The sequence below is a fragment of the Fistularia commersonii genome, chromosome 19 (genome assembly GCF_037954325.1).
Source record: "Fistularia commersonii isolate RoL2024-O1a breed Wild chromosome 19, RoL_Fcom_v1.0, whole genome shotgun sequence".
NCBI lineage: Eukaryota > Metazoa > Chordata > Actinopteri > Syngnathiformes > Fistulariidae > Fistularia > Fistularia commersonii.
The window spans coordinates 12,753,540-12,880,000 of NC_141302.1; the positions used below are offsets into that span (position 1 = coordinate 12,753,540).

At 49.1% G+C, this 126,461-nt stretch overlaps 7 protein-coding genes and 1 non-coding gene across 22 annotated transcripts; 7 read left to right on the forward strand and 1 right to left on the reverse strand.

Annotated features, from left to right (window-relative positions):
* Window positions 1-226: 226 nt before the first annotated feature.
* zcchc4 (zinc finger, CCHC domain containing 4) lies at window positions 227-8,661 on the reverse strand. Its single transcript, XM_086165520.1, has 13 exons — window positions 8,501-8,661; window positions 7,998-8,116; window positions 7,813-7,895; window positions 7,454-7,726; window positions 6,694-6,774; window positions 2,563-2,635; window positions 2,255-2,411; window positions 2,007-2,110; window positions 1,649-1,770; window positions 1,285-1,360; window positions 691-742; window positions 484-619; window positions 227-370 (listed from the first exon to the last, which is right to left on the reverse strand). The coding sequence occupies exons 1-13, from the start codon at window positions 8,589-8,591 to the stop codon at window positions 277-279; spliced, it is 1,461 nt and encodes a 486-aa protein (XP_086021646.1). The 5' UTR covers window positions 8,592-8,661; the 3' UTR covers window positions 227-276.
* LOC147223781 (E3 ubiquitin-protein ligase TRIM62) lies at window positions 2,668-7,128 on the forward strand. Its single transcript, XM_086165521.1, has 7 exons — window positions 2,668-2,906; window positions 3,375-3,565; window positions 4,398-4,493; window positions 4,752-4,988; window positions 5,071-5,090; window positions 5,161-5,291; window positions 5,593-7,128. Exons 2-7 carry the CDS (start codon window positions 3,377-3,379, stop codon window positions 6,174-6,176), a joined length of 1,257 nt encoding a protein of 418 aa, XP_086021647.1. The 5' UTR covers window positions 2,668-2,906; window positions 3,375-3,376; the 3' UTR covers window positions 6,177-7,128.
* A 4,138-nt stretch (window positions 8,662-12,799) lies between the features above and the next one.
* ablim2 (actin binding LIM protein family, member 2) lies at window positions 12,800-43,912 on the forward strand. 10 transcript variants are annotated; one of them, XR_015107526.1, is made up of 21 exons: window positions 12,810-13,000; window positions 21,008-21,163; window positions 26,354-26,537; window positions 29,272-29,384; window positions 29,787-29,913; window positions 30,194-30,287; window positions 31,913-32,000; window positions 32,251-32,309; window positions 33,035-33,076; window positions 33,797-33,874; window positions 33,955-34,098; window positions 34,467-34,584; window positions 34,936-35,289; window positions 38,292-38,399; window positions 39,264-39,317; window positions 40,900-40,937; window positions 41,074-41,182; window positions 41,272-41,330; window positions 42,121-42,184; window positions 42,283-42,450; window positions 42,779-42,920. XR_015107526.1 is itself a non-coding variant. In XM_086165192.1 (21 exons), the coding sequence occupies exons 1-21, from the start codon at window positions 16,538-16,540 to the stop codon at window positions 42,890-42,892; spliced, it is 2,166 nt and encodes a 721-aa protein (XP_086021318.1). In that variant the 5' UTR covers window positions 16,362-16,537; the 3' UTR covers window positions 42,893-43,912. The 10 variants fall into 10 exon arrangements, 1 of the variants encoding a protein (XP_086021318.1); XR_015107528.1 differs by lacking the exon at window positions 12,810-13,000 and adding an exon at window positions 16,362-16,553 and having other exon boundaries at window positions 35,023-35,289; XR_015107531.1 differs by lacking the exons at window positions 12,810-13,000; window positions 34,936-35,289 and adding exons at window positions 16,362-16,553; window positions 35,888-35,959.
* Window positions 43,913-46,708: 2,796 nt separating this feature from the next.
* Window positions 46,709-87,598, forward strand: afap1 (actin filament associated protein 1). 5 transcript variants are annotated; one of them, XM_086166144.1, is made up of 18 exons: window positions 46,709-47,311; window positions 64,409-64,537; window positions 65,215-65,300; window positions 71,921-72,029; window positions 72,117-72,328; window positions 72,416-72,595; window positions 74,002-74,088; window positions 74,480-74,552; window positions 75,378-75,530; window positions 75,609-75,820; window positions 76,911-77,056; window positions 77,969-78,083; window positions 79,025-79,261; window positions 81,208-81,337; window positions 82,526-82,690; window positions 85,107-85,306; window positions 85,381-85,548; window positions 85,645-87,598. In XM_086166144.1, exons 2-18 carry the CDS (start codon window positions 64,411-64,413, stop codon window positions 85,669-85,671), a joined length of 2,427 nt encoding a protein of 808 aa, XP_086022270.1. In that variant the 5' UTR covers window positions 46,709-47,311; window positions 64,409-64,410; the 3' UTR covers window positions 85,672-87,598. The 5 variants fall into 5 exon arrangements, with proteins under 5 accessions (XP_086022270.1, XP_086022271.1, XP_086022267.1 ...); XM_086166145.1 differs by having other exon boundaries at window positions 65,218-65,300; XM_086166141.1 differs by lacking the exon at window positions 46,709-47,311 and adding an exon at window positions 55,733-55,944.
* Window positions 87,599-89,802: 2,204 nt separating this feature from the next.
* senp3b (SUMO specific peptidase 3b) lies at window positions 89,803-100,083 on the forward strand. Of its 2 annotated transcripts, none has more exons than XM_086165589.1 (12): window positions 89,803-89,941; window positions 91,322-91,447; window positions 92,691-93,392; window positions 93,648-93,764; window positions 93,861-93,972; window positions 94,900-95,047; window positions 95,463-95,510; window positions 95,605-95,682; window positions 96,676-96,813; window positions 98,467-98,550; window positions 98,644-98,694; window positions 98,786-100,083. In XM_086165589.1, exons 2-12 carry the CDS (start codon window positions 91,360-91,362, stop codon window positions 98,894-98,896), a joined length of 1,677 nt encoding a protein of 558 aa, XP_086021715.1. In that variant the 5' UTR covers window positions 89,803-89,941; window positions 91,322-91,359; the 3' UTR covers window positions 98,897-100,083. The 2 variants fall into 2 exon arrangements, with proteins under 2 accessions (XP_086021715.1, XP_086021716.1); XM_086165590.1 differs by having other exon boundaries at window positions 93,651-93,764; window positions 98,786-99,016.
* A 1,783-nt stretch (window positions 100,084-101,866) lies between these two features.
* eif4a1a (eukaryotic translation initiation factor 4A1A) lies at window positions 101,867-106,564 on the forward strand. The gene is made up of 11 exons (XM_086165592.1): window positions 101,867-101,957; window positions 103,172-103,214; window positions 103,456-103,588; window positions 103,955-104,094; window positions 104,421-104,589; window positions 104,849-104,958; window positions 105,040-105,183; window positions 105,267-105,404; window positions 105,475-105,564; window positions 105,783-105,862; window positions 105,944-106,564. Exons 1-11 carry the CDS (start codon window positions 101,935-101,937, stop codon window positions 106,086-106,088), a joined length of 1,215 nt encoding a protein of 404 aa, XP_086021718.1. The 5' UTR covers window positions 101,867-101,934; the 3' UTR covers window positions 106,089-106,564.
* Window positions 104,627-104,765, forward strand: LOC147223786 (small nucleolar RNA SNORD10). Its single transcript, XR_015107658.1, has one exon. It is a non-coding gene; the product is annotated as a small nucleolar RNA SNORD10 (small nucleolar RNA).
* An 11,659-nt stretch (window positions 106,565-118,223) lies between the features above and the next one.
* sox19b (SRY-box transcription factor 19b) lies at window positions 118,224-124,276 on the forward strand. Its single transcript, XM_086166296.1, has 2 exons — window positions 118,224-119,202; window positions 123,105-124,276. The coding sequence occupies exons 1-2, from the start codon at window positions 118,532-118,534 to the stop codon at window positions 123,373-123,375; spliced, it is 942 nt and encodes a 313-aa protein (XP_086022422.1). The 5' UTR covers window positions 118,224-118,531; the 3' UTR covers window positions 123,376-124,276.
* Window positions 124,277-126,461: the final 2,185 nt, after the last annotated feature.

The window sequence follows — 126,461 nt, forward strand, 5'->3', positions numbered from 1 at the left end:
TAGTACCACAAGCATACCGAGTACCCCAATACATCCCAGTAATAGAAGCGTACCAGTACTCCAAGTCTAGTCCAGCTCTCCAAGTCATCGCAATAATGTCAGTCATACAAGTAATACAAGCATACCAACTTTTCCAAGTCATCCTAGTAATAGAAGTTAGGTCATATCAATAATCCAAGTCATCCAAGCATACTAAGTACCCCAATACATACCAGTGACACAAGAATACTCCTAATCTTTATTGAACTATTAGAACTTCAGACTGGGGGGCAGTTCCTACGCGATAATCGGGGCGCCGGCCTTCTTCTTCTTATTCTTCTTCTTTACTTTAGCCTTGACTTGGGGGTAGTGGGAAGGGCCTGGAGGACGTCTGCAAACACACAAGTGAGTCAGCCAGGTTTTATCCATTCATGTCCTGCTCATGGGACGGAGGGGCGGGACCTCAACCGGGATAGGTCACCTGTCAATCATCCAACCACACACCTGGTTCTGGTGAGGGGGCAGGCCCGGCGTTTGTGCTGCAGGCTGCCACAGCTGAAGCAGCCCTGCAGGTTGGGGTCCAGGTTGCAGGGGTGGTCTGGCAGGCTGCAGCGACCGCATGACTTACAGTGACGCCACGCTGGGAGGAGGGACATGGCGTTAAGAGTGGGTGGCCTTTAGAGGCACCAGGGACAGTGTCTCCATACTTACAGGGTTTCACACACTTCTGACAGGTGGAGCAGTGCTTCCACTCACGCCCGTCCTGCAACACACACACACACACACACACACAGGGGTAGGGTTAAAGCCCAACGCCGTCTGACACACACACTAATGTCCTGCCCCCTAGAGGCGGAGCCTGGGATGAACCTACATTCACTCCGCCTGCTTCGACTTCCTGCTTCTGCGACATGTTTTCTAACATCGTTGTGTTTGGAAATCTCCTTGGATACACCAAAACAAACTGACCAATGAAAAACCTTCTGGAAGAAGTCCCACTAAGGATTCAGAGGATAGGTATATATAGTGTATATATTTCATCACATCATCTGTGAATGTGCACACTCCTCCACAGAGTCTCCAGAATCAGCACCACATTGTGCGCTTTTGGGCGGAGCAACAACAGCAACACCAGGAATGAATTTAAATAAATTCTAGGAAAGTACTTGGCACTATGGGATACATAAATTGTTTTTCATCCTGGGTTCTCCAGTTCACATCTACATGGGAAAGCCAGTTGTCTGATAGTTGTAATCTTTCTACTCGCTGTCCTTATCCCTGCCCACCGCCCGACGAGTCCAGTACCTTGGAGGGGCAGGTGTTGCATTTGGAGCAGTGTTTGTTGAGGGCGGAGACGTAGCGCTTGCAGATGGGACAGAATCTGGAAGGGGAGAACCAACATGTTCAGGGTTGCCAGCGGTGACAGAAACCGCCATGCAGTACTTCAAATACTATCACTATTGTCAAAGAGTACTACAGTTTCCAAAGAGCACAAGTCTCTAAAGTGTACCAGAGTCTCCGAAGAGTACCAGAGTCCTACTGTTCTGAAATGAAGTACCACTCACTGATGGAGAGGCATTCAAGGGGCAGCAAGGGAGTCCTTCTTACTGCTAGCTATTGTGGCGTGTTTAAGGATTAACAGACTTTCCCTGAAGGTGGGCCAGCGTACCTGTAACCCTCATCCTCTGGCAGGACAAAGTCTTTGGCAGGGATGTTGGTGAAGAGCCTGACGGGTGACTGCTTCCTGCCCATCCTCCCGTGTTTGTACAGGGGATGGTTGTCGTAGTCCACCTGGGGGGGGGTTGGGGAGCCAGAGGTCACATGACAGGCCAGGGTGTACCCTGGGTAACCATGACGCCCGGGTTGCCAGATAACCCACTGTCCAACTGCCAATCAACTGACTGACTGACAGGTGGAGGGCGGCTCATGACGGATTCTGTCTGTGTTTGGCGGCTGATTGACAGCAACACACTGCACCTGTGTGTGTGTGTGTGTGTGTGTCTGATTGCAGGTTTGATTGACAGTACCTGATAGTCCAGCATGACTAGGGAGGGGAGGCACGCCAGGATACGAGGTTCGAAGAAGTATGGAAAGATCCAGATCAGGGGCATCTCAGCGACGACGCCATCACCTGCGGCAAACACACACACACACACACACACAAAAGACTGAAACCCATCTCAATGTGAGGAAGGAATATATACTATTAACGTGGATAGCATTAGCACGATGATTCCCAGGAGCGACCCCTGGGCAGAGCCAGGTCAGAACTGACCGGCGTCCTGCTGCTGCTCTTCCTGCCACATCTGGGAGATGATTGACAGGCTGTGGGCCAGCGGCGTCACCAGGCCGCCAAATGGCGGGTCGGCCACCAGCACCACCCGCTCCTTCTCCACCTGTCTGAGGAAGGACCGCAGCACCGACAGGGATGCCTGCACCCGCACACACACACACACACACACTGATGCAGTGAGAAGACCATCACGGCACTTCTGGGCTTTATCTCCAGGTGGACAATGAATGAGAAGTTGGTGTCTACATTTCTGATGGGTTAGACAATTATACGTGTGTGCGCATGCTCACCTCCCCTTGAAAGCAATGGTGATTGAACATGTTGTAGTGACAGAACTCGTCTGGGCCGTAGAATTGAGCGTACCTGGAGACCACACACACACACACACACACACACACACACACACACACCTTGTCTTAGCACCACATATCCTAGCAATCCCCAGGCAGGTTGCAAGCGAGCACCTCAGGTCGAGGCTTGCGAAGGCCACACCCCTCGCCACACCTAGCACACATTCTTCAGGGACGGCGGCGTGGGGACCTCTTATAGGAGTCCTCCAGAGGAGGACGTGCATGGCAAGGAGATCCACCGGGTTTTTTTTTCCACAGCGAGGAGATCCACCAGGTGTTCTCAGGTGGGGGCTCAGGCAGTGTGATAACGCAGTAATAACATTGTAATAGAGTAGTAACAGTATGTGAATAGGCCGTTCTGAGATCATAGCGGTGGTACTACGCGTATTTAGATGTAATAACGCAGTATTAACGTTGTACTAGAATCCTATATGGAGTAGCATTGTTGCACTGAATTGTGAAAATCGTCATGACTGCCAGGATGAGAAGGTATACTGTGGAGGTGAAGTATCAATACTGCAAAAACGAGTGTAAGGATAAAATTGGAGTAAACAAGGGGGTGAGTACATTCAATACTACGGTAGTATTGCTTTAGTACTGCAAAACTGACAGTAATGTCATGGGATTGCAGATGTAGTACTTGTCAGATTGCAGGGTGGGGAGCTAAATATGTACTTCTTGTGTGATAAGGTTGTAATAACTGGATTATAACCAGTACAACAGAAATACTTCATCGTCACTTCCCTCCACAGAAATGGAGGAAGTGGCGCCCCCTGCAGGTAAGGCTACTTCAGCACCTCCGCCCCCTGCAGGCCCCCCCGCAGTGCTACAGGACGGGCTTAGCTTCGTGCCACTCGACTCAAACCAGGACCGGGTGGTGGAGCCGTTTCCACGGTCACCACGCCTCCGGAGGAGGCAGGTCCAGGCGGAGCCGCCCTCCCAGGTAACCACAGTGCAGGTGTGATTGACAGCAGAGAGGAGTCACATGACAAACTCCACCAGGAAGTATCTGCGCACAAAACTACTGCCAGCTTTGTAGCGGCTGATTCTTAACTGGCTCGGGTAACCAGCTAGCCTTACAGACTGGAAGAGGGTCCTTGCAGCAAGCTAGAGAGAATCGGGGGACGCTGAGGAAATTGCCTTTGGGTTTGAGGCAGACATGAAGGCAACACATGAAGAACAGATCTAAGACTGCAACAAAGATAGCAAACCCAATTAGCGGGATTTTTGTGGGAAGAAAATGAGTCCAATAAGCAGCAAGTTAGCAAAAAGGCCAGAACTAATTAGCAGGAGGTTAGAAAATAACAACACAATTAGCAAGAAGTTAGCAAGAACAAAACAAATCAGTGGAAGGTTAACAAGAACAAGAAAAAAACAAATTAGGAGGAACTTAGCAAAACGATATAGCCAATTATTAGGAAGTTAGCAAAAAAATAAATGAAACCCTCAAAGCTAGCGAGAAGGCAACAAATCAGCTGGAAACAAGCAAGAAGATGACAAAACAAATTAGCATGAAGTTATCCACAAGATAACTTAAACCTAGTAGCAGTGAGTTAGCAAGAAGATAACTATACCAATTAGCTAATTAGCAGGAGGTTAGGAAGAAGGTAAACCAATTAGCAGAAAGTTGGCACATAGAAATCAAATAGCAGGAAGCTAGTAAACCCAGTGCTTTAAGTCTGCAGACCGGGACAGGTTTCTTCCATGCTTTCTGGAAGTGGACGAAACTGCTCACAGGGTCAAGCTGAAGTGGAGGCCATCTTGTTCGCCTGCAGGAGCAGTTGTCCCAGCGTCTGGAGGAGCTGCAGGCGGAGAGGTCCAGGACTGAGGCCCACATCCAGTCTCTGAAGAAACGCCGGGCCGATCTAGCCGTGAGTATGGACCCTCACCCAGCGTAGCCCTGACTATTTGCTAACTATTAGCTCGTGAGAGTAGAACAGATGGATGTGAGAAGCTAATTGGTCACACGATGCAGACAACAGGTTCCACCTTCCAGATCCGGTTTGACAGAAAAAGAACCTTTGAGTCCTCCTCTGCTAGCATCCATATTAGCTCCTTAGCTACATGCGTTGAGCTAGGACATTCTCCGCTGTGGCCCTGCTGACCCTCTGCTGACTCCCCCCCCTAAGAAACGGACAGAGGCCATGAAGCAGCAGGTTCGCGAGAGCTTCGAGTGCATGCACCTGGCCCTGAACCAGGACCAGCAGGCAGTCCTGGACTCCCTGGAACTGGACCTCCGAAACACCCGGGCCAAACTGGATCAGGTCCTGAAGGACTGGGGCCAGCACATGGACAAAGTCTGCCAGAGCATCAGCAGTACCCAGAGGGGGCTGAGGAGGACTCAAGACAACACCGATGAAGAGCAGGTGAGATCAAACCGCCGCTGGTTACTCTGCTAGCTAACAAGCTATCAGCTAGCTAGCGCTAACTCAGTTGGTCTCTCTCAAGGGCTCATCTGAGGACGTGAGGTGAGAATGGGAATCTTCTCAGCGCCGTCCCCGCCGCCTTTTCTGTCTTCATCACGTCTCCTCCCCCCAGTGCCAAGAAGGCCGACGCCTCCGAGGAGCAGATCGGCCTGAGAAGGGAAAGGTTTGAGAAGCTCCTGAGGTTGCTGTCCTCCGTCTCCACCGGCCTACGGGCCCAGTTGAAGAGGAAGACCCGACTGCTCGGTAAAAAGATGAAGATGGTGATGATGATGTTTGAGGGGGAATGAGGCAGCCTTTCAGGTTTAGGAGCTCTGGAAGTCTCCACGTGAAACATCGGAGTCTGGATCTGGTCAGGTGGCGGCTCCCCATCACCTGGTCATCATCCAACAGTTCCACATGAGCAAGCATAAATGATCTAAAAGTCAATCGGATGCCTGAAGATTTGTGTAACAACCATGATATTACTTTAAGCTAGCAATAAGCTCCTTTGGGCTAGCTAGTTGATGCAGGTGTCCTCAAGTGACATCTTTACTTGTCATTGCAGACTTGTCCGCCGTGGTGATGGACAGGCACACCTGTCACGGCCAGATAGCCGTGACCTCAGAGGGGCGAGGCTTGTTATTCTCCGGCTCCGCCAGCTCGGACCCGGAGCACCCCCTGCAGTTTGACAAGGTGTGCTGCGCCCTGGGCACGTCTCCCATCAGAGCCGGTCGAAGCTACTGGGAGGTGGACGTACGCTGTTGCGCCGCCTGGGCTGTGGGCGTGGCCTACGGCAGCATGGCCAGGAAGGGCCGCGACAAGGGCGCCAAACTGGGCCGCAATAGGAACTCCTGGTGCGTGGAGCTCCGAAGCGGGCAGCTTTCCACCTGGCACAACGACCGCAATGTGGCGTGTCATGGTGCCGTCTCTGCACCGGGAAAGGTTGGTGTGTGGGTCGACTACGACCGGGGTCAGCTGACGTTCTACGACGCAGACAGCATGTCAGTTCTGCAGAGGTTCTCCGCCGCAGTGACTGCCGTTTTCGACAGAGCCCACCACCAGTTCACCGAGCCGCTGTACCCTGCCGTTCGCTTCCTGCGACCCCCCGAGGACTGTGAGTGGCCCAACCACCTGCACCTCCGGCCCTGAACTCCAACCAAAGCTACAAAACTCACAGGGGGACAAAGGAGAAACAAGAGGCTGAAGTGCATCTCCAGCCCAGCAGGGTACAGCAGAAGATGACCCAGACTCCACAAACCTCCACATTACCTTCCCCAGTACTATCACATACTAAAAACAGGGTGCGTAGATACCTTGGAAAGTACCACAGAAGAGATTGACCTCATCATCTCATAGGAAATGACACAAAGGTTGAAGACATGCTGCGCACTTATGGACCAATCAGATATGATGGGCTCTACAGGCCCCGCCCCAAAACACCCCTTCAGAAGGCTGTGAACCAAAAGCGAAATCCAAATCCCGCTTCCTGTCAGGGTTCCTGCACCTGGGGCATCTCCATCATGCCTCCTGCTGTTTCCGTGGTGCCACAAAGTTTGGGTTCTACGATCTGAGAACGGCGAGTGCGGATACAACTACCGTTGAGTACAGGAAGGTTCCTCAGCCATGAGCAAAACCATGAGCTCAACGGAACCAAGAGGAAACCAACCTGAAATCGATGTCCATCAGGAGACTACTCATCGGCTGGTGCTCTGCCTCCAGGTTCCTCAGCTTGATCATCTCATGGAGCCTGCAGAGACATTAGCACCCACTCAATATTAGCCTGCATGGCGGCAGGACAGGACACCCTGCCCCCTTACCTTTGACCCCCAAACCTCCTGCTTTGGGTAGAGGCTCCAGAAGGGAACGCCTGGTTCCACTTTTTCCTGTACGTGCTGAATGCGTTTTGTTTGTTTTAATGTCGATAAGCCCCTCTCAGCGGCAATGTTGACTCTCCCAGTGCATTGTAGGACATGAAACATGAAACAGCCAACATCTCTGCAGCCAATGACTTTCTTTTACATACCTGTAAACCCCATGTACCCATTAGCATGCTTGTTAGAGATGTTACATTATTACCGGTACATGTCAATGAAATTTTAAGATGGGATTTTCTTTTAAATAAAGAAATTGAAAAACAACTTTCCCTTAATAATAATGATAATAATAGTGATTTATCTTTTATCAATCCCCGTGGGGAAATTTGTTCTCAGCAATGAACCTATCATGGATGAAACCATGGGCAGTAAGGTGCCATCCACCAGCGGTTAGGGGTTCAGTGTCTTGCTCAACAACACTTTGACACACTAGGAGGAGCCAGGAATCAAACCAGGAATAAAAGCCCATAACATTTTCCATTAAAATGTGCGTGCTTTAGGACGCCGTGTCTATGTGTGAAACGTGTGATGCTGGGTGGACGGCGTCCTCACCTGGGCGTCCCCACGCAGAGCACCTTGTTGTAGCCCAGACGCTCCAGTGCTGCCAGTAGGAATTGGCAGGTGCGTTCGGCGAACAGGTACTGGGCATTGCTCTTCTTGTTGTCCAGTGGTCGCAGTAGCCGGCTGGGCCGCCGCAGCTGGGCGGCGCCAACACAGGTGTGCACATGGGGGGCGTGGTCTCCCAGCTCCGCAGGCAGGACAAGAACCTGGCAGTCCTGGCAGAAGAGCCTCTGCTCCGGCAGGAGTAGGAGGAACTGCCGGAGCCTGCAGGGGGTGCAGACAGGAAGTAGTTGAGTGTACGTTATTGTGAAGAGGCTCCTCGCTCCTGACTGCATGTCATGACCTCTGACCTCTGGTGCAGCTGCTCAGGACTGAAGGCCGCCCTCTTCAAGACCTTCTCCGCCTCCCGGGCCGCTAGCCGGGCCTCCGACACCTAGGTAGGGTTGCAGGCCCGTTGTACTGGATGTTCTAGTGGAGCTTCCGTGTCATGCAAGTTCTACATGTAGAAGGTTCTAGCAGAGAGTGAGAAACCAACCTCCTCATCCTCCCACTGGAAGAAGCTGCAGTCCTTCCTGTCCCTGCAGGCAGAGCAGGCATAGAACCTTCTGCCGTTCCCTGCTCCTTTGCAGTTCTTCTGGAAGAGCAGGGTCGGGCCTGACACACACACACACACACACACACACACACACACACATATACACACACAGACACACACACGCAGCAGGAATCAACCAATTACCGTGAAGCCTGTCATATAGGACCCGGAAACAGACGCTTGCTAGCATCAGTGGGCGGGGCTTAAGTCCTCGACTACCGGAAGTGGTTGTTTGCAACGACGTTACCGTTCCAGGTGTTTAAACTTTCCCAAAGGGAACTCGTCCAATCGGGACTCAGACGGGAAAAGACCCCGCGAGAAACCGGGGGGTGTTCCGCGACCTTTTCCGGACCTTCCAGGCTCCTTTCCGGATCTTTCCAGAACCCATCTCCATGTAAACACCGGCACGTGCGCGTGTGGCTGACTTCCGGTTGCAGACTCACCGTGCGGACAACATGGCGCTGTCTTTCCGGTCCCGGTAAGGACCACCTCCACTCCCGGGCCGCTGTCCTCCGCCGCGGGGGTTTCGTCCATGACGGGCAGGTTGTAGGCGCTCAGAGAAGCCGATGGACTCGGCGGCTGCTTCCGCGGAGCCTGTCGCGTTGATATGACGTCACTTCCGTGCCGCGGACAAATACATTTTCAATTTTTTTTTACTTTATTGAACTTAAAGTTTAAACAGACAAAACATATAAACAAACAAGCAAACATGGATAAATTCCATCGAACATCAAGCGGAGACAAACACATAAATATATATGCAGCTACACAGAATCCAGTTATTCTCTCGATAAAGGCTTGTACATTTAACCTGAATATTTGTGAGAACAAGCAATAATACGATAAATGTAAAATAGATTTTTGATTTATTCCACAGAAATTACAAGAGTCATCAATATCAATCCTTAATCTTTCTAATGTTTTTTGCTAGATATATTTTGTGTGTTATTTTGAAAGATACTTCCTTGATCTTATTGTTTGGACAGAATTACTAATCGACTAATCATATTTCATTCCAATCTAAATCATTATAGAGAGAAGACCAAAAAACTTTAGCTGTAGGAGCAGTTACACCCACCAAAAGAATTATAATGTATTTATTGGGGCATTTCCTTCCTTTCGTCCTTTGTAACATCAACACTGACCCAAAAAACATACAGTTCGGACTTTATATATGACGCTCTGTTATAAGCCAATAAATAGTTGGAAGACATCCCGTGGGAAAGCATTAAAGATAATGTCATATTCTTTTTGTGTTATTGCAATACCACCGAAGCCAGAGGTGTTCTGTGGAGGAGATGGCTCATTATGATGCCTTACAGGTCATTTTTGCACGTAAACCATAACTTTTTTTTTTCTTCAATTTATTGAATTTAGAAAGCACGGAGAAACAATCAGGCAAAAGACAACACAATTCAAGCATACAGCAATGACAACTAATTACTTGAATTTTAGGTCGTTTTTTTTTTTTTTTTTTTGCAGGGGTGGCAAGTGCATTTTGTAAAATTAATCAAAGGGAATGTCACTCATGAGACAATATATTTTGGGGGTTTTAATTATTTTCACAACTTTTAGGGAAGTTTTTAGATAATTCAAAATAATTTTTAAAGAAAGTGACATTGGGGGGACATTTTTACATTCTTTTTTTACGTATGAAGATCTTGGCTACACACAAAATAGCATGACACTCTTTTGTTTTCAAAAAGAAAACCAAATGTTATGTCGTCTTCCAAGAGAGCAACTGGTGATGATGGAAACCTTTCTTTCATCCATTTTTGAGCTTCAATCCAGAAACAATGTACTTTAACGCATGAGAAAAATATATGGTCAGTAGTTTCAATATTATTTTCACAATATGTACAGTTATTATTTTCAGTCTTGAAGCATAGCCTCAGTCAGTCTTTGCACTGGTAGCTGTAAATTATCATTTAGATATATAATATATACAATATTATATGATATTTATATTTATAATATTTAAAGTTTCTTTTTCCTTAGGGGGTAACGGTCGACAGAGATACATTGCTCTTAATTCACTGACTGATTCCTTATCAAATGTATTTAAAATGTCATTTTTATTTTGATGTCCAGGGAACAAATTTTCTGTAAACCGCTTTATTGAATTTCCTGTCCGGAATTAGAGTTCCCTGGATTGATAGTGAGTGCAGTCATGGTTGTATCGTTTGGTGAGTCAGAATGTTTTTGGGAAGAAACGCAAACTCTCGGGCGGTGCGTTACATAACTCAGTGAATTTGTTCCTACAGAACTGTTCGTGGTTTAATAGGTTACCATCGCCACCCATTAAGTCAGTGACTGACCATATATTTTTCTCAAACCAGTCTCTATAAAATAAGGATCTATGTGGTGAGAGATTGTGTACATATATCTTTTTCCTGTACAATTATAATCTGTTTAGGGAACTCTGATAACTACACAGGACTCTTATTAATGTTAAAATACAATATGAGTAGGAACCTTAAGCCACCACCTTTACTCAAAGAGAAGATTTATGGACGTAGTGAGAGAAGATATGAAGTTAGTTGGTGTGAGAGAGGAGGATACAGAGAGTAGGGTTAGATGGGGAAAGTCGATTCGCTGTGGCGACCCCTGAACAGACAAGCCCACAGGAGAAGAGGAAGAAAAGGATTCACACTTCATATAGAGACATTGAGCCCCCCCCCCCCCCACACACACACACAAAATTCTCTGTAGATGAAGGGGATCTGAATGAGGGTTCTGCTGTAGATGATGCTGAAGTCCACCCTGTGAGATGTCTGTGAAGTTTACGTTCATTATATTTCATAATGAAATATCGTATTTGAAGTTAAGTCACAAATGTAATAATTTAAATTAAAATTAATATGAGTTTATCTTGTTTATTTTGTTGTCTTCGACATGTCACTTCCGGGTTTAAAGACTACAAGTCCCTCAACATCCGGTTCTGTTGCGCGCGAGGGCGCCCCGCGATGGACGGCGAGCGCAGCAGAGACAAGCTAACGGGATTTAACCGGAAGTACGAGATTTTAGCGTCAAGAAAATGTTTTTTAAGTTAAAATAATAAATAAGCACGGATTTCGACGGGTTTTACCAGACACGTCAACTTCCATTCTCAGTACCCCTCCAGCACATTTGAAAATTATTAGAAAAGACGTGTCTAAGAGTTATATATCTTACATTATTCACGTTTGAGTCTAAGTTATTCATCTAGCAATTATTAGCTTTATTTTCTGTGTTTAGTTATTTGATATCTTTTACCCAAGTAGATATTACGGTTTTATTGTTCACTTATGTGAAGAAACAATCTAAAAGAAATAAACCAAAAATCACGACTTAAAACTTTTAATGACTTCAGTTATTTCATTCACTTTTTATTTTGTATTTTTAGAAACCTTTTTTTCCTCCCAATTGTTTATTATTATAAAAAAGTAATACTTTAATACATCTCAGAAGGGTGTGATTTCAATGAAGGACTTAAAATGCTCTTTATTTAAACCATCATACAATACAATCCAGATATCTTTCAAATTACAGATACCTCTGACACAAATAAAAATAACAAAAAAGTGAAAATGGGTGTGAAATTTACAAAAATACAAAAACATTTTAGAAATAAAATACAGTTATTTGTATATTGATGTATATTGATGTTGTTGCTGTGATTTTTTTTGTGTTGTTGTTAATAATAATAATAATAATAATAATAATAGTAATATTGATGGTGCTGGTAATTGCATGCTGACCTAGTATTAGTATGAGTAGTCCATGTAGCAATAGTAGATTAGATTAGATTCAACTTTATTGTCATTACACATGTTAGGATACAGCATAACAAAATGCAGTTAGCATCTAATCAGAAGTGGAAAAAACAGAAGTGCATATGGATAGATTCTATACATAGAATATGCATTTGAAACTATACTATAGAATTCTGGACTGTAGAATGTTCAGTATTTCCAGAATAAATGCATGTTTTCTAGTGCAAGTACAGGTGGCTAAGATATGAGCAGAATATATACAGCTAATGTAAGTATGGTGGATAATAGTCATGTGCAGATTATGTACAAATAGGTAGTGATTAGTATGATTTACAGATGGCAATGTACAGATGGAACATAAATATACAGATGTCTTATACAGTACCTCTACAAAGGGGATAATATTGAGATGCTATATGAACAGTTATACAGAATATACACAATATTACAGAATGTACAAGTATAAATCATGTAACCAGACAGGCAGCTTCCAGTTATGAGAAATGCAGATTGCTACAGAGTTGAGTGGGGTGGTGCGATCAGGTGCTGGGGAGAATAAGAGGGTGGTGAAGATCACCTACGGAGTGACTTCAGAGAAGCGGGTGACAGCTGTGGGGAAGAAGCTATTCCTGAACCTGCTGGTTTTGGTCTGCAGGCCCCTGAAACGCCCCTTGGAGAGGAGCAGTTGGAAGAATCTATTCGGTATTAATAGTAGTTGTAGCAATAGTATTCGTAGTATTTTCACCAGTAGTGAGTTTTCTGACATTCCGAATATATCTTAAAAAAATTCGTACCTCCATCGGAAGTGATGTCAGAATGACGTATCGCCGTGAAGTCGCTCGTCTGTGTCATTTCTGTCACGACTCTCTCGACGAGGCTTTTATTTTGAAGCCCACCGCCGGAAGCTCTTCACCGCTTCCGCTACGGCGCTCGACGGACCCGCGCCTGCGCAGTGCGCCTGACGCCCCGCCCACCCCGCCCCCCCCCGCCCCCTCCCGTCTCCGCGGCCGAGCGGAGGCATCGCTGCGCCGCAGTGGATGCGGGACCGTGACCTCAGCACCGCGGCTCCCGCAGGAACCACCGGAACCGACCCGGTTCCACCGGCGAAGCGCGCACTCTGCGGCTCCGGGTGTCGTGAGCCGTTCCCGTACGCGTGACCCGACGGAGGAAGCATCATGAGCAGCACCGGTAAGATCCCGCAGCGGGGGCACGGGGGGAGAAGGGGGGGGGGCTCCGCCGTTACAGCGCAGGTGTCTCGGTATTTGCGGTCACGAGCGCGTGCACGCTGATGTCAGGTGTAACCGGTACTGGAGATGTGTGTGTGTGTGTGTGTGTGTGAGGGGGGGGGGGGGGGGGGCACTGACGCCTTTGTCCCCCGCAGGGAGTTGGGGTGGGGTGGAGGGGTTGTTTTTTTGCACGTTGAATCGCGCGCACGCGCACGCGCATCCTGTATCTGCGTTTAATGAGGTAGAAATCAAACACTTGAGATGCCGCTGATCAAACACCCGGAGGACAGGACGCACGACCGGCTCCAGCCCGGAGACCATGTTTACTGTGTTTATTTTACACAGTAATAACATGGAAATTATTGTTTTATTACACAGTAATAACACGGTAATGAGCGAGTGATAACCCGTTTATTACACGTTTGTCACCACGTTATTAACCAGCAGGAACAAAGTCCTGACTTGAAGAAACCAAAATGACCAGTGTGTGTGTGTGTGTGTGTGTGTGTGTGTGTGTGTGTGTGTGTGTGTGTGTGTGTGTGTGTGTGTGTGTGTGTTTGTTCTAGAATTATCTTACAACTTTGTGTTCATCCCTTCACGGCCTCTTCTGTTCCTGGAACATTCTGGTACTTCACTGCTTCCCTGCTATTTAGTTGGTCATCCTGGCAGTTAGTTATAATTAGTAATAGTTAGTGATAGATGGCGGTTAGCTGTTAGTCTCAAAGAGGTTCCTGCTTGTTTTCACTCCAATCTGGTTCTGGTTGTGATTTTGTGGAGACTAAAGAGACACACACACACACACACACACACACACACACACACACACACACACACACACACACAAACACACTCACTCGTGCGCGCCTGAAATGTGGCGTGGGCCCGTGACATTTCCCTGCTCCTTGTCACCACCGGGCCCTTTGAAGGTGGGCGTGTGCTATGACATCACACACACACACACACACACACACACACACACAGATTGAGCTATAAAGCAGAAGATGAAACACTTTTCGTCAAATCTTCACTCCATTTGTTTGTTTCACTTAAACTAAAGGGGAGGTGGGGCAAGAGGGGGCGGAGCATCAAGAGGTGGACTAGCAGAAGGTGGTGGAGTAGCAGGAGATCTGATGGTGTGACATTTAAATGCCGGTGAGAGGGAGCATTTTGATTGGCTGAGGTGAAGGCCACGCCCCCTTTTGGACAACAGCACACTGGACACCTTCCAAATCAGAGTAGGGCCGACTCACTTCCACAAGTACTGCATGTGTGGATGAGTACTCCAAGTAGTGCGTGTCTGGAAGAGTACTCCAAGTACTGCATTTGTGGGCGAGTACTCTGAGTACTTCCTGTGTGGATGAGTACTCCCAAGTACCGTCTGTGTGGATGAGTACTCTAAGCACTCCATATGTGGAGAAGTACTTCTTATGTTGGTGAGTACACCAAGTACTTTCTGTGTAAGTAATGAGTATTCCAAGTATGTCATCTGTCAGGGAGTACTCCAAGAATTCCTGTATTGACAGGTACTCCAAGTATATCCTGCGTTAGCAAGTAGTCCAAGTAGCTCCTTTTTGGATAAGTACACTGAGTAATCCCTGTGAGGATGAGTGCTCCAAATACTTTGTGTGTCAGCGAGTACTCCAAGTACCTCACATGTCAGCATGTACTCCAAGTATTTCACGTGTCAGTAAGCACTCAAACTACTTCTAGGAGGATGAGTCCTCCAAGTACTTCCTGTATGGGTGAGTACTCTGTGTACTTCTTGTGTCGAGAGTACTCTCACCAGGGGGCTCCACTGGAGATGGCTCAGATTTGAGAGCAATGACTCGGCACCCCATCCAGGTACCAGGTCTGGTCCTCAGCCCGGTTACCGCGGCGACCGGCAAGAGTCGCCGTTCGGGTGGAGGCTCCCTCTGCCGCCACCATGCATTATGGGATGTTGGACTTTGAACCTGCATGGGTTGGCGGTATGAGGAGCAAAGATCAATGGACCTTGATCAATTATTCACCCAGTCACTTTCTGTGTGTGTGTGTGTGTGTGTGTGAGAGAGAGAGAGGCAGCTCCTCTGCAAAGTGCAAGCTGTCAGAGAGACAAACAACGCCCCCCCCCCCCATCCATCAGCTGCTGTCGTCCTGGCAACAGAACCACCCTGATGCTGGGAGGTGGAGACGGCAGTGGTTGGGATTAGACCTACTGCGACACGGGGGGGGAGGAAGTGAACAGGAACCGAAAGGAAAGAAAACAGGGAAGGGAAGAAGGAAGGATTGGACAGGTGGAGAAGTGAGAAGAGAATGAGAGGAAAGAAGGAAAGGAAAGCAGGGGAGGTAAGGAAAGAAGAGGAAACGGAAGGAAAAGGAAAGGAAAGGAGGGGCGGAGAGAAGGAAAAGCCACAATGTAAGGAAAGGAATAAAGGGAAAGGAGTGAGGCAAGGACCCAGGGAAGGCCAGGATGTGATTGGCTCCTGGCGGGTCATGTGACCCAGATTGTCTCCTTGAGGAGGTCCACTGCTCAAAGCTGATTGGTCAGAAGTTGACCCTGAGAACACTCTTCCTCCCCATACACACACCTCCAGTTGTCACTTCCTGTATCGTTGTGTCTCGTCCTTATCAGGAGGAAACCAGGCTCACACACACACACACACACACACACACTTCCTGTCGGGGATCCAATATCACCCCTCTCCCCCCGTAGCATGATGGATGACAACATCGCTATTTGTTTTGCTAGCATAGCAACAGAAAACAGCCGGCTAGCAGGGGCAGGTTTGGACCAGCCAAGTTACTGTGGCAACCGTGTCCAAGATGGACTCCGTAATCGATTGGCTGATTAATCGATCAATCAATAAATCAATCAGGTCCTGTAAACAATTGAAAGGATACGCAATCAGTGATTTAGATCAATGAATCAATCAGTTCCTGTAATCAAAACCTGATCCGATCAGCGCCAGCTTTGACGAGGATCCCGACTCCCCGTTATCGATTACGTATCAGCTCCAGTTGTAACCAGGGGTTGAAGCCGATCAGCTTGCCCTGGACCGATCAATCACCTCTCCACTAGATCAGCCCCTCCCAGATTCCAACTCCCCTAAAGACGGGATATTATTGATTATGACCGATCGATAGATCTGATATTATTGATTACTGATTGCATGTGGGGGGTGATCAGTAGCCAATCAGGGCGCGGCGTTGCAGGTCCACTGCCCCAGACAGTGGTGGCGGGGGGGGGTCGCTTACCCCAGCTGCTATATATAACGGACAGATAGCTGGAATAACTGGAGAGAGAGAGGGAGGCGAGGGGAAGGGGAGGGGGCGAGCGAGGGGGGAGGAGTCACATGACCTCTGGCTCCTTCCTCAGATAGTGACGGGCAGAGCGCTCGCATGCTTGTTTTGCCGCCGCCGAACACCAACGCCAGAGTCTGATCGACCACCTGCCCGGTTTGAAACAGCGTCAAAAGGAGGGAGGGGGTCACCACTCCCGAGGAGGGGAGAGAGGAGCGCGATGCCCGAGGAGCAAGGTAACATCCCGACCAATCAGCTGCCAGCAAGGACGCGGGAGCGTGGCGTGCACCTGCCGAAGGGGAGGCGTGGGGGGCGGAAGCGGCCGGGGGTCTCATCCAGTGCTATTACATGGTTATTACACAGTAATTACCCTTCCAACTGTGGAAGGCGACAAGAGTGTGTGTGTGTGTGTGTGTGTGTGTGTGTGTGTGTGTGTGTGTGTGTGTGAAGTGCACTTCAACCTCCTGTTACGTAACCCCCCCCCCCCCCCAGGATTGCACGTTCTGTACGGTATTAATGGGGGGTGAGGGGAGGGTGACATGTTGTTGACGTCCCTGGCAACGGGACAGACAAACCTTGGCAACCAGGCAGACGTCCCTTGGCAATGGGACAGTTGGACTGTTGTGGTCCCCGGCGGCGACAAGGAGAGGAAATTCCTCCCATGTCCCAATACTGTGTACTCAGTACTGCATACTGAGTACTCAGTACTGCATACTGAATACACAGTCATTTCTTTAACTCTTCCGGCTCCTCCTCATCCTCAGGGAGGAACTCAGGTCCATCAAAATGGACTTTATTAGACTGAAGTAGTTGAACATCAGGAGGAAGAGGGAATATCTTCATCTTAATGCTGCCCAGGCACCATTATAAGTGTTAAATATTATGAAATAAAATGAAATATAATTAGCTATGAATATAAATGAGGTCACATTTGACACTTTTTATTATATATAAAGAAACACAATTCAAAATTACCAATCAGTCAATTAATCGATCAATAAAACCCCCTAATATGACCTCAAAATCAGTGAAATATCAGCTAAAATTAAACAAAAATCAAGAAATTACATAAGAAAAGTTTCTGCATAGATAAATAATTACGTAATGTCATATATACCGTAATCACATCATAATAACCAAGTAATTGGCAAAGGATGAGTAACAACCTAAGAAAACATAATTACATAGTAATAACATTATATAACATAATATATAATAACATTATACATTTAAGTAATTATATAAAACAAGATATTACATAAAACAGTGTATTAACATTGAATGAAATTGATGGTTTATTGTTATTGTATATCTAATATTAGTAATATCAATAATTACATAGTAATTAGTGATTACCTGTCTTTAAACACAGTCAGTTCATCAGGGCGGCTTCCTTCGACGGGGGACGGAGGCGCTGACTCATTAATGACATCTCCCATCAGCGTTACCCCGGAAACCGAATGTGAGCGACATCACACGGGGATGGTGCGAGAATTCGCGCCCCTTTGGTTTGGCAGCGCACGCCGACAACCATGACAGGGGGCCGACGGGCGCCGGTCACATGACCTCCTCCCCGCCAGCAGCCCGTGCGTGTTTATGTGTGACAGACGCAGTGGCGTTCAGTAATCCCTGCAAACACGCCATCTGTCCTGGAGAAACCTCAGCAGGCCTAATGTGTTTCTGGGGAACATTTGTGGCGTTCACTCGGCGACAGGAAGTGGATGTAGATGCCAGATAGGTGATGACTAAACATCAGGAAGGAGTCTAGTTGAGGCACGGCTGTCAATCAAATGTCACATGGATGGGAGGCGGGGCCAACTCCAGACAGGAAGTGGCCAAACCCACCCGAATGAGTGGAGGGTGACCTCGTGTCAGTGCCGAATCGTCTAAGCCCCGCCCACCACACCGTTTGACCCAGTCAGAAGCTCAGTTCTGACCTGTCAATCACAAGGCACCTCCTCCCAATTTCCTGCAGGATCTCTGCTGTGTTTTTGGATGGTCTTCCAAGTTCTCCTGGATATTTGTTGGGAAGTGAAGTTGAGTTTTGGTCGCTAACTTTAGCTAACCCTTGGATTAGCCTGGTAGCTAGCGCCCCAGCCCCTGTCAGACCTGACTTTGTAGTTTATTGGTCGTTTTTTTGTCTTTGTTTCTCCTGATTTTGTTAGTTTGAAGTTGCTTTTTGTTTAGCTAACCTTAGCTAACGTCTGATTTAGCCTGCAAGCTATACCTAGAGTTTTCGCTGATTTTTGCTGATGATTTCAGTTTTTCGGGTAGTTGACGTTGCTGTTTTGTGACACTAACTTTAACTAACTCCTGGATTAGCCCGGTAGCTCGTGACCCAGTGGCTGTCAGACCTGACCAGGTAGTTTATCAGTGGTTTGTATTCCTTGTAACATCTGATTTTGGCAGTTTGTTGGATAGTTGGTGTATTCTTTTTGTCAAGCTAACTTTAGCTAACTCCTTGATAAGCCTGATTGATAACACCCTAACCGCTGTTGGAATTGCCCTGGTAGTTTATTGGTAGCTTGTTGTCTGTCATACTTGAGATTTTTGCAGATTTTTGCAGATTTTCGCAGATTTTTGTTGATTTTTGCAGAGTTTTGCTGATTTTATTTTTTGGTGTAGTTGAAGTTGCTCTTTGTTCAAGCTAATTATGCTATTCCCTGGATGAGCCTGGTAGCTAACACCTGAGCCGAGGTCAGACCTGACCAGGTAGTTTATCAGTGGCTTGTTTTTTTTGGAACTTCTGATATTGGTTATTTGTTGGGTAGTTGACATTGCTTTTTGTTAAGCTAACTTTAGCTAATGGAGTAAGCTAAAGTTGGCTCCATTAGACATTAGCTACCAGGCTAATGCCTAGCAGCTGTTGGAAATGTCTTGGTAGTTAATTGGTAGCTTGTATTTGCGACCTGCAATTTGCGATAGTTTCTTTGATAGTTGAAGTAGCTTTTTGTTTAGCTAACCTTAGGGAACATTAGCCAGGTGGTTAACACACTCCAACCTCACCTGGTAGTCTATTCGTAGTTTGTGATGGTATGACGAATAATATAGGATTATAATCAAGTAACCTGACCCTTTCTAAAATTTTGGAAATTACTATCAGGACTTTTGACAAGTTAATGTTTTATCTTTAACAATAACAACTGATTTGAAATAATTTTGCATCTAGACTATAAATGCATATAAAAATTGAAATGTCATTGGTGATTAATTTTTGTTATCAATAGTATAATTATGATCTGAGATCACTTGCAGAAAAAAAAAACCATTACTGTAATTTTTATCTGTTTTAACTGAAATTAACAGCCAATAGAAATGTGGGGGAGCAAGGTCTCAGGTTGAGAGGGGGCGGAGCCTCATGCAGCCGAAGTTTATCTTCACAAAGGCTACCAATAAAAGTTGTAAGGGGGGGGGGCACAGGTCGTCCTAGCTCGGAGGGGGATCAGCACCAGGACTGACACCTGAAGAGGAAGTCAGTGTTCTGCTTAGCAGGTTAGCTCGGTTCTATTCAAATGTTAACATTAGCATTAGCATTGGGGAGAACGTGAGTCCAAGGTCACACCTCGCCCTGGTCTGCAGATGGTACGCTCCGGGAATGTATCCAGGCACCACAGGACCCCCAGGGGCTGGCGGGGGGGGGACTATTTTTAGGAGGTGCTTCACTGCGGCATCTCAGGAGGAGCCACGTGGTTCCCCCTCACGTTTGACCAGGGTTCTCACGTTCTAGTTGTCCTCACTGTGGAAACCCCATCGCCTAGGGACCAGAACGTAGATCGAACAGAAGCTCAACTCGCGGAGTAATTCATAAATGAAGGAATCGATTCCAACATTTTCTTTATTTGGTATCTAAGCAGATCAATTGTTTAACGACGCCTTAGGTAATAACTGCGTTACAACTTATTACTGTGTAATAGCTATGTAATAACTCTAATTACATGTAATTAAATTTTCAGGTTCAAAAAGTGTTCAGTTTCTTCAAATATGATTTCAAGTATGTATCATATGCATAAAAAGGATTGAAACATTATAAAGTAAAATAGAAGGAGATGATTTCCCAACGCATATAGCCCGATGAGTGGAAAACAGAAATGAAGGAAGTTCACTATCTAATGTCTCAGATAATTAATGCTGAGTAAAAGCCTGCTGTATTTGATTGTGTAATAACAGCTGAACACACACACTCACACACGCACCACGCACACATACACACACACACACACACACACACACACACACACACACTTGTTCACTTGTTGTAATAACAGTGTTATAGCTATGTAATAAGAATGGGTGTCTTAGTGCTGGAGGGGGAGTCCTTGCAGTTTCCCATGTGCTTCCCCCTTCAGACCCCCCCCCCCCCCCGCTCCCCAATAGACTAACTCACTTGATAAACTCTGCTCGCCAATTAATGTCGGTGAGGACGCCCAATGGAACCGGTCCGACCGGCCGCTGAACAACAACAAGCCTATTATCTGCTGCACAATGTCAATGGTGTGTGTGTGTGCGTGTGTGTCCGGTGTGGGGGTGAGCTCACAGCCGGAGAGAATGCGGTGAGACGTTCAGGGACATCAGATCATGAGGGGATTTTTAAAGAAGCATTTGTTTCTAAACCTTTTCATTTGTGACTGTGCACTTTCATGATCTGTGTGTGTGTGTGTGTGTGTGTGTGTGTGTCTGTGTGTGTTTGCAGTGTTCCAGCAGCAGGCCCTCCATAGCCCTGTCCAGCAGCCGGCGGCAGGGCGGGGGGGCGGGCCCATCCCTTGCCACACCTGCGGCGCCCCCTGCAGGGGGGAGGCACTCAGGGTGCAGAACAGACACTTCCATATCAAGTGCTTCGTCTGCAGAGGTGGGAAACATACACACCTGACACACACATACAAACACACCTGACACAGGCACACACACATACCTGAAACACACACAGAGACACACCTATGAAATGAACACGCATGCACACAGACACATGAAAACCTAATATATACACACAGCTGATACACAAATACCTGACACATACACACAGGACACACACACCTGATATATACACAGACACACAAACATATACAATGGACACACACTTACTCACTGGATACACACATAGACCTGACACAACCACACACACAATCACATATACACACACACACAGGTTTGACAGACACATGTCTAATACACACACACCTGACAGATACACAAACTGCCTGCTTCCTGTGCAATGAGCTAACAGTTAGCATATTTTGTGACAGAGGCTAACTGTAACTGCTAACATTTACAGGTTTAGCCTCCAATGCTAAAGGCTCGTTAAGAGGATATGAATGTTTTAATGCTCCCCAATACCCTCCCACACACACACACACACACACACACACACACACACACATGATCTGCCCCCGTGGCGTTGATGATGTCATAGTTGGACGCAGGATTAACTGTTTTTTTTAGCTTGTTCGCCTTTCGCTTTATTAGCTTCATACCTGCTAGTCTAGGCTACTTCCTGTCAGGGTCGCCTCAGTCCGTTCCTCCTTTTGTTCCCCTTGTCGTCATGGGTTCTGCTGAGAAGGTCGATGGATATGCTATTAGCATCAGTTAGCAGGCTGGATGTTAGCCAGCTGGATGTGAGCTCGCTAACATTAGCATGGCGACGTTCCCTGGCCTGAGGTCAGGACTGGTGGATATAAACGGTATCAGAGTGGACTCCCATGCCTTGGTTCTTCTTTTTCTCCTTCCTGGGTTCCTCAGATTCATTATAGGCTCAAAAGTGTCTGTCGGTGTAAATGAGAGGGTGAACGTTGTGTTGATTGACAGCAGACCTTTCCGGGTTAATCCCGCCCCCTGCCCTGGTGCTGGCTGTGATTGGCTTTGCCCCCTGATAGCGAATGGGTGACCTCTGACCCCCTGTTATCGCCTGAAACACCTCCTGACCTCAATAAGGTGTTACATAAAACGGCTCAGGTTCCAGAAGGCTGAAGAACATGACGTTCCATGTATAGTAGATCATTCAGATACGCGTCTTTGTCTTCTAAGCCTTGGACAACAGGACGCCTGCAGCAGAAGGTCCTGGACCAGCGGGGCCGTCCCATCACCTCATCCTGAAGGCATCCCAGGCCGACGGGGAAAACATGGCGCCACGCCCCCGGCCTGGAAATACACACACATTCACACACATACACACACACACACAGGCGCGCGCTCCACTGTCTCCTATAAAACATTGTGACTGGTCTGCCTGTCAGACTTGGCCCCGCCCCCTTTCTCAGAGGCCACTCCCCCACCGTGAAACAACCTCCATCTTTTCCTGCTGCTAGTTTTCACTAATTTCCCGTGGTTCTTATTTCGTCAAATTATTTAATTTCCTGTGAATCAGGTCACTTCCTGTCAATGACTTCACCTAATTTCGGTTGACTACCCTTTCACTCAATCAGATGAAGGTTAGCCTTTCTCTTATAAAAAGTACACTGATTAATAGGGGTGTAATAACAGTGTAATAACATATAAGAACGCATAGAACATTCTGTTCTGTAAAAACGTGTCAAGCCTGTGGCTTTGTGAGAGGAAACCTTGTTGGACGACACATGGAGAACCCAGGTTACCACTGGAGCGGAACCTGAAACCAGACAGGTTCCATTACAAGGACTCTGTGTGTTGAGTTCTCCAGCGCCTGGGTGGAGAACCGCATCTCCGGCACCTCCATCCCGTGGAACCTCTGAGATCCTGCTCCGTGTGTTGACTCAGAAAGCAGAGCTGCCAGAAGGTCTTGGCCCCGGGGCCAGGCTTTGTTTACCCGGAGCTCCTGGATCTTCTGGATTGCACTATCCCAGATCCTCCTGAGCCGGGTCACATGGCTGCCAGGGTCTTGTCCGGGCGTTGCTGCTGGATGTTCTCCTTCCTGGAAGCGGGTGGAACACAACACATTCGGGGAGTATGTGCGTGTGTGTTTGTGCTGATCTCACACACACACACACACACCCCAGAGATCAAACAGCTTCTACAAACATCTTCCTTGTCGTGGTTTGAGTCCAGAAATCTCCAGCAGGAACGTTCCCATGTTCTGAGTTCCTGCATGTTCCCCGATCACGGGAACGTGAGAGGTGGTTTGTTCCTCCAGATATGCTTCTCTGGTTGTTCTCTTGACCTCCTGGTCCAGGAGGCTGCCATGGCAACCACAGGTCATCACAGCGAGACAGGATGCAGGAGGATGAAGAGAACGTCTCTGGGTTCTCCACACCAGGTGGAACTTAGTTGTCACAATAGTCGCGACAGGCGCAAAAGTCCCAAACACGGGGAACTTGGGTCACCCAAGAAGCTGCCGGTTTCCTGCACGGCAGCCCGCCAAGGTCAATGGCGTAATCACACTTGCGCCGCCACGTTACATCACACCTCCATCACCACGGCAACGACCAAAAACACAGCTGTCAATGTTATCGCCTGGAATGGGGGTCTTTGTTTTCATGAGACGGAGGCTTTGGAGGAGACCGTTATCAGGAGGACACACACACACACACACACACGCAAACACATACACACACACACACACACACACACATGGTCAAAGCCCAGAGGGTCAGTGTCTCTGGCAAATGGTGAGGTTTTATATCGGAGACGCCCGACACAAACCATCCCCATGGCCCAACGCCCACTGAGAACATCAGGAACTCAGCAACCAAAGGGCAGGGTCAGCACACACACACACACACACACACACACACACACGCACACACACTCATTCCTGTGGATCTGCAGCCCTCTGTGAAGAACGTTATGTGAAATTCTTCTCCTTCCTGTGACCCGTCCATTTTCTCTCCCCTCACACAGCGAATTAGCAGCCGGTTAGCAGCCGGTAAGTGGTCAATTATCAGCTGGTTAGCGCCAGGTTAGCAGCTGGATAGCAGCTGCTTAGCAGGTGGTTATTACCAACCAGTTAAAAGCAGTTGGCAGCTTGTTAGCAGCTGGTTTGTAGCCAGTTAGCAGAAAATTACCAACCAGTTAAAAGAAGTTGCCAGCCGGTTAGTAACCACTTAACAGTAGTTAGCAGCCATTAAGCGGTTACTTTGCAGGTGGTTTGCAGCAAGGTAGCATCCAATTAGCAGCTTGTTGGAAGCCAGTTAGCAGCAAATTTACCACAAGTTAACAGCAGTTAGCAACCAGTTAGCAGAGCAGTCCCTTGGCAGCAGTTAGCATCAAGTTAGCAACCATTTTGTAGCTGGGAGGCATCTACTTAGCAGGTGGTTAACAGCCAGTTTGCATCCAATTAGAAGTCAAAAGCCAGAAGTTAAAAGTGATTAAAAGCCAGTTAGCGGGAAAATAGCAGCCATTTAACAGCAGATTGCAGCCAGTTAGGAACCATTTAACAGTAATTATCAGCCAATTAGCATCCAATCAGCAGCTAGTTAGAAGCCAGTAGACTCTGACCTTCTTGCATATTGCATTAGCGTTTTTTTGTTTTTTTTTTGCTTCTTCAGATCCCAAACAGGCTCTCCTCTGCTCTCCTCATGCTAGCTCCTGTCAGTCAACCCCCCCCCCCCGTACTTTTAGCATAGTATTCATAAAAGTATAGTAGTAGTAGTGTAGTACTAGTTGTGTAGTAGTAGTAGTATCCTGTAACATATATTTAAAAAAAGCATAAACAACCCAATAGGGTCATTTCAGGTCAGGGGATTTTAGACTTGAGTGACATTTCTATGTCCGCTAAAAACTACAAATATGTCTGCCTACAGACGATACCCTTGTTCCCAGGAGAGTCAGGAAGAGAAGCAATGGCTCTTGAAAATCAGGAGGGCTGACCTTTGACCCAAAGGGACTGACCACTCATTAGAACCCAGGCGGCATAACCAGGACCAGGATCACTGTAATAACCTGTTTTCATCATGGACAACAACAAGTGTGTCGTCTGTAAATTGACATATTTGTAGTTTTTAGCGGATGTAGAACTATCATTATAAGCTGCGGTCCTCGTATAGAACCCTGTGGAACACCACCAGACGGCTTCTTCTGGTTTCGTCTCTGTAGGACATTGTCTGGAGTCAAATCAGAACTGGCTCTAGATCATGTGAAAATGTGTGCGTGTGTGTGTGTGTGTGTGTGTGTGTGTGTGTGTGTGTGTGTGTGTGTGTGACATATTTAGATATTTAGACTAGTGTTACCTACGACGCCCTCTACATTCCTGCAACATGGTTGCGTTTCCTGTCAGCTAGCAGTGTGTGTGTGCGTGTGTGACCCCCCCCCCCAAAAAAAAAAAAAGTAGGGGCTTAGATGTTGCTGAAGGAGTGGAAACTGGAGCGCTGTTTCCCCCAAGGGTGTGGCTGGTGTGTGATGTCATGCCGTTGCCATGGTAACCGCCCGTAAATGTTTTGTTTTCACGTTTCACGAGAATGGTGGGGAGGCTCCTGTCGTGGACTGTTACGAGCCACGCCAATGGAAATGTTGCAGACTAGCGTGCAGGCACACACACACTTTATTGTGTCTGTGTGTTAAACAATGAGGTGCTCCTTCATCGCCTCCTCTTTTTATTGGACCTCTTAAATCTGTGTGTGTGTGTGTGCGTGTGATGTGTTTACAGTCACACTTCGTTTTCAAACAGCCCAGTGTTTTTCTTTTCACCCACAGCATCAGTGTCACCGAGCAGTAAAAAAATACACACCAAGTGCACACACTGTACTGCAAAGTACTTCAGAGTACTCCATGGTACTTGATGGTACTCTGTGTCTAAAATACATTGGGGACCTCAATCTAATCCAAGGCAGTTTCATGACCAGTCAGCTGCTTGTTAGCACCTGGGTGTTAGTACCTACTTATTAGCACCTGATTGCTAGCGCCTAGGTGTTAGCGCCTGCTAATTGCTTAGCACTACTCTTAGCAGCTATTATTATCCCCTTATGGAAAATTATCAGCTATAGCTTACCATGTTGTTAGCTTGTGGATGTAAGCATCTGGTTGCTAGTGCCTGGATGTGAGCACCCTCTATTAACTTAGCCCCACCCTTAGCAGCTATGACTAGCTGGGTTGTTAGCATGTTGAAGCCAACATTGTGCCCCCCTCCCCCCAGTGTGCGGCTGTGACCTGGCCCAGGGGGGATTCTTCGTCCGTCAGGGGGATTACATCTGCACCCTGGACTACCAACGCTTGTACGGAACCCGCTGCTTTAGCTGCCAGGACTTCATCGAGGGCGAGGTGGTGTCAGCGCTGGGGAAGACCTACCACCCCCGCTGCTTCGTCTGCGCGTCCTGCAGGTAAGGGGGCGGGGCTTCCTCCATCTCCAACACCTCCTTCCATGTTGGATCACAACACCCTGGACTCCAAGACTTCAAATTGTCTGTATATGTGAATGAAAGGGTGAATGGCTGGATGATTGACAGCTGAAAGGTGACCACATGGAGCGGTACCTGCCTCTCTGCTGGGATTGGCTCCAGCCACCCATTTGACCTCTGAGGCAGGATAAGATGCTATGACACATATATAACACATGGATATATATGGGGGGGGCTGTCACCTGTTCCCATTCGTGTGTGTGTGTGTGTGTGTGTGTGTGTGTGTGTGTGTGTGTGTGTGTGTGTGTGTGTGTGTGTGTGTGTGTGTGTGTGTGTGTGTGTGTGGTCATCCCTCCATGTGATATGAGAATGTTCCACTGCAGTGTCTGTGGTTTGTAATGTGATCAGACCCCCCCCCCCCCCCACACACACACACACACAGGACCATTGTGGGGGAACACACCACTACGTTCCTTTCGAACCTGGGGTTGGCTCTCTCCACCTCCAGGTTTGAAGGAGTCAAGAATGTGAATGTCCTTGGAAAAGACGTCTGGTGCTTCTCTAAGAGACAACCCAGTTCGTAGAACATGGAGAGAGAACATGCAGAGAACCCAGACAGGAGAACCTAGAGGGTCCACAACAGAAGCAGACGCCTGTCATGCTGATGCTAACAATGTGCTGGTGCTAACTGGATACTGATGTTAATTTTATGCTGATGCTATCAGCTTGCTGATGCTAACATCATGCTGATGCTTGCAGCGTTTTCAGGATAATGTTATGGCAACGCTAACAGTGTCTGATGCAAACATTGTGCTGATGTTAACGGCATTTTGATCCTAATATTGTGCTAATGCTAACGTTCTGATACTAACGGCATACTGATGCTCATATTCTGCTGATGCTATCAGTGTGACATTAGCTTGCTAACATTGTGATGATTACATCATCGAGATGTTAACATTATGTTGATGTTAGCAGCATGTTGCTGCGAAAGGTTTGCTGAGGCTAATTTTGTACTGATACTAAGGGCATGCTGATGCTAACATCATGTTGTTGTTTTTCTGAAGTTAACGTCATGCTGCCCGATGGGCCATCAAACATCCTCCATGTTCTCGCCTTGGTTCTAACCCCCCCCCCAGCTGAACACAGAAGCAGGAGACTAAATTTAAACTTGAAAGACGAAGACGAGCCTCGTCACCTTCAAACAGGGGCGTTAGCCGTCACCACGGCAACGGGACTCAGAACCAGACTATTTATACCTGAATGACCTCCTGGACAGAGGTTACGACAGGTCTAAGGCTATGGTGTCGCATTCCTGGCTCCTGAAAACGGTGTGGGGGTTGGAGTGCTCATTCAGCCTCCCCCCGACCCACCCCTGGCAGCTGCTGGAAGTCAGGAAACATTAAAGTGGCGGTGCAAACAAGACACTGCGACACCGTGTCCCCTTTCACACAGGAAGTCCAGGCATGGTGTGAAGAGCCAGACCGGTGCAGACTAATTCCTGGTCGCCATCGAGTTGGCGTCCGTTGTGCGAATGACGTTCTCCTCATCACGGGATGTTTTCGCTTCCTGTGGTCACATGGTCGCCCTCCACACAAACACTCACACTCCAAAATGTCGAAATCTCCGCACCCTCTGGGATGTGACATGCTGACCCCGACACCTCCTCCACCTCCACCCTTAGACTCCTGGACAGGTTCGCCATCAGCCAAAAGGATCTTGGAGGTTCCTTTTTGTCCCCCTGAAATAGTCCTGACTTGTAGAGGCCGAGGCTCCACTAGACCTCCGAAGGTGCACTATGGCCTCTGGTGCCAAAATGGTCCTGGATGTGGTGATGTAAGGGTTGGACTGGTTGATCCTGCATGTTCAGCACCTTGCTGAAGGAATCTGCTGCTGGTACATTTGCACAGGTTGAAGGTTCCTGTGAGAGGAATATGTATATGTCCAGTTCCCTAAAGCATCTCCCCTTCATCACATGTCCAGCATTATTAGTTTATTTTTTCAAATAGCCCTTGAGGACCTGAAAACCCATTGGTCCTCATTCTGGGTCTGATGTTCATGAGTAGGTTCTCTTAGCAGGAGACCATGTTGCTACAGAAGGGGAAACCAGCTATAGCAGTACAAGCTGGCGGAGACTCAGTAGCTCTCCTGTTGGGTGGAACCACACCGGCATCAGCAAGGTTCTGGATGGTAGGGGAACACCCTGCAGGATGTGCAGGTGTTGGATGTTGATCTCAGCGGGTCAAAGTTGCTATCAACATTCCCAACATTTGACCGTCGAACATGGCTGACAGGGAACGTTGTGATACGCCGAACTTGGAGTTCGGTTCGGACTTCCCAATTGGGCACCATGAGCTAGTTGACTTTTGCACAAAGGCATCTCGTCCTCAGCTTTGTCCCTTCTTTCCTTGCAATATGTGTTCTGCTACGCTGCACCAGGCTCAATTTGTTGGTGGGTTCTCTTCCATTGCCATGGCAACAAAGCGCGTACAAACAGCGCCTGGTCGCTGAATTAGCCGGAGGGGGAAGGTTCTCCGTGCACAGAGGCCTCATTTGTTCGGGTACCGCTGGTGATCTTTGGTGAACTTCGGCAGCACAGAGCTACTTCTGCTTGTTGGTTCTTCACGTGTTCTCCGATCTCCTCGGCATTCTCCCACGGAACCAGAACGGGGAAGCGCGCCTTGATATTCTCCTTCTCCGTTTCCTGTTTCCTCAGGCAGCCGTTCCCGGCCGGCGACCGGGTGACTTTCAATGGGAAGGAGTGCATCTGCCAGAAGTGCACCCAACCCCTCCCTGCCGACGGCCCCGCCCCCATCCAGGCTGTCCACAGTCAGTGTTCCGTCTTATTCTCAAGCCATTCCTCCGTATAACCTTCTGGTCCTGATTGTCGTTATCTTCAGCTCTGTCAAATTAGTTTGTTCTCGAGTGGCGTCACTTATGGTGTCGCTGGTTTCCATGGTAATGATGTTGTCAATGGGTACCTACCCCAGACAAAATATACAAACCTCCAAAACAGGTGTCTGCTGTGATGTTTAGCCTTCTTGGCCTAGCTTAGCTCAGCCAAGCTGCAAAGAACAGCATCATCTAATGAAATTATCAGTTGCGTCTGATTTCAGGTGAGGTCTAAACCCTAGTCAGGCCAAAGGTGGAGCTGGACTAGACAATGACAAAAGAGGCACCGGTTCCCCTTCTAGAACCTTCGAGAACCTGACTCCCTGTTTGTCGTTCCAGACTGCTGCGGCTGCGGGAAGGAGTTTAAGAATGAGCAGTCGCTGGTGGCGCTGGAGAAGCACTGGCACCTGGGCTGCTTCAAGTGCCAGGTCTGCAACAAGGTCCTCAACGCCGAGTACATCAGCAAGTGAGTCCTTCAAAGTAAAAGCACCAGCGCCGGCCAGGGCAATCTTTGCTAAGGAGCTAACGCTAACTCTTACTTTGTGGTGAAGATCCTCTTGGAGTCACTCAGATTTGATTGGTGGGTCATGTGATCGCAAGCATTGATGACCGGAAGTCCAGAAGGTAAAAGTGTGGCTTAGAGTGAGGGTAGGGGTTAGGGTACTGGTCAGGGTAGGGTAGAGATTAAGGTTCAGGGTTCGAGTCCGGCCCTGATTCTTGGGTCTCCCCGTGTCCCGCCCCTGCAGGGATGGGATCCCCTACTGCGAGATGGACTACCACGCCATGTTCGGCATCCAGTGCGAGAGCTGCAGGAAGTACATCACTGGGAAGGTCCTGGAGGTAGAGTCCACCCATATCTCCTTAAGTGGGGTGCACATGTACGCTCACTACGGACACCATGCATTAATTAGAGTTATCATAACATAGTAGCACATGCATTTTAACATAGTAGTCATTTACTCACGTTATAATATGTAATAAAGTTACATGGAACATACATGTTTTAATAACATATTAATTATATGCATTAATAACATGCCAATCAATTACATTCATTACAACATGGCAATCAATTTATACACATTAAAACATGTTAAATTATTATATGCATTAATAACATGGTAATAACGTGCATTGTTTAATGTAATTCAGTGCAATATAAAGAGGCAATTTATAATATGCATTAATAACATATTAAACACGTGCACTTTTACAGAGTAATTTCTTAATTATATGCATTATAATATTTTAATTACATTACTTGGCAGTTACACGCAATTAAAATATGGAAATGAATTACATGACCAAGCTCAGATCAGGATCAACTTCCCGATCAACTTCACCCCTGTCCTTCCATCACACACTCACCTTCAATAAATGCTGATCAGGTCACACACACTCTTGAGAGTGCGTGTCGGTGATGTCATCGATGTCACTTCCTTTTGGCATGTGTGTGTGTGTGCGCGTGTGTGCGCGTGTGTGTGTGTGTGTGTGTGTGTGTGTGTGTGTGCAGATGAGGGGGTGTCCCATGACTTTTTTCCCTTGAGGCCAGGAGCTCTTCTATTTCTGTCCAACCTCGTTTCCTGCTCTTCACACAAACATCTCCTTCATTCCAACCATCAGCAGCTCCTGTGACTCCTTGGCTCCTCCCCCTGTCCTTCCCCAGGGGGCGGGGCTTGACCCGGGCGGGTAAGCTGTCAATCATCCGATCGTTCACACCAGCCTTCAGTGAACATGGAGAGAACCCAGGCAGGAACACCAGAACCATATTGGTACCAAGTTGCTGTTGTAACTGCAGCGGCCAGTTGAGACCAACCAGGAGATGTTTCACATGATCTAGAGTCGGTTATGTTTGAGAACTCCAGGGGGGGGCTTGACGTGGCCTGATCCAGGACCATCTCTCTGTGAACCCCTGTGAAACCACATGATGCTGCAGAACCCCCTCCCACCGATGACAGGTTGTTCTTCATCTCCGTGTTCCTCCGTCCTCCTCGGACAGCGCAAGGGCACCACCCTGTGGCTAGATGATAGAACACACCCTTTGAGGTCCAGATCCATGACCACCTCTTGAGGCTCCACTCCCAGACCAGGAGACGCTCCCTCAGTTCATCTGTGTCGTCCAGAAGTGGAGCAGGGAGGTTCCTGCAGGTGTTCTCACAAGAACGTCACCGTCTCCAACCAAATACCATGCTTGGTTCTACCACAACCTCCATGTTCTCCTGCCAGGGTTCTCCAGGTTCACTGAAGGTGCTTTATTGTCCATTGGCGTGAATGTGAGGGTGAACGGTTGGATGATTGACAGCTGGCCCGTCCAGGTGAAGCCTCGTCCCTCAAACCAGTATCAACTGTGATTGGCTCCGCCTTCTTCACTCCTGCAGCAGACACGTAGATAATGAACATCTAGAAGTAACGAGCGTCACTATTTCTGGGTTCTAAGCTCCCCCTCCCTTTACCTCACCTTACAGGCCGGGGAGAAGCACTACCACCCAACGTGCGCCCGCTGCGTCCGCTGCGAGCAGATGTTTGCAGAGGGCGAGGAGATGTACCTCCAAGGTAAGGAGATCCGCCCTTACCTTCTACCCTCCGCCCAGTCCCAGGGACTAGTTTGTCTCCTCGAATCTCTGGATGATCCGGATCTAATCCAGGCTCAGGGGCGTGACGCCAGGCCTGAGGAACCGTGGGAGAACCCATAACCCGTGACTTTCTATTCCGGGACCAAAGCAGAGAACCCATCTGAGGATGAATAGCTCTTTGTCCATTGAGGTTCTGACCTGATCCGACCCGCTCTCTTTGCTCCCACCAGGTTCCTCCATCTGGCACCCCCCCTGCAGACAAGCCGCCAAGCAGGAGGAGAAGACCAAGGTGGGTACCTTCCTAAGACCAGGTCTGGACCAGTGGTCTTGAAACAAGGGGCCTCCTTTCTGGCCCCTGAGCAGATACCAAGCAGGTTCTGTCTTCTCATTGCTGGATTCTGTTGGGAACAAACAAGTAAAAGAACTTCTAGGTTCTGAGATATTGGAAGGAATATCCAAAACTACACCTGAAACCAATGAGCCAGAAGTTTTTTATCACCATCTTTGGGGGGTGGACAATGTCTGGTGGACACTTGGCTCTTCTTCAAACCCTGAACCTCTCCAGAGGAACCCTGTGGAGTCCCATCAGACACCAGCTCCATCCAGACAGGTTAGCTCCCATTAGCTTTCTCATCCACCCCCAATGTTGGAGCCGCCAGAAAGTCCTTCCAGGATCTGACTTTGTCCTCCTTTACGTTGAATCTCCTCACCGGTCGCCAGCTGGACGTAGCCATTAGTGACGCGGTCGAGTGTCTAGTGACACTGTTTCCCACGGTGGAGGTTCGTATCCTCATGCTAGCAGATATAGCATAGCATTAGCTATCAGGATGGACTGATAGCAGGACTCCCCCCGCCCCCCCCAGGTGATATGAAAGGTTAGCTTGTTTAGCCTCCTGAGACCGCAGCTGGTGATAGCGTGTTTTTTTCAGTTCCCCCGACATACACACACACACACACACACACACACACACACATAGTTTCCGTCCTCACTCTGGAACCCCTGTCCGTCCTCAGAAGCAGGTCCGGATACAGTTCAACGACTCCCCAGAGGAGCAGGTTGGTGACCCCACACCTCCGACCTTTGACCCCCACCACCACCGACAGCATGGGTTGCGTTTGCTATGGGTGGAGGGGCGCTCACACACACACACACACATAAACACACATACTGGCAGTGCTGTTGTTCCTGATGCTTTACCCCACTGGACTTTTTTGCATGATATTGGAAGGTACGCCCTACGGGGGTGGGGGGTGGACTATACCACTAATTCAATACTGCATGAGTACTCTGTAATCAGTACAACATCACATGAGTACTTTGTACTCTTGAAATACTCACAAGTAATATTCACTATTTATTATCATGTAATTACTAGTTATAACTGTTATTACACAAATGCAGTAATTTGTCAGTGAGAAAGCAGTAATTGTACCATCACAGTTACAAGTATTCCGTAGTAGCCGTCATACTCCTTCGCAGCAGTCAGTACTGCAGTATCATATAAGTCCAAGTACATGAGTACTATTTTGTTTGAGTTCCAACAGTAGTGTTGTATAATTCACTCTGTGGTGGGCATATTGTGTTCTGCATGTCATAGTAACAAAGATGGCTGACAGGGTAATTGTGGGTCATGTCTGGTTTCAATCAGAAGGAAAAAACGGGTTTTGGGTTTGGACCTGAGGTGCACGCGCCTGATAGGACAAGCAAAGCGGAGGTGTCTCTACACGGTGTCTTATATGTGTGTGTGTGTGTGTGTGTGTGTGTGTGTCTCCCAGGCGACCCGGACCTCGTCTGAGAGCATCACCTCGGTCCCGGCGTCCAGCGCCTCGGGCTCCCCCAGCAGAGTCATCTATGTAAGAGCGCACCACCTCCACTCACCACCCGCAACCTCGGACCCCCACCGGAGTTGAAGTTGTCCTCTCTGCCGTCTCAGGCCAAACTCGGGGAGGAGATGCTGGACTACAAGGACCTTGCTGCCCTTCCAAAGACCAAGGCCATCTACAACATCGATCGGCCTGACATGCTGTCCTACACCCCCTACGTCAGCTACGCCTCTGAGGAGAGGCCCTACGTGGAGGTGGGCTCCAGATTGCTGCGTTGTAACTACACTGTAATAACACTTTAATGTTGTTATACATGCTTAGTAGTCAGTATTTGAAGAACTCGGGCAACAGGAACTATCAATGCTGAGTTGCCAAGTACAACAACAACAAGACTACTCCAAGAATGTCCCCCGGGAGGGTGCAGCTGTACTCTTCCGGCGTATGGAATCACATCTTCAGGGTCCTTCTCCTGTAGAAGGAGAAGGTACAGAGCTTCAAACCCCCTGATGGACAGGATGGCTCATGTCCCATCCGTCCTCCGTCCTGAGGTTCCGGTCCAGGAGAGTGGTCTCCTGTTCCGATCACTGTTTCACGTGAGGTTCTCCATCTTGTTTGTGTGCAGGGCGACGGGGAGAAGTCGCCTCGTCAGCGGAGGCCCTCCAGCCCCAGCTCCAACAGCTCCCTGGGAGGTTACGGACGCTACACCCCGTCTCGGTCTCCTCCCAACACCAGCCGACCAGGTATCAGCCTTCTGATGGATGAGGTCCCGATCCGCAGCTTTGAAAGCATTTTAATGTGACCGGAACCCTGGTTGAAGGGTTTCACCAGTGGAACCATTGTTGGAGGGTTCCACCGGTGTAAGCCTGGTTGGAAGGTTCTGCTCATCAGTGACTCGCCGACCGGAAGTTGTATAATCCGGTGTACCTGTGTTGCTGTTTTGGTTTTTAAACCTCCTCGGCAGGCTCGCAGCCCAATTTGGGTTCCGCTAATCCCCGCGAGTTCTCCTGGGAGGGAACCCTGGGACATCACACCTTCTGTCACTTTCACTTGAGAATTTAAATCAAGGTTCGATTCCTGTGTTTGGACACTAGGTGGCCTCCGACAACTAACCAATCACAGTGAAGAGCGAGTCCTGGTTGCAGTCACTCAACATGCCTGTGATCTGATTGGTCATTCAGGGCCAGAGATCGACCTCGCCAGGCAGGGCCGTGACCCCGGTACTCTTCTTTTGCCCCCGACCATCAAGTACCCCTCTGGTCATGCTAGAGACTCCTCCCCCTCCCCTGTTTTCCATTCCGCCGGGGCCGAGGGAAATGACGGTGGGGTTGCCGGCGGTGGCAAGTGCTCGCCGGCACCAGCAGGTGGCAGCGGCGGCGTGTCTCTGCACCTGAACCCTACCACCTTGGCCATGCTGCAGCAGCACAACTTCATCCCATACTTCAGAGGTACTACCAGGACGGCGACGTCATCGGACACAGATGAGCCGGTGCCGGCAGACATTCGGCGACACGTTCGGGCTCAGGGTCACCTCTGGTACCCCGCCTGGTCTCGCCAGAGCTCCTTTAGTACCTCCAATCTGGAAACTCCTGAAGTGTCCAGCCGAAGCAGCTCACCGGCAGCCTCTGTGTCCGATGGAGGTCAAAGGTCCCATGGAGAAGGGGAGGCCGTGATGGCCCTAACTCCGCCTGGCATGGGATGTGTATTAGCGTATTAACGCTACGTATTAACACGCAGGGAACTCACTCTTTGTCCATGCGTTTCTGAGTTTCGTCGTAGATCTAGGAGTCGCCATGGCAACCAGAAGGTCTAAGAAGTCGTTAACCTACTCTAACCACTGACTGTCTGCTTCTCCTGTTTCTGTGTTTTGTTTGTTTGTTTGTTTGTTTGTTTGTTCGTTGAATAACAGCCATGAAACTGCTAATGCTAACATGATACCTCACCCGAACCAAACATCACAAACATGACCTCCACCCCTGACACCACCCTTAAAAAGGCGTGTCCCTCCTCAAGATTAACCCTCTCCCAACCCCTGGTCTCCCCCAGGGTTAAACCAGGACCCCCTACCTGACCCCAGTCCTAGGACCTCCTTGCACCTCAGTTTACCTCCTCCCAACGGTAAAAGCACCACCCGTTACCCTCCTTCACTGTGGAATGGTTGCCAGGGTCTGTGATGTGGTTGTGCGGTATCGTGGTGATGTCGGGTTTCATGGTGTGCATCAAGGCGCATTCGTTGGCCCCCTTGTTCGCCCATCCTGCCTTCCCTGGGGTGCTGTGTCTCTTGACACGGTCACTGTTCTGCATGTTTCAATGTGGTCGGTCAGCCTGATGTGTTGTGCTGAAGTTTTTCGGGTGTTCTCGTGTTTGTGTTCTCCCATTCAGAACCTGAACCCCAACTGTTTCCTTGCCCTTCACCTCTATACCCCTGAATGACCCCTATATCATCGTTCAGTGTCATGTGACCAAGTGACCCCCGTCGGCGTTGACGTCAGGGTGCAGTTTTATGGTGGAGGTGGGGGCTGAGGGTGTAGAGAGATGAGATACATCAGAATATCTGTCCTATGATGACACTTGAGGCGAAGCATACCGAGAAGGCGACCAAACCTCGGTGCACTTGGTGCAGTAACTGTTTCTGTGGTAGTAGGGAATAGATCTCGCACTAGTGGAGAGAATTTGGATTTGATTGGTTTAGGCACTATTTCAAGTTCCACGCCTCCTAATAGCCAACCAGGTTCTCCTAGTTCAGGTTAAGCTGCTTTTTGAAGCTCCTGGTCCTTTGACTCCCAGGTTCTTTGGACTCCCTTCCAGTGCCATGGAGTACACTTAGCACAGTGCAGATCGTCACTACAGAGGTGTGACTACTGGTTTGTCGTTAGCATTGCTTTAGCTCACACTTTTTGCATATGGTTCAAGGCATGATGTCGGCAAGTAGATGTGCAAGTTGCTGCTGACACCGCAACCAATAGGACCGCTGCTCCCAGGGATGCTGGGGGTGGAGCCAGTGGTTCTCCGCCTCCTAAACAAGAACCAGATGTCAGTTTGACTTCACTCGCTGTCAAGGTGCTAGCTCGTTAGGCTACACGTAGCATAGGAGGAGTCACATGGGTATAATCGCTCAGGAGGTATGATGGCTCCACCAGCAGCCAGGACTACCTATGGCCCCCCTGATGGAGGGCCCTCTTCTGCCCCCTCCTGGCAGACCTCTGTCACCTCTTCCCCTCCGGTCTGTGTCGTTGTTGCGTTTCTGACGGAGGCCGTGTGTCGAAGCGTGGCATCCGTGAGGAAGAGGCTGAGGACTCCTCCTCTTCCTCCTCCTCCTGGAATCCCCTGCGTGACCTCCTGCCTGAGCCCCAGATGTTCTCACAGAGGACCTTCTCTCCTGCACTAACGCACTCCCGCGTGTGTGTGTGTGTGTATATGTGTATGTTTACAGGCATGTGTATGTGCATGTGAGGGTGTGTGTGTGTGTGTGTGTGTGTGTGTGTGTGTGTGTGTGTGTGTGTGTTTGTGCGGGATGATCTCATCCTCTTGCATCCAGACCACTGCTGATAGTTTCTCATTGTCTGGGACGTGGGTGGGGGGGGGTGTTCGATCAGCCGACACCCACACACACACACTCATACACACACACACACACACACCAGCCCCCTTCTGTTTATTACTTTTGGCTAGCAGCGTGCCGGTGACTCCATGGCCTAGCCTTCGTCCATGGGCTGAACTGTCGTCATCCCTGTACACACACTTCACACACACACAAATTAAGAAAACGAGAACAGCACATCAAAGTGTCCCTGCAGTTAATTACTCCATAACTGGTTTATTCTGGTTGGGGGTTGAAACCCCCCGGACCACAAACCACCCATTCCCAGGTGACGCTGGGTGGGTAGCTGTCAATCACAGGGCAGCATACAAGACATCAAACTCCCTCATTCCAACCACGGGAAGAATGTAAAATCTGGGAAGGGAGAACATGGGGACAGAGAACACACTTACCTCCTAGATCCTAGAAACCTTCTTGCTGAAGGCTCTGAACACGGAACCCTGGATCCCCATCAGTAGCTGTGATAGAGTAAGGATGGCAGTTCTAAGAGGGTGGCTCATGTTCTGCTGGAATGCGACGAACCAGAGGGCATAGACGGGGAATCCTTAATGTGGTTACTGGAAGGGAACCCTAGCCTACCATGACCAGAACATCTGTAGATGCGGATACCTGTATACTTGTCCAACAGGTCCGTTGAGGTTCTAAGTCATCAAGGTTAACCCCCCCCCCCCCCCCAAAAAAAAAAAAGGTTGTAGGAGAGCATCTAGCCAGTGGATGTCGCCTGAGTTGGGCTGGTCATGGAGTCACCCTGTTTGTCAAACTGCTACCCCTTCCCCCACCCCACCCACCCGCTCTACCCGACTCCCGCCTCCCGCCTCCCCCCAAACCCTCTCCTCTTTGTCTTTGAAGGGAGCGAGAGTGGCAGAAGTACCCCCAGCTTGTCTACCTATTCCGACGGCAAGTCCCCCTCCTCCGCCTCCACCTACGTGGCTGCTCCTCGCCACTTCCACATACCAGGTAGGCACTAACCACTCTGCATGGCTAACCGAGCCGCCTAACCACCCCCAACCCACCCACCCCCCCCGGATCTCCAGGGCCCGGGTCCACAGAACCATGCTCCTGTTTTCCTGTTGGTATAGGAAGCTCTGAGGTCGGAATCTTTAGGGGAACCCTTCATTTATTCTGTGTTTCTCTCAAGAACCTCCACAGCCTACTGGTGAGTTCCATCTGCCATGGAGGCCGAACCCAAAGTAGGCTCTGAGGTTGTGAATCAAAAAATGATTTAGAAGTTAAAGGTTAACTCCTGTCAGGACCGAGTGAAGGATCTCAAACCGACGCTTCACTTACGGGTCCCTCAACTTGCTCATTTAACAAAGCGCTGTTCCCGCCAATGAGGTTGATTCCGTCGGACCCAGGATCAGTGTTTTTATGACTGTTCTAGGTCACGCCGTCCCGGGAGTACCACCCCTACAGGACGTCACCCTTTGCTCTGTTGTTGTTTGCAGGAGCTTGATCTGGGGAACATGTGTGATATCACTCCCAGTGTCACTGAGTTGTTCTGGATCAAATAACCCCCCCCCACCCTCTCCACCCTTCAACAGGATTGTTTTGAAACTGAGTGCATGAATAATGTTGGGGGGGGAATAAAACAGATGTTTTTGATGTTCCAGAATAAACATGACAAATATCCTGTGTTGAACTGAGCTCTACTGCGCCTCCTTTGCTCTCCTTCGAATACCCCTCTCCCCACCCCACCCCACTATAACTGCTAACTCATGCTTCTTTTCTCCATCCCCTCTCTCTACCCTCCCTCCTACCCCCTTCCCATGTTTGCTTCTTCCATTTTCTTGTTTTCTCTCTACGCCCGTTTCCCATCTCCAGAGACTATGGTCAAAGATAATATCTATAGAAAACCCCCCATCTACAGACAGCATGGTACAGTTCACCTCCTCCTTAACCCTTTCCTCCTCTGGTCTGGTCTCTGCACGACGCCGTTGCATGTTGTCTGTCAGCCAGTAGTCATTGGTTTACCAACCCAACCCCTTCAGCTCCACCTCCACCCCTGGCAGAACATGCATAGAGCTGCTCCAATCCCCAATTGTGGCATCCTCGCCCCAAACCGTTTGGCGGAGGAGAAAATACAAACTGGATCGAAGTGGCCCTATCTGAAGGCGGATCAGTTGCACCTTCAGGTAGTTTGGACGCTGAGATTCGGTTGAACGAGGGTTCGGATCCCTTCCTGATCTTGATCCCGACGTCGGGTGATGTTTACATGTTGGCAATAAACTCAAGTACAATGTGTCCTAATCACAGCCCCCTTTCAAAGTAAAAAGTCATACTGTAGGTGCAGAGAAGCAGCTAGCATGTTGCTTCTGCAAATGCTGGCCTTCAGTTCAGAAGTGTGTACAGCTAACAAAGGCAGCATTGCACAGAGTGCACCCCTCCTGGAAGGGTGATCCTGGGTGGAACCCTAAATACTGTATAACCTTATCAGTCACAGGAATATAACATACTGTAGCACCTAGTTGTCTTTTTACTGACTGGAAGTTCTCCAGTCGAGTTCACCTTAGTAGGAGCTCCACAGCTGTTTTTTTGGTCATTAACACACCAACCCGTCCTTTGCCGGGTGACTCGGCATTGTGCAGCGTCAAACCCTGCAGGGTCGGGGGTGCTGACTGCTCATTGGTCGACCGCTCTGATGCTTGTTGGCTCTCCTCCTCCCGCCCATCTGTGGTAGTTCCTTTTCCTGTGGTGACGCTGTGACCCAGACGTGCCTCTCCTTCCATGTTGTCTCAGTCGCTGTCTGTCCTAACCAATGGTTGTGTATCTACATGGTGTGTGAGTGAATGTGTGAGTGAGTGTGTGTGTTCACTGTGGTTGTAAGTCGCCTGTTGTGTACTTAGACACTGTGTAGCATCGCACTTCCTACCCACCTCTGTTACACAGGAACATGTTCACCTTTGTCACACCTAAATTAGCTGCACACGGCTGTTAGCATCTAGCCCCAGCCTAGTGCTGTCCGCATCCAGCACTAGCCCTTAGCTGCTAGCATCTAGTACAAGCCTATAGCTGTTGATATCTGTTACCACCCTACGGCAGTTGGGATCAGACATTTGCTAGCATCTGGCACAACTGTTAGCATACAGCACCAGCTTATGATCATTGATATCCAGAGTCAGCCTACGACCATTAACATCTACCATTAGCCTGTGGTGCACAATAGCTGTTGGCATCCAGGCTAATCTTAGTCAGACCTGGAGATAGAAACTGGCCATATTTGGGCATTCAAGGGTTAATTTTGGGGGAGGAGCTTAGAGCCGAATCCCCATGACATCAGTGCGGGTGGCATCTATCCGCCCCCCTTCCCTCCGTGGGCGCTGTGTGCAGCTGATGATGTCATGGCTGTGGTGATGGAAGAGAGTTAATGGTGCCTGTTTGGGATGGTGCGGGGCCTCGATACGGGGGGGGCTGTGTGCATGTTAGCACTGACATCATGTGACATCTGACTCTTCTCCAGCTTCTAGAACCTCCTGGCAGGATGGCGATGATGGCAAGGTGAGGGCATCGCCTGCCAGCCTTTACACTTGCTGACTCACCCATTCACTAACTCACACTTTTCCGCCATTGGTCATCCCATTTTCGCCCCCCTACCCTTCACCCCTTCACCCCGCATCCCCAACTCCCCCCATAGAGGAGCAGCTGGATGATCCTAAAGGGTGAGATTGATGGACAGATGGTCCCAGAAGACATGGACCCCCGCAAGTCCACCTGCAGCCTACCCACGGACACCTCCCAGCCCAGTGAGCGCCGCCCACCTTCACAACCCCTGCACCCCACCTCACCTTCCAACCTCCCCAGGTCAAAGGTTAACTGTCCCTTTTTTTGCCAGACTTCCCCTACAGCAAGTCAGCATCCCTGCCTGGGTACGGCAGGAACGGCATCTACAAGGTGGGCAACCTGTCAGATCCTGCCCTTCTCGACCTTTGACCTCAGGGTCACTGGGGTGGGGGAGGTAAAGGGAGGGCAGAATGCAGGAATCTAGTCAAGTCTGTGTATGTCATCAGTTCATTTGTTCGTTGCTAACGAACCAATGCAACACTAATTAGTGCTAGTCCCCTTCTTAGTCCCTGTTGTAGTCATAATCCTAGACCTAGTCCATCAAAGTCTTGAAGCTACTCATAACTAGTTCTGGTCCAAATCCTGATCCTTTATAGATCCAAGTCCTAATGCAAGCCCTAATCCTAGTGCTGGTCCAAGTCTTCATTCTTGTGTGCATCCTTGTCCTAGTCCTAATCCTGAACGTTATCCTTACCCAGCCACCGATTCTAGTCCTAATCCTGGTCCTTATCCTACTCCGTATTCTAGTCCTGATCCAGTTTCTGGTCTAAATCATAGTCCTGAGGCTTGTCCTGATCATAGTCCCAATCCTAGTCCTGATCCTAGTCCAGAACATGGCGAACCCACACAGAGAACTCAGGTCTTGCAACCAGGAAGTTGGGGTTTGATTGGAAGGTGATCCAATGTAGCTCAGCGGGGGAACATTCTGTGTTCTCCAGACCTGACAAAAGAGTGGACACGGCAGGAACCGCCTTAGGAACCTGTCCTCTCCACAGGGGTTTCCATGCTAAGAGCTTCCTGTGGAGAGGACGGGTTCCAAAGGCAGTGCTGCTGCTAGGTGCTAGCATGCTAAACATCAAAAGGACAAAACCTGGAATAGGTATTGGTGTGTGTGTTCCAGCAAGCGGCTGAGATGGCCGAGGATGACCTGGACCCGGACTCCCAGAGCTGGGGAGGCATGAGAGGTGAGAACCAGGTTCCTCCTTGGGTATGTGTTCTGATGTTCTTATCTCATGGTTCCACCACACTAACCCCCCCCTCCCTTTCTGCTCCTCCTCCATAGAGTACAAGGTAGGATTTGGACCTTTCAAATACTTCAAAAACTCAAGTACACTGTACTTTGTCTGAAGTACTCTCGGGGGCATGGCAGGTGTACCCCTACGAGATGCTGGCGGTGACACACAGAGTGAAGGTGAAGCTTCCCAGAGACATCGATCGGACCAGGCTGGAGGTGAGCGCCATCTGTCTGAACATCTGCACCACCTCCTGGAGACCAGAACCTGGTCCTGGTTCTGGTCTCCTGGTTCTGCACATTTTATTTTGAAGGGTCAGCGTCCCCAATTGAGACACGGCGCGTGCTGCAGCTGTGTGATGATGTCACCCTCTGCTTGATGTCAATTGGTTCGTCCTCATTGTAGCTAGCATTGTAGCATTGTTTCTAGCTAATCACTGTATACCCCTGGATGACATCACATATCTGCTCAATGTGTTATCAGAAATTGGCTTGGATGGGTTTCGGAGTCTGTTGCCATGGTAACACCCCCCTCCCCTCTTTGCAGAGGCACCTGTCTCCCGAGGACTTCCAGCAGGTGTTCGGGATGAGCCTGGAGAACTTCGAGCGCCTGGCGTTGTGGAAGAGGAACGACCTGAAGAAGAAGGCCCGTCTCTTCTGAGGCGGGGGGGGGGGAGGGGATCTGTGTGTTTCGGGGGGGAGGGGGGTCTGACCCCTGCACTTCTGCCTGCAAACATCACGTCATCTGCCGTCGACGCCACGGGAGGGGGGCGCCACGGCTTGGAGGGGGAGGAGCTCCGTTTGCATGGCCTGTGTTGATGCTCCTCCCCCCCGCCTGTCACACACCCCTTCAAAACAAAAGCTTTTATTTTGAAGTCTCATACCGGCTTCCTGCCCCCCCCCCGCCCCTTCCGACCTCTTCCGTCTTCCAGGGCTCACCTCGTGCCCCCCCCAACATAGCATTTATACTCATGAGGCTAACAAAATGGGTGTGTTAGCATCACGCTAGATGTTTGGATTCCTGCCTCGTCGATGAAAACGTCCAATCATCACCTTTGTTTCGGAGACCCCCTCCCCCACCCCTTCAGCAGAATGAGAAGCCGGGTAGTTCGGAAAAAAGTCCGACCAGCATGTCAAACATAAGTCCCTCGTAAATCAGCTGCGATGGGGGGGGGGGGGGGCAAACGTGGCGGCTAATCAAAGGTGGGGGGGGTAAAAAAGAATGTGGGAGGTTAAGGGGGGGAAACAAAAACACTCATAATATTTTTATAAGGTATTTTTCACCTCTGGAGAGAATCGCCATGGCAACAGTGGGATGTGGCTGTCAGAGCGCAAACACACACACACACACTTGGAGAGCCCATGCTGATTCTGTTCGGCTTCTCAGCTATTACTGTGCTATAACCGTGTAATAACCTTGGGTGCATGGACGCTGTCATGAAGGCAGCATGCACAGCGGCGGGGGCGTCCCCGTCGGGGTGCGAGTGTTTACTGATATCTATTTCGCTGCGTGACGAGGAAGGGGCTTTTATTTTGAAACCCAGGGGGAGGGGCTTCCTGGGGGCGTGGCTTGTTTCAGTTTCCTGTTTCCCCCTCGAGTGTCCAATCAGATGTCCGTCCTGTGAAACACTAACGTCGTGTCCCGTCTGATACTCACCCGCTATTAAAGTGCTTTGAAGAACCCGGAGAACGTGTCCCGTCCCTCATTGAAGAACCTCAGCCTCAGCAGACCTTCTCCCAGGACCACCAGGGTTCTGCTCCTCCAGAAGGGCCATGCATCTCAAGAACGATACTGTTCCAAAGATTGATGGAAAAATCCAGATCTTCCTGTCAGGGTTCTCCAGGTTATCCTGGCTGTATGTTCTCATGCGTGTTCTCTAAACTGCCCGTTGGTGTGAATACTTGGATGATTGACAGCTGACCTATCCAGGTTAAGCCCCGCCCCTGTTTTTTGATTGGTAAGTCACAGAGAACCTGGTCACTCTGGACAAATGGAGAACAATTCTGAAGAGTGTTTGTGTGTGCATGTGTGTTTCTCTGTGAGTGTGTGTGTGTGTGTGTGTGTGTGTGTGTGTGTGTGTGTGTCTGACTTGTGTGCACATGTGTGTTGTTGGTTTAAATGTGTGTGTCTGTAAGATTGTGTCTGTATTTTAGCGCATATATGTGTGTGAGAATGTGTGTGTTAGTGAATGGCATGTGTGTGTGTGTGTTTGAGTGTATATGTCTGAGAGTATGGGTGTGTGTGTGAGTGTTATTGCTTGTGTGTGTGTGTTAGTGCATGTTTGTCTGTGTGTGTGTGTGTGTGTTAGTCTCTCTGAGTGTGTGTGTCGATACGTTCAAGTGTCTGTACATGTGTGTGTTCATGTGTTTGAGTGTGCACAGCGCCGTGCCAGCCATCAGCGAGTGAGTGTTTCTGTGTTTTTGAGTGTGTAAGTCTCTCTGTGAATGTGTGTGTATGTTAGTGCATGTGAGCGTGTATGTGTCAGCACATGTTTCTGAATTAGAACTTAACCACTACAATGTTGACATTGCAGCTCTTAGTGAAACCAGGTTCATTGATGAAGGCTCCCTGAAGGAAGCAGGGCTGCACTTAGTCCCCAACCCCCCCACCCCTGAAAAAAAAAGAAAACGAAGAAATTAACATATGTATGTATATGCACTTGTATGTATGTATGTTTTGCACTTTTTGTAAGTCGCTTTGGATAAAAGCGTCTACCAAATGACTGTAATGTAATGTAATGTATCAGCCACCGGAGCAGACGATACCAGGAGTGGTTTAACGATAATACAGGCAAAGTGCCGTATTCAACAACCCCACATCTGCTGCACACTGCACTCTGGACATCGAAGGCTAATGAGATACAATCATATGATACGCACAACTTTTATGATGAAAAACATCTTTGGCCCGAGATACTGCTCGGTCTCTCGCTTGAAGGCTTCTGATGGTACAACCCACCTCGAAGACCAGAAGCTCATCATCAACAGATGGGCAGAACACTTTGAAGCTCTCCGACAGACCCCTCAGTGTTGGATGAGTTACCTGACCATCCCACTGATGAGGAACTCCATCTCCCACCAACCTTTGAGGAGGTTGGATGTGCAGAAAGATTGCTGAATAACAACAACCCCCCTGGCCCTGATAACATTTCTGAGGAGATCTTCAAACACGGAGGCTACCTTTGCACTCGCACACTCTACTTCTTTATGGCAGCAAGAAAAAGGCCCTCAACTGTGGAGGGACACAAACATCATCACCATCTACAAAGGTATTTCACTACTTGCGGTTGCTGGCAAAGTCTTTGCCAAAGTCATGCTGCACAGACGGATGGATAACATCTCAGAGCAGCTGTGTCTGAATCACAGTGTGGATGCAGAAGGAGCAGAAGCACTGTGGACAGGGTCTTTACAGCAAGGCAACTTCAGGAGAAGTGTTGAAAACAAAACCGGACGTCTTCATGGGCGTTCATTGACTCAACAAGAAGCTCCTATGGAGTATCCTCCTGAAAATCGGCTGCACAAGTTGCACTCCTTCAAAAGTTTGACATGAGGATGATGGCATGTGTCACTACTGGAGGCCAGGAATTTGACACTTTTAGGTTCTGTACTGGTGTACATCATGGATGTGTCCTTGGTCCAGTGCTTTTTCATATCTTCCTGCTACATGTGACACTGCTGGTACGTGAAAAAATCAAGAACAGTGGGATTGCGGCGGACTTCGGGCTCGGTGGAAACCTTTTTAACATCAGAAGCCTTCAGGCTGTCATAAAAGTAACCTCCGAGCACGTCATCGAGCTACAGTATGCAGACGACTGTGCAGTTCTGGTCCACTCACCAGAAGCACTTCAAGCTGTACTCACAGCTGTAGCAAGTGTCTAAGACAGACTGGATCTCTGTATATGTAGCAAAGACCGAGGTACTGTGCTAGTGGGCAGCTAGTACCCCACCTCACCCACCAACCTTCCCCATCTCTTCACCGGCCCCTTGCAATTACAGAGTCTTTTCAATACCTTAGACGCTTCCTCTCCAGCGGCTGCAGCATGGAAAGGGAGATTCAAAATCGGATAGATCAAGCATCGTCTTCTTTCAGAACAAACACCTCCGCACTAAAGCATCTGTTTACCAGGCAGTAGTCTTAACAACACTCCCTTACATCTGTGAAGCATGGACACTGTACGCACAACATAAGGATGCTCGAGGCCTTCCATATCAGATGCCTACAATACATCCTAAGTATATCCTTGGAGGGACCGCGTCCCCCACACAGAGATACTCCGCAACACCAACTGCGTCAGTATCATGGTCGCAGTCAGCTAACAAGGTATGCACAGACTTGAGGAGGACCAAACTGATGGATGAAGAAAAGCACAAAGACATGAAGCCAGCATTATATTTACACCTTCAGCGTGTGGATTCGCCTGCCCTCACCGCAGCAGACAGCGTGGATCGAGGATTGGACTCATGCTTAGCCGTCTGTGAGTGTTTTTTTCTGTGTGTGTGTATCTGAATGTTTGTGTGTATAAGTGTATCCGAGTGAGTGAGTGTGTGTGTGCTTGTGTTTGAATGTGGGTGTCTGAGTGAGTGCATTTGTGTGTGCGTGTGTGTGTGTGTGTCTGCGTTTTTGTGTGTGTCTGTTTGTTTGAGTGTGTGCATGTTTGAGAGTGTGTCTGTGACTCCATTTGTATGTGTGTTCGTGTGTGTGCATGTGTGTCTGCGTGTTCGTGTGTGTGTATGTGGGTGTATGTGACCCTAAAAACCAGCACAAGACACCAATGGTTTTATCATACAGACATTTATTTTATATATGTGTGTGTGTGTGTTTTTTTTTTTTTTAACGCGGTGACGTCATGGGTGTATACACTCATGACGTTACCACCGTGAAGCCTCTGAGCCGGACAGAAGCGTCTCAATGAAGGGCGGCTCCTCCTCGCTGCTTCCGCCTCCCTCGGACCGGCCGCTGATTGGCCGGGGCTGCTGTCAATCATCGCCCCCAGCCCCGCCCTCCTCCATTGTGGCCGGTCAGACAGGAGCAGCGTGGAGGAGAAGAAGGAGAAGGAGGAGGAAGAGGAAGACGAGCGAGGTAAGAAGAAGCATGGGGTCCTGGTTCCGCCGGCGGCTCGAGGGTGGGCCTTACTTCCGCCGGATCTGACTTTTTGTTCGGATTCATTGTGTTCAACTTGAATAAGTTGGACCGGTTCCGACGGCCTTTATTGTGGAGGGGTTTGGGCCGGAAGTGAACCGGAGGCGCTCTTGCGCGTGACTCCGGGGTGTAAGAGCTGCGCTTCCGGCGCCGTCATCTCGATTTAAGGTTATAGGAAGTGTATGTGTGTGTGCATGTGTGTGTGTGTGCGGGGGGGGGGGGGGGGGGGGTACAAAGGAACATGTGGCAGGATAGGAGGAAGAAGAGGAGGAGGAAGAGGAGGGGGACTGTGATTAATTGGCCAGCCGAGGGGGATGTGAGTGATGCTTTTGTGGGGGGAGGGAGGGGGAAGCCAGCTGGGAGTCTGTGTGGGGGGGGGGTGACTGGACATTGAAATAGTTGACATATAATATGTAAATATAAAGATAAGGTTTGTTTATGTCCATATAGTACATCTCCCTATGGTATTGGTACAGCTTGGTGCAGAGATGGAACTACGCTTGTCTTGAAGTGCACAGAAGTGTGAGGTGCAGGACATGTATGCTCGCTGTGAGACAGTGGGGAAGGATGACGTGGGCGTGACAGACGAATTCAAGATGGAGGTGGGACTGCATCAGGGGCAGCTCTGAGCCTCTCCTTGTTTGCAGTGGTGATAGACAGGGTGGCAGATGAAGTTGGACAGGAACCTCCATGATGTTTGCAGATGACATTGTGAGTTGTACTGAGAGCAGGGAGTAGGTGGAGGAATATCTAGAGAGGTGGAGGTATGCCCTTGAAAGGAGAAGAATTAAGGTGAGCCGCAGCAAGACAGCATTTCTGTGTGAATGAGAGGAGCTCTACAGCGTTTTAAATATCGAGGGTTAACAGCAACAGATGGTGGAGAAGAGGTTGAGAAAGTTAAGCCAGAGTGAAAGGAAAGGTGTAGAAAACGGACGTGAGAGTAGCCATGTTGTCTGCTTTGGAGACACTGATGAAAAGCCAGGAGGCAAAGCTGGAAGCAGCAGATAGGAAGATACGGAGGTTCCTCTTTGGGAGTGAGGAGGACGGAGAGGATCACGAATGGGTCCACCGGATGCTAACAGCACATGTTAGATGTTCTGGAGATAAAGTCAGATTAAGATGGTTTGGACATGGACAGAGGAGGGATGGTGAAGAGCTGGGTAGAAGGATGCTGAGGTTGGAGCTGCCAGGCAGGAGGTCCAGGGGAAAACCAGTGAGGAGATTAAAGGGAGCATGCATACATCCATATCTATGCATGCACATTTCTATATATATATATATCTATATATATGTATAGCTACAGGCCAAAATAGATGACTCCAGTCGAGGAGCACATGATCTAATGATCGCATGCTCACATGGTGGACCCTCAGCAGGTTCTCTGCCTGTCCAAAAATGGAAAAGGCTTCTGTGTGCCCAGAGAGAACCATGTTCTCCAAATCAAGTCCCAGAGCTCTGAAGGCCTGGAGGCCTGAAGTTTTGAAGGTGTCGAGGTCCTGACTATCTTTGTGAAGGACCCAGGAGGCTTTTATTGGGCTTTTAGTCCTCTGCCCCCCCCCCCCCCCCCCCCCCCCAGTCCAGGTGTTTGCCCTGCAGGTAACGATCCACTGAGAGAAAAGAAAAGCAGAAACATCTGATCTCTTCTCCTCCTCCTTTGCTTTCCTCCCGGCTCAAGTGCTCGCACAGATCTAGCACAAGGGAGGGAGAAGGGGGTCACATGACCATCCAAGATGGCCACCACCGGTGTATGTTGTAGTTGTCCGCCCCATGGTTTCGGAGGCAGGGTAATAGCTAGCAGGCACAGCTAGCAGACAGTTAGGTAATGGAGGGTTGTTGCTACATAATTATTAATAACATAGGATTTTGTTACTACATTGGCATTAATAATGTAGCTTTTTGTGTTACTGCATTGGTATGAATGCAGTTTTTTTTTTTGTTACATTGTTATCTAAGCAGTATTTTGGTAGGACCTTGTAATTCATGTAGTATTTTGTTACTAAATTGCTATAAATGAAGTATTTTGTTACTACATGAATGCAGTATTTGTATTAGAACAAAAACCAAAGTGGAATATTTGCATTCGTACTGTCTACTTTTTGAGTTTTTTGCTTTTGATTGCCTCACAAAATACTTCAGTTTGTAGTTTTTACATTACACCTCACAGAGTGAGTGAGTGAGTGAATGAGTGAGTGAGTGAGTGTGCTTGTAACATCCGGAGATCACACTCCTTTCAACTCTCCATCATCATATTTGTGTGTCTGTGTGTGTGTGGGTGTGTGTGTGTGTGTGTGTGGTTATGTGTGTGTCTCTACAGGCTGAGGAATGACTTTCTTCTGGACGTGTCGCTGCAGGGCTGCAGTTAGAAAAGCATTAGTCAGAAATAATGGAGGGGGAGGTCCTTGTGTGTGTGTGTGTGTGTGTGTGTGTGTGTGTGTGTATTTATGTTTCTCATATTTGCCAAAACATGTAGCTCAGACGTTTCACCTCGACTTCACTTTTATTTTCTTCTCTCATTTTCACACTGTTGGATGATTGACAGCTGACATCCCCTTTCAGCCCCGCTCCCCGCGCCATAGTCCTCCGAGATTGGCTACGCTCCCTGCCAGCGAGATAAGAGGTGTAGATGATCAGTGAATGAGAGAAATTAGGAATGATGTTGAACTTGTTTGGTTCTCCAGGAAGCGGCATGAAGAACAGTTGTGGAACCTGGAGAACGTATGTGGAACCTCCTCCGGGTTCCAGTGGTTCTGCCTGAGCCCTTCGGGGTCAGTAGAAAACCTGATGAATACTGGGAGTGTGTGTGTGTGTGTGTGTGTGTGTGTAGTGATACGTTGTCCTGGAAACCTGATATTTTCTCGTCGGGGGGTTTGTTTTTACTGGAAGCGTCTTTATCGCCCTGCTTTTCTTCCACTGCGACCCTGAGTTGTGTGTGTATGTGTGTGTGTGTGTGTGTGTGTGTGTGTGTGTGTGTGTGTGTGTGTGTGTGTGTGTGTCATATTGCTCGCACTGTGCACAGATGCACACACACGTACACATGCCATTTGTTTTACCTTATTATCTTTTAATGTTTTTGAAGTCACCTTCTATTTCTTTAACTGGGCTAATTTATTCCCCATGTTTGCCTGAATCTCCTGCTCCTCTGGTGAGGAGTGAGTGTGTGTGTGTGCGTGTGTGTTCGTGTGTAACTGATCCACACACAGGTTGATCATCGTCTCTAGTTCAGTAAAATCATCTTATACAACTTCCATGGATGAAAAGAAGTAGAAATTATTGTGACCAGTGATGATTATATAGTAATGAACACAACCAGCGGTTATTACGTTGTAATAATTTGAACCAGTGGTTATGACATAGTAAGTGATTGGACTAGTTTTAATTTCATAGTAGCTAATGGCATCATTGGTTATTACATAGTTATTAACACAACCAATGGTTGTTACATAGTTATTAACACAACCAGTCGTTATTGCATAGTAATTACACATTGTGACTTGTTCCTCAGACAAGGATGGCAGCAACGGGAAAGAGAGGAGATGATTGTTGGTTAGACCTCTAGTCTTTCACCCTGACCTCTCAACACCCTCACAGCTGGCTCTACACACATTTCAACACACAAGCACACACACACACACACACACATATACAGGCATACACAACAAGGAGTAAACACACACACACTAACTCACGCACATACAGACATTCAAACGGACAGACACACACATACACATGCATCACATACAGACTCACACTCTCTCACATACACATATGCGCACACACATATACAACCAGGTGCACATACACACAAACTCAGACATCACATACAGACATACACACACATACAGGTCAAACATTAAAAGAATAAAATAGAATAAATCCAAAGTCTTTTAAAAAAATCATGCAAGTTGTGTGCGTGTGCGTGTGCGTGTCTGTGTGTGTGTGTGTGTGTGTGTGTGTGTGCGTGCGTGCGTGCGTGTGTGTGTGTCTGCACCAGGGGCAGTTCATTAACTCACACTCCTCTGAAAACATGCCGCTTCTCTGCCAGTGGAATTCCATTTCCTGCATGAAATCCAGCCGGGTCTGCCTTATTGTTGTGGAGGGGGGGTCATAGTCTCATACACACACACACACACACACACACACACACACACACACACACACACACGTATTTACACACACAGTGCCTTATAAACCCCTGCAGGCTTGTAGACAACAGAGAAACACCAATCCCCCACAGAGAGCAGGGAGAGGTCTAAGCCCCAAGACATGCTGCACACACACACACACACACACACACACACACACACCTAGATGTTTTCTCCAAACTGAGAGAGCAAATTTCCATCAGCTCTGGAGATGAGGTTCCTCCTCCAGAGGGTCACCCCTCTAGGTCCTCCTTGTTGGAGGGGGCGGGGCTTCAGGCTGTGTGGACCAATAGCAACTGTTTCATCAAAGCTTTGGTTTTGTGTCTGGTTGCTACAAGAGGAGCAATTCATCCATTCACCCATTCATCCACTCACCTGTTCACCCAATGACCCTTTCACCCATAAATTAATTTATCCAGTCACAATTTAACCCAGTCATCCATTCACTTATTTATCCATTCATCCATTCATCTATTGATATATTGATCCATTCATCCATTCACCTACTTACCATTCATCCATCCATCTATTCACCCATCAATCCATACACCTATTTATCTATTCATTCGTTTATTTATTCATGCCTACTCACCTATTTTTCATCCATTCACCCATTTATCTAGTCACCCATTAATCCATTCACCTATTTATACATTGATCCATTGATACATTCATCCATTCATGTCTTCACCACTGTCCATTAACCCGGTTATTAACTCATCCGTCCATTCAGTCTTCCATTCATCCATATATCCATTGATCAGTTGATCCATTTATCCATCCAACCATGTATCTAGTCACCTATTAATCCATTGATCCATTCATTCATTGATACATTCACTCATTCACTCATTCATTTGTTGATCCATTCACCCATTCATCCAAAACAAATCTCGGCAATTGACAAATAAGTTGAGGTCATTTTGGGGGGCAGGGCTTCGACACAGATGGGTCACCTGTCAATCACCACGGCAACCCTTCTTTCTCCACCTCTTTCTGCCGACTCCACAAAATGCGTGTGTTTCTGGTGAACCGGCCTGATGTTAATAAGTAGACTGTGTGTGTGTGTGTGTGTGTGTGTGTGTGTGTCTGCATGCACTCCTTTGTGCTAACAGCTCAGCTGAAAGTCAATTTCATGCAAACTTTCCACTCCCTTGTTATTCTAACCCACTTTATCACTGCCATGTCCACCATGTTAACCATGGTAGCCATGGTTACCGTGTCCATAATGTCCAACATGTCACCTATGTCCTCCATGTCTATTATGACCACCGTGTTATAGTCATGTTAATAACATGTTAATGACATTAATAACACAGTAATAACAGTTAAGAATGCATTAGTTAAACGTTAATAACATTAATAACCCGTTGATCAGATCCAACTTTGCAAAGTGTATTTGAATCTGTGTGACCTTTCATGTGGAACACACACACACACACACACACACACACACACACACAGACGACTTCCAGAAACCGTCAAAAGAGTAAATATGAAGTGACAGAAAGCCAAAGCAGCCGCTGGTCCGTACAGGATGATGAAACATCCTCCTCCACCTCCTCCTCCTCCACATTCCATCTTCCCTTTGGAGCCGGTGGAAGAGATGAAGTCATCTCTCCTCAGCCGTCCCAGGGATCGCCATAGCAACATGTGGCTTCTATGTGTCTCTGGTGGGGTTGGTGGTGTGTTGGTGGACGCTGGGTGGCATTCTGAACCTCCACACAGAACCTCTGATCCTCTCCAGGAAAAGAGATGTTTGACACGAGAAGAACCTTGGAAAGTTCTACTGAGACCACTGAGGGGCGGAGCTTAACCTAGAGCTGTCAATCACAGGGACAGTTTCATTTTTGGTGGCTGTCAGGAGAACCAGGCTCTCACAGAACTTCTGGTTCTTCTTGAAGTCTCAGGAGATGTGTGGAACCTTGGTTTCTTTCTATGAAACCCTGTCCTCTCTTTGTGTTAGTCATTGAGAAGCAAGCACACACACACACACACACACACACACACACACACACACACACACAGGCTAAGATGAGGATGATGATGATGATGGGACTTCCAGACCTGGATATTAGAGCTGGCTCGCCGCTCGACTGTGACGCACTGCTGCCTGACGTCAGTGAGGTGTGTGTGTGTGTGTGTGTGTGTGTGTGTGTGTGTGTGCATGCATGCTTTATCCCTGTGCTGTCTGAGCGTGCTGTGTGAGATCGCCTTTTCCACGTTATCATCCCCAATGCTAGAAGCTAACACACTTTGAATGCTTGCATGATGTGCACATTGGGTTTACATCCTAGCTTGTGAGCTAACTAGCTTATTTGTAATTAGCAATGTGCACTCATTCATTCCTGTCTATATTAGCATATACTATACAAGTATGCTATTTCTATTAGTGCATACTATATACATATAGTATACACCATATAAGTGTAGTATACCTGATAAGTATAGTACATACTATATAAGTATAGAATATACTGTATAAGTAAAATACAGACCATGTAAGGACAGTTTACACTATGTAAGTATAATATATATATCTATGTATAGTATGTACCACATAAGAAGAGAATATACTATGTAAGTATAGTATACACTATATAGCTATAGTAAATACCTTATAAATAGAGTCTATACAAGGACAAGATATATATCACTATGCAATACGATATCCATAATAACACCAGTAGTGTATGTGTGTGCGTGTGTGTGTGCGTGTGTGTGTGTGTATACAAAGCATGTTTTGATTCGCTGCCCCCCCCCCCTTCCCAGAAAATGGCTGGTATTCAAGGCACGCCTGTCAAAACAATGCATAGACACACACACATGCACACACACACTTGGCTCTGGTGCAGGTGACCAGGATCTCTCCATGTTCTCCTGCCTAGCTTCTCCAGGTTTGTCGAAGACTCTATTGCCCATCGGTGTGAGTGGAAGGGCGATTGGTAAATGATAAGCCTCACTGCCTGCTCTCATGTCATATTAATTGTCTCCGCCCTGTCTCTGTGAACAGGATGAGTGAATTTCAAATAAAATACAGACTCGAGTATGTGTGTTTAGAGGTATGTGTGTGTGTGATGGTTTACAGAGAAAACAGTGTGCTCACAGGACACACACACACACACACACACACGCGAAGGGCACATGCTCATTCTCCTCCATGGTGTGACATGATAAGAACCTCATCTCACACATCTAGCGTGTCTCTCCTTTAGACTCCATGTTTGTCGTCTTTGCAGCTGAGTTTTGGGGGTCAAAGGTCAGAGCCGTCCAGGTTAAGCCCCGCCCCCCTTTGCCCCAGTGTCCACTGTAGGCGTGACCACGTGACCCTAGTCAGAAGGAAGTTGAATCAGGAAACAGGAAACAGGCAACCCTCACCCTCCCGCCGTCCGACCACCAGACCGTGGAGGGGGGAGCAAAAATGCGGGTGTAGGGGGGGGGGGGGTCCACTCGCTGTCCCTGAAGTGAAAGATGATCTGGAGGCCATGGCGCCCCAACGCCCCTCTGCTGCAAAAAGGCAAGTCCAGGATGAAAAGAAGCCGCTGACTCCACCCCCCTCCGATAGCAGATGGGATATTGAACTGAAAGCGTCTGTGCCCCCCCCCCCCATCCTCCCACCCTCTAGGGATGGAAGTGATGTGTTGACACGGAGGGGAGGGTGGGTGGCTTATGGTAATGGGTGTAATTATGCCCCCCCCCCCAAAAAAAAAAAAAAAAAAAACAACACTTTTCAAAGTAAAAGATTAGAGCTTATGATCGACGATCAATAACTCAAAGTTAATATTAATGCCTTCGGTCAGGAAGTGCTCGCTCGCTGCTGTTGGCTGCAGCTCTGCCTGGTCCTTGAACGCAACTCTGGCGACAGCGACCCCTGCGGGTCACTGTGATCGGAGGGGAAACGGCTCCCTTTTCTTTCTGAAAGGACTTCATTCAAGTGGGTCTGGACTGTCCCGTGACGTGGGGATAGTGGGGGGGGGGGGGGGGGGGGTCACCGTGGTGCGTTCAAGTGCCTCTCCGGTGCAACATCTGGATGGGCTGTGGTGCGTTTGCGGTCACGCAGAGAGTGAAAGGGTTAAAATGGGTGAAAAGAGTCAACATGCTTGTGGCAGTTGTGCGCTTGGGCCGTGAACGCACCACGGGGGATCCGTGCAGAAGGAGGAGGAGGAGGAGGAGGAGGAAGGAGGGGCGAGGGGGAGGAAGAGGAGGAGGAAGAGGAGGAGGAGGAGAAAGAGAAGTCTGGAAGTCAGAAGAGGCTCTTCAGTCGCCGGTCGCTGGAAAAAGGGGAAAAAGCGGCAGCGGAAAAGAAAGGAAAAGAAAAAACGGGCATTGGGCGCGTGCGTGCGTGCGTGCGTGTGTGCTCCTTCGTGCGTGTGTCGGATGCGCGTGGCCTGACGATGAGGAGCGAGCCTGTCCTGTTCACCTTCAGCAGGGGTGAGTGAGGCGCCCGTCGTGCCCGCGCGTCGCGCACTCCCGCCGGGTGCGCGCTTTCCCCGCGGGTCCGAGGTCCTTCTGTTCAACACGCGTACGCGCACGCCCCCCCCCCCTCCTCCGGTACCCTCCCGACGGCCCCGTGTAGTTGGAGACGTGTCCTCCGGTCCGGTCGGGGGTGCGTTTGTTTGGCGGCCTTTGTTCGGGGTTCCCCGGCACCAGCTGCAGAACCAGGTAGAACTCTATCCGGGTTCTCCAGAGAACCTCCCTGAAGTTCTGTGTGGAACCCGAGGGCCGGCCCGGGTGTTGGAGGGCGGCTGCAGAACCCTCCCGGTAGCGGATCAGGACCGGACCCTTAACATCCAGGTTCTTCTTGAGTCCATCCCGGGTTCGGTTCACAATTTCCACTGACTAACCAGCAGAACTGTGTGTGTATATAATCTATATACATGCACAGTGTATAGAACGTGTACTATGTGTGCACGGTTGGCTGGACGTGTGTATATAGTGCATGTACAATTTGCAAAACATCTACATATAACTTTAGCACGGTCATAGAATGTGCATATCGTGTATGAATGGTGGGTAGAACATGTATAAAATATATGTAGAATATGTATATTGTATCCACAGTGGGTAGGACATGTGTGATCTGTGCAGTGTGTTTAAACACTATACACTAGTGAGTGTATAGAGTGGGCGTAGACAGCCTATGTTGTGTGTGAAAACTACATTCAGTGTGTATTTAGTGTATTCACTTCGACACATTAGGAGCCGGGAATCAAACCAGGAATGTTTGGTTCCAAAAACGATTGCTGTAACTCCTGCGCCACCCTTGGTATTAGAATCGAGCGTATAAAGTGTATATCAATAAACAGAAAGTGTGTATTTGTAAAGCGATAGTGTGTATACAGAGTGTATCAGTATATGGATGGTGGAAATACAGTATGCATCGTACTCTCGTAAATAGTGTACCCTGTGCAGTATATGTCCTTATGTAGGTCGTGTTCAAACTGTGTGTAGTAATATATAGATTTTGTATAAAATGTGTATCAGAATGTGGAGAATGTGTATTCAGTGTGTGGATAGTCTGTGTACAGTGTGTATATAAATAGCGTCTGTCAGTAAACAGAATTTATACAGTGCTTCATTGTTACGATCATAGATACTCATAATGCATACAGTGAGTATCGGTGTGTATCAGTGTACAGACGATACTTACAGAGTGAAAAGTACTTATCAGCGCATAGTAAGCGAATATATGTGTATGGAATGTAGGTATGAGTGTATACACAGTACTCATCATTGTATAGACAGTGAATGCTGCTGTACATCTCTAAGTATCAATATATACCAGCATATAGATAGTACTTATCTGTGTATAGAGAGTGATTAACTGTGTATATCATTGTATAAACAGTACTTAGTAGTATATGGACATGTGGTATAGTGTGGACCTTTATGGCCTCTTGGGTAAAGTAGCCATTGTGTATGGCATCCTCTGTCATGGGTGGGTGTGTGCGCGTTTGTGTGTGTGTGTGTGTGTGTGTGTGTGTGTGTGTATATGTATGTATGTGTGTGTGCGCACGCGTGAACAAGTCAGCTGTGCTACACATTTTTGATTGCATGCAAGCCCAAAAAGAGTCCAAAAAATCAGTTCATGTGTTCACTCCATGCCTGGTTTGTCGTCATGGTGATGGGGACGGGCCAAAATATCACTCACGGCTAGCTTGGTGCCGCTAGCTGGCTAGCTTAGCTGGTGGGAGCCAGCTCAAAGGCCCAGCTTGTGCAGGTCAGAATCGTTAACCTTTCCAAGGAAACCTGCCACAGTTGATGAACATGAATGTAGGCGTCCCCTCCTCTGTGTCCGTTAGCTTAGCATAACAAGCGCTGTCATGGCCGTCAAGAGTCTTATGTGCAGTTCACAGTGATATGCAAGATATGTAGCTATGTAGCAAATGTTGTAAAACCAGCTTTTCATGCACGTTTCTTCAACAATATGATTTCCTTTTCTATTGTTTCTAAACACAGAAGGACAAACTAGCAAATAAAGGTCTAGAATTCCTAACGGGGTGTCAGGCACACTGGATCCAAACAAGCAGTTTGGATGTGAGACATGTAGTCCAGTTGCTACAAACTGTACCTTCTTTACCATGGAGAAGATGGCTCATAACTGAATGTTCCATAAAAGGACCTCCTGAAGGTTGTCTTATCCTAGCTGGACTTGCACGGTTTCATGAAGATGTTTTGGCGCTCAGAGGAACAGAACTGACCTGACGAAGAAGCCGATCGAGTCCATCTCCTACACAAAGTACCTCCAGAAGATGCAGATCTTTAAGCATCTGCATTTTCAGGACCGATTCCCGTCTAAACTGAGTGTATCTGCACCTTTGAATCAGCCTGACCAACCTTGTTGCCCCCACCCTTCCACCCCAAGGGTTCCTCGGCGCCAGACAGAGGTTCTCCAACGCCAGCCGAGTGCTATCGCTATCACGTTTGCACAATGGCGGGACCTTCTCTGGCAGCTGCAGGGTGTCGGATGTCCAGGCACTCTGTCTCTGGCAACGTTCTGACAGACGGCCATTGTGTTGCGGGTTGTAATCCCATCTCTGAGGTGCTACTCTGTGTGTGTGTATATGTGTGTGTGTTTGTGTGTGTGTGTGTGTGTGTTTAATTAAGCACTTGACAATTGGATGGTATGAATTACAGGATAACCTAGCTAGTTACATTGTCTCCTAGATTATTATTAACATACTAACACTTTACGGTGATGCCACTTTTAACACTGTTGCTAACACGTTACACTGTTGCCTATACAGTGCACCAATATTAAAACATCAGTTTGCAAATACATTGCTATGATGCAAACACATCACTGTGATGCTAACAGGTTATACTGTTGTTCACACATTGCTAACATATCACTCTGTTGTTCATATATTACTGTGTTGCAAGCACATCACAATGATGCTGTTGCCAATACATCACTGTGATGCTAACACATTACACTGTTGAGAATACATCACAGTTATGCTAATGCATCACAGTGATGTTAAACTGATTACACTGCTGTTAGCACATATATCTAGGCACACATTTCACTGTTGCTAACCCATCACATTGTGCTAAACACATCACTTTGTTGCAAATACATCACTATGATGCTAATGTATCACATTACTCTGTCGTTGATACATCACTTCAATGCTAACACACCTTTTTGTTGTAAACCCATCATGTTGATGCTCAACCATCACATTGACGCTAACACATTACACTGTTGCTAACAGATCACATTGTTGCAAATACGTTACACCGTGGCTAGCTCATCACAGTGACAGGAGATGCTGACCCCAAAGGCCAGTCTTCTGCATTAAGTATTTCAAGTTCATGGCAATTCTTTGAGGTCATGTGGAACTCAAGAAGGCCTCAATTTCGGGATGGAGGACTTTGGATTACTGTGTGGAACCAGTTTAAGGAACAAGGAGAAACAATAGAGTCACAGAGGATCAAAGATCATCACTGCCTCAGAAGGTTCCAGGTTCTGATGTAGTGGTAGGCTAGGTTCCCCCCTTGTTTTCCTCCCTGGGTTCTCTCAAGGTTCTCCATCTTTGGTCCAAAAATGAGAGGGCGAACTGTTGAAGATTGACCTGGTGCTAACCAGACCATAGGGAGTAATTGGGGGAAGGGTGGTTCAAGGCGTCGCCCAGAGAAACGTCAGTATGAGGAGGAGCTTGGAATTGAATCATTGGAGAATGATCTGGATCACGATGGAGAAGTACCCGTCTCGGGTTCCAGTGTAGGGTTCAACTGGTCTTGGTGACTTGTAAATCACAGGCTGTTGTCCTCATCTCCTGGGAGGTTCTCATACCATCAGGTCCATTTGGGTCTCCACTCCCGTGGAAAGAGTGATTTCCCAAAGCTGCTGGTAGAACCTCCTGTATGCTGTCTGCTGAGGGACCGGCTCATGTCAAGGGGAGCTACTTTGAGTCTTTTTGAGGGGTCCCCCCCCCCCCGACCCTTTGGGGTGGGGGTGGAGGTGGAGGGTTGTGGGGGGGGGTCGGGCAAAGTGTTTATAGCCTTATATTATGGTGGATTTCCTCGTAGACCTCTGGAGTCAACCAGCACCCGCCTCCCACAAGGCCCGCTAACCCAGCTGGGATTGAAGTTTAAAAGCTTTCATCTGTTTGAGGTGGAGCCACGCCTTCTGGTGAGGGTTTGGGAGATTGGTAATCCCCAAGCCCCGTTAACATCCATCTGGAAAAACATGGAGAAAGTGGGGGATCCCAAGTCGAGCCCCCCACTCCCACCCCCCAGGGCCGCCGCCCAGAGAGCACAGCTTCCCAGGGCTGCTACGCAACTGGAGCACAACCTTCTGGACTCCATCCCTTTGACTACACCCATCGACTCTGCTCCCTCCACCCCGTCCCCAAATGGAAGGCCAGCTGCCGTGCCCTGCCGGAGTGTTGCCATGGCAATCTGACCCCATTCTGAGGCATCATCACAGATGGGCCCGACTGGAGATACAGTTGTTGCAGTTGAATTAGCCTTTTGCTGGTGTGTTGGATGAAACCACTCCCTGGGATGCAGCTATTGGCAACTGACTGCTATTAGCTAGCTTTGGTTACTTGCAACCACTAAACCCAGCCGACTGCAGCTAACTGCCGTTGACTGCAACTAACTACAGTTGAATGCAGCCAACAGCAGCCGACTGCAGCTAACAGCAGCGAAACCCCACCGACTGCAATTAACTGCAGCTAACAACAGCTGAAAGCAGCTTACCGCAGCAAACAGTGGCTGACTGCAGCTATCCGCAGTTGAATGCAGCTAACAGCAGCTGGCTGCAGCTAGCCAAAGCTAATTGCAGCTAACCACAGCTAACTGCAGCGAGCTGCAGCTGAATGCAGCTAACTGCGCTTAAAAGCAAGTGACTGGTACTACTTGCAATAACGCACAAATGACTTCTACAAACCGTAGCTCACTGTAGCTAACATCAGCTGACTGTAGCTAGCCGCAGCTAAATGAAGCTAGCAGAAGCTGATTGGAGCGTACCATGGCTAATTGCAAGTTCCCTCCATCAGACGGTACCGATATCTTTTGCTAAGCTAACTGAGCAACACAACCACATCTCACCAAGATTGTTTGCAGGATTTAATCCGCTATGCTAACATGCTAATGGACGAAGAGCCAACATCAACCTCAGCTGGTCTCCAACAGCCAAGCCCTGCGGTTTTTAGGGGACCTAGTGGAGGTCTTGTGGGCCGACTAGAGATCACAGAGTCCCTCAGGGAACGGGAACAGAACAGGAACCCAGATTCCACTCCTCTCTGCTCCCCCCACCGTGGTTGCGGCTGCACCCTCTAATTATCTTCTCAGAGGAGATACCGATGGAGCGTCATCGCCATCCGTCGCCACCCCTGTTGGCACCGCCCCCTCCCGCCGCCAGCGGTGTGTTTGCGGTGGGCGAACATCTGCTGGAGGCCCCGAACCACCTGCGCTTGCGATCGGTGGCGTCCTGTGAAGCTGCAGCCGGCGTGCCCTAAGAAAAACACGCCGTCGTGGTAATTACAGAGCCAGGGGGCGGGGCCAGAGCCAGGACCGCTCGTCTGTCATCATGAGCTAATGCGGCGGCGCCCGCCCTCCCGCAACTCTCTCTGCTGGCTAGCAGTGAACACCCCCCCCCCCCCCAGACCCTCCTTCAGTGCTTGAAGTGCATGCCGCTATCGACGCTCCCCATTGGACAGTTTACGGGTGGCATCCTGACGCCACACCATCATCTGCTCCGCCTCCCGCTGACACTTTCTGGACTGTGGGAGGAAGACGGAGAACCTGTGGAGAACCCGGGCAGGAGAACACCTTCCAGGAGAAGGGTTCTCTGTTCTCACGAGGGTTCACCAAACCCCAAACCTCCAGACCGTTCCTCCGTCTTGCTCCACATGGAACAAACACAAAGCTGTTCTCTGAGCATTTCCAGAAGCCGCCTGGTAAACGCCTTGAGGAACTTCTAAACCCTCTGTGAATTCCTGGAGAGCTTGGATTCCTGGTGGAGCAGAGTTGTGGTCATGGTTCTGGAGTAGAAACCGCGAGCAGACCAGCCCACGCTAGCAGCTCCTGGGCCTTCAGGGGCTTCTGGAAAATGAAACTGGGGTTCAAGAAGCTGGCTCTGAGAGCTCAGTGCAATCTGATTGGTTCTTCATCAGCCAGCAAGCCAATGACCTCATGGATGAAACTCACCTTCTGGCTCTACTTGGTTCTTCAACAGAACGTCCCCTCCACCATCCGGGCTCCTCACTAGGTTCCCGAGATTCTTCATATATGGAACCCTGAACGGGGTTCCAAGGTGACATCGATGGTCTCAGTTCCCATGGCAACAAACTCAGGCTAGCTCCAATGCTATCGTCCCTTTAGCATCGGCCAATCGCAGCACATGACATGCTGCCCTGTGGTGCCACCTTAAATGTTGAACCGACCTGAAGATGCAGGGTCTTGCCTAGCTAGATCCACCATGTTAGCCATGTTAGCCCAAAGCATCCACGCTAACCAAACAAAGTGCGGCGAGCAACTGGGTACGACTTCAGCTTCAATGTCAGAAAGTGGAGTCACATGACTATGCAGGTGCCTTCTGCCATTTCGGTCCTTTTTCTCCACATCATGAAGCTAGCAGGCTAGCTCGCTGACGCCGAAAAGGTCGTAAACAAAGGAATTCAGCGGTGGAGCTAATTTCTCCGCTGTTGGCGTCATTAGCGTGTACACACAGTCCGCTTGAGTGTGTGTGTGTGCAGAGCTGGGTCCTGACTTGAGAGCCTGGAGTCAAAAACTCAGACCAGATGCGTCTCCAAGGTGTTAAAGGGGCGCTAGCTTACAAGAGACAGACACACACATACAGCAAATCAGATCGCCTGTCAGCGAGCTGTCAATCAAAGCAGCTATATTCCGGGAAAAGCGGGCGGGGCCTATGAGGGGGCGGGGCTTCCCTCTCTAAAGGGCTAAGCATTTTTGCACAGACAACAACAAGTCTCAAGTTCTCAGTGCGACCTGGAGATGACCCCTCCTGCACACACACACACATACACACACACACCATCCAGCCTTTGTTCTGGGCTGTCAACGTTTTCGGCATAAAACTTGGCAGCTGGATCTGTGTGTGTGTGTGTGTGTGTGTCTGTGTGTGTGTGTGTGCATCATCATATCCCAGATAATGTGTTTAGCAGAAAACACGGCAAGCGCATGCAGCGGCGAGCGGTCAGCTGGTTTCCGTGGAGACACATGGGGAGGAGGTGAAGGTGAGAGACGGAACGGTTCTCAGTCGAGGTTCTCCTTGTTCTCCAGGGAACATCCACGTTCTACTGCCAGCATTAGCCGCAATTTAAGTAGCCTGAATCGACAGCATAGAAGATGAAGCTAAAGAACTGTATTCTCCAGGAGAACCCGCTGGAACCTTTAGAACCCTTGTCGGAGTTTCTTCTCACAACTTATCAGGCGTATTCCGATTCATTGTCTGTCAATCACAGCTCATGAGCAGATGATTCACACTGTGATTGGTCATCATACACACATCCACACACCACTACACAAACACATCTACACACCTTTATAAATACACACATCTACACACCTGCAGACACAAAAACATATCTATAAACTCACACAGCCACACATCCACACACCTCCATACATACACACCTCCATATGTCTCAAGACACACTTACACTCACACATAGACACATACCTCTACACACATCTACACACAGCTCAACATGCACACACTCATACATCCATAAATCATTACACACACACACACATATATCGACATACCTCTAGACACACACACATACCTACACACGCACAGACACACGTCCATATACCTCTACACACACATGCCACTACACACACTTACAAACACACCTCCAAACACCTTTAAACACACTTCTGCTTACACCTCCATACACATTCCTTCACACTCACCTCCACACACACACACACACACACACACACACACACACCCACCCACCCTGGTCTGGACTGCATGAACCTGCACACACACCTCTATATCACTCCATCTGTGTTGCTGTGTTATGCACCATGCAGCAGTTTGAGCTCTGTGTCTGCGTGTGTGTGTGTGTGAGTGTGTGTGTGTGTGTGTGTTAGCTGCTGACAGCACAGGTCCAACCAACCATGACCGTCAGGCCCTGATGGCATCATGTCTTCAGAGTTCCATCTTACCATGGAGAACATCAGATGTTCTCAAATTACATTCATAGCATCTTCAGGTTCAGGAAGCAGGTCCATCTGGTGTGACTGAAAGAGTGAATGGTTGAACACATTTGGCCCTGTGATTGACAGGTGACTTAAACCCCACCTCTTGCTCAGTGACACCTGTGATTGGCTATGGATTATTAACGTTGGCTAGCTCTATGCTTGTTTCCTAGCTGGGCGCTGCTAACCTGTCTTGTGATTCCTCCCACAGCGATGGAGGAGCTGGTCTGCGAGCTCCGCCTCTTCCTGGACCTCCTGGACCGGGAGTACCTGAGCGCCGGTGTGCGAGAGAAGAAGTTGCACCTCTCCAACATCCTTCACCGAGTCCTGGCAGACAAAGGTCAGAGGTCAACGTCGATGTTATTCATATTCACATCCGGAGCGCTGTAATCTACTTATAATTTAGAACCCTTGTCCAGATTTAGATCAGGTTTAGTTTACTGGAGGTCGGGGGTTGCTGGGTGAAACCTGGTTCAGACCTGATGGTGTGGTTACCATCTGCATAGCTTGGCTGCTAACATGACCTGGATGCTAATGGGCCCAGGTGCTAACAGGCGTGGTATGCTAAAACCTCTCATTAACCAGACCTCAGTACTAATAGACCTAGATGCTAACGGACAACCATGGGACCTTCATCGGCTGTTGCCAAATAACTCCTAATTTAATTGGATAAATTCTAAAAGGGGTGAATTGTGCCTCCTAGCCTAAACGGAAGTTGCTGGATGATGACATATGTTGATGACAGCATCCTAACAACAGCATCTTCCTATTAGCCGTGACAGTTACAGCGTCCGGGAAATAATCCTGGGTTGCTGTGAGCTGTCAATTAAACTCCCTAACCTGCAGGCGGGGGTATAAGTATGTAATAATGGTGTAGTAACAAATTTATAACCAAAATTACACGTAATCAAGGCCTCCTTTTTGATGAGATCTCTCCTCCCGTGAGGCCACGCGCCCCACTCCAGGAAATGCCAAATGTTTTTTAACCAAGGTGTGTGTTGTGTGCCCCCCCCCCAGCAGAGCCGTCGTTCAAGTCAGAGATACACAGCGGTCTGCCGGCGCCACCTCAGATGCCCCTCCCTGAGATCCCTCACCCATGGCTGGTAAGACACACCCTCCCATGACCTTTGACCCCCGCCTGTCCCCGTTAGCATCATTAGCATAGAGTTCTAGCTTCTTATTTATTTTGACCTTTGAAAGCCTGGTCGAAACCTGAGAGCTAATCCTGCTATTTCTTAGCTTCGGCCGTGGTCCATGCTAACAGCTAAGTTGCTAGTCTTTCAGGAAAAGCCCTTGACAAACCAATGAGCTGCCGGTTGCATCATGCTAGCAGTGCCGTGCCGCTCCGACCCAAATGACTTCCATCTGTGTTGATGTTGGAGAGCAATGACGCCCCCCTCCCCCGCCCTCCCCCAGCGGCTGCTAACGGTTCCACGCGCTACGTTCCGCTGCGTCACAGAGGTTCCGCGGCCTGTTTTTGTCGCCCCTTCTCTTTTTTCCGTTTTTCACAGCGAAGCGGCAGCGAGGGGCCGCTTGTGTTTCCCATTACGCTCCAGGGCCCGGCTTGGAATCCGCCCCCCCCCCGCCCCCCCCTTCATCCGCAGTCAGACGGCGCTCTCCACCCCGGCCGCTCTGGACGGCAAATATGCGTCGCCATGGCGGCCACAGAGTGCACGTCCACTCCTGGAAATCCAGAGGTGTCATTAGCGGTTAGGCGCCATCCCTGAGCGGCGAGGAGCACTGAGCTGCGTGGCTGCAGAGGGGGAGTGTTGACTCGTGGCTGGCGGGGGGGGGGGAGGGGGCATCAGGACTCCACGCCGGCGTGCTGTGTCAGGCTACGATGTCGACCTAACAGCCCTTCTTAACTCCCTCCCTGTGTGCAGCCCTGGTGACCACAACAGAGCCCGCGATGACCTCGGCGCCACTGTGTCACCCCCTCACAGGAAATGAGTTCGCTAAACGGCCCATATTGTGTGTGAATGTGGGTGAGGGGGTGGCACTGTTGCCACGACAACCAAACAAGCGCCAAATAGTGAAAGTGATAAAGCGCGGTGCCGTTCTGAGATGCGCCAGCGTCTTGGTGTTTCCTCCCCCAGACGGAAAATAAGTTCCCCCTGGAGAAACCAAAGCAAGTATGGAACTCCCCCCACGATACACGCTGTGGTTCGGCCCGTTGCTAGCTTGCTCCAGGCAGCTAGCTGCCCCCCCTCTAGCAGAACAAACCTGTGGAACCTTGGAAGGTGTGCAGGAACCTTTGTGCACGTGAAGGTGTCTTTTACTGAACAGTGTAAGCACAGCTTCTTTGTGGGCGGAGTCTGCTAGACGTGCACTTCCGGGGTGCAGTCTGCTGCGGCTATATGGAGCCGTAGGCTAACTCATGCAGCTGCGTTCTTTGTAAGGTGTTAGCATGTCTAGCATTAGCACTGGTTTGCTTTGGCGTTGTTCTTTGTTCACTCCAGGTTCATTGACGACTAAATTGTCAGCAGGTGTGGATGAGAGGGTGAATGATTGGATGACTGACAGGTGAGCTCCGCACGTGTCATTGTCTGTCCAATCAGGTGCAACCAGGAAGTGAGACGCCAACCAGATGTCACTTCTTTGGTGATTGTTTCCGACTGACAGCAAAGGTCACACACAGCTGTCCCTGATTGGCCGACCTCCTCCTCCGCCCCCTTCGCTCAGACCACATTATTCAAGTCCTCCCCCCCCACCATGGGTGGAGGAAGGGGAGGCAGGAAACGCCCGGCCCAATCTCACATTCTTTTGTTTTTGTGGTTCTGCTTGCCAACAGGAACATCCGCCAGTGGTAGCACCTGTCCTGCAGAGTGTGTGTGTGTATGTGTGGGTGGAGGGGTGTAACACTAGCATGGGTGGGTGTTCCTGCACAAACACTGAGCTGGAACATTGAGATGTGTATCGCAGGGGAGGTTACTGCGTTCCGTGTGTGAGGCTAGTTAGCTGAATGCTAAGCTCCACTGGCTTTACCAATGGACAGCTGTCACTGATCTCCCACCCCTCCACCTCCACCCCCTGGATATGAAGCTGCACGGGTGGAACCGTAGCAGAAATGGCCATCTAAAAGTAGCTTTTTGCATCCGAAAGTGACGCAGATATCCTGCTGACCTGCTGACCCCTGTCCTTGGACGGGGACGGGACAGGGTCTGGTGCCCTTTGGTGGTGACTGGAGAAAATAGAAAAACATCACAGAGCCACCCATGAAATTTAAAGATCAGAGCCCAATGTGGACATCTGACCTGTCGCCCCCACATGTCATTGTTTATGAAACCAGGAGTTCATCATCTCCAACCCTCACCCTTGAGCCAATCACAGCTGATGAGAGGTGGGGTTTAACCTGGATGCTGCTGAACGTTCCTCAAGAGGTTGCTAAGGAACGTTTGGAGCAGTCGAAAAAACACCCTGTGAAGGCGAGATAGTGTTCTTCAGGTTGTCCCGGGACAGAGGGGTCAGAGCCGGGTCGACCCTGCCCGAAGGAACGTAGGCAGGGGGAGGGGGGCTGAGGAGAACCTCAGACCAGACTGGAAACACATGTTCTCCAGCCATGGGTGGCAGCAGCCGGTAATGAGAGGAACATCTGAGACCAACTGCAGGAATCAGGTCAAGGGGAAGGAGAGAATGGTACTCCACCCCTCCCGCCCCAGCACCTCCACCTCCTCCAGCACCACCACCACCCTGATGACCTCGTCCAGGCCAGCGTCGGTGAGTCTGGAGAACTGGAGCACCCGGTTCTCCTTGAAAGTTGAAGGAGCCTTCTGCACACTGTCTGCAGGAACAGATTTGGGATTAGTCTGGGATTACCAAAACATACCCTGGTCGAAGAGTGTAGGACACACCCTTGTCTTGGAGTGCTGTCCATCAAGGTGGACCACTGAGAACGGCAGAGATCTAAAGGTTGGACCTTCTCAGTATACCGATGACTCCTGCCATAATCTGGATTTTGCTCCAGGTCAGGGGATCATGGGAAATGTATTTTTTCCCTTCCTGGTGTCCCATTAACAGAACAGCTAACCGTGCACCAACTCACCTATACAGGGTACATATGGATCTTAGATATTTGGGTGGAGAGTCCCGGGCCACCTGGGTACCCTGGAGTCCTCCAGCCGCGCGTCAAACCTGAGAGGAACCTGACGCGATAAGAGTTTTAGGAATAGACTCACAAGTGAGGACAAACCACCAGCATGCTGGAAAGGCACCATGGAACGTCAGCAGGGGTCCGGCTGAAGAAGAAGAAGCGGGTCAGAACTATTCACAGTTGGAGGAAGTGCTTTGTTTTCAGAGAACTTCTCGAGATGTTGGATGAAATCCCGGAGCGGTCACGCCCTCATAGCTTAAGTCAGTGATGTATGAAGCTCATCGTGATGGTGCACCATCTCCGTCCAGACCTGTGTGCAGCTGGGACACCCTCTCTGAAACATCTACTAAAAGAGTCACCATCGCTGGGGCACCATGCAGAACTCCATTAGAAAAATACCTGTTTTAAAAGAAATTTGTTTCTGATAGTGCATCTGGATGTGATGCAGCATGAAATCATATTTCCTAAGAATCAGAGCGGTGAGGTGGTGAATTAAGCTAAACTTTGAGGTTTCTGTCCTGACTCTGCCTGGGCCTATCACGGGAACTGCTTCGAGGTATAAAAGAATAATGTGTTCACCACCACAGGAAGGGAGCCTGTGCTGAACTCCATTCAAATAACAGTTGTTTTTAGAGCTGCTGGTTATTTCCCTGCCTTCAGATGCTACGCGGAGGGAAATTTTTATGAATTTGTATAATTTTGCAAATCCAGCTTGATGATCTCTTGGCCCCCTGGGCTCTTGGATCCATGTATTTGCCCCATCAATAATGAGAAATGAATGGTGAAGCTAAACCTCGTCTCGCTAAGACATTCGCTAAATGCTATTATTCTTGCGAATGGTTAAACCCGTTGGCAGCAAACGCAAACATCAGTGATATTAGAACAGTATGGGTTTGTCCTCATATGAGGACATCCGAGTGCAAAAGGTCTGCGTGTTTAAAACCCAAGCCCACCTTTTATTTGTATTCATTCTAAAGAGAAACGGAATTCTCGTCTCTCCGAGTATCGCTTGAACGTCTCACAGCTCAGCGCCTGTGTGTGTGTGTGTGTGTGTGTGTGTGTGTGTGTGTGTGTGTGTGTGTGTGTGTGTGTGTGCGCGCGCGAACGGTCTCTAAGCCTTGAGTCATCACATAGCAGAGCAGTGGGATCACACATTCTGGAGTCTTATATCAGGGATTCTGCTGCTCTCGGGGAAAAAAAACGCCTGGCCAGACAAAGGAGTCCCTCCTGTCTTCTTCTTCTTCTTCTTCTTCTTCTTCCCATCTTTTCTCAGGCGCTACCATACGTTAGCGGCAGGAAACAGTTGCCAGGCTGCAGGCGGGGGACCTTATTGTTTGGCTTCCCCTTGAGGGGAAGTTTCTAGCAAGGACAGGGTGGGGTGGGGGTCCTCCAGGGTGGGGGCCACTGGCAGCGCCAGAGTTTATCGAGGTGGAGGAAATAGTTCCCCTGGTGACGATGGGTGGATGACTCCTACCGAACCTGAACCAGAAGCAAGCAAGGGATGGGTTCTAAGATGGGGGGGGGTCAAGCTGGATCGTGTTACCTCACTGGTCGGACTTTCCCTCTGTTCATTCCCGTTCTGCACTTTTCTTCTGGTTTTCACCGAAGTGATTCAGTGCAGAACGGGGCCTCGGGGCCACCGGAGGACATTTTTGTAGTTCCCTGCAAGTGACCAAGATAATAATGTCTAATAACCAGTGAAAAAAAACAGTAAAAGAACGGTTTGTAGTATGCTAGTTAGCAATAAAACTACAATGTAACCGTTTGAGGACACTGGGACTTTACCCCTGTAAGTGGCCATATTAGCCAAATGGGTGGAGGTGCGGCACTCAGCGGCGCCTCCCGTCGGGCTCACTGCGTCTGGATAGAGGATGAAAAAACAGGAAGTTAATGTTTGACCGGAAACAGCAGCCTGACGTCTCTGTGTAAATAATCACATCATCTGCAAATGTGTGCACTTACCAGCAGTGGGAACCTTCTGGTTGGGGTGAACCTGTGAGGAACATGCTTGTGCATGACAGCATGACTATAGAGCAACTTCAGGAACTCTGAAGCCTCATCGATTTGTGGCTGCACAATACCTTCTTAACACTGTCATGTAATTCGCTAGCAAGTACTACATTTTTGCTAATTGCCGGGTGGATATTCCATGGAAACAGTTTTCCCCTGCGAATAGGAGTGTCGTTGATCCGGAGAATCTGCAGAAATGGTGAAGCTGCTCGCCAGACCAATCGGAAAATGACAGGTCGTGCTCCGCAGAGCGTTAAGTGTCATCTGCGCTAACAGATTAGCCTCTGTCTTTTTCCCTCCTGCTCACACTCAGGCGGATCCTCTCCCGTTACAACAGGAAAGGGTAATGACAGCTTTGTGCCGACGTCTCGGTGTGACGATGCGCACACTTCCTACTCTCCTATGACATCACCAGCGAGTGGGGCCTTGATTGGCTCAACCTCGCTTATCATTCCACTGGTGCTACTCAAGTACTTTCTCGTACCTTTCTATGCATTTTCTTGTCATTTATTTCTGGCTGCTGTTAATGTACCTTGAAGTTCTTGCCGATCTGATCTGACCAGGGGACGTATTATGGGATATTTACTGATTCTGAATATCATTCATTCATTAACTTTCATTTTTATCCTGCACTGAGGGTTTCAGGGGGCTGGAGCCTATCCCAGCTGTGATTGGGCAAGAAGCAACATTTACCCTGGACCAATCACAAGGCCACATATAGAGACCCTTCTCATACACACATCTGAACAACTCAGGGTGTCCAATAGTACTGTGAGAGGAACCCAGGAGAACCCGGAAGAGCCCAAAGGAGACATGGGGAGAGCATGGAGACTCCACGCAGAAAGGCCTAGAGAAGATGGCCCCTTGTGGGAATTCAACTGGGACTCCTACAAGGGGCCATCTTCTCCAGGTCAGAAGGGTGGACGAGTGCCTTCAACAGAGGTTCTCTGTCCGCAGGTCTGGGTTTTGTCCCAACCAGCGGCTCCTCCTCCCGTCTCTCTTCTTGATCCGGCGCTGGTCTTGTTTTTCTCTGGAACCCAATACCTTGTAATTACCGTCTCTGCCGGCGCACAAACATTCCTGCTCTCGTCTCCCCGGCTGAGCTTTGGCCAACTGTTTTTCACGAATCCGACGCGTTGTCGATCTTCTGCACTTCCTGTGTCGTGATAAGTCCACGCAGCCTTGAAAAATAGGAGACAGTTCGGATTGTCCGGAGTTTTATCGTGAACGTTTGCGACATCGGGATTCTTGTGACTTTGGGAGTTCATCCACGAACACCCAACCGAACACCTCATGTGGTCAATCCCGAAGTACCCATGTGAGGACACCGGGACTAAACCCGGAATGCTCCAGTATAATACTTCCTTAGCAAGGATGTAGCTTTGCTGTGATAGTTGTACATTGGTGGTTGACAATAAGACTGAACCATCCGACTGCAGAGGGAGTGCAGTCCCAGCATTCTCAGATGGGGACTTCCTAATTCCCAACCTACATGGATCAAAGTGTAAACTGTCCTCATTTGAGGACAGCTGTTCCACTCTGGTCATACCTGCGTCCTATCTGATTTCATTTTCGTTAAATGTTGAAAATAAAGGAAAAAGATGTTGTTTCTTCGCCCCACAGAACCCAAACAGCGGACCTCCTCCACTGCCCAGCTCCTCGCTACCGGAGGGTTACTATGAGGAGGCGGTTCCTCTGAGCCCTGGGAAGGCCCCTGAGTACATCACATCCAGTGAGTATGCGGTGCTATACGGACATTAGATGTTGTCTTTTCCGGTTCTGTCATACCTTCATTTGGTGCGGTACCTTTCCCTCTCAGACTATGACTCGGATGCCATGAGCAGCTCCTACGAGTCGTACGACGAGGAGGAGGAGGACGGGAAGGGTCAGAAGATGCATCACCAGTGGCCGTCCGAGGAGGCGTCCATGGATCTGGTGAAGGACGCACGAATCTGCGCCTTCCTCCTGCGCAAGAAGCGCTTTGGGCAGTGGACCAAACTCCTCTGTGTCATCAAGGACAACAAGCTGCTGGTGGGAGTTGCCTTCTGATGTAATTTGGAACGCAGATCTAGTTGACAAAGTCACGGATGAACCTCTGCCTCGGTGTGTCTCCATCAGTGTTACAAGTCCTCCAAAGATCAGACGCCCCAGATGGAGCTGACCCTGTCCGGCTGCAGCATCACCCACATTCCCAAAGACGGCAAGAAGAAGAAGCACGAGCTGAGGATTGTCCACCAGGGGGCGGACGCCCTGGTGCTCGCGGTGCAGAGCAAGGAGCAGGCAGAGGAGTGGCTGAAGGTAAAGAGTACTTAATGCTAACCTCACTTCAACCTTCAGCGTCTTGCGTCCTCATTTGAGGGCTTTTGTTGATGAGTTTTCTCCACCTATCACATCCCTCAGACCGTTATGCATGTAACTATGCAAGCATGTAACACCAGCAGCTGTTGTTCTTCGGGACTTCTCCGTAACGTGAAGCCGAGACCTGTCTAATCCCTGGTTGCACATTCTTTACCCACAACCATCAATCAAATAAAGAATCAGGCTATGCTGAACTACAAGAACACCGGTTGCTGTTAGCAACATCAATCTGGTTTCGCTACCAGAGGAAGGTGGTGAATTCTCCACGAACTGTTTGCATGGAAGTTCTCCAGATGGTGCCACTCAGGTCCAAGTCTGTTCTGGCCTCTCTTGTTACTAACGGGATTGTTAGCGGGACTGATTTTGGAATGAGAAACACGGAGAGAGCCCAGTCCACCATTGGATCAGAACTACCAACCTTTCTGCTGTGAGGTGGAGCACGGGGAGCTTCACATTCAGGTTCCTTCCACCTCCACCTCGAGGAACCTATAGCAGCACCAATGTCCTCCGATCTTAAAGCCGCCCCCCATCTTGCCACTCCAGATTTGTCTGTTTACGGCTCTTCTCGAACTGTACTTCCTGTGTGAGTCCATGATGGCGGCCTTGGTTCTGACATTTCCATGTTCTATGTCTTGTGCGTGAGGTCATATCCCCCTCGGTCCTCCGGCGGCGGGCAGGACCACCTTCGCGCCTGATAATGTTTATGTCCGCCAGGAACGGGAGATCAAACTCACTCCGGAGCTAAGTTAGCGCTCGCTGGTCGTGCGCAGACCCGTGAAAACAAACACATCCTGGTACAACCCGCCGACACTAACAACTGCGCTAACTGTTGCCCCATAAGGGGTATTTAGTCAGGTGCGCGAACTGGAGGAACATATTGAAGTGATAAGACAGATTTAGGTTATGGCCGCCTCCCCCCCCTCCCCTCGACAGGATGGTATGGTCCGCTCAATCAGTACCCGTGCACTCAGTCATGCTGCTGCAATCAGCATCATGAGAACCAGCTGGCGGCGTGCTCACCTCCGCGGAAACTCACAACGTTGTCAACGGCGGTAGTATGCTAAGCTAAAGTGGTACCTGCAGGACCTTCGAGGAGCACCAATCAGCTTCAAGACAAAGAAGTCTCAGTGCTGAAACACACTTGCTAACCGGTTGACGTTAGCCTTCTTTTTCGTGATGGAATCCAGAGAGTAGGGCAGCGTCCTAGATCCCTTGTTGGTTATGTCTAAACAGCCGTGTTGTGTTATTAATTTATCAGCAGTCTTTTGCTAATCATTAGCAAGAAATTTGAGTGTGTGTGTGTCTGTGTGTGTGTGTAACCCCTTGGCTGCCCTCTGACCTTGCAGGTCATGAGGGAGGTGTGCGTCAACGGCGGCTTCGACTCTGACGGCACCGGATCCGGGTCCCCCGTGCACAAACCCGAGCTGGAGAAGGTAACGTTGCCATGGCGACAGCAGTCTCAAATTCTGCTGATACTCCAGAAGAACCCCAGCTAACTAATATTAATTAGCATTTGCTAATGTATCACTGGGTTTGGAGTAAATTCAGCATCATGATAAAATAGCAATACTTCTGTAATATTACTACTACCCTAATGTACTAATAAGCATTTTATACAATGAAAAGTGTGTAACTTTACTTCATTATATAGTAGTATTGCAGTAGTAGTAATATCTCAAGGCCACCATGAATAAAGGGCTGATGCAACATCTGGTGACTTTGGTGTGTGTGTGTGTGTGTGTGTGTGTGTGTGTGTGTGTGTGTGTGCGTGCCTGTGCGCACGCATGCATGCATGTGTGTGTGTGTGTGTCTTTTGACTTCCAGAAGCCCTCGTGCGACCGACCGAGCTCTGACGGCGAGGCCCCGCATGAGAACGGACATGTGGAGAAAGACCAAGGTGAGTCCTTCTGGAAGGTTCCACTGAGGCATTTCTGGTTAGAATCAGATGTTGGAGCACTAGAACCTTCAGATTTCTGGAGAAACCAGCACTGTGTATTTGTCGGTGTTCCCATGGAAACTATGGAACGCAAAGGTTCTCCTGATTCCTCATCATCTATGAGCAGGAACCCAGGCAGGAGAACGTTGAGAGAACAGAAAGGAAAAATCTATGTTGGAGAACATGTAGACGGGACTACTGGAGAATGTCAGCACGCCTCCATCCAGCTGGTTGCCATGGAGACGCGGGGCAGAAACAAAGCCAAGACCCCTTTAATTTAAATTCAATATGTATATGATATACTATGTAAATATAGTATATTGCATATATATGCTAATTTCTATTTTAATGTTATGTCATTTAAAGCAAATGTCTATGTAATTACCATCTCAGGAAATTAAGACATTTCATTTAAGGCAATTTCCTCTTCATTTTTTGAAGATTTAAGGCCATTTTTGAGTGAATTGCAGTATTTTCATTTGATTTTATTTCAGTTTTTGAAGTAGTTTTCAACCATTCACGGTAACTCAGGTACTTTTGGTCATTTTACATTATTTACAGCAATTTTTAAGCTAATTCATGTCCCTTTTTAGGTTATTTACAGTAATTTTGAGATGATTTACTGCTATTTTCAAGATGTCTTTGGCCAATTTTATGGTATTTAGGTCACTTATGGTCCTTTTAGGAGATTTGTATTCAATTTATTACATTGGTTGGTCAGCAAATTTTAATTTCATGACAACTTGATGTTGGTTGCCACGCAACCGTCGCTTGTCCTCCCTGCAGGGAAGGGGAAGAAGGCGTCCAAGGCAGAGCAGAAGGCGGGGACGGTGGGGAAAGGGGCGGGGAAGAAGATTACCAAGATCATGGGCCTGGGAAAGAAGAAGCCATCCACCGACGAGCAGACGTCTTCGGCTGAGGAGGACGTGCCCACATGCGGTGAGACCGAGGACACCGCGCCGTCGCGCACTTCCGATCTCTCCGGTTCGCCCTGTGACGGCCCGCTTTGATTGACAGGCTACCTGAACGTGCTGTCCAACAACCGCTGGCGGGAGCGCTGGTGTCGTCTCCGCGACAACCAGCTGCTGCTCCACAAGGACCGGGACGACCTTAAGAGCCACATCGCCTCACTGCCCCTTCGCGGCTGTGAGGTTAGCCCGGGTCTCGACCACAAGCACCCCTTCGCCTTCCGCCTGCTGCGCAACGGCCAGGAGGTGGCGGTGCTGGAGGTAGGCACCCTCGGGTCGCGGCTCCTCGGTGTTAGTTTAGCAGAACGCCACCTGACACTAGCGAACCCCTTTCGCTGATCATCAGCCATGGCTTGCACTTTTGGGTGCTAGGTTTGCTCCAAGGACATGTAAAAGAGGGCTTAAAGTGACTTGGAATTATTTTTAAAGATATACGTTCTGGCCCGAGGTGAGTCCAGCCATATATTGCTGGAACCTCTCAGCAGCAGCATGCACCACAGGCTGCGTCCGCACCAGAGAGGTGATGTTCCATGTTCTTAGAGATAGCTTCTGTAGCCGCAGGTGGAACCGCCAAGGTTCCCTCGCTCGGGTCGTCACCAAACTCACATTGCATCCAACCCACATGGCCCCTGCTATGAGTGGTGAACCCGAGGGAAGGTGGACCCATGTTCCCCTTTCAAGCTGAAAGCCATCGAGCCCTTGTGGGAAAACCAGGTCAATTTGTCTTTTTCATCATTTGGGGGTCTTCTTTAGCTATGTTTTACCATAATATTTACATATTTGCGGTAAAAAAAAATGTATGTGATTTATAATAATATTTAGATTCATGTGGTATTTTTTCAGATGATGTAGAGTAAAATTTAGATGTGTGTGGTAGTTATTTTGGTGATTTATGGTAATATTTAGACAGTTTAATAAATCTTTACATAATTTGTGGTAATGTTTTGACATTTGTGGTCATTTTTAGATGAGTGACGATAATATTTAGATATTTGTGGTTAATTTTTAGGGTGATTAATGGTAATTTTTGATGTTTTTAGTACATTTTTAGCTACTCTAAAGGTAATATTTAGATATTTGTGGTTACTTTGACGGTGATTTACGGTAATATTTGGTTATTTGTGGTACTTTTCAAGATTAATTACGGCAATAGCTAGATATTTGTGCTAAAACTGTTGATGATTTAAGGGAATATTTAGATCTTGGTGGTAAATTCTCCTTCTTAAAGTCAGGGATGCCTATATTCTGGTCCTTACGGTGACCGTCTCCACATCTAAAAGACGCAGCCAGAGGTCACTCACGGACCTTCTGAACCCGTCTCCATCTTGACCTCATGCTGCTGGTCCCACAGGCGTCCTCGTCCGAGGCCATGGGCCGCTGGCTCGGGGTTCTCCTGGCCGAGACGGGTTCTACAACCGACCCGGCCACCCTGCACTACGACTACATCGATGTTGAGACCACAGCCAACGTCATCCAGCTTGCCAAGCAGTCCTTCTGGTGAGGACGCATTCACACACACACACAAATACTCCAATACCCACTTAGCATGTTAGCATTTGGAGGCAGAGGTCAGCAGAAAGGTTCTAATCCAGGCCTAGAGTGGGTTCTTCTTGTGTGGTTCTCCACGTTCTCCTGCCTGGGTTCCCTCCATATTCTCCCCCAGGGTTCTCCCTTTTTCTTCTCTGCATGTTCTCCTACCTGGGTTGTCTCTTTGAGTCCTCTCCAGGTTCTCCTGCCTGGCTTCTCTCCAGGTTCTCCTGCCTGGCTTCTCTCCAGGTTCTCCTGCCTGGGTTCTCTCCAGGTTCTCCGTCTTCCTCTCACAGGCCAAGAACATTCAGCAGGTTCATTGAAGACCCTGTGGGTGTGAATGAGAGGGTGAATGGTGGGATGATTGACAGCTGACCCATCTGGGTTAAACCTCTCTCCTGGAATTAGCCCAGCCCCTTTTTAACCCTGTTAGCAGGATGTATAGACAGTGAATGAATGAGTGGATGGATGGATGGATGAATGAATGAATAAATGAGTGGATTGATAAATGAATGAATTAATGAGTGGCTGAATGGATGAATTAACAAGTGATGGGTGGACAACTGAATAAATGAGTGGGTAAATGAATGGATGAATGAATGAGTGAATGAATGAATGCCTGGATGAATGAATAAAAGAATGGATGGATTAGTGAATGAATGGATGGATGAATGTCTGGATGGGTGGATTAGTGGATGAATAAATGGATGGGAAACAAATAAATTTATGGATGGGTGGGTGAATAAATGAGTGGATGGATGAATGTAGGAATGGATGAACAAATGAGCAAATAGATGGATGGATGAATGAATGAGGGGATGATGAACGAATAGATGAGTGGATTAATGAATTCATTTATTCAGACTGTCTTTCTCCTCCCAGTTTCACCAGTAAGCGTGCCGTGTCTCCGAACCCGTACCTGGACACCCCGGTGAACGGGTACGCCTGCCCTTCGGGCACGGCCCTGCACTACGACGACGTGCCCATCAACGGCACGGTGAGGGCGCATGTGCGCAACACACACACACACACACACACACACACACACATACACAAAGACAACAATCGGAGGGATACATTTGGGCAAAGCGTGAAATGTAGTCTAGCTGTAAAGTAATCGAGAGGTTTTGACTAAATTAGCATAAAGTTTGCTGCAGGTTAGCAGGAGACGATGAACATCAAAAAAATTTTCCAAGTCGACTCTTAACACAATCTACAGTGTCAGAAGCCACACGTCCATTAGCCACGGTAGAAGTTTTCACACTCCAGGACTTAGCTAACCTGTCTCCCTGGCCATCTGGACTGTCAAGGAATGTTCAGTGAACACCCTAAGAAGATCCTAAAGAAGCCCATTGCTAGTAAGTTTAGCACCACAGGGTACATGTTAGTTGATCTCCCTCAAAACCATCAAGCAGTAATTGTGCTAAGCTAACTAGCCGGGGGTGGGAGCTGGTGATGATGGCAGCCTAGTGAATCTATTCACTACCAGTGGTCGTGCTAAACTTATTAGCAGGGGGAAGGACTTGGCTCTGTCTTTCTTCATCTATCTATCTCCATGTTGACAACATGCTGAAGGAACATTGTAATTTTAGAAACTTAGCAGCTGTTGATGGAGGCAGTTACAAATCCCTCCGCTAGCAGTAGTTGTGCTAAGCTAACTGGCAGGTGGCGGGACCTGGCTCTTTCTATATTCATCCGTTAATCTTAACGTTGGAGGACCATCAGCCTTCTTTTATGAGTTAGCAGCTGCTGATGGAGGTAACTAACATCCATCTGCTAGCTGTAGTTGTGCTAAGCTAACTAGCATGTGGGTGGGACTTGGCTCTGCCTCCTCATTAGAATACAGTGAACTAATGTGTTCTTTTAACCTCCTGCCTAGAACTTCTACTAACCTTCTCCCCGGTAACCTCCTCTCCTCCCATCCTTCCCTGCTGTAAGGAGGCACAGTACTCCAGTCCCACCAGAAGGGGACGCATTCCCGAGGAGGACGGTCACTATGAGAATGTGGCTCCGCCCACAGTGGCCTCCTGCTCTCCTCTCAAGCCTTCCTCCTCCTCCTTCTCCTCCTCTTCCTCCTGCCAAACCTCCTCCTCCTCTTCCTCCACCAGCCGCTACAAAACCCCTGTTAATAAGATCTCCTCTCAGTCCATCTCCGCCAATGCTCCGGACGCTCAGGTGACTAACACTCTTATTTTTCCACCTCTTCCTCTTTCTCCTCTTCCTCCAGACCGCAACCCTCAGTGACAGTTGCAGTACCAGGTTTGTCCACCAGGTGTTCTCCAGTTTTCAGAGTTCTACCTGTGGGTTCTCGCCATGTTTTGCTGCCTGGGTTCACTGAGAACCAGCTTGTCTGTAGGTGTGAGTGTGTATGACTGACAACATGTTAAGTCCCGCCCCTTGACCCGGGCAAAGCTGTGATTGGCTGTGACATGTCCTCCATCTCCTGGTGGAGCTTCTTCATGATGAGCAGATATATGAAGTTCTCCAACACCTCTTCCTGAGAGTTCAGCTCATACTGTGTTGCACGTGTGTGTGTGTATGTGTGTGTGTGTGTGGTTGTGTTTTCTCCTCTGTGTGTAATTTATATTTTTACGGGGCTTCCTCCTTGCCCGCTGAGTCACCGCACCGTGTGTACGCAGCTCCGCCTCCTTGCCACCACACTTTGATGTGTGTGTGTGTGTGTGTGTGTGTGTGTGTGTGTGTGTGTGCCACTGCAGAGCGGTTTGATTCACGGTTTGATTCAGGGTTCTCATGGTGACCTTCAAACCTTAAGGTCATGATCTTGAGGATGACACACACACTCACACATGCCCCACTGACACACACACACACACACACACACACACACACACACACACACATAACTATATATAGTATATTATATATTTATATATATATATATATATATACTATCATGTATATTGTGTACAGCACATCTTCTCATACAGACATGTAGACACACACACCATGAAAAAGGGGACATGGGCTTGCACGCCACACACACACCACATTCATGCACGCACACACTGTCAGAGATGCACACACACACACACACACACACACACAAAGAGAAATAAGCTGAGACACACATTCAGAAACAAACACAATCATACTAAACATAGACATACAACACAGACACAAACAAGTCCTCACACATGCACACTACACTCGTCCAGACACTACACACACATTCTGAAATAAACACACACAAGCTGCACTGAGACACACACACCATGAAGATCCACACAAACAAGGGATCACATGAACACACACACACACCCGCAAGCGTGAACATTCTGAACACATTGACACGCACAAGTAAAGAGGAAATGCAGACTCACACTCACAGACACACATGAAAAACACATAGATGCTCAAACACAAACACACACCATGAACATGAACATAAACACAAACATACACACACCGTGAACATAAACACAAACATGGACTCACATGGACACAAACTTGCAAACTTATATGCAAACACACAGACACACTCTCAGACAAAAAAAAATACATTGATGTTTACACACACACACGTGCACACACTAACACGCACACACACACACACACACCATGCACAGACTTGGTTACGGATTGATTGATTGATTGATTGATTAATTGTTTTTCCAGTTGTAATCCGCCTGATAACATTAAAGATACTTCAACCTTATTTTGGTCCGTAAACCGAGTTTTCAGGAAGTAGTCTGTTCCTAAACCGAGGTTCCACTGTATTTTTTTTCTGTTCGGATTAAACTGAATCCAGCAAGAGACTTTCATTAGCTTGAAAAATTAGCCAAGAGATTAGTGGGTGATTAATCAACAAGTGCAGTTTACTTGTATCTTTCAAACAAGCCAGAAATTAGCTTCAGATAAGCATCGGGGGATTCAAAGCTTCCTGAAAACTGTGCGAATGGCAAAACTTTCCTTTCAGAAAAAAGTATCTTAGATATCAATTAGAAAATTGCCAGAGGAAGTTCGAAAACAAACTAGCAAGAAATGACCAAAGTGTTAGCTTGAAAGGTTCCCAAACATACGTCCCTGATGATCGTTGAATTAAAAGAGTCGACTGTATGTGCAGTATTTGAGGTTTCTGTCCCTTCTCCTCCTCCATTCAGCTCAAAGGGAAGAAAGGCCCCGCCTCCAACGGCGTGGCGTCCAAGCAGAAGGCGGAGCTGAAGGCGGCACAGAAGAAGAATGGGCTCGGCGGGACGAGTGGGGCATCATGCCTGAAGAGGAACAACTCCAGTGAGTGGCACAGGCTAGCGCTTGCTAACGTAGCAAACGTCAACGAGGGGGTTAATAACCTGAACTGGGACAGGAAGTGGCTGCTGATTGGCTCTTGAACCCGCCTGCTGCGTCAGATGGTGAGGTAGCAGATTGATTGAGCGGCTTGTGCACGTGCACGCGCGCTGGTTAGCCTCAGTGCATTTTCCAGCCGTAATTAATGGCTGCTAGCGGCGGCGGCGCTGGAGTTCAGCGGGTTTCCGAGGAGTTCATGTCTAACCGCCGTCCTGATAAACACGCCCCCACCCCCTCCCTCTGAGGTCTAGTTGCCATGGAAAGTCCCCCCCACCTCCCTCGCTAGGCTGGGAATGCAGCGTCACGTAAAGGGGGGGGGGTTCTGGCCTGGTTTTGGTGGAATCCAGATGCTGGCCGGCGGTTCGCAGGAATCTCATTTCAAGCTCAAGTCCTGAAACCCGTCTCAGATCCCTGACCTCCTTTTCTGTCTGCTGGTTGCTCGGAACCAGAAAAAAGAACCTCCATAACCAGGGGGTCCTCACCTGGGGACACCGGGTTTGCAGAACCTCATCATCATAATAATAACGCCAAAATATATTCAGCCACTTTCATGTGATTTAGACACAACTTTACAGGTACATCTTGGTTAGCAGCGTCATGTTAAACCTAATCGTTTCCAAACGTGCAACCCTTTTAAAGTCCTAAAAGTTGGTGTCCTTCCAAGAGGCCTTGTAAATGTAAAGTCCTCAGACGAGGACAGAGGGTCTGCAGTACCCTAAAATGATATGTGTAGTTTCGTGTCCATAGCATTTAATGTAAGGACAGAAGGACCAGGGTACCCTAGGATTTATACATTCCGTATTGTGTCCATATCTCTAAATCTAATGTTCTGTGATGAAGACAGGAGGTCCAAAGTACCCTAGAATGATATACAGTATGATGTCCATAGCTGAAAAGGTAATGTCCTCGTATGAGGACAACCAGTCAAAGTGAAATAGAATAATAAAAGGTTGCTCAAGTTGGTATGTCCTGGTATGCGGACTTGAGGCCTTCAGAGGACCTGAAGTTTGTTTCCAACCCTCTTCTCTTTCTATATAAGGCACAGAGATGCGTAAATAACAGCTCGTAGCAAGGATGTTTTGATGGTTCACCATGGCACTAGGACACGCCACTCATCTAACGTTTCCCTTTCAGGCGCTGACCAGTGCAAGTATGGCAAGAACCGTGTGGAGGCGGACGCTAAGCGACTGCAGGCCAAAGAGGAGGAGCTGACCCGCAAGAAGAATGACATCCGCACCCACCTGGCCCGCCTGAAGAAAGACAGGAAGGACTTACGCACTGCTGTGGAGGCTGCCGCCGGTACTACACAGGGAACACTTTACATGGGGCAGCGCCCCCTGGTAGTCAGAGGTGGAGCTTCACATTTAAGGTGACAGGGAATGGAGTGAACATGCAGCACAAGACGATTTGTTGTTAAAAGTAATATTTTTTAATTATATTAGTAATAGTAGAAGGAGGAATCGCAGTAGTTAAAGTAGTCATAGTTGTTGTAGCAGTTGTAGTAGTGGTAGAGGTAGTTGTAGAAGTAGCAACTGCAGCTGTCGGAGTAGTTGTTATTGTTTTAGTTGTAAAAGAAGTAATAGTTGTAGCGGTTGGAGTAGTAGTGGTAGTAGTAGAAGGAATAATAGTAGTCGTAGTAGTAGGGGTAGTTACAGTATGAGCAGTACTTGTTTTAGTTGAGGCAGTAGTAGTAATATGTAGTTGCATTAGTTGCAGTAGGATAAGTAATAGTAGTCTGAGTAGTAGTACAAGTATTATTTTATTATTTGTGGTAGTAGTAATCGTAGCAGTAGTATAAGTAGTGGTAGTATGAGTAGTATATGTATTATTATTTTATTAGTAGTAGTAGTAGTAGTAATAGTAGGGACCGCAAAGTAGTTGTAATTTAGCGTGTAGCCAGACAGCATATGATGGTGGTTTGTAGATTGACTCTCGTGACAAGGAAGATCAAGAGGACAAAGGGAGCGCAGAGGACAAAGTGGTGGAAGCTGAAAAGGGAAGAGTGTTGTATGGTTTTCAGGGAGGAGTTGAGAAAAGCTGTGGGTGGTCAGGGAGAGCTTCCAGCTTAAACAACTACAGCTAATGTTATCAGGGAGACAGGTAGGAGAGTGCTTGGTGTATCATCTGGAAAGAAAGTAGATAGGAGACTTGGTGGTGGACTGAGGACGTGCAGGAGTATATACAGAGAAAGTGGTTAGCAAAGAAGTGGAACACTGAGAGGACTGAAGAGAACAAACAGGAGTACAGGGAGATACAACGTAAGGTAAAGATAGAAGTAGCAAAGGCAAAGCAAAGGGCATACGATGACTTATATGATCAGTTGGACAGTAAGGAGGGAGAGAATGATCTATATAGTTAGGTGAAACAGAGAGATAAAGATGGCAAGGATGTACAACAGGTCCGGGTGATTAAGGATAGAGAAGGAAATGTATTGACAGATGCTAGAAGAGAGATGGGAAGATGGAAAGAGTACTTTGAAGAGCTGATGAATAGGGAAAATGAAAGGGAGGCAAGGATTGAAGAGGTGACTATTGTAGACCACAAAGTAGCCGAGATTAGTAAAAGTGAAGTGAGGAAGGCATTGAGGAGGATGAATAGTGGAAAGGCAGTTGGTCCTGACGATAAACCTGTGGAGGTGTGGAAATGTCTAGGAGAGGCAGCGGTAGATTTTCTGACTAGATTATTCAACAGGATCTTAGAGAGTGAGAAGATGCCTGAGAAGAAGTGGAGATGGTGCCCATTTTTGAGAATAAGGGGAATGCGCAGAATTGCGGCAACTATAGAGGGATAAAGTTGATGAGCCACACAATGAAGTTATGGGAAAGAGTAGTGGAAACTAGACGGAGAGCAGAAGTCAGCATTTGTGAACAGCAGGATGGCTTCATGCCTAGAAAGAGTACTACAGATGCAGTATTTGCTCTGAGAATGCTAATAGAGAAGTACAGATAACTCCAGAGGGAGCTGCATTGTGTTGTTGTGGACCTACAAGAAGCATATGACAGGGTGCCAAGAGAGGAACTCTGGCATTGTATGAGGAAGTCTGGAGTAGCAGAGAAGTATGTTAGACTGGTGCAGGATATGTGTGCTAGCTGGAAGACAGTAGTGTATGGGGTAACAGAGAAGTTCAAGGTGGAGGTGGGACTCCATCAGGGATCAGGGGGACATAGTGGGGGAGGATGTGAAGGTAGTTGGTGTGAGAGAGAATACAGAGAATAGGGTTAGATGGAGAAGGTTGATTCACTGTGGCGATCCCTTAAGGGAAGAGCCGAAAGGAGAAGAACTAGTAATTGTAGCAGTTGTATAAGAAGTAGTAGTAGTCATAGTAGTAGCAGAAGCATAAGTATTAGCTGTGGTAGTAGTCATCAGAGTAGTAGCAGCAGCATTACTCGTAGTGGTGGTAGTAGTAGTAGTAGTAGCATTATTATTAGTAGTAGTATAGGTAGTGGCAGTAGTAGCAGCAGGATTAGTAGTAGTAGTGGTACAAATAGTATGAGTATGAGTATCGGTTGTAGTGGTAATACTGCCAAAACTGTCTAAATAGGGGATGCCAGCATGTCTCCACTCCGCACCGCCAGGTCTGCTGCCTCCTCTGGTGGCTCAAAACAGTACTGCACCGGGACTGGAGGACAACTGCATGAGTCAGGCAGATATCACTGTCAGTTAAAAAAATCAATTAAAATGCGCGCGTGTGTGTGTGTGTGTGTGTGTGTGTCAGGTAAGCGCTCCCAGTCCTCCCTGTCGGAGCGGCTGAGGCGGGTGGAGGAGGAGTGTCGCCAGAGGGAGGAGGAGCGGGTGAACCTAGAGCTGGAGCTGACGGAGGTGAAGGAGAGCCTTAGGAAGGCGCTGAGCGGCGGCGTCACCCTGGGGCTCACCATCGAGCCCAGGGCAGGGGTGGCGCCGCCGCCAGGCCCACAGGTTAGTCCACACCCCAGGTGAGCGCCCCGGCAAGTCAGGATCATAAGCTAAGCCCCTCCCCTTTGTGTCTACAGTCCCCAGCGGTGCGCCGGCGGACCCAGGAGTCGTCACCGCTCTCCAGCTGCGACACCAGCGACACCGAGTCGTGCTCGCTGCCCGTCAACAGCGCCTCGCTGCTGCGGCGTCAGCAAGGCGTGCACAAGGCCCCGCCCGCCCGCGGACATGTGCTCCGGAAGGCCAAGGTCAGAGGTCATGGGGGTGGGGGTGGGGGGTCACGTGACCCTTTTGTTTGCTAACCTGCAAATTGTCCAATCTGGACTTATGTGTTTGTGTTTCAGGAGTGGGAGCAAAAGAACGGAACATAAGCCCCGCCCCCCCGGCACAGCTACTCCCGCCTCATTTCCTGTTTCTTTTTTTTTTTTTTTTTTTTATCTTTCCTTTGAAGAAACTGTGTATATTTATTTAAAACTACTTCCTCCCGAAGCTGGCGGCCGGTTCTCCCCGCTCGCGCCTTTGCCACGCCACCGCCACTGCTGCCACCACCAGCCCGGTTCGTCACGGCTTCCTGCCCCCGCTGCATCTGTGGCTTAGCAGAGGTCAAAGGTCAAATTTCCAGTATTTATTTGTAAATGTTTAAAGAAAATACTAGCTGCCCGTTTTGTTTTTTATTTATACCGATATATTTAAAGTCTTACTGTAGAGGTTGGGGCTCCCTGACGCTCACAGCATCCGCAGCCGCACTGTAACACACACACACACACACACACACACACACACACACACACACACACACACAGAACAAAGAGACAAACCCCAGAAAGCCCCAGACAAAGCACAATATTGTGTATTTTTAATTGTGGTGTGTGTCGTCACAGTCGCACACACACGCACACACACGCAAATACACACATACACACACACACACACACACACACACACACACACACATACACACACAACCTGGAAGCCTGACACTGGATCCCATCACGTCTGTAATCATGTGATCCAATCATTGGCCACCAGGGGAGCCAGAGAGCTGCAGAGGCTCCTGCAGCGCGCCCTGGTGGTGCCCTAAAAGGGTATGTTGAACTCTGGTTCAGAACTTCATAAAGGCCTAAACCACCCAGATGTTTGAACTGCACTTGGTTCTGCTGATAATGGACCCCAGAACCGTTGTTCTCCATAGAACCAGTCAACCCAGAGGACAGCCCTTAGTACTAGATCATCCCCCCCAGGAACCTCCTGTTCTTTGTGCCAAAGTTCTAAAGGGGTGCGAACAAACCAGGGCATCAACCACTGAATAGCACAGTGTCTGAGCCCTAAGGGAGCGCTACCAAAATCAGCATGAGCCATTAGCTTGCGAAACAGGTGCTGAACAGGTGCTAATGCTAACACGGGGCCAAGATGAAGTGGGACTATGATGTAGGATCGTTGTAGCTGCCGGGCGAGCATAAGCTAGCATGACATACCGTGAGCAGAGCTAACCAGACAGCATCGTTGGCATGGCGACCCGTCACTAGGGTCATTACTCCCTCACCAGGTCTCAGCTTGCTGACATTGCCTTATATAGTGATAGAGGGGGGCGGGGCTTTGGGTTGGCGGAGTGCACCAGGAGGACAATATCACAATATGCTAAAATCGTGTTGGGGTTAAGCTAACACTGGTGTCTTCACCGTTGTGACTCATTCGATGCTACACCTGTTGAGGGTTGTGTCGTTAGCTAGCTGGCGGAGTCTCACGCCAGGAAGACGGCCAATGAAATCCCAAAGTTTTATCTGAAGGACCCTCTCATCTGCGCCTTCCCCGTTTGAGGACACCAGTGTGTCCAGGTGCTACTTAGCTAGAAGGCAAGAAACCTAAGCTCAGGAGATAAAGGTCACAGTTCATTTACTTATCAAGTTAGCCACCTTGCCAAAGATTTAGTTCCAGAGGGTCGGAGGTCAAGTTTGTAAACAACATCAGATGTCAAAGTCGCACTAGTACCCGCTAATAGCTGGTGTTAGCTTGTCTTGTAAATAGTAGCATCTGAATACAACCCTAGCACAACCACACTCTCCTGAACAAATGACCAGACACACCTGAACAGATGTCTGCACACACACAGCCAGACATACACGTGAACAAACACCTGCCAGCAGCCAGACTTTCACACACTGACTGAAAGACTGTGACTTTTCTTTTTTAAGACGGTTAAACACACACACACACACACACACACATACACACACACTCTCCTGACTGTCCCCAGCAGTGCATCTTTTGAACGCATCCTGTACATACACCTCTCCCCTCGTGTTGTGCATGTTGCCATGGAGACCGTATCTTAACAGTATTTAGCACACATTCCCTTAGTGTCCGATGTTGGTAAATGTGAAGCTGCTGTACATAGCTCGGTGGGTGGGGGTTTTCGGGTGGGGTGTGGGTGGGTGGGTGGGTGGGGTTCGGGGTACACACTCATGCATCAGTGTTTGCACCTTAATACTTTTTCTACCTTGTATCTCAGACAGCCGCCACCTCGGCAGCACACTTTGTACATGAACGAATAAACGTCCTCCACAAAGCTCTGCTGACTCCGCCTCTTCAGGGTAGGGGTCTCCTCCAGGAGGACACCAAAGATGGGAGGAAGGACCAGGAGGGACTCTTTGGAGGTCGTTCAGATCATTGTGGAAGCTTCAGAGACTCATTAAAAGCCCATGATTGGCTCATCATCTTCTGCAAATGCCCTCCAAACATCAGTCTGAACCAGGAGGTCTGCAGCTCTCTGACTGAGGACCAGCAAGGAACATCAGCGGGTATTTTATTTGTGCTGCTGCTAAGACTTTGATTTTAAAAAACATCACCCTGTAAACACACGCATGCACACACACACACACACACATAGTCTACTAACACTCAACACAGGTTTGAGCTTCTCGGGTCCTTCTCAAATTTGATTAAATTAAATTCTATTTCATTTCAACTTATTTTAATTGGCACAGTGTTGCAGCAGTTAGCCCCACTAGGTGATGAAAGGCTTATATAGGTGGAGACTGTTTACATTGTTGATCAATTCCAATGTTGACAGTGAATCTGTTGGTGATCAAGATCACGACTCCAACTCCTGAAGAGCACATCGAAGGTACTTCTGATCCTTCTTGTGGATGCCTTGCCTGAGGCCATGGGTAGGAGGGCAGGACGCCGGACCGTCTATGAACTCCTGTCTTCCACTCTTTGCTGAGGTGACCAGATGTTCTACTTCCTGGTAGAGCCCTTTGATTGCAGCTATCCTGTGGATGCTCCAAGCTTCACTGTTGTATTCCATGATAGGACTAATGTGAAAATCAAATTCTCTCCTGAGACAAGAACAGCCTCTTTATCTTCATCTCTTTGATGGATTGTCCACCACTGCTGACAGTGGAGCCAAGATATCTGAGGCTGGAGTTCTTAGAGTTTGAAATCGTACTTTCACATATCTATCAACAGTTTTTCTGGACTTTTATGGTGCACACTGAGAGCAGCCTCTGCAGTTGTGAAGGCTGATGGGAGGCTGCAGAAAGTAATGGCACGGTGCTCCAGGACCGTTCAGCAGCTAGAGGAAGGTCCGAAGCTCTGGGAGTGTCAAGAAGCTCCAGGAAAGTCCAGTTGCTCAAGAAGCGTCCAGAAGCTTCAGGAGTGTACAGGAGCTTCAAATGCATCCAAGAGCATCCAGGTGCTCCACGAGTTGCAGTATCATCCAGGAGCTCCAGAAGTGTCCAGAAACCCCAGATGTTACCAGAAGCGTCCAGAAGCTCCAGGAGTTCCCAGTAGCTCCAGGAGCAGTAGGAAGCTACAGGAGTGTTCAGAAGCTACAGGAGTGTTCAGAAGCTACAGGAGTGCCCAGGAGCCCCAGATGTTTCCAGGAGCATCCAGGAGCTTAAGGAGTGTCAAGGAGCTTCAGAAGCGTCAAAAAGCATCAAGTAGCTCCAGAAGTGTCCAGGAACCCAAGATGTTTCCAGAAGCATCCCGAAGCTCCAGGAGTGTCAAGAAGCTTCAGAAGCGTCCAAAAACATCCAGGAGCTCCAAAAGTGTCCAAGGCCTCCAGAAATGTCCAGAAGCTCCAGGTGCGTCGAGAAGCGCCCGGGACCTCCAGACGAGTTCAGGAGCTCCAGAAGTTCTAGAACCTTCAGAAGCATCAAGAAGCTCCAATAGCGACTCTATGTCCTCCGCTAAAGACATTGTGACGTCATCAACACGCGCCGGGCTCCCCCGGGCGCTGAGTTCGCAAAGCCCGCAGGTACCGCAGCGCCCCCCCCCTCCCCGCCCCACCCGCACCGGTTTAAGGTGTTCTACAGCCGACCCAGTTTTCGAGACACATACGCACCGCCGCGCACGCACGCCCCCCCCCCCGCACTCCACGCAAATCCCGCTGGGTGTTCACCTGCCTAGCGTGCGCGCGCACGCCTCCCTGAACCGGAAGACCTTAAAGGGAGCGGGGAGGGGGAGGAGGAAGCTAGCTAGCTAGCTTAGCGAGGCGGCGACATCTGGCTGCTCCACACCGGACTTCATTCAATGAAACGCTAGCGTCACCCTGCTGTGGTTCGTTGCAGGATTGACGGCACGCAGCTCTCGCATCGGGACGCAGGCGGACACGGATTCGCATAAAGCTGCCGGTTAACGGTAAGCGCACGGCGGGGGCAGCGCCGAGCCGCGGCGGGGACCGAGCCGGGCAGGCGCTCGGTGTGCCGATGCTAATGCGGTGGCTCACGCTTCGCTAACGACAACAAGGCTAACCGGCTAACGGTGCTACGCGTATAAACAAGGGGGAAAAACGAGGTTTCTCATTTATTTAATAGCACAAGTGGTTTTGTACAGACGTTGGTTGCCCGTAGCAACGAGCAAAGCGCGATTCCAAGCGCACCGCCAATGTTTACGTGTCACATCGATAACGCTAGTGATGCTAGCGTTCCGGCGTAAGCTAGCGCTGGTGCCGACTATTTCCTGCACCGGAAAGGATTGTTCCCGTCGCTGAGCCGCTGTCTCCCGGGGAGTCAAGCACGTTTGACCAAATCACCCGATACCCAAGAGCGGTTTGCTGCAGACGACCCAAACCTCCGGGGTTTTTAGAATAAGTGCCCTGCCGTGGAGCATGCTAGGCTACACATCCGGGACACTGGCTGGTGACAGGAGAGGGTTAGGCTGTCAACCGAGCGGCAAACCTGGTTGTTTGTGTTTTCACAAGTTGGATTTTCCGTCAACTAACCACAGTGGACGGCGTTTCCAAGGTGATTTTAAGTTTCCTCCTCAAACTCAGTCCGTGGACGCATCTGCTGGTCGCTGCAGGTCAGGGATCACGGCAGGAAGGGCTTCTGTGGATTTCCATCCTCCTCCATACAGGGCTGGTGTTTTTGCAGACTTGAAAGTTCCCACACACTTCCTCACATTAATACACAGACACACAACACACTCCGTCCTGGAAGTGTGATCACTCTCAAACTCCTAATTGTATATTTCCACTACGGATGGTAAATTGTGTGGGTGTGTTAGTTACAAGCATGCTTTTCCTGACATTCTGCGCCTGAAGATGTGATGAAGGTCGCCTGACTGGCACTACGGTTTCATGGTCTCATCTGAGAACAGGCTTATGAATTGACAATTAGCTGTCCAATTATCAAATCCGCTAGATCTTTTAAAAGACTTCAAACATGAGCAGACATGCCGGAAAATAACAGTCTTTGAAGCAGATATTCATGGATGCACAGCATTCAGTGCAGAATCAAGCGCTGTGTTTGGAGGCCACAAAGAGAAGAACCAAGTCCACTTTTTTCTTCATCTGGTGGTGAAAAGGACATCCTCTTCTTGATGCCTCCTCTGTCAGTGAAGTATCTATCTGAACATCCACAGAACATCAGATTGGACTGAGGGTTGTGTGCACCTGGGTCTCCAGGTCAGGGGCATTCCTGGTAAAGCAGGAGCCATTTATTTCACAGGTGTGTTCTCTGTCTTCTGCAGGTGCAATATGGACCTTGCTCACTAACCCGCCGTCTGCTTTGTCTTCAGGTGACGAGCTGGCGCAGGTGGCGGGGTGTGCGTGGATAATGCGCGACAGTGGCGGTAGCCTGGCCCAGAACCGCTGGCAGGGAGACCTGGGTCTGACTGCTGTGGGGCAGGAGGACACAGGAGGAGGTAGGCTGGAGGTAGAAAGTCTGAGCTTCACACTCAGAGCTGCAGGAGAGTCACACACACACACACAAACAACCTCTGGAGAGATGCAGGTGGCTGTTCTCAGTAGTAATTTTGAAAACAAAAAAACAGCATGGCCGAAGCCATCTTTCAACTTTTTGGAATCGGAATTGTATGGAAGAAGGGCATGAATTCCAGTTTGGCTATTTTGGAGAAAACGCTAATACAGTAATACCTTGACTTGGGAGTTGAATTGGTTCCGTGACCCAGCTTGTAATTCAGTTTGCCCATGTATCAAATTAAATTTCCCAATTTAAAGGAATTGAAATGCTAATAATCCATTCCAGACCCCTGGTTTTGTTACGTATTTTTTAACAAGAAAGATTAACAAATAATGTATCAAAAATAATACAGAATCAAGGACAATTTAAGGAAATAAACTTGGAAACAAAAATGAACTTTTTTAAGGTAATTTAACCTGAGGACCAGGCGAACATGCAAGCGGCGGTGGAGGAGGTTTGAGGAGCTTTTCATTTGGTGCTAACTTAACTAGCTGGCTACAATGTGTTACTAAACTATGTGTTACTAAACACTAGCTACAATGTGTTATTATAACTATAAATATAACTTAACTCAAACCGTCCCGACTGGTTTTTAAACAACTCCTCTAATACCTTCTCCATTGACGTTCCTGCCATCTGCTGGACCGAATTCCCGTAAATGTGTGGTGCCTTCTCACAGATGATGCTCTCCGTCACCTTATCTCAACGACTACTCCATCTCTTCATGAAAACTCCACAACACTCACGCCTCACTCCTGTTATTCCATGATTTTCTCTGGGCTACCTAGTGATGTTGGTTTCAAGCACTTATCCTGCTCGCTCCCAACTCAGATCTGTACTTGCGCCAAAACGCAAAAAATCTACTGAGCGACGGCTTCTATCTGGGAAAACTCCTAATTGATGCATTCGCAAATCAAGGTTCCGCTGTATAGGGGTGAGAGGCAGGGTTTAACCCGGATGAGTCAGCTGTCAATCACAGACGTCTCTGTGATTGACAGCTGTCTACCTCTCATTCACAGAGGTAGACAATTAAGAGACCTCAGGCGACCCACAGCCGGGTGTAGCTCCAGCCTCAGGGCGGTGCAGATGTTGCCGTATCTTAATCCTAGTGTTCACCCTTTCATCCAAGACCGTCTGTACCGCATCACCATGCTCACTGCTTTTCATGGGATGTTTATGTGCAGGTGGGATTCCCGGGGACCACCTCATCGTCCCAGTGTCGGACCACAGCATCCCCAGCCCCATGCACCTGCACCTCGGGCAGAAGGAGCGGGTGTGGAAGGGCGAGTTTGTGGACAAGGAGGATGAGGAGGATGGTCTGTGCAGGATGGAGGAACTTGGCGATGAGGAGGAAAACAACCTGAACGCTGAGGACGAGGGCGAGTGTTGGGACGACAACGAGGAGGAAGATGAGGACGAGGAAGAAGATGAGGAGGTGGAGGAGGAGGAGGAGGAGGAAGAGGAAGAAGGAGACCGAGTGAATGCAGGGTGGCACATCCCAGACTTTCTCGCCCCGTCCACCAAGCACCTCCATCCTCACCACCCGCATTACGGGCCGCCGCAGAAGGTAGAAGACGGCGGCCATGTTGCCACCGAGGTGCCTGCCGGTGGCGTGTTCCGCTCCCACCTCAGCAGATACAGAGCCCTGAAGAGGCTCCGGCGCTGGCGGCGATCCCACCGGGCCCCGGGGTTCCGGCTCAGCCAGCACTGGAAGAGCTGGCGCCAGCGGGCCCAGTGGATCTACTCCCTCAGCCACCGCTGGAACCTCCGAGGCCAGCGCAATGCCGGCTATGGCAAGCAGAGGAGGATAAAAAGGTACCGGGAGTCCCCATACGCTGAGGGGGAGGAGGACAGCGAAGACGAGAGGTTCACAGAAGCCGACAGAGGTACTGCATCACACACACTGGTCCTGCTCACCACCTTGTTAAAGGAAGAAAACCAGGGTTTGGGAAGCAGAATGCTCAGCCCATCTTTAAAAGGTCCCTGTACCAGACTGGAATAAAATTTATTTAGGTGCCTCTTAGTTTACACAACCTATCTTTTGGAAATGCTGTATTCCAGTATGTCCAGTATCTAGAAGTGTCCTTGCAGACAAATGAGGTCTGAGGTCTGAAGGTGTGGTTTCTCTGAACCCCCCCCAGCAGACAAACAGAGGAACGGCTGCCCCGCGGACCGGTACGAGGACCGGGGGAGACGGGAGGTTGAGGAGCGCCCGCTGGAGCTGGCCCTCAACGAGGAGCACATGAGCTGTGTGACTGGTAGGAGCCGGGGCCTCTTGAGCTGCTCTTCCTGTCCATCATGTGCTAGAACACGTGCACTAAGAGTGTTTCGTGGCCCCTTGTTCCTCCCCAAAGGCATCCTGGAGGAGTCCCTGCAGAAGTACGGGAGTCTGATCCCCATCCACGTCGACGACATCGTGGAGAAGCTCCAGGACATTTTCGGGGAGAGCTTCTCGCAGCCCCACAGGTTGGACATGCACTCCTCCCCCTAGTGGACCATCCTATGTCACACCTTCACAATATTTTCAGTCTCAGGCATGAACCCATTTGGTCAAAGTGCCTCAAGCCTGGTTCCTGTGTCTGCCACTTTAAATGCCAATGGAGTTTGGTCTTGACCACGCCTCCTTGTAGTTTTTAGTTGGATGTGTAGTTGAATGCACCATGTGCTTGAGGATTTTGAGGGCCTAGGAGCCTTCCAGGCTTCGGATCACATGATGTGTCTGTTTAGCAACAAGCAGACAGAGCAGTTGAATAGGAAGTCAGCCAGGTCAAGAAGATGCTAATCCTCTAGACAGCTGCTGTTAGCTGCTAAACTATGCCTAAAACTCCCGGTGAGGATCACGTGACCAAATGTCCAGCACCGTGAACTCAGTTACCTCTTCAGGAGTCCTCTCTAGATGGTACTGACCATCTGCAGCGTGTCTCTGCCTAAACAGGAAATGATCTGTAAATGGCATCTGCGCAGCAGAGAACGGTTACGTAATTTCTCCAGCACTTGCATCTGTCATGGTGAAGAGGTTCACACAAGAGACTGCCAAAACAGTCAGAAATAAAATGAATCTCAGCGGTTTCCTCCAACAAACCCCAGTCAGGTCTTTGCTGATACATGACAGTTAGCATGTTTGGCTAGTCAGTGCCAAATGATGAGGTTTGCGCGTGAAGCAGAATTTGATTGGATCATGAATGTGCTTAATTTTGGGGATCACACATACTCAAACATACACAGGATGGACCAGGTTGTCCTCCTCCAACACCCCCAGAGGCCCCAAACTTGGTTTCCTCCAAATGTCATACATCTGGTTCTTCATCTCGTTGGTAACCTGTTGATGATTTGTTGCTTCCCTCTGTCCCCCTGGTGAAATCCCCACGCCCCATGTGATTGTTTTTTTTCCAGGAAAGCCGTGGTCCAGCACCTAATACAGTCTTTCCAGCGTTCGTCCGGCTCGGCCCTGGCCAAAACCTTCCGGGTCAACTACAAGCGCCACGTTCTGACAATGGATGACCTGGGCACACTGTACGGACAGAACTGGCTCAATGACCAGGTACAGGCGACGAAGTCCGCAGGACTAATCTGGATCCAGTGTTTGTCCAAACGGAACCCTCGTCTGAACAGAGTAGTTATAAGAGCGGGAACTACAGATAGCACAGTGTTGTGTCTTCGCCTTTTGGTATGTGACGGTTTACAAACCTGTCGGGCGCATAGTGTGTTCTGAAGAGAGCTGTGGTTCTGATATTAGCCAGCAGAGGTCAGTGTCTGCCGGCAGATGGTCTGGTTGCTAACCAGCGCTTGAGTAAGGGGTTACAGGAGGTAAGAACATGTAAAAAGCCGACAGCCAGCAGTCAACCAGAACCACGCCTGAAGATCCTCTGGTTTGGTTTCGACCCCCTGAACCTGAATGTGAATGGTCCAAAGATGCCACAAGAGTTAAGGATGTTCTTCTCAATTATCTCTTTCAGATCATGAACATGTATGGTGACCTGGTGATGGACTCCGTCCCAGAGAAGGTCAGGCACCCTTATCTCCCACGACAGCCTGATGCTTTATGAGTTTGGGAACTTGGAGTTGTGTGCTCACCTCCATCCTTCTTGGTCTCTACAGGTTCACTTTTTCAACAGCTTCTTCTACGATAAGCTACGGACAAAAGGATACGAAGGAGTCAAGCGGTGGACGAAAAACGTGAGTGAATCCTTCTCCCCGCCCAGATTTCTTTCTACAACGGTGTGAGCGGTCATCTACGAGGATACACCCAGAGAAGGAGGTCCTTCTCAGCCAGTCTCCTCCTGGCTCCTTCACGGATCATTCTTGAGTTTCCGCCACAGGCCCACCCAGGTCAGGGGAGATGCTCCGCTCCAGTCAGCTCTCTTTTTCATTAGATGTTTACCAAAACATTTGTAAGATACCGTAGATGCGGTTTATGTGGGCTTAAAGTGCCAACTCGGCTTTAATTTGAGAATGGAGGAAGGGTTTTGGAATATGGTCCTAAGGTGATTGGACAGTTGACTCAAAGGCTATTTTATGGGCCGCAGAGGCCAATTACATATTAATCCTTCGTCATTAAAGCAGGTAAAAAGGTCTTGAGTTGTGGGATGGCAGGCTCTTTTCCATGGTGAGGAAAAAAAACCCTCAAGAAGACCTAGGTGTGTCAGTGTCTCCTTGTGAAGACACGAGGAGAGCAAATACATCGAGAGGTGTAGATCTATCAGTCAGCCTCAGAAGTTAGACTTAGCCACTAACGGTCTAAAGAAGCCTGGATTTTGTCTGAACAGATGAAACTCAACTCCTCCTGCAGCAGAGTGTAGCAAGTTGAAACCAGGATTCCGACTTGAATTTGTGCCCATCAATGTCTTTTCTCAGTAATCAGTCTCAACGGCTCGATCTGACTTGGTGATAGAGGGCAGCTGCCCACTGAAGGCTTGCATTTCAGCTGTAAGAGGCAGGAGAAGGCCTGGGTGGGTCGCTGGTGGAAGAGTCAAGGCCAATAGCTCTATATCCAGTACTGTTACTGTCCATGAAAAGCCATCTGTTTTGAGGTCCTTGGGGATATGTGCTTCTCAGGATATCCAATCATAAATGGGATCTGGTTAATTTGTGTTTTAGTACCCTGCTCCAGTGTGTGTGCCACAAGTACTCCTGGTACAGATTTGGTTTACATGCTCTCCCCTCCCCCAGGTGGACATCTTTCAGAAAGATCTGCTGCTGATCCCCATCCACCTGGAGGTTCACTGGTCCCTGGTCAGCGTTGACATTCCTCGCAGAGCCATCATTTACTTCGACTCCCAGCGAACCCTCAACAGACGCTGCCCGAAGGTGGGTGGGACTCTTTGGCGTGTGACCATGGCACCTTAGAGAACCTATATACACTGTACGCTTTTCACAAGTTCTGGCCCCATATGGCATTGTATCGCAGTACTCCCTGAGCTCCTGCTGTACCATTTTGTACTTACTTACTCACAGTGATATATTCCAAGCATTTACTTATGATGATGATGGCTCACAGCTGAAGAAATCCAAAAGATCAGTATCTTAGAGAATTAGAATCAGAGTGCAAGGTAGCAGAGATGAAGATGTTGAGGTTCTCTTTGGGGTTGATGAGGATTGATAGGCTCAGGAATGAGTCTATCAGAGGAACAGCACGTTAGATGTTTTTGAGGTAAGGTCAGAGAAGCCATACTGAGATGTTTTTGTTGTGTACCGAGGAGACATAGTGAGTATACTGGTAAAAGGATGCTGGAGTTGGAACTGCCAGCCAGCTTGTCTAGGGGAAGACCGAAGAGAAGACTTTTGGATGTAGTGAAAGAGGACATTGAAATAAGTTGGTGTGAAAGTAGAGGATACAAAGAATAGGGCAAGGTGGAAGAGTTTATTTGCTGTGGTGACCTCTGAACAGAGCAGCCCAAAGGAAAAGAAGATAGACGTTGACGTACTGCACGGTAGATCCTTGTACTATGCAGTACATGTACTAAGTACTTTATCAGTCTCCGCATGAATGATGTTGGAGCATGGTGGCCACGAGCCCGTCGCCCTTCTGAGATGACCTGGAAATCCAGGTGACTCTTGATAGTGGCTTTAAGCTCGTCTGTTGGCTGTGGAGTTGCTCATCGTTCTCCTGACAAACCCAAAGATTCTCTGGAGTTGGGTCAGACTAGTCTGCTCAGTGATGCCACATCTGCTGAACCAGGTACCAGTAATCTGGCAGTGTTGGTAGAGTCCTGATCCTAATCAGCATGAGGCTCTTAAATGTCCTGATAGGCAACATAGTGGACAGATGACATGGCTGCACAAACCATCACTGACATCACTTCGTGCTGGACCTCACGCTACCTGGGTTCCGATGCTCCTGATGCCATCAGGCCTATCCAGGACTGTGTCAGTCTGCTCCTGAACCAGTTGGTGGAGGCTGTCGAAGTGGTTGCTCCATTCCTCTCCTTCTGCCCCGGAGTCTTCAAAGCTGTGATTGTCCCTTTTCCTTCTGCTCCACTCTGCATTGACCTGCTTTTGGATCATCCAGCTTCTTCAGCAGTGATGTTTGTCTCCAGCTCCTTGTAGAGGCCGTCATTGGGTGTCTCCTAGACAGCGTTCCGGTCAGCAACGGTGTGATGGCGTGGCCTCCTGAACTAGGCAAAGACCATTAAGGTTCTAGAAATGTTTACAGTTGTTAAGGTGACAGTAGTGTGACACCATTGTACTTCTACGCAATACTTGTTGAGATGCACCTGTAATTGTTCGGTTTGGTGAAGGAATGCAGGGTTGTTTGGGTGGGGGTTCAGGTGTCCAGCCCGTCAGGTCCACCACCAGGGCTTAGTCCTGTGCACAGGAATTGGTCTTCATTTTCTTGGCAGGAGATGTAAGGCTTCTCTTGGTAAACACATGGTGGAACTCAGGCGATACCTGGATGGAGTCACCTCTATGTGGAGCTGAGAACCTCACTGTGACTCTTCCCCCACCCCCCCTTGTTTGCAGCACATTTTCAAGTACCTCCAGGCAGAGGCCATCAAGAAGGACAAGCAGGACTTCCTGTCGGGGTGGAAAGGCTTCTTCAAAATGGTGGGTGTTCTGTTTCCTCGAGGGTGGTGGCTGTAAAGCTGTGCACGTGTGCGTGCGAGCCGCGGCGGTCTGCTAACGGGCACTGTGTTTCAGAACGTCGGGCGTCAGAACAACGACAGCGACTGCGGGGCCTTTGTGCTGCAGGTGAGTCGGCTGCTGGCTCCTGGAGGACCGCGGGCAGCTCCTGGTCCCGTCCCTATGACATCTAACCTCCACCTTCTCCTCCACCCCGCAGTACTGCAAGTGTCTGGCCCTGGGGCAGCCCTTCAGTTTCGGACAGCAGGACATGCCCCGGCTGAGGAGGCAGATGTACAAAGAACTGTGTCACTGCAAGCTCACCCTGTGACCCGTCCCCCCCGTCCCCCCGCCCCCAACCCGAGGGACTGACTGAGCGCCAAGGCAGCGCGGTGGGGAGACCTGGGGAGGGGGGGGTCCTCTCACCCAGAGAAGACTTGTCCTCCTGGAGGCGGGGTCTTTTTTTTTTTTTTTCTTTTTATCACTTTTTATTTCTGGTCCTGTACCCCCTCCCCCCGCGCTCTGGCGCACCACCAGAAGCTCCAGCTGGATCCCTACATCCTGGTGGTTCCTTCAAGGTCGAAAGTGTTCTGGACTCCGGCCTCGCCGTTTGCCTCCTTCATTTTATTTTTGTTTTCCTGTCCTGTGGGGAGGAGGAGGATGAGGACGTTGTGGATGCGTTGGAAGCGTCCGTCCTGGACCAAAGGTCGGATCCCCTCCGGCCAAGAAGACCTGCCCTCCCAGAAGATCAAGATAGCCCGCGAGCTTGTAGTTAGATTGTACTCATGAATCCTTCATGCCTTCCATCCATCCAGTCCATCCGACACACTCTAAGGTTTGGGGCCAGGCGCCAGAGTGAAGACAGAACACACTACTACATGCATACACACACTTACAGACACATGCATTCTCTGCCGGTAACTTTATGGAGAGGAGCCACCTGAGATGTTCCTGAGCCTATTTGAAGAATGGATACCAGGGTATGCTTGAGAGGGTGTGTGTGTGCAGGCACCGCAGAGGAGTGTGTGACTGAGAGGAAGCATCCCGCTGGTGCAGGAACACCAACCCGTCACCTGGACGTCCAGAGCAGCTGGCAGCTACCGGCTGTTAGCCATGCTAACGGTGGCCCCTCCTCCTGGTCCCCCTGGTCCGGTCAGAGTGATTCCTCTTCCTGGAGAGGACCCTCAGCCCAGGCCCGGCATGGGACCAGTGCTTTCTGGGATTGTAGTTCTTGAACTCCCAAAGTACTTGTGTACAGTTTTTGTACTTATTTTTTGGCGCTACGGATTTGCCTCCAGGTGGTCGTCTTTGTGTTCCAGGTTCTAACTTCTTTTCCTATCCTTTTGATTTCCCCATCCAGAGGGTAGGGCTTGGGGGAGAGGTCAAGATGGCGGTACTCCCTCCAGCCCGGATCTGTGCCCCTGGTACTCCAGTTCCTGTGAGTTGCTTCCAGAGGACCACCCACCTGGGCTCCTTCTTTTGTCTCACCTCTGTTTAAAAAAAAAAAATAAAAAAAAATAAGAGATGGTCCTCTGGTTTCTTTGAAGGGTTCCTACAAGGAACCCTCGCCCCCTCCCTTGTTGTTTTCTAAGCAGCCTGCCGTGTTGATAGCCCCGTGTGTCGTCTTGTTTTGTTTTCTCGGACAGGAGCGGAAGCATCGGAGCTGATGGTTTTATATATCTTCTACAAACGCATTACGGTTGCTAAAAATAAACAAAATCAAATGTGACCCGCCACTGGCTCTGTGGGATTTGTTACCACGGTAACCCAGCATTGTGAAGCCCCTCTGCCCAGGACCAGAACCTTCTGTCCCACAGCAAGAAGGTCCCCTGTTGGAATCCCACACAGGGTCTTTCTGTCTGGAGTTGCCATGGTTCTCAGGGTTCCTCCCTACGTTCAGAAGCATGGTGGAGGTTCATTGGAGACCCCTAAACCCATCGTGTCCCTCAGCTGCAGGATGCGGAATGAATATGTAAATGAATGAGTGAATGTTTTCGCTTTCCATCCCACTTTATCCATGCAGCACCTGGATAGAAGTGTTCTACAATTCTGGGTTGGCTGATGGGTTTAGGGAATAAGATTTTGCACCTGAATGAAGACTGGACCTTCACAATCCAAAGATCTGTAATGTCCTGGTCCTCCTTCAACAGCCTCTCTGGAGAAGCTTGTTTGTTTTAGTATCTCTTTAAATTGGGCAGGAATTTTCATAAGGCTTGTTTTATTTAGGATTTTCTCATTGGCTAAAGCTTATTTTGAAATCAGACTTGAGTCTGAAAACACACATCCTGCCTGAAAACACATCTTCATCCTCTTAAGTCCAGGTCAGAAGACACAAACTTGTCAATCAATGATCCTTGATCATCATGGAAGTTCTCCACCGTCTGTTCTCCTCACAAGCCCACATATCAGTATGTTTTCAGACTTTGGTTGCTAACCTGGAAGAACCCCACGCTGAGAGGCCCCCGGTGGGAACCCCACTGGAGACCTTCCTGCTGTGAGGTGACGCCCCAGCATCGCATTCACCTTTCACAAAAAGTCTAAAAAAACGTTTAAATGCCCTTTAAACCTACATAATTACAAACTAATAACTATATAATATTAAAGTTATGATTGCATTGGGACCTGCAGCAGTATCTTATATGTTAAAAAGGACAAGATAAACGCTCCTGTGCGTGTGTGCGTGTCTCCAAAAATGGCGGCCGAGCCCCTGAATGAGCCCCCCCTCCTCCCCCGCACAACCACAGTACCCGCTATTATACCCCGTTTTGCTTCCTTTGCAGTATTTTAAACTATGTTTTGGGTGTGGGCGGAGGGGTTGGGGTCACTGCCGTGCGTAGAAGGCGTGCGTGGCACGCCATAACTCCCCCACCCCTGGATAAATACTTTTTTCCTGTCGGACCCCGCTCTGCTGTCGTCACTCGGGACGGTGACTCATCCCGGCTACGTTTTTACGTGTGTGTCACCGCGGGTACTCGTTGTACTGCGATGAACGCAGTCCAACAAAGTATTGTAAGCGGTGCTCCAGAGGGGGTGGCGTCCATCCGACCGTTCATGCTTTTGTCTGCCTTGATATAAAGCAGAAGACGAGGGAGGGCTTGAAATGTAAGCCGGAGTAGCCCGGCTTGGAACGCCCGTCGAACACGTAAAGTGAGAGAGCTCTAACTCCGCCCCTGTGGCGTGTGACAAGTGACAACGACGCGCACTCTTAGCCACGCTCCGAGCCCGCCCATCTACGCATGTGCATGACGCTACCCAATCAGAAGTCGCAAAGGGCGGGATTAACGCTAAATGACGGCGAGATGTTGCAATGGGAGAGCTTCTTTGTGTGGTATATAAGACTTTTCTGCCGCAGTTTCTGTCTTTGTGATAATGTCGGCTGAATATGATAATAGGTAAGGAAAGTCTGCGTGTCGGTTCCGGCTTCTTGAATCCCGAATAGCTCGATTTTCGCGGTCGGTGCGCGTCCGATCCTCGGCGTCCGTCTGGTTATAAGTCCGGTGCTGAGCGGGGAGCCCCGGAATGTTGGATTCCGGGGGGGTGGACCGCAAGGGCCTAGCGGAAGCCTGTGTCGCCGGTCCGCTCCGGGGAATGGGGCGAATCCCACTAGCTTTTCTCGTTACGATACAACCGTCAAGACCGTATAATTAATAATTTTCGTTAATAAATGCGGGATATCCGTTGTTGTGTGACAGGTATTGGCGGTGACGGGCCCTCTGGGCCCCGCTAGCCGGCCCAGACCAACGGCCGCCGGCGCCCGAGCAGCACGTGAAGGCGGCCGGCCTAGCTAGGCCCCGCGGCCGCCATTTCCTCTTTATACGTCCAACCGGCCGCCAACGAGTTCCGCCCATTTTGACATGTTTAACCGTCAAACGTCAACTGTATAATGTAACTAACGGGGATTCCGATCGATTTTGGCGGCAAAAATGTCCACATCTTCCCGCTGGAGACGTTCGCACATGGTGGCGGTAGCGTTAACAATGCCGGTAGGTCAGCCCGGTAGCCGAGTCTCGTTACGCCGCGGCTGTTGGAAGCGATCCCCGCTTTTTGTGAGGCGGACAGTCGGTTCGTATCAACCGGTGCCTCGGCGGTCACAGCGCACTCTACGCGTCCGATGTGAAGGCACGATATCTGGGGCCTGCTGGGCCGCCCGGCCCGGGCTGGGACGCCGAATTGAGGCGGGGCTAACGGCGTAGCAGGCCGGGGCTAGCCAAACGGCCATTTCCTGCCCCCTCCTCGGATCGGAACCGCCCGGAAACTCCGAGAGGCATTTTATTATCTGCCCTAGAAACATAATTAGGTCAATAAAAGTGTCGTGGCCGGGCGGTCCATTTTTTTAATGTATTTTTTCTTGGACGCGCTGTTCCTCCATTTTGGATGGTCTGGAGAAATGGCTCCGAGCGGTCCGCCCGTAAAGGATTTGCTAAACCGAGCCCGTGAAAAAAAAAACACGACAGAAAAATAAAACTTGTATTAATCGAAAGTTAGTTACCTTTGCTTGTATACTTTATAAGAATAAGATGGCAGAAATCGTCTTAAGTTTTAATATGTCAATTCTATGCCTGTTAGAGGTCCTGGATGCTGATTTGTCCTCTTTATGTTCTTGTAGAGACAATGGCCCCGAGGGCATGGAGCCGGATGGCATCATTGAGGTGAGTCCTGAAGTGACCTCGACACCACTAGGTCAAGATATTCACCTTCTGCACAATTTGACAGTAATGGTTAACATTTCCCTGCCAGCTGAGCCCCCTTGGGTGTATACATGTGTGTTGGTACTCCTTAATGACATGGAAACCTGGCGTTTTGATATGTGTCAATTGATCTAGTCAGGTATTGTGAGGGGCCTGAGAGCCTCCAGTCTCCTCTGATCACACTGTGGTTGTGTCTCTGCAGAGCAACTGGAATCAGATCGTGGACAGTTTTGATGACATGAATCTGCGTGAGACTCTGCTCAGGGGGATCTACGCCTATGGTTTTGAGAAGCCTTCCGCCATTCAGCAGAGAGCCATTATACCTTGTATCAAGGGTGAGCAGAACATACACCTGGGGGGTCAGAGACAGTAGGGGAAGCAATGATGTCACAAAGGGTGTGTCTGTGGGGTCCCCCACACCCAACTGTGATCAAGAGGGTGTGAGGTCACACAGGTAAAGGGTGCCTGGCGAAGCAGCAGCAGTGAGTGGAACCAGAATTGTGGCCCTGCTCCTCTGCCTTCTGCTGGTGGAGTCTTCTCCCCTTCCCCCACAGTGTGGATTGGGCGTTGGGCTCCAGTTTTAGTTTAACTTGTAGGCTTTCGGGCCTCTGACCCACACTTTAGAGCAAGGGGTAGGACTGGATTCAGGAAGTAATGAGACCAATAAATGGTTTATTATACATGTGTGTGTGCGCCCGCAGGTTATGATGTGATCGCTCAGGCCCAGTCTGGAACTGGGAAGACTGCCACCTTCGCCATTTCCATCCTGCAGCAGATTGATGTGGAAATGAAGGCCACCCAGGCTCTGGTCCTGGCCCCAACCAGGGAGCTGGCTCAGCAGGTAGGAATCTCAATGAATCACCAACCCTTTAGAACCAGGCCAGACTCCCTAGAGTAGGTGACAAACATCAGCAGGAACCCTGCAGCTGGTAGTTCTTTACTCACAGCTGGGTGGACCAACAGATCTTGACCTCTGATATCAAACCAAGTCATGTTGACAGATATGTGGGCAAGTCTGTTCTTTGAACGGAGTTGTTAAAGAGCAGATATATGGGATCAACAAGAGACTAGTTGTGTAGGCTCTATCCCAAAAGGGCTGGACCTATTGTTTTTTTTTTCTATTTTGTGTGTGTGTGAGACTGTGACCTGAATCTGCTGTGTCTCCAGATCCAGAAGGTGGTGATGGCTCTGGGCGACTACATGGGTGCAGGCTGCTACGCCTGCATCGGAGGGACCAACATCCGCAGTGAAGTCCAGAGGCTGCAGGCGGAGGTCCCCTACATCGTGGTGGGAACCCCCGGGCGCGTCTTCGACATGTTGACCCGCAAGAACCTCTGTGAGTCCCTGCACTCCTTGTGCAGTTTGCAGCTGCTGTATCCTGATGAAACCCATGCGTGTCAACTGACTCTGCCCCCCTCTGCTGGGTCCACCCTCCCAGTGGCGTTCTGCTGCTGGGGGGGGCGACTCAGCAGAGAGCCAGAGACATGATCAGACCTCAAACTTTCTGAATACAGCCGCTGTGCCAATGCTAAGTTAACAGGCAGGCCCGTCAGATGTTTTTCCCGTCGACTCTAACTCACTGTGTCCTTGGACAGCTGCCAAGCAGATCAAGATGTTTGTGCTGGACGAGGCTGATGAGATGCTGAGCCGAGGGTTCAAGGACCAGATCTACGAGATCTTCCAGAAACTTTCAAGTAACACACAGGTATGTGTGTTTGGGGAGGCAGCACTGGTCCAGGAATCATTTGGCACGAGCACAGTCTAATCTCTGCTGTCTTCATCTCAGGTGGTCCTGCTGTCTGCCACCATGCCCTCCGACGTCCTGGAGGTCACAAAGAAGTTCATGCGTGATCCCATTCGCATCCTGGTGAAGAAAGAGGAGCTGACACTGGAGGGCATTCGTCAGTTCTACATCAATGTGGAGAAGGAGGTGGGGGTTCTCCCCTGTAGGAGTAGATCTAGCTGAGGATGTGCTGAGCTGACCGCCTCTGCTCTGCCGCTGCTTTTCCCCAGGAATGGAAGCTGGACACGCTGTGTGACCTCTACGAAACCCTGACCATCACACAAGCCGTCATTTTCATCAACACGAGGAGGAAAGTGGACTGGCTCACTGAGAAGATGCACGCCAGGGACTTCACAGTTTCCGCCCTGGTAGGACCTCCTCCTCCTCTTGCTCCACCCGCTTAGGTCGCAGCCCACTCACTCTGCCTCTGTCCCCCAGCATGGTGACATGGACCAGAAGGAGCGTGACTTGATTATGAGGGAGTTTCGCTCGGGCTCCAGTCGAGTGCTCATCACCACTGACCTGTTGGTAGGTGTCTCCTACTTCTCCTGCAGCCCCCAAGGTTCCCTCTCCTCCCATCTGTTGTGCTGGTGCAGGACTGAATGATCCTTGGTAGAGCAAACCTCTGTCCTCCACTGTGACCCCGCTCCCGTCCGGGGATTGCAACTAATTGGCAGAGGATACTCAGCCCATGAACCTTCACTCTCGGGGCGGTCCTAACCTCCGTCTCCTTTGTTCCTCCTCAGGCCAGAGGCATCGACGTGCAGCAGGTGTCCCTGGTCATCAACTACGACCTGCCCACCAACAGGGAGAACTACATCCACAGGTGCGTATAAGATCGGGGCGGGTAGTTTGTCTCCACCTACTCTGTTGGGCGTAAGCACTGACCTCCGCTCTCCCCTCCCAGGATTGGCCGGGGCGGTCGTTTTGGTCGCAAGGGTGTGGCCATCAACATGGTGACAGAGGAAGACAAGCGGACCCTGAGGGACATCGAGACGTTCTACAACACCACCATCGAGGAGATGCCCATGAACGTGGCCGACCTGATCTAGAGGAGCCACCCTTCTCTCCCCCGCCGCCGCCGCCGCCCGTCGTCCACCCGTCACTTTAGAAGTCAAACTGTTTGTAAATGATCTGAGCTCCTCAGACGGGACGGGCCGGGTGGATCTCGGACCTGCTTGCCATAGTCTCATTTCTCTAATCCACCGCATCTAACCTGGACTCTGAACGTGCCCCCTCCCCCCCTGTGCAAAACACCCCCCCCTTTCCCGTAGGCCCCGTGGAAGAGTACCCCAGTTCCTCTGGGTTCTTGGCGAAAAGCGGCTGTGTTTTGCACCTGCAGCAGGTTCCGGATGCTCCGCTGCCCAACCCCAGATCCGACGATCTTACAGAATTGGGAGGTGCTCGGTGTTGAAACCCCAGTGTACGTTAGCCCCAACCCCCCCTCGGTGATCATGTGAGCAGCTTCTGGCGGCGGAGAAGGCAGGGCTTCTTCAATAAAAGAGCTGTACAGTAACACCACCCTGAATGTTGTTTGACCCTTCTCATCCTTCTCCCAGAATGCTTTGCGCTCGCAGCCCGGTGTCCGGGGGGGTGGGGGGAGGGCGGCCACGAACGCCGAGTTTCTGTGACTCTGCCTCCTGGCCCCCCACCCCAGCGTGGAGCCTCATATCACATATAGTTTCCTCTGACACCAGATTTGGATCAAGTGGTGGTCACTCTGTAACTACCTCGCCAAAATGTCGGGGGGGGGACGGCGTGAACGGACCAAACTACAGATGATATATTGAGATTGTGCTCCCCCCCGCCTTCGCAGCCCCCTCCCCCCCCTCCTGCATTGTGTGTGTGCCGTCAGCAGGGCGCCGGCTCCTGGTCAGTGCTCTTTGTTTTTTTTTCTTTTAAATTTTTTTTTTTTTTAAAAAAGAAAATGATAAAAAAAAAAAAACTTGTTAACCTTTTCTCACAGAAGCAGTGTGACTTTTCTACATTGGGTTCTGTATAGTATTTATTTGACCTCCACAATAAAGACAGCTCTCTCCTTCACAGTGTCCACGGCCTCCTTGTTGAGCGGCGCGGCCCCTGGCTCGCCGTCGCCTTCACTGTCGGGAGTGAGTTAGTCACCTGGTGCAGGTGAGTCCAGGCCCACCACCCCCCCATGCAGGCAGGTTCAGGTTACAAGTCAAAAAAAAAAATGGGGGCTCCTGTACCTTGAGGGTGTGTTCAAGCGAAACCAGAGAAAACTGCTTCCTGGAACACTAAGTATGCCATTAAAGTTGAATTGAAGAACTACTTAGGCCCAAAAATCCAAGGGAAAGCTCATTATAAACAACATGGAGGGGGGGTAGGGTTATTGAACGCGTCCAGGCGGTTTACACCCCTGCTCCGGAAGGGTTCCCCGCACGGATCCGTGCATGTGATGTCCGTGGATTTTGTTTTTGTTCTCAGTTTTGTATCACTTCACCGACTCTCGTTGTTTGTGTTTAAAACAATAAAATTACTATCTGGTGGTGGTGCGTTCACGGGTCCGTGTCCTTTTGTCACATCTCAGGCGCCGGTTTTTTCAACACCGAAAAGGGCGGGGCTTGCGACGTAACACCCGTCTTCCGGTGCGATGATTGACAGCTGACACGCCTTCCGGTTAACCCCTGCCCCTGAAGCCTAGTATGCAAACTACCGGTGGCCACTAGAGGGCAACATTTGCCTAGAATTTTTAAGTCAAAAATTACATTGAGGACAATTACGAGGCTTGTGGAGCATACGGTGACCGTCCTCTGCAGATGGTTTCTGCTCTGGAAGCTGGTTCAGTGAACTACCAAACTGTGGAGAAGGCTGTCGAATGCAGAGGAAACCTCAGCAAATAAAGGATCCGACAGCGGTGAATGGTGTTTAAGGTGGATATTTTGGCATCATCCACATCGCTGCTTGTGGCGTAAGCAAATTGAAGAGGGTCTATCTGTGTTGGCTATTACAGTCTGTGGACTCCTTTGAGAGCTAAAACTTCTGGATGCATTTGAGTAACTTTTTCAGCCCTCCTTAAAATGGGAGTGCATGCAGGAACTAGTAGGACGGTGTGGTAGTCAGAAGAGCCCATGGGTTGGAGTTCACCGGACTTGTATGCATCTGGGACTGAGCTGCAGCATTTAGCATTTAGCATTTATCTAGTGTTGTCCCTAGACACGTTGTGCATGTTACATACTGCAGAAAGCCTTTTAAAGGGAACCCTTCCCGGGAGATCCAGTAGGCATAAATACACTTCTCTTTTTGTGTCATACTAGAGTGTGTCATTAAAGAAGCATGAAGAGTGATTTTTTTTTTTAGGTGGAATTTCCAGTCCAAGGAAAACAAAGAAACTGATGTTATGCTACACACTTATGGACAAGAAGAGAAGATGTGAGTTGGAAATTGCTTGTTGACCCACACAACTTCCTCAAGATCCACGGTTGTTTTCGTGCTTCTATACAGATGTATTTAGCCAAGCTAAGCTGCCGAGAGAGCCCACAGGTGCTGCTAGTTTTAAACCGATTGCCAAAGCCAAATGCCGTGCCTAAAGTTTTCTTTTACAAGCATACAAAAAGTATTCAGGAAATGAGTGAAGCCCACTCAAAAAAACACCATAGGCAGAAGACGCTAGAGGGTCAACAACCCACTACAGCAGAAGTAGCATCTGATGTCAAAAGAGTGGGCAAAGGTATGATCCCTGAGGAAGCTGATGGACAGAGCAATCTGTTAGTACAGTGAACAGCCGATGACAAATAGCCAAACTACTTACAACAGATGCCCTCTCTCAGTTAGCCGAGCAACTAAGTTGGCGACTTTTGCCAACTCTGGCCTCTTTGCATCTTTCTGTGATGAACGGGACTGAGCCATGGGTCAGCCTTGTGACGTCTCTACCAAGACTGCGTTGCGGCGTAAACAAAAATGGCTGCCTATGAGTGAAAGGTTTTCTTACAACTTTATACAAACTAAGATATGTTGAGAGATTCTATTATAATTTTTTTGAGCGTATTGTTTTTTTTTTTAAGTTTTCTGTAGGTCAGCAGTGGTTGGAAATTTTGGTGAATCTTGTGATCTAGTTTATTTACTGACGTAAACTAAACGTTCCAGTTTATTTACTGAGCTCAAGCTGTGTTCGGTGGAATTCCACCATGCTCTTTTGTAGTTAAGCTGGTGACAAACATTAAATTGCACATATTCGCTAGCAATTAGGTAGGTGGCCTTTACCGCTGCTTCACTGGTTTCTTGGCTATGGGTGAAAGTGAACCGCTGTTTCCTCAGACCCGCCAGCAATTCGTCGATCTTATCTCTTCTCAGTTGTCTTCGCAACCTGTCATATTTTTCGCTGTGATGAGTCTCGTAGTGGCGCCGTATGTTATATTCCTTAAATACCGAAACTAACACACCAAGCACAAAGGTTTCCCGTGCGTCTCCGTAAATAAAAAGGATGTAGTCCATTTTTCTTTGAAAACTCTACAACTCTTTATCTACTTTTCTCTGTTTTGATCAAAACATTTTGGCTAATGAGGGAGTAGCGGGGAGGTAGAGAACAATGTCGTAACAAGCATCAGATGGCGCATTGATAACGTCTGCTGATTGGTCTGTCTCAGTGATGCGGAAAATTCTTGAATTGCATTTAATTAAAAACATTAAATCCTTGTCTTTTATGCATTTTTTCACTTTCAAATTATCCTGCGGGCCTGATCGAACCTCCTTCCGGGACGGTTCCGGCCCACGGGCCGTATGTTTGACACCCCTGGGGTAGAAGGATGCTGAGGTTGGAGCTGCCAGGCAGGAGGTCTAGAGGAAGACCAGGGAGGAGGTTTAAGGATAGAGGGAAAGAGCACAGAAAGTCAGTTGGAGGTTTGGATGGATGTAGATATTAGAAGACTAGTATCACACACCCCACATATATACACAACTATACAGTATTTGTACTTTTCTAATTGGAGGTACTTCTATACTTGTATGTTTCTTCTGATCCTAGGTACGGATGAACTCTGGTCTCGAGGATTTTCAGAAGTCTTCTGTGTTCGAGAGGAAGATGAAGGTACCATCAGTGGACTACAAGAGGGCAAAATGTTTGGTTGCGTCAGAGAAGAAGCTCCAAGGTAGAACCTGGTGGTGGGACCATCAACCAGGTTCCTCCTCTTGTTGACCTTGGTAGTTCTGCCACAGAGGACTCCAGCAGTGGGGATAAGATCCAGAGAGGGTCTTCAGCAGCAGTCTGGGAGAACCTTCTCAGGAAGGGGGATGCCAAAGGCCTCCACATCCTCATCGCCAGAAGATTTGTGGAGAGGCTTTCAGTGAAGACCAGGACTGAGCCGATTCGTTCCTCCTGGAGTGAATCACGTTCAATAATTCCTGACAAGAGAAGGTGTTTTGAGAACCTTGGTTCCTAAGGCTGATGAGGAGCGGTAGCAGACAGGAAACTGAGGAGGTGAGATTTTTGGGACGTGTGAGGACCTCTGCTCCACTGGGTTTTCTCCTGTGGGCTGATACTGCAGTGTGTTCCCACTTCCTCTGGAGGTCAGTAGTGGCACAGCTTCTCCATCCAACCCCTCCGCTCCACCTCCTGCTCCCTCACATGTTGTCCACTGGCTGCTGGAGACCTCAGTTGTGGGGATTGTTGATGAATTATTTATACCCCTCCTCCACCAGGGTGGGGGTTCCTACAGGGGGGTGGTCTCCACCTTCTTCAGGCTCTGGACCCTCAGCTTATTACTCAGTAACAAAGCAGATGAAATGAAGGAACCTGCGAGATGTTCCTCCAACTTTCATCAGTGGGTTGTTTAGAAGAACTGAGGAGGCCCTTCTTCTGGAGGACCTCCTACAAGACCCCCAAGGGCCCCCCTGGGTCCCCTGACCTCGCCGTGGCAACCGTTGCCCCACAATCTGTCACTGAGACATGCTCACACACACGTAATGAAAATTGTGTGCATGTGTGTCCAAAAGCAGGGACTCACAGGTTTGTGTCGAAGATGGCAACATCCACAACAATTAGGAATTGATCGCATCCACAGGTTCCGACTGAATACGAAAGCTTGGCTGTGTTTGTAAACCCGAAAGTGTTTGTAGTTTCCAATCTGATGAACAACAAATACGGGCAAAGACTCACATTGAGAGATTCAGCTGTGCTAGCATCCCAACCCCCTCAACCTTGCGTCTGGCCACGGAGGCTGCCATCAACATGCTAATAGTAGCAGCTAGAGGTAGCATGAAAGTCTGTGAAGTGGTTAGTGCCATGGTTGAAACCGTCCTGTTGACAGAACAATAGCTTAGCATCAGGTGTTGGATGCGAAAAAGTCATTAGCATGTGTAGTTGTGCTGCTGCTACTTCTTATGATGACTTGGTAATTTGGGTGATCATTTTCACCCGTGGGTGAACATGCGTTTCTAACGCTGTCAGCTAACATTAGCTTAGCTTAGGCCCAGCTCTGTATCCAAAAGCGAGATGAGAGATAATACTGTCTCCTGGATGCTAACGTGGCCCGTTTTGGCTCAGGTATTAGCAACATAAGCCACTGCCGTCCAGCAGCGCCTGATCGGTGGAGGTGATACGCCAGTGCTCCACACATACACAGGTGCAAGTTGAAGACAGGTGACCTTAACCCCACCACACACACATACTCACACACACACGCACACACACTCACACACCCAGGGTGTGTTTTTGTGCGGCCCCGCTCAGCCTAGGTGGCCCCGGCTTCCAAAGGCATTTTGTCCACAGCGAAGATTGCCTCCCCCCACCGCTGCCGCCGCCGCCAACGCCGCTACCCCCCCCCCCCACACACACTCACCCAACACACACGCACCCCCCCTTGGCCCTCTCCGCCCCCTGTTGGGTGGTGGATTGTGGGGGGGGGGCGGGGGCCTGCCAGGGCCTTTCAGCGGTGTGACGGATGGCTGCGAGGCTGAACGGACCTGCTTTGCATGAGAAGAGGAGCCGGCGGGGGAAGAATGGGGGCCCATTCAGACGCGCCCCCCGCTCCGAACCCCCCTCCCCCCGCCCCTCAGCCGGCCCTCCGTCCCTCCTCCTTCGCTCTGCCTCTAACATTCTAGCCTCCCTTTTCTTCCCCTCGCTCCGCGGCTTTCATTCCCCCCCCCTCCGCCCCGTCCCGTCCCGCCCCCCCCTCCAACCCCCGTCCCATAATGTCCCCGCTCCTCCGCTGCCCTCCTCACTTCTTGATTTCATCCCACTTAATTTCTGTTCATTCAGATTTCCCCTCCTTTCCATCAAGCGCCCCCCCTTCCCCCCCCACAGTCCCGTCCTTCCTGGCAGGTATTGAGACGGTGATGGAAATGTCACGGTGGCAGAAGTCATGTGACCCACCGCTCCCGCACGCCACAGGGGCCTCCCTGAAGGCAGCAGGACGCCGTATGCCATCATTGGGGGGGGGGGGCAACAACACCTGTACATCCATCCCACCGTGCATCCAACTACCTGTCTATCTATCCAACCATCCATCAGTCTATACATACGTGCATCCATAAGTAGAGTACTAGATGAGAAAAGTGCTGACTGAGACGAGTAGTGGCTCAGAAGAGCAATGGCCTGGAGGCTGAGAAAAGTACTGGTTGAGAAGAGTAGTGGCTGAGAAGAGGACTGGTTTGGAAGCTGACTGGCTGACAAGAGTAGATGCTAAGAAAATTACTGGGTGCAAAGAGTACTTCCTGAGAAGAGTACTTACAAAGTAGAGTAGTGGCTGAGAAAAGTTCTGGGTGAGAAGACTACAGATAGAGGAAAGTACTGGCTGAGAAAGGTACTGCCAGAGAAGAGTACTGGCTGGGAAGAGAACTTGCTAAGAAAAGTACAGGCTGCAAAGAGTACCTCCTGAGAAGGGTAGTGGCTGAGAACAGTACTAGTTGAGATGAGAAGACCACCGGCTATGAATTGTTCTGACTGATAACAGTACTCAGCCTTGTGTTGTGGTCGCATGTATCAGAACAATTTTAATGCAGGATCTGATTCCTGGGTACTGAAAGTACTTTGAGTTTCAAGTACAGAGTACTTTCAGTGCCTGGTACTGGGTCAGGTATTGTGAATGTGGCCCACCTCTATGTGTGGGCCACCTGTCCAGTCCGTGTTGTCCCTGTCAGAAGCAACGAGCGTCAGCGCTGCCCTGTACCATTTGTGCCTCTTTAGAAAATGATAATCTGTTTGAGGTGGAGATTGTTCGAAAATACTAGGCTTATTACTAATATAGCCGTTGAACGTTCCCCTCTGTGGTTTATTGCTGGTGTCATAGAGATACTGAGGTTCCTGCTGTTCTGAAGTTACCTGTGAAATTTTTTGGGTTCTGTAGAATGTTAGGGGTTGATCCTTGGTTCCCTGCTCTACTCCATTGACAAGAAGGTTTTTTGTCCAATCTCTTTTCGATGACAAGTCTTTTACGTACTTTTAGGAACTGAGGAACAGATGCAGATTCATCCTGGAGAAAGTGGTCTTCATTAATGGCAATGTTTTTAGAATGGGCCCATTGGAAAAGGAGGGGATTTACCCACATCACCGTTCAAGTCTGTAGATGTACCTCATCCCTGAGTTGTCAGGTGCTAGGAGGCTGGTGTTAGAACCTCTTGGTAAGCAAGATGAATATCCACGGGCTGTTTCGTCCAGGTAGATGTAGGTCTGGGCATGGACCCCCTGTCGTCTCGGAGGTGGTGAAATTAAGGGGGTTCAGATGACCCACTCAGAACAGAGGTCACTCGGTCCACATTTTCTGCGCTGTTCCGCTACCTGGAGATACGAGTCCAGAGAACATGTTATACCCCACTGAGAACGTTCCCTGCTTGGACACCCCCGCCTTCTGGAACAGACCTCTGGTGGTTTCCGGTCATCTGGCCGTCAGGTGTCTCTGGTTTGCGTGTCCAAGGAGTGGCAGAAGTCTACTTCTGGTTGGACGTATCAACACAGATTGGACATTGATAACAAGCTGATGTTAGAGATCCCCACATGTTCTCCAAATGTTCTCAGTTTTTCACAATAACAGGCTGTATGGATTTCACCCCTCAGAGAAGGGCAGCCATGGCGATCTTAATTTGAAAGACCAGCTAAGAGTTTCCTCACATCCTCATTGACAAGGTGTGACGTTACTATGACAACCTTGCAGATGATTTCGTTTTCTTGCGTGCAGCGAGACTCTCCGAGCGGACGCACGTCAACATGGCGACGACACACGTGCACCGCAGATGCAGGAACCTGGAGAGCCTCAAGTGGGTGGGGTCTATTTACTGGAGCCTGTTAGCTGAGCACCGACCGGCACTGAGCTCCTCCAACTCAGGTCAGTAACTCTGTGGTTAGCCAAGCTAGGCTAACATTAGCGAGCATGGCGCGCTGTGAAGGTTAGAATCAACACACCCGTGACAATTTAGTCTTCAAGGAACATGGAGGCAGAAGAACATGAACTCTACCCCTAAACAAGCTAAGACCCTTCATCGTTCCATCCATCCGCCTGTACCCACGACCCCTTGACCCCCACACCCGACCCCGCCCACTGCACCGTAACCCATTTGTTAGACTACTTGGAGGGGTAGCATTATGCTACCCTAACAAGAGAAGCTACTCGTGCTGGACAAGATGGATGTTTGTAGTTCGGGGTGGGGGGGGCCGTGCAGAGAGACCATCCCCGCCACACACACACACACCCACACACCCCCGCACCGGCCTGGCGAGCCTTCAGCCAATTTCCCGGAACCAGGTTTTCTGGCTCAAATGGGCACAGTTGTTGTTTTCTGTGGCATTTGGCAAGAGAGAAAGGACAGGAAGCACGAGTTTGTTTTTGGGGTGAAAAGGGGCGGGGCTCTCCACCTGCGGGAGGTGGAGAGGCAGCGATCGACCACACCTGCCGAGTCGGGCTGGCACCATCGGCACACTCTAGTTCGAGGCAGCACCCATTTTAGCTGGATGGAGATGTGGCGGGTGGAGCCACAGTGGGTGGAGATGAGCACCTCCACCCACGGCCCCCCTGCCCCCCTACATTCAACTGATTAGTGGACTTTTAATGGGCTGTCGGGCAAACAAAAGTCCAGGTGGTGGACAACGTAGACATCGCTGTTTGCCCAAAACTGGGGTGGGGTGGCGGGTTACAGCCACCAGAAGTAGCGGAGAGTTTCTACATGTCAGAAGGAAAGGAGGGGAACTACTGTCATGTTGGGGCTTTCTGTGCACGAGGACACACACACACACAGACACACACGTTAGAGGAGAGCGTGTGACGGGGGCAAAGCAGAGGAAGCCGGACAGATGAGGGGAAGCAGGGGGTGTTAGTGAGTTGTTTTTGAAAGCCGGGGGGGGGTTGAAGGGATTCCTCACCAGGTTGTCATGGAGATGGAAACGGGAGACTGGAGTCTCACAATTCCTAATTAATCGCCTACGTGGCCGTGGATACACACCTGCAACATTCACACACACACACACACACACACACACACACACACACACACACACAGACGTGCGTGTGCGCATACATGCACTCACCCATCTGCATATGACACTCAGCAACTGGTTATCAAGGCCCCTAAATGTGTTGTGCATAATGGTAGAGTACTAGAACTAGTACTAGGCATGCACACATACTGTACTTAGATGGGCGAACACATTCACGTACTGTATACACACACGTTGACACACACACACACACACACACACACACACAGGAATGCATACTGATATAACCACACACAGGCACACACAAATATATACACACATTGATTTACATGTGCGCACACTCAAAAGGACAAACACGTACATACACGTAGACATTCACACACACACACATATACACATCACATATTGACACACACTCACTCACTCACACACACACACTAAGGTAAACACACTTATAGACACACATACACACACACACAAATATACACATGCACATATTGACACTCACTCACTCACACACACACACACACACACACACACACACACACACATGTATACGTGCTTGTGGATACATACATACACACACGTGTAGATAGACACACACACACGCACACACACACACACACATGCAGACACACACAGGTAGACACACTTGTTGACACAAACATAAACATAGACACAGACACACACACACACACACACACAGATATATATGTGCACATATTGACACTCTCTCACTCACTCACAAACACACAGATGCAGATGGTCTCCTCTGCCTGGAGATGTTAAACTACCTGAAAGTACTTCTAATCCAACAAGTACACACTTCTCTAGATGTGAAAATAATCCATTACATTTCATAAACCCTTTAATTTAATGCTTTAAAAAAAACTTCCATTCAAACACAAGTTTTCTGTCTTTTCTTAGAAGTACTTTACAGTACTTCAGTATCTGGTGAATCTGGTTAATCTGGTTAAGGTTGCGTACGAGAGGTTGGATAAAAATGCTAAGCTAATTGCTCCATGTGTGCAGACGGTTCCTCTTCGCAGTTCCCTATTGGAACCCCGCCCAGGGTGCACCGGATATAACGCTTGAAAGCTAAGCTAGCTGCTGCTCTGCACCCCCCCTCTCCCCCCTTTCTGCCGCCAAAGGGCCAGGCAAGGGCGGGGCTGCGAGCAGGCGTGAGGCGACACGCTCGCCGGGCGGGTTCTGAACACACTCACCTGGTCAGGTAGTTTTCCACGTTCACTTGCAAAAACAACAGAAAACTTAAAAACACGCACATCTACTGCCCAGTTAGGGATGGGCGTTGGATCCAAAGTATCGACTGAATAAAGGTTTGAAAGAGAGCTCCAAATATACATATAATTTATTCTACATTAAGAAAATTTATTATAGCATGAAATTTTGGGCAAAAATGCTCTTCTTCCCTGTTTTTTTTTTTTTTTTTTACGCCTCTTGTTATTCAACTTGTTTCGAGAACAGATACTCTTACATATGTGCAAATATGGAACCAGCCAGAGGTGGAGAATCGTTAATCAATAATCACCAGGATGTAATGGAAAACAGGAAGTGAGCAATTGTTTAAAAAAAACTCAAGCAATGAAATTGATAACTAATCAATAGATGAACTCCCTTTTTGTGTCCAAAGTAAGGCCAAACATCTTAAAATTGAAACGATTTGCTATTAGGTAGGTTTTGTGTGTGTGTGTGTGTGTGTGTAGATACACACATCAAGGTGCAATGCAGGTCATGAGTCTATGGGACTTACATTTTGGTGGGACTTGAAAACTTTGGGATCCTTCCTCTTCATGCCATAGAGGTTTATACCAGAGCCCCCCCGACACACACACACACACACACATACACACACACACACACACACACACACACACACACACACACCCTCCCCCCCGAATGATGAACACGCCCCTCCACATTGCCGTCGTCAGCGTCGTTGTCTCCCCTTTCTGCTCTGGGGTGGTGTGTAAACAATGAAGCAGTGTGTGTGTGTGTGTGTGTGTGTGTGTGTGTGTGTGTGTGTGTGTGTGTGTGTGTGTGTGTGTGTCTCAGCCCGTTGCCAGGGACGGCGGACGCAGCCGGGCTGTTAAGAAGCAATGTGATGAAGGTGGTCCCTTCATCCCGCCGGGGTCAGTGAGGGCTCTGATATCTGGGCATTGATCAGTTATTGATTACTATTGATCACAGAGACCCAGCCTCATCTTTGCCACCGAGCACTAGACAGTATCCCATGAGTTGTTATTGATCCAAAAAACTTTCTGATCGATCAGCTCCAGGGTGAAGGCCATGGTTTGACCACAAGAAGAAAAACTTTCACTTCTTAAATAATAATCTTAAAATAATCTGATCAATGATGCTGTTACTCCCTGTATTAAGGCATGTAGCCGTGCTAAGCTAGCCCACTTTTTCTGGGGTGTCGTGTTTGAGCGGGCGCACGGGGGCCCCCGGGGGCCCGGGACCCCTCCGCTGCGGCCCTGCTCCGACCTTCTGTTGTTTACGTTCATTCTGAGTGACGTCACGACCGGATCGATAAAATCGATCGGGATCGATTAGCGGGACACTTGCATTATGTGTGCATGTGTGTGTGTTTGTATGTGTGTGTGTGCGCGCGTCTCTTCCCTTTTTTTTTTTTTCCTGGGCCAGCCTCCGCCGCGCAACAAGTGTCCCGCGCGCGACGCACGCACGCCACGCCGCCCTCCCATTGGTTCCGCTGTACGCGTGCGCGCGCGCGCGAGGGGGGGGGAAGGAAGAGAGAAAGTTTGCGCGGAGCGCTCGAGCGGCGCGCGACAACAAGTGGAGCTCATTGCCCGCGCGGGTTCCCAACGCACGAGGAGGAGCGGAGAGCACCGGAACCGGAACCGGGATCAGCGCCGACGACGGGGACCGGCACCGGAAACTTCACGGCCTCGGACCGGGACCCGCACAGACCCCCGGGCCCCGCACAGAGGAATGCCCCTCCGCGTCCCGCGGGTCCTCTGAGCCGAAGCCGCGCAATCACCTAATCGGTCGCAGCCGGCGGCGCGCAGGTGCCCCCGCACTCACTCCGCCTCCGGTACCGGCCCCGGTACCGAACCCCCCCCCCTCCCTTCTCCCATGTACAGCATGATGGAGCACGAGTTGAAGCCGGCGGGGCAGCCGCCCCCGCCGGGGCCGCCGCACCCGGCGGGCCTCACCCCGGTGCCCGGCGCGGCGCACCCGGGCTCCAAGGCGGCGCTGGCCCCCGGGGGCCCCCCCGGCGGCGGGGACCCCATGGACAAGGTGAAGCGGCCCATGAACGCGTTCATGGTCTGGTCCCGCGGCCAGCGGCGGAAGATGGCGCAGGAGAACCCCAAGATGCACAACTCTGAGATCAGCAAGCGTCTGGGCGCCGAGTGGAAGCTGCTGAGCGACGCCGAGAAGCGGCCGTTCATCGACGAGGCCAAGCGGCTGCGCGCCGTGCACATGAAGGAGTATCCCGACTACAAGTACAAGCCGCGGCGCAAGAGCAAGCCGCTCCTCAAGAAGGACCCCCCCGTGGGGAAGTACCCGCTGGCCGCCGGGAACCTGCTGGCGGCGGCGGCGGCGGCGGCGCAGGGCCCGGGCGGCAGCCCGCGGGTGGAGAGCTACGGCTGGGGTCCCGGCGGGGGCTACGCCGGCATGCAGGGCGACGCGCTGGGCTACGGCCAGCAGCTGCACCGCTACGACCTCACCGCGCTGCAATACCCCCCCGCCATGACGGCGGCGGCGGCGGCGCAGGGATACATGAACGGAGGGAGCGCGTACAGGTGAGGCCCGTGACGTCACGCAGGTGGAGGGGGACCAAGCACGCATGCGTGGGTCCAGCTTTATTCACAGGTGATCCCAAGTGCTGAAAGCAGAGGAAAAGGGGTTTTAAAAAGTTTATTAAAGTCAGGAGGATTACATGAAACTGCGTCAAAAGATTTGATGAACGTTAAAATTCTCCAAAGGAAGTGCAGTTTTTCCATGCCTCTCTGAAGTATCACTCTGGTCAGTATTGAGAAGTACGCATCCGAGTACACGCAGAGAGGCACGGTCTTAAAAGTCATTCTAATGATTTGAAACCGCTTAAAAAGATCAGACGAACATCACAAAATTCAAAGGAATTTCACTTTTCAAAGTGTTTCTTTCTGTTGGTTAGAAGTACTGAGAAGTACATGCGGAGAAGCACGGTTTTAAGTGTTCAAAAGTTGTTATTCAAAAGTTGTTCCGATTATTTGAAACCGCTTTAAGATCAAACTGGCATCAAAAACCTCAAAGTAATAGAAGTTTTTCATCCCTTCATAAAGGTTTTCTCTATTTCCTAGTAGAACTGAGAAGTACAAAGTTTTAAAAGTATTTGAAAGTCCCTCTAGTTATTTTAAACTGCTTAAGATGATCAAGCAACCATCAAAAACGCAAAAGAACTGTGCTATTTCCTGCTTTCCAAAGTATTTCTCCGTCTGTTAGTATTGAATAGTACTCACCCAAGTACAGGCAGAGGAACACCGTTTTAAAAGTCGTACTAATTATTTGAAACTGGTTAAAATTTCAAATCAACATACAAAACCTCAAAGGGACTGCACTTTTTCATGCCTTTTTTAAAGTTTTTCCCTATTACCTACAAGCACTGAGAAGTACTCACGGGAATATACAAACAAAGTTTTAAAAGTATTTGAAAGCTGTTCTAATTTTTTTAAACCGCTTAGAAAGATGGGACAACTACCAAAAACCTCAAAGGAACTCCACTATTTCATGCACTTTCAATGTATTTCTCTCTATTACCTAGAAGTACTAAAGTACTTCCCCAAGTACCTGTGGAGGAAATAACTTTAGAATAAAATTTCCTTATTTAGGAAATAAGAAGAGTCATAAGAAAAGTCGGTCTAATGAATTGAAAACGCTTAAAGATCAGACCAAAATCAAAATCATTTCTTTTTGAAGTACTTCTGTCCACCCGTTCATACTGATCAGTACGTACTGACTGTAAAGCACACCAGAGAACACAGTGAAAGGTGTTTAAAAGTGATAATATTTTAAATATAATTACATGACACTGCTGAAAATATCAAAAACCTCAAAAGACTTCTTACCACTTGTTAGAAGTACTCATCTGCAAGTAATTATTGAAGTGGTAAATAGAGTATACAGGCAGGAATAAAGTTTTAAAAGTAATTTGTAAGCAGTTCCGTACAAGTATAGTTGAATTAAAAAGATGTGAAAAAAACTCAATAGAACTACGTATTTCATGTTTTTTTTTTGAAGTACTGATCTGGACCCATTGGAAGCACTAAATAGTGAGAAGTAGACCCCCGAGCACACAGGGTGAAAAAGGGTGCTTAAAAGTAATTATAATTAAATAAAACTGATTAAAAAAGATCATAAAAACATTAAAAACATCGGTAGTATTTCATGTGTTTTTGAAGTATTTCTCTCCATCTGCGAGATGTACCCGATCGGAGAGTACTGAAAAGTACTCACCAGAGTACACGGAAAGGAACAAATTTTAAAATTGCTTAATTATCATTCAGATATTCCCCAAAGCACCAAACTGAAAGGAACTGCAGTGTTACCAAGTCTTTTTGAAGTACTTCTCTCCACCTGTTAGAAGTACTGATAAGTACTCACAGAGTACTCGCAAAGGAAAAAGTTACAAAAGTGTTAGTTATTAAAATTTTAATTACACAAAACTGCTTGGAAAAGGTCAAATAAACCTCACAAACCTCAAAGGACTTCATAGATGTACTCATCTGAAAGTACTGAGAAGTACTCAACAGAGTATGGACGGAGGAACAAAGTTTTAAGTGTTTAAATTATATGAAATTGGTAAGAAAAAGATTAAACAAACATCAAAAATCTCAAAAGGAAGCCGTGGTCTGAGAGTACTGAGTACTTAGAGGTACTGAGTGGAGTACACAGAGGAATAGAGTTTTAAAAGTGCTTAAATGTAATTAGAACTCAAATATAATCACATGAAACCGCTTGATAAGATCAAACAAACTCAAAGGAACTGCAGTACTTCATGTCTTTTTGAAGTACTTCCCTCCACATCCGCGGAGTTGCAGTACTGCAGCCTTCTTAAAACAAAAGCCCAGTGTGGGGCCCCCGGTGTGGGGCCCCCGGGGGCCGGACTCCCCCCCCCCCCCAACCCCCACCAGCTCCTCTGCCAAATCTCAGTACTGCTTCATGAAAGTACTGCGTACGCTCGATTCCGTTGCTGAGTTCTCACATATATTAATACTCGGTGGCTCCGCCTCCTAGAGGTGTGGACTTGACCAGCGGAGACATCGACTTGACCGATGGACTATTGATCTATTTGTATTGATCAGGGGCGCAGGCGGGCGTAACGCAGTTATACAGGTGTTAAATCCACATTTCTTACATTTCTCATGGATGGGAGACCAGCAGACGACTTGAGATGCAAATATCTCTCCTCCCCATTTAAGTTTGGACTATTTAAGTTAAGGGGAGATGCTAACAGGAAGTTAGTTAGCTGTGGCGTCTAACCTCCAGGATGATGATGTTTCCCCATCCCTGGTGGTTTTCCAGCCAGGTGGTTGGTCTCAGGTGGATGTGTGTCTTCCGTAAGGGTGTGTGTGTGTGGTCCCCCTACCCACAATCCCTTGCATCTCCCACCCCCCCCAACGATACCAGTACCTGCCATTTTACACCCGATTGTAAAAAGACAAAGAGGAACCCGGCAGCTCTTTGAAGTGTGGACATGCCCCTAGAGAGCTGTCTGTCAAAGGGGTCCAACCGGGGAGGTGGGGTGGGGTGGGGGGGGCATCGGGACCCCCCCCCCCACCCCCGCCCCACCATTAAAAGCTTTAGGGGTTAGAAATACGCAAATGCAAGTCCCTGATAAGTTCTTCATATCCTGCAAGAAAGTACTTTTCAGAGTCAGGGGTGGCATCCAAAATCTGCATGTGAGGAGAGCCTTGCTTTGGGCTGCTGTTGCCTCGGCAACCCAGACATGGACGTGGAGGAGGGGTCTAATTCCTGGTTAGTTACTTGTTAGCGCACATCTAAGGACGCCGTGGTGATCCTGGCAGCCAATCAGGTGGTTCCCCAGCATTAAGGCCTTTCCTCACGCCCGGGTTGGCTCGTTGTCAGCGGTGCAGATCTGGTTTTCGCCCGGTCCGACTTGATTCCTCGCCCGTTTCTCACGGCGGTGCCATTGGTGGGCAGGGCTGCGAGGGTGGGTGGGGGTGGGGTGGATCAAACATCCACCCGGCCGTGTCTCTGCACGCCGCCATGACACGATCATGATGTCACAGGAGTCGAACGAAGGTACCTTCTGTTGTTTGTTTGGAAAACCGTGTGTGTGAAAGCTATTTCTACTTATGAGGTCTGCTAGCTCCGCCCACCTGTGATGTCCTTCACACACACACATACAATCTTGGCCTCAACAGGGGACGCCATGTGGAACACATTCCCCCGTCGCTGTTGTTCCTGGTGTGTGCGTGAGAGGAAGGTGTGACATGCTTCTCACGCCGATGAAAGTCTGCATCGGGTAGATGTGATGTGTCATCGGCAGGTGTTGTAATCTAATTATTTTGAAATTGGCAGCAAGTGGCCACAGGGAAGTGGATAGGAAGTTAGCATTTAGCTAAGGTGGGATTTTCTGTGTGTGCAAAGAGCGTGACCTTTGACATTTGCTCTCTGCCCCCCCCCCCCCCCCCCCCCCCAGCCCCATGTCCTACAGCAGCACCCCCCAGCAGCCCAGCCCCGTCACCATGTCCATGGTGAAGGCGGAGCCGGTGTCCCACTCCCCGCCGACGGCAGCGGCCAACCACCACCGCGGCCCGCTGCAGGGCGACCTGAGGGACATGATCAGCATGTACATCCCGGGACCAGGTGGCGAGGCCGGCGACCCGGCCACCGCCGCCGCCTCGCAGCGCGGCTACACCGGCGTCCAGCAGCACTACCTCAGCGGCACGGTCCCGCTCACACACATCTGAGGCAGGCGGCAGCACGCTGCCGAGAAGAAGCGCCGCGTCCGGCCAGCGGCTTTCCTCTACCTCCTGCATCGCCGTCGTCCCACACGGCCATCGCCAGCGGAGGCTCCACCCCCCGCCACCCTGTACATAGTAAACCTTCTCTCTCTCCGTAGGACCCGCCTCTTAACTTAAACCGGGACTTAGCTCCGCCCTAACAACGTGTCAGTCTTCCAACATGGCCGTCGGAGGACCGCCGGGGAGGGCAGGTGCGGCGCTGCGTGCACGCCATCTTAACCCCGCCCTCCACACCCCCGCTGCGTGTGTTTTAACTGCCGGTACGCTGGCAAAAGCGCCACTTTTTAAACCTATTGACTTTTAACAGATCCGAAGGGGAGGGGGGGGGGTCTGGGTTCTACCGCGAACACCCCCTCCCACCTGTCCGCCAATCAAAACAGTGTTCTTTTATTTCGAAACCCCCAACCCCTTCCTTCCTATCGCGCTGCTACGGACCTAAAGGGTGGGGCTGTGTACTCTGTGTACTCCAGGGCGTTGCATGCAGTAGCCGACATAGTTCTACTAACTCTAGAATACTTTTAAGGAGCAGAACTCCCCCCTCCCCCACTCCAGGCCTGACTTTTATTTTGAAAGGGAGAGCGGGTACGTTGAAGCTACGCTGAATGTTTACATCGCCGCCGCGTCTGGTAAAGATTAACTGACTTATTTCTATATTTTTTTTCCTAGAATATACGGTGCACGCCGCAGATACTAGGAGTACTGCGTGTACTGCGTGCACTGTGTGTAGCCTGGTCTGTAAATACTGCACTCGGCAGGCTCTTATACTAAGAGCCCCGGTCAAAGTAATAAAAGACTTTGTTGTGGATTCATGACGATATTAATAAAGTACAAATTTCTTTTTCATCAATGACTGTCAGCTGTGCTTCTTTGCCGGGCGGGGGTTTGATAAGCTTTTATTTTGAAAAGCTCTAAATCAAATCATTTCAAAAATCTTTTACTTTCAAGGGAAGAGATCAAAGAGTGTATGAAGTTAAGAAGAGAAATTTCAAAAGTCTTCAAGGTGTTCCTGGAGGGGTCCTTCAGAAGCACCTGGAAATCCTGGAATAGATCCTACGGTCTTTGAGGAGCTCCTGAAAGTCACCCAAGTGCTTTAGGGGCATCACTGGTTTGAGCTTTTATTTACATTCATAACATTTATTTATTTATAACAATCTGTTTTACTTTGAAGGGAAGAGATCAAAGTCTGAAGTCAAACGGAAAAATTAGGCCGAAAGAAAGATGTCCTTGAAGGTACTTGGAGTCCTTGAGGGGTCTCTAGAAGTCCTGTAGAAAACCTAAAACATCTCAGAATTCAAAATTCTTCAAGAGTTCCTGGAGGTGTCCTCCAGAAGCACCTTGAAGTCCTGGGATAGATCCTACAATCCTTGAGGAGCTCCTGGAAGTCCTCAAAAAACCCAAAAGAGCTGTAAGTCCTTGACTCGCGTCACCTGTTTGAGTGACAGAAGCTTTTATTTTGAAAAGCACTAAATGAAATGTCAAAAATCTGTTTTACTTTGAAGGTGAGAGATCAAAGTCTGTTTGAAGTTAAAAGGTAAAATGAGGATGAAGAAAGAGAGGTCTTTGAATGTCCTTAAAAATGGACCAAACAAAGGAGGTCCTCGAGGGGGTCTCAGGAAGTCCTGAAGAAAACCGAAAAGTCCTCAGGGAACTCTCAGAAGTCCACGAGAAAATTCAAAAGTCTTCAAGAAGTTCCTTTGGGGTCTTCAGCGGTTGGAGATACAGAAGCTCTTATTTTGAAAGGAACAAAAGGAGTTGAAAATTATGTTCTACTTTGAAGGAAGGAGATCAAAGCGTGTATGAAGTTAAAAGGAAAAATGAAGATGAAAGAAGAGATTCCTTCCTTGATTGTCCTTGAAGGTCCTTGAAAAAAAGTGGGTCCTGGAAGTTCCCAAGGGGTCTCAGGAAGTCCCACAGGGGACCTTAAAGTCCTCAAAATACTCCTGGAAGGCCTTGAGAAAATTCAAAAGTCCTTAAGCGGTCTGTAGAATTCCTGCAGAAACACAGACATTATTCACACACACACACACACATTCATACATACATATGCACACACACACATGCACCTATATACACACATACACATTCATGCACACTAACGTATACAAACAAACACACACACGCAAAGACACAAAGCTTCAATGCAAATATTTAGTGCAGAAACTCGGCAGGTGGGTGGGTGCAGGGGGGTCTAGGGTTCTTGAATATGTGTGTGTGTGTGTGTGTGCGCGCATGTATGTATATATCTATAAATATCTCTCTATATATATGTGTGTGTGTATACATATATTTGATACACTGCTAATCTTTCAGCTTTTCGCACTTGCAAAGCATGTCGAGGTCTGTAATTTTTATCATAGATACTCTCCAAATGTGAGTGACAGAATCTGAACAAAAATCCATAAAATCACATTGTATGATTTTTAAGTAGTTTGCTTTTTAATTGCATGACATAAGTACTTGATACATAAGACAAACAAAACTTAATATTTGGCACAGAAAACTTTGGGATTGGATGTGTCCTGTAGTTCTTGACCAGGTTTGTACACACTGCAGCAGGGATCAGATGTCGGGTTCAGATCTGGAAAGTGGCTCGGCCACTCCAAGACCTTCAGATGCTTCTTATGGAGCCACTCCTTAGTTGCCCTGGCTGTGTATTTTGGGTCCTTGTCATACTGGAAGACCCAGCCATGTATCTTGCGATTCGTGCCCCATCCATCCTCCCCTCATTCCGTCGCAGTCATCCAGTCCCCTTTGCAGAAAAGCATTTCCAAAGAATATCGTTTCCACTTCCATGCTTCACAGTTGGGATGCTGTTCTTGGGGTTGTACTCGTCCTTCTTCCTCCAAACAAGGCGAGTGGAGTTTAGACCAAAAAGCTCTATTTTTGTCACATCAGACCACATGACCTTCTTCCATTGCTCCTCTGGATCATCCAGATGGTCACTGGCAAATTTCAGACGGGCCTGGACATGTGCTGGCTTGAGCAGGGAGACCTTGTGTGCGCTGCAGGATTTTAATCCATGACGGCATAGT

Coding starts and splice junctions, on each gene's coding strand:
- senp3b (XM_086165589.1), top strand. CDS start 91,360: ATGCGCGACAGTGGCGGTAGCCTGGCCCAGAACCGCTGGCAGGGAGAC. Junction 95,048..95,462: donor AGAACTGGCTCAATGACCAG/GTACAGGCGACG, acceptor TATCTCTTTCAG/ATCATGAACATGTATGGTGA. Junction 96,814..98,466: donor TCAACAGACGCTGCCCGAAG/GTGGGTGGGACT, acceptor CCTTGTTTGCAG/CACATTTTCAAGTACCTCCA.
- zcchc4 (XM_086165520.1), bottom strand. CDS start 8,591: ATGGACGAAACCCCCGCGGCGGAGGACAGCGGCCCGGGAGTGGAGGTG. Junction 6,775..7,453: donor CTCTGCGTGGGGACGCCCAG/GTGAGGACGCCG, acceptor ATGTCTCTGCAG/GCTCCATGAGATGATCAAGC. Junction 1,361..1,648: donor CCAGAGGATGAGGGTTACAG/GTACGCTGGCCC, acceptor CTCCCCTTCCAG/ATTCTGTCCCATCTGCAAGC.
- LOC147223781 (XM_086165521.1), top strand. CDS start 3,377: ATGGAGGAAGTGGCGCCCCCTGCAGGTAAGGCTACTTCAGCACCTCCG. Junction 4,494..4,751: donor AACGCCGGGCCGATCTAGCC/GTGAGTATGGAC, acceptor CCCCCCCCTAAG/AAACGGACAGAGGCCATGAA. Junction 5,292..5,592: donor GAGGAAGACCCGACTGCTCG/GTAAAAAGATGA, acceptor TTGTCATTGCAG/ACTTGTCCGCCGTGGTGATG.
- sox19b (XM_086166296.1), top strand. CDS start 118,532: ATGTACAGCATGATGGAGCACGAGTTGAAGCCGGCGGGGCAGCCGCCC. Junction 119,203..123,104: donor AACGGAGGGAGCGCGTACAG/GTGAGGCCCGTG, acceptor CCCCCCCCCCAG/CCCCATGTCCTACAGCAGCA.
- eif4a1a (XM_086165592.1), top strand. CDS start 101,935: ATGTCGGCTGAATATGATAATAG. Junction 101,958..103,171: donor TCGGCTGAATATGATAATAG/GTAAGGAAAGTC, acceptor ATGTTCTTGTAG/AGACAATGGCCCCGAGGGCA. Junction 104,959..105,039: donor AACTTTCAAGTAACACACAG/GTATGTGTGTTT, acceptor TCTTCATCTCAG/GTGGTCCTGCTGTCTGCCAC.
- ablim2 (XM_086165192.1), top strand. Junction 38,400..39,263: donor TCGCCACTTCCACATACCAG/GTAGGCACTAAC, acceptor TCCCATCTCCAG/AGACTATGGTCAAAGATAAT. Junction 42,451..42,778: donor TCGATCGGACCAGGCTGGAG/GTGAGCGCCATC, acceptor CCCTCTTTGCAG/AGGCACCTGTCTCCCGAGGA.
- afap1 (XM_086166141.1), top strand. CDS start 55,908: ATGAGGAGCGAGCCTGTCCTGTTCACCTTCAGCAGGG. Junction 74,553..75,377: donor ACATGTGGAGAAAGACCAAG/GTGAGTCCTTCT, acceptor TCCTCCCTGCAG/GGAAGGGGAAGAAGGCGTCC. Junction 79,262..81,207: donor CCAATGCTCCGGACGCTCAG/GTGACTAACACT, acceptor TCCTCCATTCAG/CTCAAAGGGAAGAAAGGCCC.